Source organism: Pseudonaja textilis, chromosome 7, assembly GCF_049901715.1.
Source record: "Pseudonaja textilis isolate UNSWEBS1 chromosome 7, rPseTex1.2, whole genome shotgun sequence".
NCBI classification, from domain to species: domain Eukaryota; kingdom Metazoa; phylum Chordata; class Lepidosauria; order Squamata; family Elapidae; genus Pseudonaja; species Pseudonaja textilis.
Genome location: NC_141996.1, coordinates 9,527,767 through 9,671,945, shown reverse-complemented (window position 1 = coordinate 9,671,945; position 144,179 = coordinate 9,527,767). Strand labels below are relative to the sequence as shown.

Here is a 144,179-nt window from a genome sequence, read left to right as displayed (position 1 = left end):
CAAGGATGATGTCAGGTGTCTTGTGATTTCCTTGTGCAAACATATCACAGGCCGCCACAGAAAGAACCTCATCATGAAAAAGTCTCAGAATCCTGCAGTGCAGGCAGTCTCCTCGGCTTACGAACAAAATGAAGCCCAATGTTTCTGCTGCAAGGCAGGATATTTGCTAAGCGAGCTTTGTCCCATTTTACGGCCTTCCTTTCCCGCCGTTGTTAAGTGGATGGCTGCTGTGGTTAAGTTAAGAAGTTGATTTTTAAGTGAGCCTGACTTCCCAGGGGTGGGATTCTACAGGTTCGCACCTATTCGCTAGAACCGGTTGTTAACATTCTAAGCAGTTCGGAGAATCGGTTGTTAGAAGAAATGACTGGCCTAATCCTGTAAGGAAGGCAGGAAGGAAACATTCTGGTGTTGCTTACAGAAACTGCCTCTCTTTTAACCCTTATTACATTCTTGGCAGGACTAGACTTCCTGTCTCTGGAACTTCTCTGGAGGATTTTTCCCCTCCTTTGCTGGTACTTTGCTTGTGTGGAGTGACCATTCAAAGTTACAATGGCATGGAAAAAAGTGATTTATGACCATTTTTCACACTTACGACTGTTGCAGCATCCCCACAGTCATGAGAGGCCAGGTGAGGAGATGCGTGCCTCGATGTGAGTGATGTTGAGTTGGCCACGCCCAGCCAATAACATGACCACCAAGCCATGCCCACCACCTAAGCCACACCCACAGAACTGGTTGTTAAAAAATTTGAATCTCACCCCTATGACTTCCCCATGGGGATTTTACTTGTCAGAAGGTCGCAAAACAGGATCTTATGACACCTGGGACGCTGTGACTGTCATAAATATGAAGCAGTTGCTAAGCATCCGAATGTAAATCACATGACCAGGGGATGCTACAACAGTCAGAAGTGTGAAAAATGGTCAGAAGTCACTTTTTTCAGTGCCATTGTAACTTTGAATGGACAATAAGCAAATGATTGTAAATTGAAGACTAACTGTATGTATTATGTCTGTGTGTGTGTGTATGTATGTGTGTGTGTGTATCTCTGAGCATCCATGTTAAGTCATAACACATGGTCATATCTTTTTTCTGTTCCGTTGTAACTTTGAATGGTCACTGAATGAACGAGCTGTAAGTGGAGGACTACCTGTAATATATAAAAAGGTTCTTCTTTAGCAATAATTTAAACATGCAAAAGCATGTTGCGTGGTGGAGAAAAAATGAAATTATGTAGATTGTGTGGACCTACGGTAGCACAATAACTCAGCTGCGCACATCAATATTTATAGACATACCACCTTCCATGCAGTTTGATGGGGGTGAGGTGGGGAAGTGATCTCAATTTGTTTTGGTTTCTGGCTTCCTAAAAGAAGGAAAAGTAGACCTAAGGTTAGGCAGTTTTTGTCTTCAAAGTTTAAAGGAAGGGGGGAATAGACCACTAGTGGGATTCAAACAATTTTACTACTGGTTCTGGGGCCGTGGCTTGGTGGGTGTGGCAGGGGAAGGATTCTGCAAAATCCTCATTCCCTCCCCACCCCACTAACCTGCTTTCCAGCTCCGTTCTCCTGTGCAGGGTAACCAAAGAAGACCCAGCCAATCAGCTGAGACTCGAGAGGCAGAGTAGAGGCAGATGGAGGTGGGACCAGTCAGAGGCGGGATTTGCCAGTTTTCTGAATGACTCGAAATTTCTACTACCGGTTCTCCAGAACTGATCAGAACCTGCTGAATACCGCCTCTGGAACAGACAGAAACGCTTTGTTTTCTATCGTATGAGAGTTTGAGGCATTCCTCCAATTTCCCGCTTCACTCGCTTTCAGAGGGAAGTTGTACCTTTTCTCATCATCAGAAACAAACTCATAAAAGAAAGAGGGAGAGAAATTGAGAAGAAATTCACAAGCAACCTGAGAAAAGGGGGGCGTTGAATATCACCTTGTCCCCACTTCCAAGAAGGATGAAAATCTGCAAAATCGTAGATCAGTCAAATAAAAGTGGTGTGTGTACGTATGTGTATGTGTGATTGTGTGTGTGTGAATATATACATACACACACACCCCGTACACACACACATATATACATATTTATATAATATATCTACATATCTACATCTATCTGTCTGTCTGCCTGCCTGTCTGTCTCTATCTGGACCTATCTGTCTGTCTGTCTGTCCATTATCTATCTATCTATCTATCTATCTATCTATCTATCTATCTATCTATCTATCTATCTATCTATCTATCTATCTATCTATCTATCTATCTATCTATCTATCTATCTATCATATCTCTATCCTTATCACCTGTCTGTCTCTATCTCTATCACCTGTCTGTCTGTCTGTCTGTCTATCCTATCTACAGCATCTCTATCCTTCCTGTCTGCCTGTCTGCCTGCTTTATCTATCTATCTATCTATCTATCTATCTATCTATCTATCTATCTATCTATCTATCTATCTATCTATCTAATCATGGAGAAAAATAACCATACTAAGGAGAAATTCCCTAAAGGTTATAGGAATCTGCCAATTGAACAGCTTGCCTTCACAAGTTGTGGGTGCTCCATCACTGGAGGCTTTCAAAAAAGAGATTAGACAACTATTTGTCTGAAATGGTATAGGTTCTCCTGCTTGAGCAGGGGGTGGACTAGAAGACCTCCAAGTTCCCTTCCAATGCTGTTCCTCTAGGTCTTTCTATAGCCCTGGCCCTGTACATGTGTGCATCATTACATATGCACACATTTATTTTCTAACTGCACACGCTTACGAAAGGAGGTGGCTTTTTATCATGATGCTGGACATTTTTGAAAATGTTTCGTGTGTGTATGTGTTTGTGTGTCTCTCTCACACACACACCTTTAGATGTCCCACACCCACCCTTCCTGCTCACTTGCCCGTATGACAGCAACATACGGGTGTGATAGATTTGTTTACGCAACAAAGAGCCAAACGAGGTGGACTGATCAAGACATTTACCCCTTCCCCCAGCCTTGCTTATAATATGGAAAACACCCACAGAAAATAGTTCTGAATTTATCTCATTCCCCATTTGCGAGCGATGAGATATATAGAGGAACCGCATTTTCCTCTGAGGACAAGTTTTCTTTCCCAGCAGTAAATACAATGTTTGCAAAATGGAAAAGAGCCATTCCAGAGCTGTTACAAGTCTACTGAATAATTGAATTATTACTCACTGGTGACCAATGGAATTTGTTACCTGCATGGTTTCAGGCCTGAATCAAAGTAATTATACTTACAGTGTCAGCAAGGTGAAATAATAGCACCAGGCTGTTTGGAATGCATAGGCAATTCTGAACAGAGGGATTGGGGGAAAAGGAGGGGCCTTAACAGCACAGGTAGAGTCGCCTTCTTGCTTTCTTCCCGATTCCCGCGACTAAAGACATGCGTTCTGTTTTGATTCACTGGGGGTGACAAAAAAGGGAGCTGTAACATTCATCTTGGGAGAAATTAGCACACGGTCTTTAACAGAAGTAACGCGAATGGGCCGTCATTCCTGTTCCATGGATGAGCCCAGCTGATGCTACTACAGGTAGTCGTTCTCAACTTACGACCACAATGGAGCCCAACAGTTCTGCTGCTAAGCAAGACAGCGGTTCAGTAACTTTTCCTCCATTTTACGCCCTTTTTTGTTGCCACAGCTGTTAAGTGAATCACTGCCGTGGTGAAGTTAATAACACGGTTGTGAGGTGAATCTGGCTCCCCCATTGGCTCTGCTTGTCAGAAGGTCACAGCAGGTGATCACACAAGCCTGGGATGCTTTAACCGTCATAAATACGAGTCAGTTGCCAACCGTCTGAATTTTGATCAGGTGACCCAGGGGATGCTGTAGCGATCATAAGTATGTGTTCTGTGGGATTGGTTGTTTGCTTGCAGGCAGGCATTTCCTTACCCAACTAAGTAATAAGAACACTCCCACCAACACTGAGAGAGCAAGCTACTTGCATATAAACAGAGTACAAGCCCCACTCCCCTCTAGCATGATGATGTTACCTAGTTTGGTAATCAAACATCTGCAAGAAAGCAACGAAGCTCAGAGAGCACCAAGGTCCCTAGAAATAGAAAGGCAGAAACCCTTGTGTTCTGACCCAGTTCCCCACACATGACAAGCGGTGGGATCCGACCAGCGTAACTACCGGTTTAGTGATTTTATGTTTTGCTGCGCGCGCGTGTATATCGTCATCAGCTAGCTGCCTGGACAGCTGAGCAGTGCTGTGTGGGGGTGCGCAGCATTTGAAAAAGCACTTTTTTTCCTGCTTTTTCAACCACAGCTGTGTCGCGCAAAGCAGCTGCGGTTGAAAAAATCAGGAAATAAAGGTCAGGTAAGAACCCAGGCGGGCGGGCGGGCCAAAACAGCAGCAGACATAGAACCAGTTCTATGTATGCTCTCCGTCTGCTGCCCTTCAGAACTACCGGCTCTACAGAGGTGGACAGAACCGGTATAATCCCACCCCTGCCTCTGAAGTTAACTGAAATATTCCTTTATTAAGAGTGGTGGCAGCCCGGACAAAAAGTTTCTCACTCAACGCAGGCTAAGAAGTCTGTCCGGCAGGGAGATGTATAATTGTCTGCCATATCTTTTTATCTCTGCCCCCTGCCTTTTATCCCCACAGCTAGGGTGGAGCTTCGCTAGCAGTGGTGGCTCTTCCATCCCAAGGATCGGCCCACAGATTTCCACTGCTCTCCTCTCCTCTACCTTTGGTGCATCTGCGTATGAGGCACTGGACCCAGCTGTTCCTCCTCTTCCTCATCAGCTACTTCCTGACCTGGGGGCTGTTGATTCTCCATCTGAGGGCTGGCAGGCAGTCCAGGCTCCTGTCTTTCTCTCTCTCTCTCTCTCTCTCTCTCTGACAGCCCCAATCCCTCTTCCCCCTTGGAGCTCTCAGGTTGCCTTATGCTAACCCTAATTCCCCCTCCTCCTTCTCCTCCTCCTCCTTTGATTCAGCTGCTGGAGGAGCTGGCAGCCGACAGGCCACACCACCTTGGTAATCAACTGTAAATCCCCAAAATATCCATCAGCTTGTCTACCTTCTGTTTATTATATCTATTAAAGTTTTCAAACCAAGTTAAAGGAAGATAGGTTTGTTTTTGTTTTCATTTAATGCTTCTCCGCTTTATACTAGGGGCCACATATTACAAGAAGAAGATGGGACAAGAACATAAAGCTCAATTTAATGAAATGCAGGGAGAAGTATAAATTAAAGCAGGTAATACAATAATTTGAGAGCATTGGACCCCGCTCCCAAATTTTGTGCTTGTGCTTTGGAGGGCAAATGCATCGAGCAGACTCTTGGAAGAAGACAAGGGATGTTTCTGTCATTAAAGTCATATTACATTCCTGTCACAACACAGTCTCTAGGAATCAATGTGAATTGCCCTGCCACCCCCATTTGTGACTCCACCTCACTATTTATCCTGATTAAACTGATCATCATCAACAGATGCAGAAGGTTCGAGCAACTGTTTAACAAAAACAGAATAAATCCAGGCTATCTGATAAAAAATAATATGCTGGCTGCTTTAAGAAAAAAAATCATGATTTCAATTATTGGAGCACTGCCGTCAAAATCCTTTTGCAAATTAGATCCACTCAGAAGCGAACAGAGTCCCCGGAGTGAATTCATAATTTAGAAGACAGAAAGACTTGGCTCATTCAAGACGAGGTCATGAATTCCTTGGCTAATGAAATGTTACATGAAGTGTTTCTTTCACTTTAACAAACGCACCATTTCATGCTTCTGGAAATGACTAGCAGGAGAATTTATAGGTGTAGGTAGCAATTTGGCCTCTTGACAGGAAGAAAATGGACTCCCTATCTGTGCAGTAGGATGAATCCTTTATGTTTGGACTAGGGATTCAAATGTGTACCAAGCTTTTCTCCTTTCATTCCACATAGCTGAACTTAGCTGGGGGTGGGGGGCGGGGATTGCTTTATGCTTCATCACTAGGGATGGGATCCAATTTTTTTAACAACCAGTTCTGTAGGCGTGGCTTAGTTGGTGGGCGTGGCTTGGTGTTCATGTCACTGGCTGGGCGTGGCCAACTCAATATCACTCACATCGAGGCATGCATCTCCTCGCCTGGCCTCTCTTGACTGTGGGGATGCTGCAACAGTCGTAAGTGTGAAAAATGGTCACAAGTCACTGTTTTCAGTGCTACTGTAACTTTGAATGGTCACTCCACACAAGCAAAGTACCAGCAAAGGAGCGGGGAAAAAAACTCCAGAGACGTTCCTGAGTCCGGAAGTCTAGTCCTGCCAAGAATGTAATAAGGGTTAACGGAGAGGCAGTTTCTGTAAGCGACACCAGAATGTTTCCTTCCTGCCTTCCTTACAGGATTAGGCCAGTAATTTCTTCTAACAACTGGTTTTCCGAACTGCTTAGAATGTTAACAACCGGTTCTAGCGAATAGGTGCGAACCTGTAGAATCCCACCCCTGTTCATCACTGAATATATGGTGACCTTGATAAAGTAAGGAGTTGGTTAACTAGAGACCTGGATGCAGAAATAATAAAATGCACCCAAGACCTATATGGACTTTTGAAAGAATGACAATTTAGGATTTCAAGCTGGCACTTAAATGAATCTAGACTGAGATTATAGAGAACCATGGGGATGGTTTTGGGGAAGAACATGGTGGCTTGTAGCAAAGCATGATTTAAGCCAAGAGAACATGAGAAAATAATTAAACTGGTTCTGCCCTAATTCCTATCATTAAAGAACCCACAGATTTGCTCATCTGAATATAGGTAGTCCTGGACTTGCAACCATATGTTTAATGTCCATTCAAAGTCACAACAGCACTGAAAAAAGTGACCTATGGCCATTTTTCACACTTACCACCATTGGAGCATCTCCATGGTCATGTGATCAAAATTTAGATGCTTGACAACTGGCATATATTTATGACAATTGCACTGTAATGTGGTCATGTGATCATCTTTGGTGACCTTTAGACAAGCAAGGTCTAGGAGGAAGCTGCATTCACTAAATAATCACATTACTAACTTAACTGCAGTGTTTCACTAAACAGCTGTGGCAAGAAATGTGATGAAATGGGCCAAGACTCACTAAATAACAGCTTCTCTCAGCAAGGGAAATGTTGAACTCAATCGTGGTTGTAGTTTGAGGACTACCTGTATAAGCTTAGTAAGCTCTCTTTGTGAGAGCTACATGAAAAGTTGTACTGTACGCATTGCCATGAAATGGAGATCAGGGAAGACCACGGGACTGCTACAAGAAGTGGTTGAGCCAACCTGGCCATGGGAGGAAATAGTCATGGACTTTATAGTAGAGCTCCGAGAGAGTGGGGGAAATATTGTAATCTGGATGGTAGTTGACCTGTTCGCCAAGCAAGCCCACTTTGTAGCTTGTTCAAGCCTCCCATTAGCCCAGAAGCTAGCCAGGATGTTTCTGCAGCAGATCTATAGACTGTACAGAGTGCCAAAACACATCATCTCAGACAGAGGGGTGCAATTTATGGCTAAGTTCTGGAAGGAACTCATAAAGCTAATAGGGTCCTTCCGGGGGCTCAGTTCTGCATTTGATCTGAGCACAAACAGAGCCATGGAACGAGCTAATGCAATGGTGGAGCAGTCCCTACATTGCTATGTCAACTATCAGCAATCAAACTGAGCAGAGGTTCTGCCATTTTCTGAGGTTGCATACAACAATGCAGTGTATAGCAGCACTGGACTCGCCCTGTGTAAAATAGCTACAGGGATGGGATATGTGCCCATGCCATTCTTAGCACATATTCATTCTTAATTCCTAGCACATATTCATCATCCATTATCAGCCACTGTTTTGCAACTGAATCATCTTGATAGATTTCCATGTTGTTTGCTGGACTCAAGTAGCAAAATAGCCTAGATTGGTCCAACATCTTCATCTAACATTTATTTGATGTCTCTATTGAAAGCTTCAAAGGATTATGCATCCAAATTGACAACCAGAACTCAAAATTTCATAAGGAATATTGGCCACAAACTAAGAAATGGATGGGCGGATGGATCATGGTGCTATTATATCACGGTTGAGTCTTGGTAACCACAAAGACACAATTTCTCCATGATGATTTTGTCCCAAATCTGGTCATACAATGGTGCTTATGACTGATTGAGAATTACTAAAACTTTGATAGAAAGAAATATAATTGAACAAAAGTGAAGGGAGAAATAATGAGAAATTTGGAAAAGATATATATGTGTAAATGGAAATGTGATAATGTGGAACTATGTTTTAAAAAATAATGCTTTATTTGCCTTGTTAAAATTTATAAGTAATTCTTAGAAAGAAGGTTTTATACTTTTATGTTTTGTTTGTCTTTAAAAATCAATAAAACTTGTTTTTTAAAAAAAATGGTGGACTCGTCCCCAATTAACTCAGTCCACCCACATTACAGCTAATCATCTTCTTCCTCTTCTCTTTCCTTCCACCTTTCCCAGCATTAAAAACTTCTCCAGAAAATTAGGTCTTTACAGATTGTGACTGAAGTAGGATCATTTAAGCCTGAATAAGGAATAGATACTTCAAAACAAGCTTTCCAAATGAAGGGATGAATGCTCTGGACAAATGCTCCTGCATAAGAATCTGAAGAGAAATGTCACCTAAGGATTGAGGCAAAAAGCAATTTATGGCGTGAGCATCTGCATCCTTTTCTTTCCTGCTTTCCTGTAATAGTCTTGACAGCAGCGAAATACCTACAATATACTAGCACAGTGATTTAGACCGTGGACAGTTTCTTTTGAATGCAGAATCCAATTATATGAGAACACCTGGAGTGGTTGATAATGAAGCTTTGCCTAGACAGAAGAGCCAGCTAAAATATGTTGCTTTGGGTGATGACAATGGTTGTGTGGGGCACTTTGGCATGGGTCTAGAAAGACTCTTACAATGCAAACAAAGGTTAAGGACAAGCTGGCAATTTAACAAATGCTAGAACCAGTGGCAAAAATTATGCACATCTGAAGAAGACAATGTCTATGCTGCAGTGGTAATTACAGGACCAGCTGTGTTGGAAGAGAGTTAGAAAGGTTTTGTGGAGAATCATTACAAAGAAAAGGAGAAGGGAAAAATATATTTTATGCATCAGCAGAGAGATATGGTCTTGTATCTTACTTTCTAGCAAAGTTTTTTTTTTAACGATTTGCTATATTTATTCTTCTGGGCTGCCACCAGGAACCAGCATCCCTCTCACATTAATAGTTAATAATTTCTTTTTTACAAATATGAAAGGTCACATTAGATTTTCTTCTGTCACCTATGTATCGGTCATAATGTACACCGTCTTTTTCCAATATACACTGGTTTCCAAGCCATTGCCTCTGAAACTAAGTATTTTGTGATCGCTTAAACGAATGGCCATGTAGTGTACTTGGGAGTTGAAATACTTCATCACAAAATTGTGAAAAGTTTCAGTTTTAGCATGCAAAGATTTCAAAAATTGAGTATTAGCTTGAAAGGTTAAAATTCAGTAATGGACACTTTGATAGCCTTAGTTATTATTATTATTTACTAGCTCGATACCAATGCTTCACTACGAAACTATGTGGTCGGACTTAGTTTTTGGACAAAAAAATAACGGGGGGGGGGGGTGGGGAATCTGCCTCTGCCTCCCAGCATCCATCGGTATTCAACCAGATAGTGTCCTGTCAGTGTGTGAGAGAGTTGAGGGCTGTTTGAAAACTGAAATAGTATTTGCTGTGTGAGCAAGAAGGAGACAGCAAGGAACCTGGGAGTGGCTTAGCTCAACTGTTCTGTACTAAAGCTGGCTGCTGCTATGAAAGTAAAACTGAAACTCCTCTCCTTTGCTTATGTTTTATATTTGGAACAGGCTTCTTTTCAGGTGCAGAGGGGGAGTAGAACTCCTTAGCATCAGAGAGTGTTAATAATAATATAGAAAATACTAATGCTGTGATGTTCGTTTCAAAAAATCCTTTCTTAGTGAGCACCTAGAAGCCAAGAGGAACATACGTGTCAAATTTCAAGTTTGTAGGCTGTATGGTTCTGGAGATTTTGTAATGATGCGTGACTGGTGTTTTGCTTTTATATATGTAGATTTAGCGTATGACATATGGATTAACAATATATATTTAACTTCAACTAGATTGGTACAACGCAATAAAATATAAAGGTTAAAAAGATCTATGTTCAAATACCAATGGTTAGGCCATCTACCCATTGATGTGCAGCATCATTTATATTTTTTAAAAAATTTCTCCTAACTACAAAGCGCCAATGGTCTTTCCAACAGGCTTCTTCAAAATCCAACTTTCACTTCTATAGAGCACCACAGAAACTGCCATTCCTTCCTTCCATGATTCTATTCGTAGCAGGGGTGAGATTCTACCGGTTTAGACCAGTTCGGGCGAACTGAATGTTCAAATTACAACTGGTTCGCTGAACCGGTATTTCAACCAACTGGCTGGCCCTACCCACCCCACCCTTCCCAAGAGTCTCTACGTGGCCCATTTTTGATGGAGGTAAATGCAGGGTCCACGCGGAGGCTCTGGGAGGGGGGAAATTGGGCCTTCTGGAAGTCTGGAAACATCTGTTTCCAACTTCCGGTGGGCCTTCAGAGGCCAGAAAAGAATGTTTTCAACTTCCTAGAGGCCCAGGGGAAGCCTCTGGACCCTTGGGAAGGCGAAAAATGGTCTTCCTGGAAAAACCGGAAGTGAAAAAATAGGCCTATTTCTGGCTTCTGGTGGGCCTCCAGAGGCCAGGGGAGGCTGTTTTCGCCCTCCCAACAGCCTGGGGGGTGGGCTCTGGACCCTTAGGAGAGCAAAAATGGCCTCCCCTGGGCTCTGGAGGCCCACCAGAAGCCAAAAACAGGACGTTCAACTGGGCAGCGAACTGGTTGTTGGGAATTTTGAATGCCACCCCTGATTTGTAGGCACTGTATAAAGTTTCTTTAATGTCCGAGGTGAATTCCCTACTTTCGTTAGGAAGAAATGTGAAATTTTGAATTTTTTTTTCCTTAAAAAGAAAAAAAAAAAGTTTCCCACTGCAAAGTTGTTTGAGGAAAGAAAAATTAAAAAGCATTTGTGACTTCAGAAAATATGCTTTACTTTCCCTGAACATTAAGATGTGATGTTGAAGGTCATTCTAGCACATGGGTGTCAAACTCAAGACCTGGGGGCCGGATCCAGCTGCAAGGTGCTTAGATCTGGCCCATAGGGCCTCCCTGGAAGGACTGGCTTGTGGTGGACTGGCTTGTGGTGCCCCTGCAGGAGAGCCATGCTGGGCCCTCCCGAGCTCCGTTTTTGCTGGCAGAGGGTTGCAGGAGGCTATTTCAGCCAAAAATGGAGCTCAGAAGCCCATTTTCACTGGCAGAGTGCTCGGGCTACCCCAGCTGGCCCCCCCAACACAAGTGACATTATCCTGGCCATGTCCCCAAAGGTCAAACACAACCTTGATGCGGCCCTCAATGAAATCGAGTTTGACACCCCCTGTCCTAGCATATTAGGCTCCATGTTCCTTGGGTTGCATTCATGCCCATTACTTTATTCAGATGTTCTTCGAGGCCTCCTTGTTTCCTCTTAACACTTTACACCTTGTGATGCACAGCTTGGGGTCTTCTTACCAAGAGGGAAATATTTCACAAAGTTGAGGAACAAAGAAAACGTTTGTGTTGCTGTTCTCTCTCTCTCTCTCTCCTTCTCCGTGGCTAGATTCAAATTTTTCTGTCTGAGGAGGATGCACCTTACGCCTGAGCACAAAAGGCTGCGAGGCACCAAATCACAGGTGAGGTGTCTCTAAGGTGGGACTTTTAACTAGGCTGGCATTCATTCCATCCTCTGTATTTCTTCTTCCATTCATCAGAAGACTTACAAGAATTTGAGGGCAGAAGCCAGGAGAGGCAGCAGCAGTGAGGGAATTAAAAAGAAAAAAGAAATAGAGAACCGATTCTGCCTAAATACAGATAACTGAGCCACAAATATTATTCATTATTTTTAGAAAGCAGGCGAAGATCACACAAGATCACTCGAAGGAAATCAGAAGCAATTTATTTTCTGCGGTACTTACATTCTTTGGTTAGCAACGGCTGTAGATTAAAGCCTATTTACAGGCTCAGGGTGTATTGTGAGTTTGTGGGAAAGGAGGACAGAATAAATTATAGCCCTTGGCAAATAACTGGGAAGCTGACTCTCTCGTGTTTAAGAGCATCATTTCTTTCTGAATCGCTCTGGGGAATGAAGTAGCAAAGGGCTAAGCGTCAGAGGAATTCTGAGAGAGATTTACAAGGGCAGCAGAAAGGATGGCCATTTTTCCTGCAGTTTCCATGGCGGGGCTCCCGTGCCTTTAAACAAATATCTCTAGAAAAGCATTGCAGGCCAATGCAAAATAATAGTTGGAAAGGCTTTCCTTATTGACTCTTTGTAAGGCAGTTTTGTACCAATAGCACGTAGACTTATTATACCACTTCACAGTGTTTTACAGCCCTCTCTAAGCGGTTTACAGAGTCAGCATATTGCCCCTGACAATCTGGGTCCTCATTTTACTGACCTCCGGAAGGATGGAAGGCTGAATCGACCTTGAGTCGGTCAGGATCGAACTCCTGGCAATGAGCTGAATTAGCCTGCAATACTGCATTCTAACCAGGGGTAGGATTCTACCAGTTTGGACCAGTTCAGGCGAACTGGTAGTTCCGACAATCATTTGGCCCTGCCCCCTCGCCCCTGCCCTAATCTGTCCTTTATTTCCTTTTTTTGCAGCTCAGCTGATTCGTGTGGCACAGCGGTTTGTGCGCCTCAGCTGTTTTACTCACCGGGGCTGCAATAGAAAGTAAACATTAGAGCTGAAAATGTGTTCACTGAACCGGTTGTTACACTGGTTGAATCCCACCACTATTTCTAACCACTGGGCCACCACAGCTCTTATATCTAAGACAAGGACGAACAGGCTGAGGGATAGTGTGGTACAATGCCCAAACATCATTTGGTTAGACAAAAGCTCCCCAAAATTGAATTGAACGCAAGTCAGGTCAGGTCAATTCAGCCCAGTCCACCCACATCAGCCATTCAGAATGGAAAATACAGAATAATAGTGTTAGAAATGCCTTGGAGGTCTTTTAATCCAACCTCCTGCTTGAGCAGGAGATCTTATACCATTTCAGACAAGTGGCTGTCCAATCTCTTCTTAAAAACTTCCAGTGGTAGAGCTCCTACAACTTCTGAAGGCAACCCCTTCCACTGGTTAATTGTTCTCTCTGCTAGTAAGCTTCTCCTTAGTTCTAAGCTCTTGGTGACTATATAGATCTATATGCTGTACCCACAATCTTGGGAGTGTTTCATCTAAGTCCCAAGCAAATCCACTCTTGCACAAGGGTTTTGTAGCTGTTCTATTTTGTACTGTTGAGATCTGACATGTTTGGCTAGATGCTTCTACTTTAAAAAAGAAAAGAAAAAGATGACAATCCATTTCTGGTGATTTTGAGACAAAAACTTCTATTAGTGTCCCTGGAAAGGAGTCAGAAAAATGTAAATTGTAAAGAAAACCCTTAAATTAAGCAGGTTTGGACTTGGTAGTACTTCAAAGGAAGACCATTATGGACAGTGGTGGGATTCAACTTTTTTTACTACCGGTTCTGTGGGCATGGCTTGGTGGGTGTGGCAGGGAAAGGATACTGTAAAATCTCCAGTCAGAGGTGGTATTAGCTGGTTCTCTGAACTACTCAAAATTTCTGCTATCGGTTCTCCAGAACTGGTCAGAACCTGCTGAATACCACCTCTGATTGTGGAGTGTGACACATAAAACACAAGGCCCAGCTTTGATAATAATATTGCGGTGAACATCTTCTTGACTTTAGTTTAATTCCTAAATAATTCCTCTGGTAAAATTGTTAGGGTAGCAGACTAAATAGAGAACTTCAGGGGAGGAGATCCCTGGGAATGAAAAGGCAATGAAAAATCAGTACCATATTATTTCGAAGAAAATTCATTCCTGAGATCAGCGGGAACATCTTGCAGGAATATTTCTCTTATTTAACCTAATGATTCTACAGGCAGTCTTCGTCTTATGATCACAATTGAAACCAAAGTTTCTGCTGTTAAGCGAGGCAGTTGTTAAGTGAGCTTTTGCCCCATTTTACAATCTTTTGGCCACCGTTGTTAAACAAATCACTGCTGTTGTTAAATGAATCGTATGGTCTTCAACTGGCTTTTCTGATTGACTTTGCTTGTTGGATGCTAGCTGAGAAGGTCACACATGGTGTTCTGATCCAGGCTTTGTCAAACTTAATGAAACACAAACTTATTTTAAAAGTAAAGCCTATTTTAATGCAACTCTGGGAATTACTTGCATTCCCAGCCAAAACTAATTATACACAGTTCCTCCAGATAAGAGCACACTTTTCAGTGCTGTCGAATGCTGCCAAGAAACAGAAGTCCAATTAAGGCTAATCATAAACCAACCTGAAAACCCAGAAAAAAACAACCAGAGTACAGAGCTTCAAGAAGGACTCAGAAATTACTGAACTGCTTTGCTTCCTGCAAAGTTTTTCCTCACTGAGGTCTGACTTTTATCCCTTATGGGAGGGGCAGTCACCTCCCAGCCTTACTCCTGAGTCTCCCCTTCTGCTTCATCTGCTCTCGCACATGCGCACCGGGAACAGGCTCCTCTGCTTCGCTGCTGTCGGACTCTGAAGGCTCTAAAAGCAGCACCCCACTCCCAGATGGTCTTGGCCCCATCCCTGCACCGGATACAGGACCCTCGTCCGAGTCCCCTCCAGAATCCCTGACTGGTTCCCTTTCATCCTCACTGTCTGATATCTTTGCCGTCTGCACCGGCTGCCAGCGAACCACAACAAATGATGATCACATGACCTCAGGACAGGGCAACTGTCACAAATACAAGCCAGTTGCAGGGTGCCTGAACATTGATCACATGACCACAGGGAATGTTGCCATGGTCATAAGTGTGACCTTACCTCACTTTTTTTCATTGCTGTTGTAACTTCGAACAGCCACTGAATGAAAGGTTGTAAGACGCGGGCTACCTGTGTGCAGAAACTTCTGTCTGCATCATTTTGTCAAGGATCATTTTGGGTCCTGAGAAAATCAATACCGTATTATTCTTTTTTTTTTCCTCCTGGTTTGTGATTCAATTGATGGCCGAGAAATTTTCTGTAGATAATTATTTCGAAAGAGAAGGGAAAAAAAAAATCAGTGAAAACTCACAGGCAGACAGTGGCCCCCTTGCACGAGAGAGGTGGTCAGGGGCTGAGTGTGAATCAGGTGCTGCCCTTTTGGTGAAATTATCTTCACAGAAATGTGGGGCCTTCATGGTTTCTCACGCACGTGTTAAAAGTGAGAACATTAGGTCACAATGCTTCCATGGGACTCTTTAATAGCAGGCATTTTGTCTAGGGGTAGACTTCAAAATTTTTAGCAACGGGTTCTCTGCCTGGTTGATGGGTGGGCGTGGCCACAGTGGGTGTGGCCTAGTCAGCCTCCTACTCCATGTGGGGGGGTGTTTTTGCCCTCCCTGGACTCCAGAGGCTTTTTTCGAGCCTCTGGGAGAGTAAAAACAGCCTCCCCAGGCTCCAGAGGCTCTCTGGAAGCTGGAAACGGGCCCATTTCTGGCCTTTCTAAACTTACGGGAGGCCCGTTTTTCACCCTCCCTGAGCCTCCATGTATGCCCTGCACTTACTTGCATCCAAAATGGGCCACGTAGGGACTCTTGGGAGGGGCGGGACCAGCCAGGAGTGAGATTTGGGGGTTCTTCGAACTGCACAGAATCTTAGGGGCTCTCGAACCTCCTGCGAACCCCCAGTAGCCCACCCCTGATTTTGTCACTCCTAAGCAAGAATCCTGCATTTCATCTTTTTCCTGGATAACGATGGGGAAAGGAAATAGATATTTACTCACCTTGTTTCTCTGCCTGCAAATTTTACTGAGAAGTTTTAAAGACCATCTGGTGACAAATGTCCATCATTTTATCACTTGTCTACTCCCGAACTAGACATCTGAAGAGTTATACAATCTCCCATACCATTAAATACTGAGGCGAGCCATATTTTTGTGGTGATGGTGTTAAGTGTTCTTCCTTATTAGCTTATTAGCTTCAAAAAAGTAAAATTAAAAACACCACGTTTTATAGGAGATCAGATGGGATGTAGTTATATCGCTAGTGGTTACAGGACTGGAAGATTTGGCCCTGTTTGCCAAAGCATTAAATATTAAATTGACTTCTGCTAGAAGAACTAAGAAATTAAGGAATCTGGCTAGAAACCAGGAGTCTGTGAGTTCTAGAGCTGCCTTGGGCACGAAAGCTGGCTGGGAGGCTTTGGGCCAATCACCAGAAGATTGCGAGCTCTAATCCTGCCTTAAGGCATGAAAACTGGCTGGATAACTTTGGGCAAGTCATTCACTCTCCATGCAGGTTATAACAGGTTATCTGGCGGAGAGCGGGGAGCTTTAAATCTGGGAAAATTTGGCCCAATCAAATGTGTAGACTAATTTAAGACCAGAACTCACAGTCTCCTGGTGATTGGCCCAAAATCACCCAGCCAGATTTCATGCCTCAAGCAGGACTAGAACTCACAGGCTCCTGGTTTCTAAAGCCAGCACCTTTGTTCTCACAAATTTTTATCCAATTAACTATTTTCTAGGGAAGTCCTAAACAAACTGAAAAGAGTATAGGTTTTCTGACAGGCTAAGTTACCAAGTGGTTAACATTAACCAAGAGTTAGCATTGCTGTGTTTATGAAGCTGCCGGGTTTGTTTGTCGATCTGGAAAAAAAATTCCACTGATAATTTATCAGGAGGCTCTTCTGAATATGTTTACCCCAGATTGCCACTCTTGAGACTATGTTCAGGTTAGGATTAAATCAAACCTAGGAACTTCTCGTTCCACAATGTGTTTTCATTGATGTATTTATATTCCTGTGAGAGATACTGACCCATTTTGTCTTCCAGCCTGCTTCCCTCCATGCTATTCTCTACTGGGAAACTAGCTAGCAAAAATAGCTAAATCGAGGCATGCTTGATGCGGAGCTTGGAAGTCAAAGAATCACAGATCCTGGTTGCAAAACGAGGATTGCCATCTTGACTTTTTTCGACCTATGGACCTATCTGCTAAATCCCTCATCATTTATGATAAAGCTCTTGTGGAGAAAGTGGAGAGGAATGTGTTAACATGGAACAATATATTTGGCATTCTTTGTTTGTTCTTGCTGGCTTGATACACTTTTATGCCCTGAGCCTTCCTACCATTTTCCTACCAAATGTTCCAACTGCAACATTTGGTGTTGAAATGCAGATACCTAGGAAGGAATATGTCTGGGGTCTGTTACTGATTTGCCTTTCCCCCTTGTGAAGTTATCTTCACAATGAGCAAAAGAAAAAGAAATCTTATACTGCCACCTCTTGGAAAACCTGTGTCTTTTGAGGAGTTAAATTTTACGCTGCTTTTGTAGGCATTTGAATATCTGTATTTTAATAAGAGCACAGTGCAGTGATTTAAAAATGGGAAAGGAAGGAAGGGAGGGGAAGGGAGGAGAGGGAGAGGAAGGGAAGGGAAGGGAAGGGAAGAGAAGAGAAGAGAAGAGAAGAGAAGAGAAGAGAAGAGAAGAGAAGAGAAGAGAAGAGAAGAGAAGAAGAAGAAGAAGAGAAGAGTTGAGTTCTTTATTGATGAAATGTGATTGGAAACTAAAGAAAGGGAGAGGAAGGGAAGGGAAGGAAGGAAGGGAAGGGAAGGGAAGGGAAGGAAGGGAAGGGAAGGGAAGGGAAGATTCTTTATTGACCAAAGTGTCAATTCCTTACATACATAAGGAATTTGTCTTGGAGAGGAGAGGAAAGGGAAAGGAAAGGGGAAGGAAAGGAAAGGAAAGGAAAGGAAAGGAAAGGAAAGGAAAGGAAAGGAAAGGAAAGGAAGGGAAGGGAAGGGAAGGGAAGGGAAAGGGACATGCACACACACACAACTGGCTTGAGAGAATGTATAATATGGTTGCTTATACAATTGACACCCTATAACTAGGACGTAAGAAAGAGAAAGAAAAAGGACCTCTTGACTCTAGTTGGCCCAATCCAACCACATCTCCAAAGAGGCTTGGAATAGAGGATGCTGTACTAAAGCTGATGGCCACAAGAACTTGTTCCAGTGAATAGGAACCCCTGAATGTCTTCCAAGGCAAGAATGCATGTCACTGGCCTCTAGGCAATTGTCCTCAAGGAAAAGGTTTTAAGTCAAAGACTAACTGTATATACTACATGTGTAAATGTTGATTTTTCTGCATTGTCCTTCATTACTATAAAATTTTCAGCTGTTTCAGAAAGATTCAGAAGGGTGATATACATTCTTCACTTCTAAATACCCCCCACTCAAAAAGAAAATGTTACAGTTGTATTTGCAGAGAACTTTTGCTGCATGATGTGGACTGTTCAATGTGGCAATTTTATGGAACTTACAGATAATGGCATTCTACCATGGTAAACAACTTACGTTCTGTCTCCCTCCTGACTTTAGTCCAGATAATTACCTGGAAATTCTCTTTACTAAATTGTCATTTTTCTCCCTTGGACAGACTTTATTGCATCTCTTGTTGTGGGATCCACAAAAATAGCCTTCCAGCAAATCTTTGTGGTGTGAAATTCTCCTGCTTCAGCACTCATACAATGGCACTCCACAAATGAGTTTGTTATTAGTATGTAAGGGAAATGCCCTCCCCCCACAAAACAGGGGGAGAAGGAATATAATATTGATTGAATTTATGAAGCTGGTCTTGTTGCAATATCAGAAATGCTCTGAGCAAACCTTATTACACCGGAGAGGCATTAATTTAAAAAATGAAATTAATTTGGAAAAGGAAAAGGAAAGGGACAAAGTTGCAACAATTATGCTGCATTTATTCCTCGACTTACAATCACCATTTGAAGTTACAATGGCACTAAAAAAAAACAGTGACTTATCACCAGTTTTCACATTTATAACCTGTTTTGACCTAGGCTTCCCCAACAGCACGAAGCTGATTCCTCGTCCCGATAAACCCCTTTTATTTAATTTACAGTGAATTCCTCTCCAGCGAAGTCCTGGCCAACAGTCTTTCAAGATATTTCACAATTACAGACCTTTATCAGGCTTAGAGAGTTGCCAGGCCGATATCTTTCAGATGCCACACTGTAGCAGACAATACTTGGCAAGAATGCAGGAACAGATCTTCACCCAAATGAACTAATTGTCGCCTGCAAAATCCCACTCCCCTTTTGTTCCTCTTTTATTTCCTATGGGAGGGGCCACCTGTGGCTTTACTCCCAATTTGAACTGTTCCCTTCTTCTGGCAGCTCTGCACAGGCACACATAGGGAACAGGCTCCAGCTGTTCTTCTGCCTCACTGATGTCCAACTCTGAAGGCAGCTGATAATTGTCGGACAGCCCTGACCCCATCTCTGCCTCTGATGCAGAGCACTCGTCAGAGCCTTCCTCAGACTACAGGACTGGCCTGTGTTCCTCCCCAACCTCCTCACTGTCCGAATCTGCTGCCAGCTCTGCTGGCTGCTGGTGGGCCACAACCTAACCATTGCAGCATCCCCATGGTCACGTGATCAAAATTCAGACTCTTGGCAACTGGCGTGTATTTATGATGGTTGAAGTCTCCGGGGGGAGGTGTTGTCATATGATTCCCTTTTGTGACCTTCTGACAAGCGAAGTCAATGAAGGGAAGCCTGGTTCACTTAACGACCACATGATTCACTTAACGACTGCAGTGATTTGTTTAATTACTGTGGCAAAACGGTCATAAAATGGGATGTTGCAGCTCCCATTAACCACTGCCTTGATCGGCGATGAAAATTTTGGGCTCCATGATGGTCATAAGTCAAGGACTACCTGGCATCTGTTTCTCTAAATGATGGATTGTTCACCAAATAATTACCCATGAATTATGGATGCTATCAGGCATAGGCCAAGACAACCAAACCTGCTTGGAGAAAGGACAATGGTGTAAACTGATATTTCCCAACCTGACTGGGGAATTCTGGGAGTTGAAGTCCATACCTCTTCAACCTGTCAAGCTTGAGAAACATCGGTATATAAACAGTGGCAGATAATTCTGCCCAAAAGACTGAATTAACCTCAAAAAACCAGCCCTTGTGTGGCTGTGGGAGAAGCTTCCTTCCCGCTCTTGTAAATGTTAACCATTTTATAATGCTTCCCAATCTTTTCCTATCGAGCAATTTCTTCTTTTCTCCTCATCTCAGTTTTTTTTTAAATCCTCCTTTAACCACTCCTTCCTCCTATCTCCTTTTTTCTTCTTCTTTTACCGTTTCTGTTGGGAGAAGGGAGATAAATACATGGATGAGTGATACGTTTGGGTGCCACCATTTTTTGTGCACGACAGAATAGTTAACATATGCAGATTGGCAGCCAATTAATGTTATAAATGGACTACCTTTCCCTTACAGGCTATTAATTTTAATCAGTCATTAAAATCACTGATTTGTCATTTATATTATTGGCGTCCCTCATCCCTGCATCCTTTTGGCTGGGGGGAAGAGTGTCACAGATCCACAAGTAAGTTTAATGCACTCATGTATGAAAGGGGGTGGTGGATAATCAGTGTGTGTGTGTGTGTGTGTGTGTACACACATAATTTTTACCTAGGGAGGAGTTGTCTTACATTTAGAATTGCCTGCATGATTTAAATTTGGTAAATGGAAAAAGAAACAGAGGGAAAAGCAGAAGGTTTTTTGGTTGTTGTCGCTGTCGTTGTGTTGTTATGCTCTTGAAATGTTGCATCTGAGAGGGGAACTGTTGGCCAGTAATTGGGAACACATCACAGGAATGCCCTTGATGCCTCATTAACTTAGGAAACTTACGAATGTCAATGAAAGGAAACATTCATATACTTCCACAGGACATCATCCCCAACAATCTGCAACTGCCTTCAACAGGGAAGCGACACAGGGCAGAAAACATCCTGCAGCCCAAAAAGCTCCACATCCATTTTACACTACTCAGGTGACCCTGAAGACCCTGCAGATAAACCTCCAAGTGGCCTCAACAACTCTCTACAAAAGGATGCAAATGACCAGCTGTCTGCAAGGAATATAAATCCTTCCATTCCCCACCATCCGGTCAGAGTTGAAGAAGCTTCTTGGATGAGAAGCAAAACGTCTTCAAGAAAAAAAACAAGGAAGTCCAATTTCCTCTTGAAATAGCACCTTTGGGACAAAAACAATGTCCTGTAACAAGAGAAAAACATCTTCACACTGTATAAGAAAAAAAAGAATGGGCAAATCTGCATTTCCCGAAAGAGAAATTACTGACCAAAAGGAATTCATGGTATGATTTTTTTTTTAAAAAAAATATAACATCTAAATATTCAGACTTTAGGAGCCGCATGAAAATAAACCAAACTATTCATGCAGAAGTTTGACAGCCAAACACATTAAGATATACAAAAATGGAAACAAATACTGTGAGTGACAATTGAGAGCAAGTATTCTAGCAAAGTTTTAAAAAATGATTGACTGTGGAGAAATTGACACTTACATTGAAGATTAAACAGAAAGAAGATACAAAATTATACCAAACATGGTATTTATTTTATCAATAGCTGGGAAAAACAGGGGCAAAGATTGGAAATATAATTTCTATTGTTAAGCAAGCAAAACAACCCAGACAACACGATGTTTATTAAGCACTAATTAAATGTCATAGCAGAAAATGAATAAAAACTTTATTTAAAAAATGATTGAATCATTCCCCTAAGCCTAGGAGTGATCATTTATTTATTTATTATTTTTACTCTCTCTTATTTATTTTTTACAAATAAGTCAAGGTGGCAACCTTATCCATCACACCTTCCTCCTCCAATTTTCCCCACAACAACAACTCTGCGAGGTGGGTTGGGCTGAGAGAGAGTGACTGGGCCTGAAGTCACCCAGCCGGCTTTCATGCCTAAGGCAGGACTAGAATTCACGATTTCCCGCTTTCTAACCTAGTGCCACTGGACCCAACTGACTCATCACTGGTCGATCTGAGGAACGCAGATCCCAGAATATTCCAGAATCTTCAGCCATGGCTGGAGAATTCCAAGAGGTGAGGTCATCCTTGTTCAAGGTACTTACATCTGTCAGGTTAGGGTTCCCCATGTACCCTTAACTGTACAACCAACCACACACCAGATGTTTTTACTCTATGTCAGCATTTTCATAACAGGTGTGCATGGCTTTTCTTTGGCAGACCAAATGATATGGAAAGAAATCCCTAAAGATTTTTTTTTAAAGAAAAGAAAAGTGGAAACCCAGACAGTAGTCCAACCAATTTAAAACAATTTTTGGGATGGTTATCAGTGTTACTTTTTTTTCTTCCCAGATGTTTGGAGAGAATGAGAAGCAAACATCCACGCAATAAGCCTGGATAACATTTCCTCTGACACATGTAATGGTCTAATTTCACTGCTCCAATTAGTTATTTCATAAAATGTCAGCATCTTAATTCTAGCAAAAGGATTTACATTCCCTGTTAAAGATGAATACTTTATCTACCATGCCAAGTATTTGCCATCCCACCTTCTCTACTTTTATTTACATATCCTAATTCCCTCTTCTTTTGAAATAAAAGTTTGTTTTGACTCTGAAAGTTATCCTTTGGAGAAATAATTGCTAGGGTTTTTTTTTTCCTTCCCCTCCATCCTTAATCTTTCCTTAGTTCTTGGCTTAATTCTTCTTTTTCTGTAGAAAAGAACAACAAAGAATATCTTGGCCTGAAGTTAATCTCTACATAGCGTCCCAGATTTTCATGAAGTGTAAAAAGAACAAAATACACACCAATTTCAGGGTTCTTCTATTACCATATCAAACACAAACACTCCCAATCCAATGATGGGAAAATCCAAGACCAAATTGTCATGCATTTCAGAGGAAATGGAAATGAAGTTTTGACAGTTATCAAAACAAATTTTGCTCAATCTGGAAAACGGCACAGCTGGAGGCCACTAACGTTTCTCCTTCCCTTCTCAAAATTCCTCAAAAGGCTTCTTGTTCAGAGGACTACAGTGTGTGGTGCAGATTTTTAAAAAATGGGGCACACCACCAGCTTTGCAAAGTTAGAAGAGCTGCAAAAGAAAACACACTGACAGACGCATCAAACAATGGCATCTATTTGCATTTTGCAGCATTGTCCTAATTTGCAAAGTTTTTTTCAGGGTTTCTCCTAGTAGAGGTAGTCCAAAACTTATGACAAAAATGTATGTTGCTGAGTGCGAAATTTGTTACGTTTGCCTCCTTTTATGACTTTTCTTGCTATGTTTGTTAAGCGAATTGCTGCAGCTGTTAAATTAGTAACACGGTTGTTAAATGAATCTGGCTTCCCATTGATTTTGCTCATCAGAAGGTGGCTAAAGGCAATCACAGCAACCATCATAAATGTGAGTCAGTTGCTAAGTGTCCGAATGTAAATCACATGACCATGGGGTAATAGAGCAAGGGTCATGAGTGTGAAAAAATGGCCATAAGTCACTTTTTTCAGTGCTGTTGTAATTTCAAACAGTCATTAAGCAAATTATTGTAAATTGAGGACTACTTGTATGTCAGGGTGTCAAACTCAAGGCCCGGGGATCAGATCCGGCCCACGAGATGTTTAGATCTGACCCGTGAGGCCACCCTGGAAACAGCACAGGACTGGCCCGTGGTGCCTCTGCCGGCAAAAACGGAGCTCGGGAGGGCTACACACAGCCCCCCAGTGCTCCGTTTTCACTGGCAGAGGGTTGCAGGAGATCATCCCCGCTGAAAACAGAGCTCACAAGGTCTGTGCGTGGTCCCCCTGAGCTCCACTTTCTTTGGCAGGAGGTTGCAGGAGACCGTTGCAGCCAAAAACAGAGTTTGGGAGTCCATTTTCACTAGCAGAGCACTTGGGCCACCACAGGTGCCCCCTGACATGAGTGACATCATCCTGGCCATGCCCCTCTGGCCACGCCCACCCTGCCCCCTTGAGGTCAAACACAACCCTGATGCGATCCTCAATGAAATCAAGTGTGACATCCCTGCTGTATGTAGTGTGTGTGTGTGTGTGTGTGTGTGTGTATCTCTGAGCATCCATCTTATCTGAGCGATAGATAACAGAGTGATTCACATGGATTGCTACAGTCCGAGCATAAAACTCTGGATATAAAACTGTCTGACAGTATTGCCAACTGATGTTTTTGGCAACATTAAAAAAAAACCCTCTAAAATCTCTGCTTTGTCCTGAGAAGCTGCTTAAATAAAGATTAAGATCCAAACAAGGCACGGGAGGTAAATGAACAATCCTACCTTTTCAAGACAAGAGTGCCTTGTGCAGAATGAGGATTACAGAACTTGCAAACATCCTCCTGTCTTGAGTTCACACACGGCATTAAATCTTGGCTTGTTATCCCATGAATTATTGAATGAATCACAGGTGGCTGAGTTCAGCTCTGGCAAACCATAAACCAGTGGTTTACAAACCCACGGGGACAATGTTTGCCCTGAAGAAACCTGAGGAAACAATTGTGACTTAATTCATGGCAAAGTCAACCACCGTCATAACAAAGTTAATTCAATTTTAAAGGCTTTAAAATGGCTTCTAGCGTGACCCTTGTAATAGGCACCACTATAAACGTCCAGAATTTCCCATTAGATCAGAATGCACACTGAACTACCGTATGGATGGATCCCTTTTAAGGCGAATAAATTATTTTCCATAAGGCCTGCTAGGAGTATTTGGGGGGTGGGGGGGAATTGGAAAGAATCCCAGAATCCCTCCTTTCTGAGCTATATACCTTCCTTACTTTTCATGTCCAATTAAACAGAATGTTATTTATTTGTTCATTTATTTCCCAGCTTTATTATTTTTTTTACAAATAATGCAAGAGGAACATAACAGAATAACAGAGGTGGAAGGGACTTTGGAGGTCTTCTAGTCCAACTCCTGCTCAAGCAGGAAAACCTATACCATTTCAGACAAATGATTGTCCAATCTCTTCTTAAAAACTCCCCGTGTTGCAACATTTACAACTTCTGGAGGAAAGTTGTTTCCACTGATGAACTGTTCTAACTGTCAGGAAATGTCTCCTTAGTTCTAGGTTGCTCCTCTCCTTGCTTAGTTTCCATCCATTGCTTCTTGTCCTACTTTCAAGTGCTTCCAACACACCGTTCAGGGGTGCAATTCAACCAGTGTAACAACCGGTTTGATGAGGCACAGAGCATTTGCTACTGACTTTCTCCAGAAATCTCTGTGTTAAACATCCGACGTGTGACAAACTGCTGTGCTGTGAGAATCAGCTGAGACTGAAACCCAGGATATAAAGACCAGAACCAGGTTGGGTGGGTGGGCACAACAGCTGATCATCAGAGCTACCATTTTGTCCGAACCGGTAGAATCCCACCCCTGCCTTCCTCCTTCTATTCTCCCCAAAACAAGAACCTTGTGAGGTGAGTTGGGTTGAGAGAGAGAGAGAGAGAGAGAGAGAGAACTGACCCAGTTGGTTTTCATGCATAAGGCAGGACTAGAATATACATTCTCCTGATGATTGGGCCAAAGTCACCCAGCTGGCTTTCATGGCTAAGGCAGGACTAGAACTCACAGTCTCCTTGGTTTTTTCCATTGAAAAGAAAAGCAACTAAGTGAGACCTTTTGGGAAGTTAACTAGCTGAACTGATTTACTGGCTGGGTTTGCAGGCGATTAAAACAGGAACAGATAATTTGAGGTTCAGGATGTTTTTTTTTAGTCAGGCAGCTATTGTCTTAAAGCACAGGTGTCAAACTCGCCACGCCACATTGTCGTCACGTGACATTTTGCGATGTTTTCCCCATTCAGGGAGTTGAGGGTGGGCATGGCTTGTGCATGACACATCTGGCCCATGAGCCTCCAGTTTGACACTCCTGCCTTAAAGCATTATGGGAACCAGATGATTGTTTTAAACCATGATATGCTTTATCCTAAGCATGAGAGGTTATGTGAATACAGAAATTATGCTTTGTTAGATTGGATTGCTGGATGAAGTCTTCCACTGATTCTTCATTTGGTCTTGCAGTTGCTTCTCATTAGATCAGTGTTTATTAACTTTGACAAGTTTAAGATGTAAGAACTTCAACTCCCAGAATTCCCTAGTCAGCCTGGCTGGGGAATTCTGGGAAATGAAGTCCACATATCTTAAACTTGCCAAGATTGAGAAAGATAGCCCTATATACACACTTCCACACATTTAACGTTAATTGTAACCAGAGCTAAGATAAAACTGGACTTCTCTGGAATTGAATCAAATGTAGTTTTTGTTTCTGACTGTCACCTGTGGGCTGAGAACAAAAAAAAAAGAGACGTGTAAAGGAATAGCATGATTATCTTGGGTTTTTTCACACAAACACACACATACTCCTAAGATGTTACTATTGAAACTCAACATTCATCGTTCAGTTGCTTAGCTGTTGCATTGCATCTTAAGATATAGATGGCTTGGTTTGTTTCTCAGCAGCCAAATCAAAATCCAGGATTAACAACTTCCACCACAGTAATGTTCTTAGGTAGAGTCAGACTAGCGATACCAAGAACTCAGTCTTGGTAAGGAGGAAGAAAAAATGGGTGAAGATACTCACCTTTATTTCTGAGTACTGGAAATTTTAAGTAATAACTTTATCCAGGAGTATACAATTTCGTTTAGACTTTAAACAGGCTGGTGTTTTCTGAATTAGGCCTGTCAGTGCCATCTACTGCTAACTTTATGAACTTCCTATATATTTCAACCAAAATCAAGTATTAAAACTGTAGCTACAGTGTAAGGAGCTTGTTATTGCTTAACATTTTATATTTTAAATGGAAGAGAAATCATGGTTATAAATAAAATAAATACAACAGTATTCTTAGCTATCTGCAAGGAAACCCAAACGAGGCAAATGAGAAAACATACGTTTTGGATGGAAAACAGACCAGCCTAAAATTCTGTCATTGTGTACTTGCCTAACATGATGGCAGCACAAAGCCAACCTTGGTTGATCTTGAAAGATATTCAACAGGATTGCCAGGCTACCATTGAACGGAGGATTGTCAGAAAATCCCAAGAGTCATGAAAAATAACTGGAGATCAATGGCCAACCACTTAATAATATTGCCAAGATAACTAGTATATTGCAATAGCCCTTAGACTTATATACCACTTCACAGTGCTTTACAGCCCTCTCTAAGCAATTTACAGAGTCAGCCCATTGCCCCCAACAATCCGGGTCCTCATTTTACCCACCCCGGAAGGACCTTGAGTCAACGTTGAGTCTATGCAGGGGTGGGATTCAAATTTTTTAACAACCGGTTCTGTGGGTGTGGCTAGGTGGGCATGGCCATGTGACTGAGTGGGCGTGGTTTATTTTATTTTTTTTGGCAGCACTCCCATTTTTTGCCTCTTGGGCCTCAGGGAAGCCTCCTGGGAGGCGTTTTTCCCCCCCAGGCCAAAAAAACGGAGCACGGGGGTGGAGGGCGCAGGTCCCCCTGTGCTCCATTTTTGGGCCTCTAGGCCTCAGGGAAACCTCCTGGGTGGAGCAGTAAGACAGAGAGGGGGATCCCAGCACAGTTGATCATCAGAACAGCTGATCATCAGGAAGGGGGGAAGAAATACCTTAAAAAGTGACTGGATGGGGGAGAATGCAGTTCAGCGATGTGCGCGATGTCAAACATGCATGATAAGGACTGGGTGGGAGGGGAGGGGTGGGCGGAGAGGGGAGGGACCAGCCAGGGGCATGATTTGCTGGTTCTCCAAACTACATAGAATCATAACAACTGATTCTATCGAACCGGTCTGAACCGGTATAATCCCACCCCTGAGCCTATGAGATTTGAACTGCCGAACTGCAGGCAATTGGCAGTCAGCAAAATTAGCCTGCAATACTGCATACTAACCACTGCACCACCACAACTCATATAGGCACGTCCACATTGGCATCAAGAGTCAAACGTGACTCAAAAGAGACTTTGATAACTCTTTTTATTTTTTTCCCAGATAGGTGGTAACATCAAACAGTCTGCATTAACAGAGGGATAGAATCAAGATCACATGAACTGTCCATAACACTTTATAATGCCTTGGTAAGATCACGCTTGGAATACTACATCCAGTTTTGATTGCCACGATATAAAAAAGATTTGGAGACTCTAGAAAGAGTGCAGAAAAGAGCAACAAAATGATTAGTCTAAAATGCATAAAGAACGGTTGCAGGAATTGGGTATGTCCAGTTTAATGAAAAGAAGGACTAGGGGAGACATGATAGTACTGTTCCAATATTTGAGGGGCTGCCAAAAAGAAGAGAGGGCTAACCTATTCTCCAAAGCACCTGAAGGCAGGACAAGAAGCAATGGATGGAAACTAATCAAGGAGAGATGCAATCTTAGAACTAAGGAGAAATTTCCTGAAAGTTAGAACAATTAATCCAGTGGAACAACTTGCCTCCAGACATTGTGTGTGCTCCAACACTGGAAGTTTTAAAGAAGAGATTGGATAACCATTTGTCTGAAATGGTATATGAAATGCCTGAAGAAGGGGTTGGATTAAAAGATTTCCAAGGTACTTTCCAACTCTGTTATTCTGTCCTGCTAAACTCACTAAGCAATCATAAGTTGAAGACGTCCCGAGTTTTTGCAATCAAGAGGCCACATCCAACCCAAAAGGAGCTGTAAATAACCACCAATGCTGTAGTCTTTGCAATCAAATGTGCCCCCTTTTCAAAGTCACACTGACATCATAGGAAATCATTCCATTATTATACTTGTCACAGTTAATAAGACTGTCAGCAGCAGCATCTAAGAGAGCAGTAAAAGTGGGACTTAATGAGCAATCATTACTTCTAAATAGCTGCCTTTAAAATAGTTTGTGAGGACAGAAACTTTTAATGAGCACTGAATGATAGGTACATTTTTTGATGGAGACCAATCATTCATAATGCAAAGTATGCTTCAGTATAGAAAACTGTCTAATTAATTTCTAGAAAAACAAGAAACAACTGCTTATTTTCAATCTGGGACATATCTCCATCAAAGTTGTGGTCCAATAATCTAGGAACTGCTTACGCTTACCTGCTCTTGATATCCAATTGAATTTGATCTGTAAATTGTGGCTAACAATTCAATCATTTCTGTAATTTTGGTGTCCTTCCCACTAGAACCATATTTGGCATCTGAAAAAAAAATGTTCTGAAGTTTGATAATATTTCCTTTATATTTCATGGGGCAGTAGGACAGTTGGTTTTCGTTCTTTCTTAAGATTTAGCATCCGACAAATGCTACGGGCATATCTCAAGTTACAACCTGCAATTACAGTGGTAAGTCAATGGGGGTAGCTGGATTTGCTTAATGACTACATGACTCATTTAAAAACTGCAACATGGCAAAAAGGTCATAAAATCAGGCACAACTCACTTTGGAACAGAAATTCTGGTCCCAGTTGCAAGACTTAACTGGATACAACAACTAAGAGAGGTGGGGGGGAGGGAAGCAAAAATAGGGGAGGGGGGTTATTCATGGGAATTATTTGCAAGTATTTCATTACTATTTGTGTATAACACTTAAAAGATTGTCAGAGATGGGTTTTTTTTTTTTTTGCAGCAGGCTGTCCTACAGATATTTTGAAATGTATTAGCAACACACATTTGTTATTGTTTCGGTATTTCAAAGCATACACTGTACTCTCTAGGGAAAACTTCGTTTCTTATCATTAATTTGCTTTTCAAGTTCTGAACATTTAGATAGTGAAGAACACAATTTGGGCACGTCTTCAAAAAACAAGCCTTGAAATTGTATAGAGAAGGCACAGCATATCAAAAGGCCAAGCAGTTTGAACCAGGCAGAAAAAAAACATCCAACAATCCTTCTTGTTTTCACTGGAAGTTTTTAGCCTGGTAGCTCCTTTACATGAGAACAGTGGGAATTGCCCTAAAGATCAATAAAAAGCTTTGATTTCTGTAATTGTGATTGTCCAGCAAAGGAGAAGCATCTTCTTTTGAAGTCTATAAGCAATGTGACTGGGGTATTAATATGATGGTTGGTAACATATTCAGCCAAATATGTAGACTGGGTTTGGCATTTTTGTCTAGCTATCAAGTCCTTCCCAATAATGTGGGATAAGAAGATATTGTTGCCATCTTTTATTATTATTCCTGGTATTAAATGGTACCGTCACAAGAAATAAGCTGTTCCAAGTAAAGCTGCCTACTGCAATTGACCAATGGCAATTTGGTCGATGCTAACAGTGTTCAAAAGGCTGTTCAATTAAAAATTTAATTCCCTTCCAGAATCCCCCCATCACTGGGAAATAAAAAATGGCGATTCAAACTGGTATAGATCAAAATGGCTTCTTTACAACCTGAATGCTGGTGCATTCAGAAGTGCAGGTGAAACTCAAAAAATTAGAATATCGTGTAAAAGTTCATTTATTTCAGTAATGCAACTTAAAAGGTGAAACTAATATATGAGATAGACTCATTACATGCAAAGCAAGATAGTTCAAGCCATTATTTGTCATAATTGTGATGATTATGGCTTACAGCTCATGAAAACCCCAAATCCACAATCTCAGAAAATTAGAATATTATATGCAATGAATAAAACAAGGATTGTACATAGAACAATATTGGATCTCTGAAAAGTATAAGCATGCATATGTACTCAGTACTTGGTTTGGGGCCCCTTTGCAGCAATTACTGCCTCAATGCGCCGTGGCATGGAAGCTATCAGCCTGTGGCACTGCTGAGGTGTTCTGGAAGACCAGGATGCTTCAATAGCGTCCTTCAGCTCTTCTGCATTGTTCGGTCTCATGTCTCTCATCTTTCTCTTGGCAATGCCCCATAGATTCTCTATGGGGTTCAGGTCAGGTGAGTTTGCTGGCCAATCAAGCACAGTAATCCCACAGTCATTGAACCAGGTTTTGGTGTTTTTGGCAGTGTGGGCAGGTGCCAAGTCCTGCTGGAAAATGAAATCAGCATCCCCATAAAGCTTGTCTGCGGAAGGAAGCATGAAGTGCTCCAAAATCTCCTTGTAGACGACTGTGTTAACTGGGCTTAATGAAGTACAGTGGACCAACACCAGCAGATGACATGACTCCCCAAATCAACATAGACTGTGGAAACTTCACACTGGACTTCAAGCATCTTGCAGTGTGTGCCTCTCCATTCTTCCTCCAGACTCTGGGTCCTTGGTTTCCAAATGAGATGCAAAAATTGCTCTAATCAGAAAAAGAGGACTTTGGACCACTGAGAAACAGACCATTTCTTTTTCTTTTCGCCCAGGTAAGATGCTTTGGACTTTGTTGTTCAGGAGTGACTGGACAAGAGGAATATGACATTTGAAGCCCATGTCCAGGATCCGTCTGTGTGTGGTGGCTCTTGATGCACTGACTCCAGCCTCAGTCCACTCCTTGTGAAAGTCCCCAACATTTTTGAATGGCCTTTTCCTGACAATCCTCTCCAGGCTACGGTCATCCCTGATGCTTGTGCACCTTTTTCTTCCACTTTTCCCTTCCACATAACTTTCTATAATGTGCAACATTATAGAATACAACATTTTGGGAACATCCAACTTCGTGTGCAATTACCTTTTGAGGCTTTCCCTCCTTATGGAGGGTGTCAATGATGGTTTTCTGTACAATTGTCAGGTCAGCAGTCTTTCCCATGATTGTGATTCCTACTGATCCTGACTGAGAGACCATTTAAAGGCTCAGGAACCCTTTGCAGGTGTTATGGCTCAATTAGCTGATTAGAGTGGGACACTTTGAGCCTAGAATATTGAACCTTTTCACAATATTCTAATTTTCTGAGATTGTGGATTTGGGGTTTTCATGAACTGTAAGCCATAATCATCTCAATTATGACAAATCACCGCTTGAACTATCTTGCTTTGCATGTAATGAGTCTATCTCATATATTAGTTTCACCTTTTAAGTTGCATTACTGAAATAATGGCTTACAGCTTATGAAAACCCCAAATCCACAATCTCAGAAAATTAGAATATTCTAATTTTTTGAGTTTCACCGGAATGATGTTGTTGGAAGGAAAATCCATCTGGTTCAGTTTCAAGTTGGGAGAAAGTTACTGGAAACAAAATGGAGGCTGATTGGAAAGAAGGTCCATTTACTGATGAACAGAACCACCAGGGTTTGTGGTTCTGGGGCAGCTGGCCAAATGGTTGAATGAGTGGGTGGATCTTTATAGGTTTTTGTGACTTTGAACTGTTCTGGGGGTTGTGCAATGAGGGAGCTTTTGTTCTGAAAGGGTGTTGGGCAATTCCTATTGTGGCTAAAAGCTTTTGTCCTGGGTTGGATCTTGGGTAATGGGCTGTTTTCTAATCATACTAACAATCAGCCTTTTTTAGCTGTCAAACTTTGCTGCAAGGAGTTTCAAGATATCCTTGATATTGAATGGATTTCTGCCTACAATATTTGCTTTGCTTATAAATTGAGCCATCTAGATAGTTGTCTTCCTCTTTCAATGAGCTCTTTATCTCCTTAAGTGCTGGCATCTGCTGTGGGCTATTAAGAAAGACCGGGGCTGCTTTCTGCCTCTTAAGAACATGTTTCTCCATTTCTTTTGGGGAAATATAATATTCTGTCTTTCTTAATATTTTCCAAAATATTTCATTCTTCTGGGGGTGGGGGCTTCCCACACACCCATTGCCCTTATCTTGCAAACGATCCATTCACAAGTCTATGGAGATTCTGAGTCATCCAAAGGCGCTTTTTTCAAGTGTCAACTGGACTTTCTGTTTTTTCTGTGAAGACATTTTGCTTCTCATCCATGAAACTTCTTCTGAAGAGTCGAAGAAGCTTATTGGATGAGAAACATCTTCAAAGAAAAAAACAGAAAATCCATTTGCCTCTTGAATAAGCAGCTTTGGGACAACCATGACCTGGATGACTGAGAAACTCCATAGACATCTAGCGATGCAGAGCTGAAAAACTTCTTGGATGAGAAGTAAAACATCTTCAAAGAAAAAGCAAAAAGTCCAGTTTGCCTCTTGAAAAAAGCACCTTTGGGATCCGTTCACAGGTAACACCCTTAACCCAGTTCTTGGACAGACCCAGTTCCCAGGTTCCTACAAAACCCAAAACGGGCCGCCCTAGCTCCGCTGCAAACAAGCATTTCTCGACTCAAAGAACAATCACCAAGATTCGCTTTTGCAAAAAAAAAAAAAAAAGTTGTTTAATTCGTCTCCCCCGAGAACCAGCGGCTCCCCAATTGCGCCTGCGCGCTCCTCCCCCTACCGCCTCCCTCCAGTTCCACGCGCCGCTGAGCGCCGCTTCTGCGCCTGCGCCTGCCGCCTCAGCTCCGGCGAAGTTTCTCGAAGGTTCCCGAAACTGCCGATCGGCCCAAACGGTCCGGGGAAGCCGGAAGAGGCGGTCACTTCTTTCCTTGTCAGTCATTCCGCCTGTCTTCATCAGAAGCGACCGGCGTTTCTCCTTCATCGGACATGGAGCTGCTTTGCTACAACCGAGGATGCGGCCAGCGCTTCGACCCGGCCACCAACACGGAAGGTGAGCGCGGCCTTTTATACCCGCTCCCTATCCCCTCATCGTGTGGCTTTGCCGCCCTCCAGAGAGCGGGGACTACAGTCTCCATGGTGCCCAGCCAAGCACGGCCGGGGGCAAGCCGGCTGCTTGGGGCGATGGGATTTGGAGCCACAGCCTCTCCAGGAGGGAAGGCCGCGTTTGCGGGTACTTATGCGGGAAGGAGTCGTCCCGCTAGCCTGGGGGGGAAGGGGGTGTCGCGAGGACAGATTGTGTGGCGAAAAAAAAAAGAAGAAAACTCTAATAAATAATAAATTTTATTAAGTTTATTGGCAGCCCATCTTATCCCCCAGGGTAACTCTGGGCGGAGTTGTCAAGAGAAAAGTCCGGGGGCCTCCAAGGAAGCTCTATTAAGTCCCATGTTCCTCAGTCTAGGCCGCTTTAAAGACGGCTGGACTCCAACTCCCAGAATTCCCCAGCCAGCCTTTCTAGCGAGAGGATCCTGGGAGTCGAAGTCCAGCCGTCTTTAAAGCGGCCCAGATTGAGGTACATGGAGCTTTGGAAACAAGGTTTCTTCAAACTTGGCAAGCTTTAAGACTTGTGGACTTCAACTCCCAGAATTCCTGAGCTAACATGACTGGAGGAGGAATTCTGGGAGTTGAAGTCTTAAAGCTGTCAAGATTGAAGAACCCTTGACTTAAAAGCCTCCCAAGTTGAACCCCTGACTTTTCTCTTTGACAATTCTGCCCAGGGCTAACCTGGGGTTAAGATGGGTGGCCAATAAATTGAATAAATAAAAGAGGAAGGCAAGGTTGCCTCCTTCCTGGATAGGTTTTTTTTTTTTTTTTAACCTTCCTGCCAAGCGGACAGCTGTGGAATTTGGTCTGACTCCATTTAGACTGTCAAGGTCCCCTAAGGTCACTGGTGGTTAAACGGTATAACACAGTGTTAACAGTGTTCAACAACATGGGTCCATCGCTGCTCTTTTTTTTTAGGATGTTTTTTGGGACAGGGGTCTCCAACCTTGGCAACTTTAAGACTTGTGGACTTCAACTCCCAGAATCCCTCAGCCAGCTTTGCTTTGCTGACTGAGGAGACCTGGGAGTTGAAGTCCACAAGTCTTAAAATTGCCAAGGTTGGAGGACCCCTGTTTTAGCATGCTTCTCCAAGAAGCTGCTTGGAGGAGAAGTGAAACCTCTTCAAAGACAAATCTCTTCACGCCTCAACCCCTGCCTGGCCTGCAACCCCTGGTAGCCCCACTCAGTGGCGTTTTCAGATCTGCAAAGGCTTGCTTGCTAGGGATAGGAAAAAAGGAGAGAGGAGAGGAGAGGAGAGTTCTACACAATCGTTGATCGTAGACCGTATGTCAGAATTTCGCTTGCAAGGAATATACAGTAACTTGAGTTGGCTGGTGCTTTGGAGATGCTCTCTTGTCCTCCGTAGCCAAAAGCTTGGTTATTGTCAAGCTCATGAGTGTTCATTTTCTGATGGGCTTTAATTTTAGTTTTGATGTCAGTTGTATGAGTCTCATGGTCTGTAGAGATTCTCAGTCATCCAGGTCATGCTTGCCCCAAAGGTGCTTTTACAGGAGGTGACTGGACTTTGCTTGGTTTTTCCTTCTGAAGGTGTTTCACTTCTCATCCAAGAAGCTTCTTCAGTTCTGATTAGATGGTGGGGAATGGAAGGATTGTCTTCATTTATCTCCAATCTACAACACAGTCCTTTCAGCAGTTTCAAGAAGGCTCCACATCCATTTGCACGACTCACTTTTTGTGACCCTGATGACACAAATAAACCCTTCCATTCCCCACCACTCAGTCAGAACTGAAGAAGCTTCTTGGACGAGAAGTAAAATGTCTTCAAAAAAAAAAAAACCACTGGTAAAAAAAAGCCACCTTTGGGATATGAATCTTGTGGCTGCTTTACATTCTCTGCCTTTTTTTATTGCCATAAGCTGCATTGAATGTTATAATAAACTGTAATAAGTACACATGTACTTCTCACCTATTGGCAACTCCTTAAAACTAATGTATGTTTTTCACTGTAGCCGTAGCCCAATCCCTGTAAATGATGTATGACAAGTTCCAGCAGGTGAAAGCATGTTGCTTCATTTACAGCAGGGGTGTCCAACCTTGGCAACTTTAAGACTTGTGGACTTCAAAGCTGGCTGAGGAATTCTGGGAGTTGAAGTCCACAAGTCTTAAAGTTGCCAAGGTTGGACACCCCTGATTTCCAGCTTTTCCCTCTTCAGATCTGGATCACTGCATATCACTCGTTACATAATGTAGCATCTGGGATATTATTGTGTGTGTGAGCATTCTTAGCCCCCTTTTGCCTATGTGGAAATGTTTATAACTTCTAATACATAAATTGAAATCATTGTCTTGTTAAATACTTTTCCTTGATGTTCATATACTGTATAAATACAGTATATAGAAGAAAGAAAGCAGGAGTTGCCATTGTGCACACAGCTATCTCTTTCTTCCATGTCTCTCTTAGCAGCAATTTTTCCCACATCTTTTTACCTGATGATACCTTGTCATAATGTTAAAAGAGAATCCTTTGTCAGAAAGATACTGCATGGATTGAATGGTTGAAACACCAGGAAACTCTGATTGCTGTGTTCCCATCTCCTTCCATGTCTTCTACGTTTGGGAAGGCACTCAACTAAGAATTCTGGCTTTATTATTTTTCAGGATGTTTTTCCCAAACTGGAGAGATTCTTTCCTCCATCAGTAACGAGTTGGCAATGACATAGCAGTGAATGTAATGTACAGTCAATTCTCAATACTTGTAATGGTTACTTTCTATAAAGATGCAAACATTGAATTGGTCAATACTGAAACCTCAGTTATGAATGTGTCTGTCAGGCAACTCAGGTTTTTTTTGCTCTTCTACACGTCCGTGAATGACCATGAAATCATTGCAGATATTGATTGCAGTTACAAATTTTAGCAAGTAGGCAAATTCACACAAATACAGAATATGTGAATAATGAGAATCTACTGTATTATTTATTCCCATCCCTTTATCTGATTCTTAGATGTTATATCCATATTGAAAATTCATATTGAAGTTCAGTAATCGTTTTGCTAAGTTCCTCCCTTTTTAAAAAAAAAAACATGATCCAAATATTTGTGAGGTAATATTTCTGTGGAGTTTACATGGTGGTCATTAAGGAAGAACTTTATTTCTCTTGCACAGTTAATAGTTCAACCCTATTTTAGAAGATAAGTTTAAGCAATATGTATGGTGCCCATGTAGAATGTGCACTTATTGTTCCTGGAGGGATATATGTTATACAAATGAAACTTTAATATAACAGAATTATGATTTGCCAAGACAAATTTCAGATATACTTCTTTATATAACAAAATATTATATAATACATTGTGACAATAATAACTAAATGACACTCTTTCCCTGAATAGCCAAAATTCTAAATTTAGACTACCAGAATCCAGCAGAGGCTTTATTTTATATCTTGAAAATATCACTGTTGCATAAGTCTAAATTGATCTGCTAAATACTGCTCATATAAAGTTATTCAATTGAGTTTAGCTGAGCTCTCTATTTTTTTATTTTTAGAATCATGCATATATCACCCAGGCGTACCTGTTTTTCATGATGCTCTTAAAGTAAGTGGGCAAATTTAATTATTTCAATGGCTTTTTGAAAACTGAAACTAAATCATGCTAATTGCAGTTATTTCAACTGTTTTCATGACCTCTTAATCAGTTTATCCGAATGTAATCAAACTTGTATGTTTTTTCCCCTAAAGATCTCAAATAACACTGACCTTCAGTATAAACACATGCTAAATCATGAAGAAGGGTTAGTAGATACAGCCAACTGAATTGTGTTGAATGCTTTTCAGTTTATTCGGGGTTTTTGGCTCAGTCAGGGAAAAGGGTATTTGCTAGGTACGATTTCATATTTTGATTGTAAAGTTAATTAACTTGTTTCATTGCTTAATCAAGCCGCAGTTGGGCAGTATAAACAGAGATGAAAAGAAATGATGCAATTGAAAGTCAAAAAAAATACTAATGGTATCATCAGATTAGCGTTAAATTTTCTTCTTTCTGGTTCACGTGTTCTTTAATAATAATCGCTAGAAGTTGAAGAACAACCGTCCTAGATGGGAGGAGGGTTCAAGCAAGGAATCAGCTTGAACTCCCTATCTAGGTAAATACAACAGGACTAGGTCTAAACTCCTCCCCCTTGAATGACTTCGGCTTATCTGGTCTTTCCCAGATGAAATTTGCCAGTCTGGGTAGATTCCGGTACTATAGGCAGAGAACAATCAGGTAGCTCTACACGTATAGGTCTGGTTGCTTGTACCTGACACTAGATAGTATTTCAGTGTCGCCATATTTTTACAGGGCTGGTCATGCTGTAAAAGAAGAACGACAGACTTTTCTGATTTCTTAAGCATTAAGGTATGTATTAGTAGCTATATAGGTTTTTATTAAACTATACTATGATATTAATGCTTAAGTGCCAAATTCAGTCAATTAAATTTTCCATTGGCAAATACATGCAAAGGCTAGTTGGGTTTATTTAATTTCCAGCAAGTATACTACATGGCATGTTGTGTTTAAATGGAACTCTTTACTATCTAAGTTTTTTTTAAAGCACAGGAACTCTGCTGTCCTAGCATCTTACAATAGCAATAGCACTTAGACTTATATACTGCTTTATAGTGCTTTACAGCCCACTCTAAGCAGTTTACAGAGTCAGCATATTGCCCCCAACAGTTTGGGTCCTCATTTTACCTACCTCAGAAGGATGGAAATATTACAATACTGTGAAGAACAGAAGTTGATATAGGTGTACACATGTGATTAGTCTAATAAAAAAAGGAATATCTGCTTAACGAAGCATACAAATTAGAATGATAAAGAATCTGAAGGCTAATAAGAAAAGGGACATTTTCAAATACATTGATAGAACTGAGTAACAATTTGTATTAAATAGTGTTTGTACAACAGGGTTGCACCAAGGGCTTCCATAATAGTGAGAAACCCCCTGAACCAGTCAAACCTGAAGTGAAAACTACGTCTGAACGAAAAGAATTAGCTGATCTGAAACCTAAATTTCAAGAGCACATAATTCAAGCACCAAAGCCAGTAGAAGCAATTCAAAGACCAAGGTAACAATATTGTGATAATACCAATTAAGACTGGCATTAATGCCAAATCAATTTCATAGGTTATAACTTGATTTATTTTGTATTTATTAACTTGCTGTCTAAATAAGTGTAATGTCTAAGTATATTTTATTTTATTTTTTTCCTGGAGAAACCCAAAATAAACCAATCTTGGATAAAATTATAAATCTATATGATATAATCTTTTTTTAATCATAAGAGTAACTACCAAGAATATTAGTATTAAGAACTCTTTTTAACCTGTTTAAAATATGCAAAATATTTAGTTGTTGAGATTGAATAATCAAAATGATGCATTTTTCTCCTGTGATTCCTTAGTTCTGATGAACCAATGAGCTGCTTGCAGTTAAAAGTATCAGCGTCCTTGAAACAATCGTTAGAAAAGCTAAAAGTATCATCGGAAAATGAAATTAAAAAAGGTATGTAGCTTAGTAATAGTCCAAGATGTTTTTACCAAGAATGTGTTGTGTCCATTATTATTATACTTCAGTTTTGCAGTGTGCATGGTGCTATCATGTTTGAAAAGCAAACATCCTGTGCACAAAATACACTCAGTGTGAGTGCACCTCTGATCTCTTATACTGTACATCCCAATCCTTCCCCTCACCAACCCCCAAATTTCTTTTAAGCATGAAAAGTTGGAAATGTTCTGAAAGAGAGTTCTTATTTTACAGAAGATGATAGCGATGAGATAAAGATTGGGACTCCATGCAAAAATGCAGGCTGTTCAAAGGTAAGTATCTTTAAATCTTATTTAAACAACACAATAGACGGTCTGTTTTATACCAAGTTGTTTTTTTAAGTACAGACCTGCCAACCAATGTTAGATCAACATATCCCATGAATAGTTATCATATGTATACATCAAAGTGCATTTTCTTGCATTCGCAACCATGAGAGTTTTCACCCATTTTCTTATTTTTAAATACACATGAATCATGACAACAATAAGTTATTATTTTAAACAAAGTCTAAAGTTCAAATGTTGATCCAAATCTGCACAGGTAAATATTTTTCCAACGTCCCTTAAAAGATCCACAGGAAAGCCTTCCCTCTTTCATTCTCATCCAGACAGTTGGAAGAAACTTGGCTCATTGTGAAACGCTTTCAACTGCTGACCAGAGGGAATTGCAAAATAATAAAAATGGCTATGGCTTGACTTTTTCCTGCTTGGGAAGCATTGGGATGTAACCTGCTGTAATTCAGTGGCTAATGAACTATTTTTTGTTAACATTTCCCTAGACATTTGAAGGACCAGGCAGCATGGAAGACGCATGTATCTATCATGCTGGTGTGCCTATATTCCATGAAGGGTGGGTATCCTGTGGATAAATTCATTCTTAAAATTCTGTATAGATGAGCAGCATATTTGGATGACTAGCAATAATTCTATGTGATTCTATGTAAGTGTTTTTCCCTGCTGCCCTTTGTAATAGGATGAAGTATTGGAGTTGCTGTAAGAGGAAAACATCAGACTTCAATACTTTTTTGGCTCAAGAGGGCTGCACAACGGGAACACACCTATGGATTAAGAAGGATGCCGTAAGTAGTTGCAGATACACTGTTTGGCTACATTGATTGGGAAAATTAAATGTTTTTGCTTTGCATTTAGTCCAATTGCACCTTAAGATAACTTGAAATCTGTAAAATTTCATACAGAGTACATAAATGGTAGTTTGAACTGTACAGAAAGTTCTGTACTGTTGATCATTTACCCTGAGGGATGATGCCACAGTTGTAAGCGTGAAAAATGGTCATAAGTCACTTTCCAGTGCCATTGTAACTTTGAATGGTCACTAGATAAACTGTTGTAAGCTGGGGACTCTTTATTTGGAGAATATAATCTATAGAATGAAATGTAGCATTTACTGTATATATTGAATCCACTTGAAAACATGTTGATTTGTTCAGTTTGTAGTAAGTTGTACTACTATTACACAGGTTAATCTGTTTTTCTAAAAACGCAGTTGTACCAAAGGTTTACCTCTAATTGTCTGTTTGAGACACATTGCCAGCAAGTTTTAAAAAAATATTTACTTTTACCCCATCTTTAGTATATTTATAAATAACTCAAAAATTAATACACCGAAAATGACATCGATGGGTCTGAGAACGGGAAAGTTTGGTAGAAACTTATGTTATATTTTCCATGCAGCGTTAATTATACAGATTCCTTAGAATTGTCCATAAAATATTCTATGTAGTTTCCCCTTTTCCCACAGCAGAAGAGGGTATCCTGAAATCCCTCACTTGGTCCCATAGATTGACCTATGGCTAGAATGGAAAAGATCACCTTCCCACCGTTTTCATGTCATGAGTCATGAGCCCTGGTGGTCCAATGGTTGTAATGCAGGATTGCAGGCTAACTCTGACCACAGTCTGCAGTTCGATTCTGATGGAGCTCAAGGCTGACTCAGCCTTCCATCATTTTGAGGTCAGTAAAATGAGGACCTAGATTGTTGGGGGAAATAGGCTGACATTGTAAACCTCCCAGGGAGTGCTGTAATAAGTCTATAACTGCTATTGCTATTTTGCTAATGGTTCCTGCCTAGGTCTCCGGTAAGCAAGATGTTATGAGGAGCCATTTCTCTCCCGTTTAGCTCTCCGATAACTGGAGCTGGCAAGTCATGATAAAGTTCCTGGGTGCAAATATTGATAGCTCTGCTGTGTTTCACTAGCTCTATACCCGTGCTTCGCTACGAAACTATGTGATTGGGCTTAGCTTTGGGGGAGGAAAATAAGGGAAAAAAATCTGCCTCTGCCTACTAGCATCCATCGGTATTCATCTAGCTAGCATCCTGTCAGTGTGTGAGAGAGTTGAGTGCTGTTTGGAAAGTGAAACAGCATTTGCTATGTGAGCAAGAAGGAGACAGCCAGGAGCCTGAGCGTGGCTTAGCTCAACTGTTCTGTACTAAAGCTGCTTGGAGCTGTGAAACCAAAACTGAAACTGATACTCCTCTCCTCTGCTTGTGTTTTGCATTTGGAAGAGATTTCTTTTCAGGTGGGGAGGGGGAGAAGGACTCCTTAGCATCAGAGCGTGTTAATAACAATATAGGCAATACTAATGCTCTGATGGTCAGTCCTTGACTTACGACCAGAATTTCTGTTGCTACGCCAGGTGGTTAACTGAGTCCCATCTAATTTAACAATCTTTCTGCCATGGTTGTTAGGTGAATCACTGTAGTTAAGTAAACCACACATGTCTAAATGAATTCCACTTCCCCCCTTGACCTCGTTTGTTGGAGGCCATTTGGGAAGGTTACAAATGATGATCCCCGGGACTCTGGACAATGCAATTATCATAATCCTATGTCAGTTGCCAAGCACTCAAAATTTGATCATGTGCCTGTCTGCTGCAACTGTGTGAAGACCAGTTTTAAAAGGCGTTTTTTTTTTTCAGGGCTGTTATATATAACTTCAAATGATCGCTAAATGAATGGCTATAAGTTGAGGACTGCCTGTATTTCTTTTATGACAGTATTGTTAAAAGAGACTCTCGCAGTGAATTTGCTGGAGTAGGTTGTATAAGGACACAGGAGGTAAAACAGCTGGGACTTCTGAAATTCCAGGCAGTTTGGGCCTGCTTTTCATAACCTTAGGAAAACTTTTTTTTTTGTTTAAAGACTTCCGTGGCTTGTCCTACTTGGCAGGGTGGAAAAATACAGCTTGCGTTTGTTATTTAAAGACCCCCACTGTATATATTCTGCCAAGTGGGGAAAAATCTTCCCTTTGCATACATGTTCCCATACTGTTTCTAGGGAGAGCTCCTGTTCCAAACTTCGGCCAACAATGGCAGTCTTCACTCCAATGAAAAAAATAGGTAGTGTTGGGTTTGTTTGTTTTCATTTTAAATGAAAAAAAAAAATTAATTGTTTCTCTCTGTTCAACTTTAAGGGGAAGAAGGTGGTGCCGTGCAGACACGACTGGCATCAAACTAGCCGTGAAGTAATAATTTCTATCTATGCAAAGAATTCCATTCCTGAACTGAGCCGGGTAGAGGCAAACAGTACATTAGTAAGTTACTCTTTTGCTTAGGTGGGGCTGAGGTTCATGCACAAACGTTTGATTGATTGATTACATGCCATCAACTTAGTGTTGACTCACTGTACATAGCGATTCACTATGATGGCCTGCCCCTAATCTGATACTTCAGGTCTTCCAATGGTGTATTTATTGCCACTGTTAACTGAGTGTATCCATCTTGCTGCATTTGAACTTTTTATAGGGAGTTAGGTCTGTACCACCGAAGGACGTTGTACTGCATTAGCATGCAAAGTATGTGAGACATCTTCCGTAGAGCAACACGACAATAAAAGATGTCTATTAAATTTGTTGCAATAAAGTATATGCATACAGAGATAAACATATAGAGGTGGTCTTAGTTCTTTGTAGGTCCTTTTATGTGAGGCTTGATTAAACGAAAACTAATTATCTGTTGGATGGAGGGCATGATAAATGTAATGAATATATAATTGGTTCAATAATCACATCCAAAGAATAATCACCAGCAGCTCTTCATCAATTTGTAACGGTAAAGGGTTCCCCTCGCACATACATGCTAGTCATTTCCGGCTCTAGGGAGCAGTGTTCATCTCCATTACAAAGCCGAAGAGCCAGCACTGTCCGAAGATGTCTCCATGGTCATGTGGCCGGCATGACTAAAACAGCAAAGGTGCACGGAACACTGTTACCTTCCCACCAAAGTGGTCCCTATTTTTCTACTTGCATTTTTTACACCCTTTTGAACTGCTAGGTTGGCAGAACAAGTAACAAGGAGCCCGTTACTTGGGACAAGTAACGGGAGCTCACTCTACACAGCGTTAGGGATTCGAACCGAACTGCCAACTTTTCTGATCAACAAGCTCAGCGTCTTAGCCACTGAACCACCACATCGCCTCATCAAATTGTAGACAGGTTTTAAGTGAGGTGACACATAGTTGAGAACTGGAACTTGTAATTTTTAATATTTTTATTGGATGAGAGCTTAACAACTCTGTAGAGGCTACAACATTGGGTGGCATAGTTAATACTTCAGAGGACAATTAAAAAAAAAAAAAATCAAAGAGATGGGATGAAAATAGCAATGCAATTTAACAGAAGCAAATACAGAGTTCTTCCCTAAGAAATGTATCACATGGAAACAAGGTGGCAAATACTGGATTAATAACAGCAGTTGTGACAAAGAACTTGAGATGAGGGTTGATTGGCAAATTGGATATGAGCCAGCGGTATGATGCGTTTGCAAAAATGGCAGATGCAATTTTACACTGCATCAGTAGGTACATAATTTCCCAATTGTGGGATTAATCATTCTGCTCCACTATGTTTTGCTTGGGTATCTGGGGTGTATTAATTTTGGGTAGCCATGCTTTAAGAAGGAATCTGAGAAATCAGAACAAGTTCAGAGAATGGCAGTAAGAAAATCTCGAAATGAAGTTTTGTAAAGAGTGGTTGAAGGAATTGGGAAATCTGTTTTTCTTTCATGCAGCGTTTCTCAACCTTGGCCAGTGGAAGATGGGTAGACTTCAACTGGCCAGGGTTGAGTAACACTGCTTTCATACGTTTAAAGGGAAGGGTTACTTTAAAGTAACAATAGACCTGTTTGGATAAATGTGAGTAAACTTGGATTTCTTTTTCACTGCATACACCTTTCTTTCTTTTTGCAGCTAAATATCCATATTGTGTTTGAAGGTGATAAGGTGTTCAGTCAAAATCTGAATTTATGGGGTGTAAGTACATAATTCTGCTACAAATTTTCAAGTTTCTCTGGAAGTCTTTTTTATGGATTCTGTTGTCAGACTTTTCTAATGTAATGTGGCACTTGCATTTAAGAAAAATGCAAGTGCCAAAGTCTAGTTGACAGTTGTGGAAGTGGTTGATGAATGGATTCTGTGCACTCAAGTCATTATTAAAAGGGTGATTTGCAAAATTCCGTATGGAACCTGTGAATCAGTTTTTTATTCATCACAATCACAGCCTGTTAGGAAACGAAGTTAAAAACTTACCGTTGTGTCCTTTGACTGTCTTGATATAAAACTGATAGAAGATATATTGATACCAGACTTGAACTAAGAAGCCTCTTTCTGAAGTTATAACAATCCTTACGGATTTCTCTGTAATCAATAAGGACTGTCATGTGCTACAGGTAGTACTCAACTTATGACCACAGTTAAGCCCAACATGTTGCTAAATGAGAAATTTGTTAAGTGGGTTTTGTCCCCATTTTACGAGTTTTCTCACCACAGTTGTAAAGTGAATCCCTGCAGTTGTTAAGTTAGTAACAGAGCTTTTAAGTGAATCTGGCTTCCCCGTTGACTTTGCTTATCAGAAGGTTGCAAAAGGAGATCACATGACCCTGGGACACGGCAGTGGTCATAAACATGAGCCAGTTGTCAAGCATCCTAATGTAAATCATGTGACTGTGGGGCTGCTGCAACGGTCGTAAGTGTGAAAAATGATCATAAGTCACCTTTTTCAGCACTCTTGTAATTTTTGAACAGTCACTAAATGAACTGTTGTAAGCCGAGGACTACCTGTATAATAGCCGACTGAATGCATTGCACTTAAAGATGCTTATAAGTCCGCCCAGTTCCATTGCTTGAACTGAAACCACTCTTTTCCTCTTCCAGGTGATTGATGTGAAAAGGAGCTACGTAAATATGATGGCTACAAAGATCGAGCTCGCCATGAGGAAAGCGGAGCCCATGTTATGGGCAGGCTTGGAACTCCCAGCGTCCAAATTGCAACCCAAAGAGCCTCAAAACATCGTAGAACAAGCTTGAAATCGGAAAGTTGGCTGGTTCCGTGTGCCTGGTGAAATGGTGACTTGGCATTTTAACACAAAATCAATTTTGTAGGCAGCCACTTTAAAAAAAAAAAATCATTCCAGCTCGAGCGTAGTGCATGGCTTTTAAGCAGTAGGGCAGACCGCTGGTTTTATTGTACCGACTCCTTAATTCGCCCAATTTCGACTGATGCTTGCAAACCTCAGAATTTCCTCTGCCATCGTTTTACAAAGGGAGTGTGTGTTCTCATTGGCCCAAACTAAATAATCATCTCGAACATCCCCCAGGAAGCAGTCTCTTATATGTTGAAAATCCAAGTTAAATTTTCATTGGTAGTTGGATGCGTGCAAGATTGTTTCTCAGTCTATAGCAAGGAGAGCACAAGGGGCTATTGCTGCATTTCTGTATCGTCTTTTTTATGTCATTAAATGCAGAAATAAAACGGTAGAAGTTTTAGACTTGCCTGTGCAAAGAAGTTGGTAATCTTTTTTTTTTTTTAATTATTCCTTGGAATTCAGGAAATATATTGCCAGCGAACTGCTAGGCTACCTCTGTGCACTTATTCAGAAAGCCAAGGCTTTCCAAGACAAAAAACAGGCACTGGGAATTTTAGGTCCGTTTCGTTTGTTTCTCTTAAGCCTTGTCCTCATCCAGAGGGGAAATAGCACAGACAAAATGTCCAATATGTGCACATCGGATTTTGGTGGCTATGCTTTTCCGATCAGTTTCTCCATCTCCTTTGTGGTAAAGCAATGAAGGCAACTCGGTTTATACTTTCAGTTTGCTACCTTTTTGCCAAAAGTGTAGAGAAAGTTGGGAGGGCTGAAATACATGCCACAATGGTCAACTTCAAGCAAAACAAGTGTCTTTGCGCAAATTGTGAATTGTGTTGCAGTATGTTACTGTATTTTTATATACTTGAAGATGGCAAAAACTACTATAGAGGCAGAACGACTCATTGGCATTGCTCAAGTCATAAGTGATTGCACAAAAAAGGGGGGCCTCTTTTTTAAAAGCACGTGTTACTTGTATCTATAATGCTACTTTTTTTTAAAAAAAAGGTTTTAATCCGGAAGTTGTTGGAGGTAAATAAAGCAGCCTTTTGTGATTGTAATTCTTAATAAGTGTTTTAAAACAGTTTAAACTGAATTTTCTAAGAAAAGATAACTCTAGAACAAGGGGCCCCACTCCCCCAGTCTTGGCCCGCAAGCAGCACATGAAGTGCCCACGTGAAGCTGCATTGGTGCAAGTGGCATGCACAACACACGAAACTCTCCCCACCTTGCCACCGCTGGTCCACAAAGCAAGCAATGTTGGGAACGCTGCTCTAGAAGGTAGACATTAATAAACCATACAACTTCAGAATGTGCTTCTTCTGTCCTTTGCGCTCCGATTAGCTTTGGAGCATCTGCTTTTCTGATCTGGATGGTCTGCTTCTTTGAATTTCTGCCTAAAAGCTACCACGCTGTACCCCGATCACCCTTGAATGCAAGTTTCCTGCATTCAGGGGTCTGGAGAAGCCATTCAGTGAGTGACAGACCCTGCCAGCAACTTCTGTTATACCCAGCTGATTCTTTTGGTGATTATAGATATTTCCTGTGGCTTGATCTTTGAGCAAGACTGCAAATTGCATAAAGACAAGTCAAGCAGAATTTTAATTGCAGACAAAGTGGAGCAGGGTGAATACAAACACTTCTGATATTTGAAAGCAAAAAGAAAATCGCTCTTTAAGAGCTAAGCCATGGTTTAAAATAACATGTAAAAATTGGCGGAGAACGTGCAACAAATCCAAGTTGATCCTAATTGTCTACTTAAAAGTTTCTGGAGAGTAATTTTCCAACAAGAGGTCAATTTAGTCTCAAATGGTTGCTCTTCATTAACAATGTATTTTTACTTCCCAGCATTGTCACGTTTCATTAGCATGACACTTGGATCCAGTTCATATTGCTCACCAGTTTGTTCAAATGGCGCTAGCAAGACTTGAATCCAATAGCTGCAGGCGCCTTTGGAGAACAGTTCTCCACGCCCCAGATTGTTGTTGCATCTTCATTTACTTTCCTTGATAAATGTCTTGATTTTTAACCACAGAAGTTACCGTACTGTAACTTTCCTGAGGGTTTTTTTTTTTTTTGCTGCCCTTGAAATAAGCCGTTGGCACTGGAGTGCAGTGAACAGTTTCCCCAGGTTTCTGTGGTTCAAGCCTATTTAGGGATCGGTTGATTTTATGGAATCCTTCCCAGTACTGTGTATTCCTGATGGGACTTGACAGCATTCTTTGTCTGCCATTTTTGCAGTCTCCTGTTTGCAGGGCTCCTCAGTTTTAGCAACTTTTAAGACTTGTGGACTTCACCTCCCAGAATTCTTCAGCCAGTCATGCTGGCTGGGAAATTCTGGAATTTGAAGTCTGCAAGTCTTGAAGTTGCCATGGTTGGGGACCCCCGGTTATTGGCAAGAAAAAAAAAGCTGGTCAATCATTTAGCTTGGGGTGTTACAATTGCAAGCCTTCATGTCTCAATTTGGGCAGTTGCTCCGTGGACTCTTGTGCCATTTCAAGCACAATTTTCATGTTTATAGTTGAATCACTTCTTTCCAAGTAAAATGCATGGGCATTCTTAATGCAAAGCATGTTTAAATTGGGACCCACATTTTATTAAGACATCAGTGCTATACAGCCAAGTCACCATTTCCACAGTCAGTACTGTTGGTTTTTTGTCTTGGAAAAAAAAAAGATATATTCTGTATAGGTAATAAAGATATCTGCTTTAAATTATAGCATGAGAAGTATTTTTAAAAAATCAGTGGCTGATTTTTTTTTCATACCGTACCTAAGAACTTCAGTTGTGTATGAAAAGTGAAGAAGAAAGGTGTCTGGAACACTAGGTTTTTCAAATGCTTTTCTTTTCTTCTCTTCTTTGTTTTCCCATGCATGGATGTTTGTTTTAAATTGTGTTGGAGGATGTTTGTGGTTTCATGCCTTGAAATATTTTTTATAAATTTTGAAATAAACAGTTTAGTGCATAAATTCTACCTTTTTGAACGAATTACGAGAATATTTTATTTATTTGTTTGTTGTATGTAAGACCTGTTTGCTCAGACCCATAAAAGATTAGTTGAATGTTCTGGCTTATATTGTGTAAGTTTGTGCAGAGGATGTATGTTATTGACTATTTCCATCAAACCCATTGGCAATTTAACACCACAGAAGGGCCCCCACAGAGAATGCTTTTATCATACTTATCATAGAAGAGCTGAGAGATTGCTTTAAGCAAAGTTCAGGTATATATTTCTCAAAACAGCATTAGCTTCAATCACAGAGGATCAATCTACCCTAAACTTTCTCAACCTGGTTTGAGGTTAATTATGCACAACAAGCAATGTAGCCTCAACACATCTGAAGAATACCATTTGGAGGAAAGCTATACTCTATGCTATTAGGTAGCTAGGAAAAAGAAACCCACTATATCTTCCACTTAGCCAGCTGTTTTGTTTCCACCACCACCACCACCACACACACTCCTACGTTTCCCATTTGTGCTCAGAAGAAAAGCAGCCATATTTCGTTTCACGCAATGAGCAAAACAGCGTTGTATTTTGCGTACACTCCAAAACACCAAAGCAGCCACAGGCTGTCTGAAATCAGCTACCCCTGTTCCACAGGCCGGTTTGTGAGCGGACCAATGTTGACATCCCTACGCTCAATCATTTGAAGCGAGATGTTTGGGACTGCTTTAAGCAACTGAAAATGCAGATAGTCCTTGACTTAAAACCATTTCATTCAGGAACATTTAAAATCAGAGCAACGCTGGAAAAAAAGTGACTTGCAACCGGCAGTTACAAACTTGGCAGCATCCCCACAATAATCAAAATTTGAGCACTTGGTCAATTGGCGCGCATTTACAACAGTTAACGATGTGCTATGGTTCTCTGATCACCATTTGTGGCCTTCCCAGCCAGTTTGTGACAAACAACGCAGGGGGGGGAGCCATATTTTTTAACTACCATGCCAGCTGATCAACTTAGCAATTGCAATTATTTGCTTAACCACCACGGCCCAAAATATGAAGTTGGACGTGATATATTCAACAACTGCTTTGCTTAGCAACAAAAACTTGTGCCAGTTGCGGTCATCAGTCAAGGACTACCTTGTGGTCCTAAGGACTACCTGTATTGGAGTAAAGGGGGGATTTCAAATACTCATTCCCACCTGAATCAGAGGAATAGGACAATAAAATCCTGATGACGAACGAAACTTTCAGAAACTATATTAAGGCACTGCCAAAAAGCACCTGATCAGTGTTCGAATCACCAGAATTGGAAGCAGTGATGTGCTGGGATTGTAAAATTGCACACAAAATACAAATTTTCCGGCCATGCACATCGTCAAATAGGCTGCTTCTGTTCTTACAAGACCCCTTCCAGGATCCCTGCAGCGGCCTGCACAGTGAAGGCTGCGATAGAGATCTGTCTCTTGACGTCCTTCCATGCTTTGTGCGGATCTCCCCTGCTGCCTATATCAAAAAGAGCATCGTAGATCCCTGGGAATGACATGCCTGCGTATTTGTTGCGGCTGCTTGGAGCAAAAACGATGTGTCTGCAGAGCAAGGAGACAGAGGCAAAAATAATTAGGGAAGTTGTGCAAATGTAGCGGAACCGAACAACCTTCTTGGACTCGAAGCGAAATGTTTTCAAAGAGGGGGGGGAAAAAAAAACCAAGAAAAATCCAATTGCCTTTTGAAAAGCACCTTTGGGACATTGCGCCAGTAAAATCTTAATTCTATGTCAGGCTTTTAAAGTGCCTTCTGCAAAAGCTTGCGGGAACCATGTTTAGCAAGGTGTAAGAAAACAACAAGACAGCCTGAAACATCCTTAGCAAAACTGCCTGAAATCAAAAATATCAAAAGTATTTTTTTTTAAAAAAAAAAAAGCTTTACCTTATATTAGAAAACACCAGACGTTAGCTGTTTTCTCAATCTGTTTCAGCAAGAATTTGTCCCTTATCCCTCACAGGAGAGATTAGTTTTTTACTGAAGCTATGTAGTGGTATAAGGGTTAGAAGGCAGTATTGCAGGCAAACTCTGCCCGCAGCCTGGAGTTCGAACCTGACCAGCTCAAGGTTGACTCAGCCTTCCATCCTTCTGAGGTTGGTAAAATGAGGACCCAGATTGTTGGGGGGCGATAGGCTGACTCTGTAAACCGCTTAGAGAGGGCCAGTTGGTGGGCGGCTGCCAGTTTGGACCAGTTCTAGTGAACCAGTAGTTCCGACCCTCAGCTGGCCCCGCCCACCCACCCCCGCCCTATTCCTGTCCTATATTTCCGTCTCTCAGCTGATTCGTGGAGCACAGCGGATTTCCGCGCCTCAGCTGTTCTACTTAACCAAGGCTGCCCTAGAAGGCAAACTGTTGAGGTTAAAAATTGTGGTTTTTTGAGTGTTGCGCATGCAGAAAGTACGCACTCACAGAACTGGTTTTTTTATTTTTATAACAAAAACAACAAATAAAACCATCTTTCAGTTATACAGTGTGTCATCTGGGTATATATCAGTGGTGGGATTCAGCTTTTTTAACTACCGGTTCTGTGGGCGTGGCTTGGTGGGTGTGGCAAGGGAAGGATACTGTAAAAAAAATCTCCAATCAGAGGTGGGATTTACTGCTTCTCCGAACTACTCAAAATTTCTGCTACCCGTTCTCCAGAACTGGTCAGAACCTGCTGAATACCACCTCTGGTACAGATGTCTTGTGCACATATTAATATTTGTATACATTTCTTGGTAAATTTACATTCCTATTGCAACCTGTCCAGCATTATATATCACAATATAGCACTGTTACAGCGTCATTTAGTTTCTCACTTTATTTTTCAACCATCTATAAAATAAATCCCAAATCTTGTAATACTCCATTTCTTCTTATTCTCTAATTGCCAGTGTTTAACTTACTCATTTCTGCACATTCCATTATTTTATTAATCACAGAATTGGTTGTAAAATTGGTTGCAGCCCACCATTGGAGAGGGCTGTAAAGCACTAGGAAGCAATATTTAAGTGCTTTTGCTAGTGCTTCGCCAACTGAATGTGGAAAACCATCTTTGTTTTACCTTTGATTCTTCTGTCAAGAAAACCCATTTTCTTCCAAATGCAAATGATCTGGGCAGGTTGACTTTTGAATACTGGTTACCTGAACCCTTTAACCCTCATTTGTTCATTCATCTCTACACCTCTACAATCTACCACAGGTAGTCCTCGACTTACAACTATTTTTTTTGAAAATTATAATAACACTGGAAAAAAAGTGACTTATGACCAGTTCCTCATATGATGACCATCGCAGTTTCCCCACAATCATGTGATTGAAATTTGGGCATTTGGTCACTGGCATGATCGCTATTTGAGCTGTGGTGGCTCAGTGTAAGAATGCAGTGTTGCAGGCTAACTCTGCAATCCCACACCCTGGAGTTCGATCCTGACTGGCTCAAGGTTGACTCAGCCTTCCGTCCTTCCAGTAAAATGAGGACCCAGATAAATGGGGGTAATAGGCTGACTCTGCAAACTGCTTAGAGAAGCCTGTAAAGCATTATGAAGCAATATATAAGTCTAAAATGCTGATGTTATTTTTGCAACCTACCCAGCCAGCTTCTGACAAGGCGAGTCAATGGGGATTAAGCCAGATTCTCTTAATGACTTCATAATTCACTAAACAACTGAAGTGATGCATTTAACAACTGTTGAGGAAAATGATTGCAAATGGGGTGCAGCTCAGCAGTGGGATCCTTCCTATTTCATTACCGGTTCAGTGATCACATGCACAACGCACCTAACGTGCATGCGCAGCTTTTTCCACACCATCTGAGACCTGCAGCACCAATCAGCAGAAAGGAAAAAGAAGAGAAAAGCACAGGGATCATCGGAGGCTATTTTTTTTTACTACCGGTTCATGCGAACCGGGGCAAACCGGTAGCAACACCACCACTGGTGCAGCTCATTTCACAATCACCTTGCTTAGCAATAAAAATGATCAAGTTGTTACTTTTCTTTTTTCTTTTGGTATTTGACATTACATTTATAAAATGTTTTTTTTTCTTTTTTTTCTTTTTAGGATAGAATTGGTATGATTATATGATTTGTTATAGAATAAATTACTTAAATTATAGTTATCTCCTAAGGCATGATTGAATAAAAGTATAGTCAAATCTTTTTTTTTTCCAATAATGATATGAGGATATATAAGTTTGGATTGATAATAAGAGTTATTATGTAAGGTAATTGTAATTGTGACTACGAAATGAATGCACAAAACTGATGAACCAACCGACACACTGTTTGTATATAAGTACGGACGAGAGCTGATTTTTTTATGTTTTGTTTGTTTGTTTGTTTGTTTGTTAAAAAAAACAATAAAATTGTTTTCAAAAAAAAAAAACAATGATCAAGTTGTAAATCGAGGATTACTTGTGACGCAGCAAAAAAAAAAGAAGGTCAAGGGTTAACTAAGTCATACTTGGCCAAAAGTCACACTGCACTCAGATGCTTTACCTGTAGAATGGTCTGCCTGGCAAGCCAAGGGGATCAATGAAAGCTCTCTCGAGAAACATCAACTGATCATTCATACTCCGTACAGCAATGGGGCTGTAAAAGAGAGAGGACACAGGAAGGTATCAAACACCCAGGGGTGGGCTTCAAAAATTTTAGCCTTGGATTCTTTGCCCGGTTGCTAGGTGGGCGTGGCCATGGTGGGTGTGACCTAGTTGACCTTCTGCACCATGGCAAGGGTGTGTGTTTTTTGCCCTCCCAGGGATCCGGAGGCTTTCCTTGAGCCTCCAGGAGGGTGAAAACAGCCTCCCTGGGATCCAGAGACTCTGGAAGCCAGAAACGGGCCCATTTCTGGCCTTCTTGAACTTACAGGAAGCCTGTTTTTCGCCCTCTCTGAGCCTCCACACATGCCCTGCACTTACCTGCATTCAAAATAGGCCACGTGGGGACTCCACGTGGGAGAAGAGGGGAGGGGTGGGCGTGGCCAGCCAGGAGTGGGATTTGGGGGTTCTTCAAATTGCACATAATCTTAGCTAGGGCCTCTTCCGAACCACTGCGAACCCCCAGCAGCCCAGCCCAGCAAACACCCCTCTACTAATCAGGATAATGTTTTCCAACCTTGGCAACCTTTAAGACGGGTGGACTTCCACTCCCAGAATTCCCCAGTCATGCATGAATTCTGGGAGTTTAAGTCTATCATACGGTGCTGAAGCACTGCGATATAAGCAAAACTTTCTCCTAAAGATGAACGGATGAATTATTGTCAACAACGCCAATAAAGTAGCATTAACTTTTTCAGAAATATTACACTTACTTATTCATGTCAAGCTGTGAAAGCCTGCGGTGAAAAACTGTTGCTACAGATGAAAAATGATTCACGGCAGAAAACAGGGCATCTGTGAACAGAAAAGTTGCACAGTGAGGTTCCAGCTTTTGTGATTTCTATGCTTTAAAGGGGATAGAGAAAGAGGGCCCCACATGGCTTCTGGAATTCATTTTAATACCATCAAACTAAGCTCTGTTCTGGGTCACGTGATCAAGAAGGAAGAAGGAGGAGGCTTAGGATGGAGGAGTCGGCAATGTTGGTAATTAGAGTAATGTTTGGATTAATCTATTTTTATATATATATATATATATATATATATATATATATATATATATATATACATACACACACACACACACACACACACACACACACACACACACAGATACATATATAAGATTAAGAGTATCTTGGTCACGTTTCGGTGAGGTCCCACTCGCTATCCTCAGGCTGGTGCTTTCGGCTTCAACTGCTTGCACTGGCACGAGCCGAAAGCACCAGCCTGAGGATGGTGAGTGGGACCTCGCCGAAATGTCACCAGATACTCTTAATCTTACATGAAAAAGACCCGAACACACCTAGACCTACACACACACACATATATATGTATATATGTATGTATGTATGTATGTATGTGTGTGTATGTGTGTGTGTGTATATATATACATGCCTGATGATGGCAGATGAGATTCTGCTGAAACATTGCTACAATTTTAAAAGCACAACTATAATGACGTAGGAAAATACCCGAACAAAGCTGAATACCATACATGTAAGTACCCGCGAAAACTTAAGAATATATATGTATGTATGTATGTATGTATGTATGTATGTATGCATGTTTGTTGTGGCCCCGATTCCCGAGCCTATGCTGTCAGAGGAAGAGGACCTGGAAGATGAGAAGGAGGAACTGGCAATGCCTTCCTCCCCAGGACCTTCCTCCCTGATAATGCCTCAGGTTCCATCAGACAACCAAGAGGAACAGCCTGAGATTAATCAGGAGGAAGGCATATCGGAGCAGCCCCTGACAGGGAGTAAAGAGGAAGAATGTTGGCTCGATCCTAAGCAGCATTGTAGGGAGAAACGTGAGCAGCAACGTAGGAGGCGTGGGAGGGTCAGAGAGTGAGCCGAGTCATTGAGCCACACCCCACAGGGGATAAAAGTGGGTGTGTTTTCTTTGTGGACTGCCTTGTGATTTTCTGTGAGTAAAATTTTATTTGCTATCAGTTCGGACTTGGCAGGCAGGACGTGTTCGAATGCCAAAAATGTTATCAGTTCCAAAGAATTAACTCTGTGAAGTCTGAGCCAGCTTGCCTGCCTGTGTTTGTGTGAGTTTGTACTCTTTCATCTTTTGGGAAAGAGGAAAGGCGAGACAGAACATATATATATGCAATTTGCTTAATAGATAGATGTCCACATCTGGAATATTTGTTCATTTTATATAGCATTTCTTAGCATTATGGATGGGTTTATAACTATTTGTAGAGTTCTCATATAAAGGGAAGAGAATCTATTATAGGTTTTCCTGCCTAAACAGGGGGTTGGACTAGAAGACCTCCAAAGTCCCTTACAGATTCTATTCTATTCTATTCTATTCTATTCTATTCTATTCTATTCTATTCTACTCTTAGATTTTTTTTCATCCAGGCTGGGGTGGATTTTTTATGTTTTAATGTTAGATTTACTTGACACTTTGGGGTTATTTTCTTTTTCCTTATTTTGTACACAAGATTTTTTTTTCGCTGTTAGTGTGATGTTCGTTCTTATGTGGGGGGTTGTTCTGTACTTTATTTTTGTTGATAACATAAATGTGTTAAAATAAATCTATGATTCTATCTTTGGTGGACAGAATGATGGCAAATAGAAAGCTCAAGCATAGATTTATGGATTCCGAGTCCCGGTCAAGAGAAACCTTACCGAATGAAACTTTGTACTTCTCAAGTTCTGCCTTGTGTTTCTTGGCCTGGTTATAGATTTCATTGGCGTAGAGTCTCAAGGCTTCTGCATAATCCTGACAACGGAGAGGAAGGAGTGGAGAATCTGAAAGCTCGTAGACCAAGCCTGCACGTATCTGAGCCACAGTGAACTGCTTCTGGAAAGAGGGGTCGTAAAACCTCTTGACCAGTTCAAAAGTCTCGTAGGTCGTGTGGTAAACAGGATAACTACTGTATTTGTCCACTTTCTGTCAAAAAGAAAAAATTAAAATGAGTCAACAGAATGCCTCAGAGCTCTATTGTTTTGGCTGGTCTTACCAAGCTCTGAGGGCCGAGTGACTTATAACACCCTTTCTGGTGATGGTTTTAGAATAGAGTTGAAAGGGACCTTGGAGGTCTTCTAGTCCAACCTTCTGCTCAAGCAGGAAACCCTATCATTCCAGTCAAATGGCTGTCCAATCTCTTCTTGAAAAATTCCAGGGATGGAGCATCTTCTGAAGGCATCCACTGATTAGCTGTTCTCACTGTCAGAAAATTTCTCCTTTTCTAGGTTTTATGGTATCCTTCTTCCCCAATGTGGTTTGACACACTTGCTGCTTTATGTTCCTACATTTCTGTTTTGAATCTCTACTCCCTGAATATCACTGAGAGTGGCTTCGGTGATTCAAGCAGCTAAGAAATAGTTTTCATGGAATAAAATAAATATACAGACTGTTCTTTCCAAACCTGTTGGTGACAGCTTTTTTTAAAAAAATCTATCTATCATCTATCTATCTATCTATCTATCTATCTATCTATCTATCTATCTATCTATCTATCTATCATCTATCTCCATCTATCTATCTATCATCTATCTCTATCTATCTATCTATCATCTATCTCTATCTATCTATCTGTCTATCTATCTATCTATCTATCTCTATCTATCTATCTATCTATCTATCTATCTATCTATCTATCTATCTATCTATCTATCTATCTATCATCTATCTACCAACCATCTATCTGTCATAAATCTTTCTATTCTCTCTCTCATCTTATCTGTCTACCACTTATCTATCTTTCTTTTTCCTTTTTAGAAAATGTTTTATTTAATGTTAAAAAGATATATACAAAATATGAAGTATTTTGTTAAAAACAAAACAAAAACAAAAAATGTATACATTACAAATTAGTTAGACAGTGCTTTCTTATCAAACATATATCTGGTTAGCACTCCTACTATAACCTGTTTATCTTCTTCCTTCCTTATCTATTTACTCGCTGGTTTCTATTTATCCAATTATACCAGTTTTCCCAGACTGTATAATATTTTGGGTCTTCCTTTTCTTTTAATCTTAGGGTAACTTTGTCCATTTTAGTGCAATCGTAATTTTGGGGGATTATTAATTTTTCTACTGGCATCTGATCCCGCTTCCAACATTGTGCAAGGGCTATCCTCGTCGCCGTAATTATATGTAAAATTAAATATTTTATTTTTTTTGCCTATTCACCTTTTATTATTCCCAATTAAAAAAAAACTCTGCCTTAAATTCTAATTGAATGTTCGAAATTTCTTTCATCCATGTTTGTATTTTTGTCCAAATTTTTTTTACTCTTTGGGCAAAGCCACCAAGCGTGGAAGAAGGTTTAAACAAGCATTTTGGCTTACCCGGTTCTTAGTGTAGCGGACTCTGCCAGAAGCGATCCCTAGTCTTTGAAAGAAAGCTTCAAAATCACTGCCAGATCCAAGCTTGTTGATCCTGGCCAGATAGGAGAAAGAAGGGGAGAATTCAAGATTCAATCTTCTTGTAACATTTGGCACTGTTATGTTGTTGGTTTCCACTTCAAAATGTGGATACCTGAGTTCCAAGGGGGTGGCGGGAATTTAAAACAATACCAAGGAACAACAGGAGTCAATAGAAACATCAGAAGCTGCTGGTCTGCAGGGAGAAAGCCTGGGAAATGAAAGTAGCTTAATTTTATCAGAATTGGGTCATTAATAAAGAAAAAATAAGTCCTGAGTATTAATGGGCTCCAGTTTACAAGATACAGCTTCAGGTCAAAACTGCATCAAAATAATTAAAAATTACGAGAGGAATGTGCGATTATGCTCCATAATTTTTCTGCAAAAATTCTCCTCAGTCCTAGGTTTCCCCCAAATGTTTGGCACTTAGCGATAGAAATTTGGAGCTCAATTGTGATCATACGTTGAGGATAGCCTGCATCAGTCTGTACATGCTGTTGCTATCGCTACAACCATTGTAAAATCATGCCAGTTTCCAAGAGCCCAAATTTTGGACATGGAACCATGAGAACGCTGTGACAATTGCAAGTGTGAGGACAGTGGTCAGCAGTAACTTTCTTTTAATGCTGTTGTAACTTCAAATGGTCACTCAGTGAATGATTGTAAGTTGAGGATTATGTACACATATTATCATTATCATCATCAAGTACATCATGCTCTGACCCAATTCCATTTGAGCTTAGCTTAGTGCAGTGATGGCTAACCTTTTCATCATCGTGTGCCAAAAGTGTGCAGCATGTATGCCATAGGTTCGCCATCAAGGGCTTAGTGTGTTGCAGGTCAATGTGCGAATAGGAGCACACTGCTTTTATAGATATGCAGCAGATATAAAAGTTATTGTAGTTTTCCCATGTGTGCAGAGGTCCCCAGGGCAGGTGTGCTAATACAATGTAGATAAGGACATATTTTACCTGGGTCGCTGTTTATTTTCACTGGAAGGATCCTTCTCAAGCCAACTCTCATAGAGAGATTTTCCTTCATAGCCTTCATCAGGACTTGAGACCTGGGTAGGAAATGAAACTTGATCTATCATCCACATTGTTACTTTTTAAGCTTTTGGAATCCAGGCTGTTCTTGATTCGTTAGTGGGTTTGAATGTTTACCCAGCACAACCAAGACATTCTTCTGGGTTGCAAATGTAACAATAAGTTGATAAAACAAGAAACGTTATCAAAAGGAACATCCAAAAATAAAGGAGGTTCCCTCACTATACTGTACATGCTACAATTTTTATTACGTGTCCTTGACCATGGTGGCGCAGTAGTTAGAGTGCAGTACTGCAAGCTACTTCTGCTGCCTGCAATTTGGCAGGTTGAATCTCACCAGGCTCAAGGTTGACTCAGCCTTCCGTCCTTCCGAGGTGGGTAAAATGAAGACCCAGATTGTTGGGGGCAAGAGGCTGACTCTGTCAAATGCTTAGAGAGGGCTGTAAAGCACTGTGAAGCGGTATATAAGTCTGCTATTGCTATTGACAATATGTGCTTTCCACAAACTAATATTGAAACCTCTGTGCATTGAGTCCTGGTGACGTAGTCGATAAAGTGCAGTATTGGAGGCTAACTGCATTCCCACAACCTAGAGTTAAATCCTGACCACCTCAAGGTTGACTTAACTTTCCATCCGAAGTCAGTAAAATGAGGATCCAGATTGTTGGGGACAATATGCTGACATCATAAACCACTCAGAGAGTGCTATAAAGTGTTATGGGGCAATATGTAAGCCTAAATGCTATTGCAATAAGTGAGGTTCATGCTCATAATTTTCCATTAGAATGGGGCCCGTGAATCCATCTCCTAAACCCCTCAAGTCATTTCATCTTGACTTGCCTGGAGAACATCCATGCTTAGAGTACCAACATCGGATAGGAAAGTCAAAATTGAGATGACCAGCCACAACCCGTCCTTCATAGATTAATGCATTTTTTAAAAAAAAAATAAGAGTGCTAGATCACAAAGTGCTGAATTCAAATATTGGTGATAGGAGGAACCACATGCAGGGAGGCACAGGTGCAAGACCCGTCCTTGCTCCTATAGACACAATTCAGTTGGTTTCAGACCGGTTCTGGCATACTGGTAGCAGAAATTTTGAGTAGTTTGAAGAAGTGGCAAATACCACCTCTGGCTGGCCCACCCTCCTGCCCCTGACATTCCCTGTCCTATAGCAGATTGTCCTGCCTCAGCTGAATTAAAAAAACAGCTCACCTCACTAGCGCTCACCTCACACTGAGGGTGGTCTTTGAGTGTTGTGGAGCGTGCTGTCATAGAACCGGTAGGAAAAGATTTGGAATCCCAGGACTGGATGCAACCATAGCATCTGAAGCATACGTGGCTCCAAGTATACTGCCCAACAATCATTTTGTGCCTAATTGGAGCTACCATAAAGTGGACATAGCCAACATTTGTAGTTTTTGCTTTTGAGGCTGAGGGAGGAGGAGGAGGAGGAGGAGGAGGAGGAGGAGGAGGAGGACAGCAGAAATGTGAACTGGCCTTCCTATACTCGCCCTGCCTGAGTTTGATTTCCACTGCATACCAGAATAACCCAAAACTATAGATGTTGGTTCGGCTGAACCATGGTTCTGCTTCCATATTGGAGGGAAGAACAATTGTAATTGCTGGTGCTTTCCTTCCTGGTTCAAAACAAAATGTTTTCCCCATGCTGTGCATTGTCCAACTATACCTCTTTTGTCAGATTATACACCAGCTGGTTCAGGAGAGGAGTACAGTCAACCCTCAAAGTGTAGTTGCCTGCAACACAAATACAGAAACTGTTTTGAATCCATGTTAACAGCTCCCTCTCAAAAAATCCCCTTTTAAAAACAAATTCAAATTAAAACATAGCCTCCTCTACTTCGAACTGAATTTATCTCCCGTCTCTCTTTCTTGCACTCTAGGGAATTTTCCCTCCTCTTGAGAAGGCTCAAGGCATAAGATTTCTGGCAGCTTACATGTAAACAGAAAGATACGTACATATGTATCGTGCACAACCATACAACAACTCCTAGGAGACTGTGTAATTGACATCCCTTGACAAAAAAAAGAAAAGAAAAGGAGAATACCAGCATCTCTTCGGCTCTAAAACAACCCATAACATTATTTCTGCACTTAGATAACTGGAATGTAATTTTATACAGATGCAGTCCTGGAATATGCTCTAAAATTCATCGAGATGTCTAAACAAAGGTGATTCCTTATGGAGTGAGGGGATGTGATGGCTCAGTGGTTAAAGACCCTGAGTTTGTAAGCTGAAGAGCTGACAGCCCTGGTTTGAGACCCAAGTGCCGCTTAACCAGATCAGCTCCTGTTACTTGCCCAGCTCCTGCCCACCTAGCAGTTTGAAAGCATGAAAATCCTTATAATCTTCTTTTAACAACCCCATAATCCCTTGAGGGGTGGAGTCTGGGCAACTGAATGCAGATAGCAGAGCGTTTAATGGCCGGGTGCCCTTCCTGTCACCAATGTGGAGTTTTGTTCAGCAGATATATTCTCATTGTGCCCAATGAAAACATTTTTGAAAGCATGAAAATGTGAGTAGATAAATAGGTACCACTTTGGTAACAGCGTTCTGTGCACCTTTGGCATATAGTCACGCTGGCCACATGACCACAGAAATTGTCTTCAAACAACACTGGCTCCCTCAACCAAGAAATGAAAATGAGCATCATTCCCTACAATTGGACAGGACTGACATGGAAACTCCTCCCCCGCTTTAACCTTATGGATTGAATTGCTATGCATCTTTTCAAAGATTTAAGTGCAGATAATCCTTGAGTAATGACCATAACGGAGCCTGCCCATTAGAGCTGTAAATGGTGAGGATCATAATCTTGCGACTTTTTTGCTGTAGTGGCTAAGTATATGCCTCGGTTGTTCAGCGAATCAGTGGTTCAGTTTCAGTATTGCTTGCATGTAACTATGGGATGTTACAAATGGCCGTGCATACAACTCAGTTGCTGAGCATGTAAAGTGTGGTCATGTGACTGTGTGGAAGTCCGACTCTCAGAACTTTGAATCCATGTTATTAGTACCCACCAAGTAGGTCTGTCGAAATTTCAAAAGGTTGTTAAGTGACGAATTGTAAATCAAGGACTACCTATACCAAGGGTGTCAAACTCACGGCCTGTTGGGGTTCGCTGGCAGCCACTGCAGACGGCAGCAGAACCGGACAGTGGGGAAGAACTGGGACCAGTCCAGGAGTCTGGAGAGGACTCGGATGAGGGTCCTGCGTCCGATGCAGGAATGGGCCCAGGACCATCTAGGAGTCAGTTTTTGCTGACTCCGGAGACTCCAGAATCTGACAGCAGCAAGGAAGAGGAACAAGGGGAGCCTGTTCCCAGTGCACACATGCACAGAGCTGCCAGAAGGCAAGAGCAGCTAAGACAAAAGGGGCAACTCAGGAGTAAGGCTTGGAGGTGATTGACCCAGGAGGGTCAAAAGTAGAAAAGCCTTTGTAGGAAGCAAAGTCGTTTGTTCTGATCAGTTTGCACTCCGAAAGCTCCGTGGTGAATTTATTCTCTGCTTGGTTTTGGAAAGACTAATTGGGACTTTAGTCATTGGCAGCACTTCAAGTAAGGTGAGGTGCTTTCTTATCAGATGTCTTACGAAGAACTTTAGCAGATGTCCCTGGGACTAATTATAACCAGTTAAGACTCATTCTGGGCTGTGAATGATGATAATTCACAGCCATTGAACAAAAATAAAAGAGTTTTGGATTTTATATGTGTTTGTTGGTATCTCAGGAAGCCTTGGTCAGAACAAGGCCCAAGGATCCAGCCCATGGGGTGCTTAGATCTGGCCCGTGGGGCCGATCTAGAAACAGGAAAGGAGTGGCCCTCAGTGCCTCTAACCAGCAAAAATGGAGCTCGGGAAGGAAGGAAGGAAGGAAGGAAGGAAGGAAGGAAGGAAGGAAGGAAGGAAGGAAGGAAGGAAGGAAGGAAGGAAGGAAGGAAGGAAGGAAGGAAGGAAGGAAGGAAGGAAGATAGATTATAATGAGAGAGAGGGAGGGTCTGAAGGAAGTCCTCCTTAGCACCTGGCCAGCACAGGTGCCCTCCCCACACAAAGGAGTGATGTCAAGCTTCCCATGCCCACCCTGGCTCCGCCTCCACTGAGGTCAAACACAATCCTGATGTTGCCCTCAATGAAACCAAGTTTGACATCCCTGGCTTATACAGTAAACATTATCGCATTTAAGTTTGTAATGCTACCGCCATCGTCATTAAACAATAGTAATTATAACACTAATCAAGGTGAGAAGCAACCTGGGACTTAGGAGAGATTTCCTGACAGTTAGAATAATTAACCAGTAGAACAGTTTGCCTCCAGAAATTGTGCGTGCTCCACCACTGGAGTTTTTAAAGAAGAAATTGGACAGCCTTGAGCAGGGGTAGACTAGAAGACCTCCTAGGTCCCTTCCAACTCCGTTATTCTGTTAACATCAGTGTCTTAGAAACTTGCAGCACCTGATAAACCTTCCTGGAGTTCAGAAGTTAAGTCGGACATCACTTGGTTAGTATCTGGATGGAAAACTACAAGGAAATCCAAGAACTGGAGAAGTTTATCCAAGAACTGGAGATGGAAAGTTTTTTAAAAAATCGAGAAAGAAGGCATAGATTCCCCAGTAATGCCAAGAAAACTGCATGGATGTGTGAACAAGTTTACCAAATCACCAAGCATTAGGCTCAACTTGAAGGAGACTGTACTTGAACAGCTAATAATAATCTATTTTTTAAAGGAGCATCTGTTGCTAGGAAGATGTTCACGTTGACAGCGCTAAAAATGAATTTCACATTTTTTAAAATCTGTTTTAAATTTGCTAACCCTCATTCTGCTGGAACAGAAATTATTCCAGTTTTATTTCTTCTTCCCAAAAAAGAAGGGCATTTCAGCAAAAAAACACTCCCAAATCTCACAGATTAGGGCAGGGTTCTTATGCTTACCTTAACTTATAATGGCGGCTGAAGGCTGGATGTTTGCAATCTGTCTTTCATTCTAGCTCCCAACTTAATCGCGGCTTAATTAAATTCAGGGGAGCTTGCTTCTCCCAAGGGCTCTGTGCAGATTAGGATGTGGGCACAGCCCAACGGGGCTACAAAAGATGGAGAGATGCTTATTAGAAAAATAAATTTAGAAAGAGAAACTGCCTAAGAATAAGGTAGCCTCCATCTCTGCCTAGTCTTCATGACTATCAGGCACGAAAAACCAAGGCCACACATTAAGTTTCAATTAAAAGGTAAAGGTTCCTCTCACACACATGTGCTAGTCGTTTCTGGCTCTAGGGGGTGGTGCTTATCCCCGTTACAAAGCCGAAGAGCCAGCACTGTCCGAAGACATCTCCATGGTCATGTGGCCGGCATGACTAAGCACCAAAGGCGCACGGAACGCTGTTATCTTCTCACCAAAGGGGTCCCTATTTTTCTGCTTGCATTTTTACATGCTTTCCAACTGCTAGGTTGGCAGAAGCTGGGACAAGTAATGGAAGCTCACTCCATTACACAGTGCTAGGGATTCGAACTGCTGAATTACCGAGCTTTCTGATCAACAAGCTCAGTGTTCTATCGCCAGAACAAAGTAGACTCGAGACCAGAGTTGAGTTCAGCTCTTTATTTAACTGTCAGTAACTTCAACTGAACTCAAGCCGCGGCAGCCACTTTTATAGCGGCTGCTCGCGGCTCACAACCAATGGCATCATTTTAAACCTCCCGCCGTTTAGGCGGCCAATCATTATCCGTTGTTAACCACCAATCGCTAGGTGTTAGTGATTGTCCAATCGGAACGTTGTATTACGAGTATGCAAATGTCTATATACAACACTCAGTGTCTTAGCCACTGAGCCACCAAGTCCCCTATAAGTTTCAATTAAGACTGGTTTATTGTTACTCCTATGTACAGGAATCTAGTTAACACGGTTAGCACTATTTGGCCACTAGATAAGGGTTAGTGAAATTAAAGAGGGGTTGGTCTAAGTCCATTTGTGGCCATTTAGTGATTCTAAGCTGATTCCTCTTTTGAGCCAGGCTCTGCCATTCCTTCTCCTACAATGTCTCCATTGTATGAAGAGTATCCTTCAAGCCAATTTTGATTTCTGATGACAAATGGATGTTCCACAATCTTTTCTCTCCTACCATCAAAAAAATATATGCATAAATAAAAAATGATTTGCCACCACTTTCCTGCAAGGTATCACTCAACCCTCCACTCCTGGCTTAATCTAGAGACCGTATAACAATAGCACTTAGATTTATATACCACTTCATAGAGCTTTACAGCCCTCTCTAAGCAGTTTACAGAGTCAGCCTATTGCTCCCAAACAATCTGGGTCCTCATTTTACTGACTTTGGAAGGGTGGAAGGCTGAGTCAACCTTGAGCCACATGAGGATCAAACTCTGGACTGGGGAGAGTTAGCCTGCAATACTGCAGTACTGAATCAGTAGTAAAACAAAGATGGCTTTCCACATTTAGTTGGAAAAACAATAGTCATAGCAATAAGGGGGCTTTACAGCCCACTCTAAGTGGTTTACAGAGTCAGCATGTTGTCCCCAACAATCTGGGTCCTCATTTTACTGACCTCAGAAGGAAGGAAGGCTCAGTCAACCTTTAGCCGGTGAGAATTGAACTACTGAATTGCTGGCAGTCAGCAGAATTAGCCTGCAATACTGCATTCTAACCACTGTGCCACTGTGGCTCTATCCAATCCTGCTTACAGTAGCTTCCTTGTCCAAGATAGAATTGTGCGTATGATCTAGGTTTAAAATGCAGTTAATTAAATAATCTGTAGCTTGTTTTAAGGGAAGCTTAAAAGACAAGCTACCTTTTCTTCCTGTAGCTTACAGATTACAGTTATGGCTATCGGAACCCATGATTTGATTGTAGCCTTGGATCCTGTATGAGTTGTGTTGCACACATCTCTTAATACAAGATTGGAAAATTGTGACCCTCAAGATATTGCTATAAAGAATAATCTCCTTTGAGTTGAGCCTGATTCTTATAACTTTGTGAACACATCCATGACACTTTCCTGGATGGTATAGAAATGGTTTTACCTTCTTCCAGAATATTTTTCACCTTTACGGCCTAGTCCACAAGTCCACAATTTCTTGGTCATCTCCCAGCCAAGTCCTAGTCAAGTCCAATCCCACTTAAGCTTTACAAGATCTCTCAAGGTTGACTAAGTGTACTCAGGGATATTCAGGGGTCTTTGGGGCTCTCTGAGTTTGGTTTTCATCAGTGCTAGTTTATCAGATATTCACCTTCAATGGAAGAATCAGTGTTGATGTAAGCCACTGCCCGTGTTTGAAGAAGTTTGCTGTTCTCCTGCAATTACAAAAAAGAAAAAGAAAAGAACTGTATTATGCCCATTATTATTGATCATGAATAGCATGTAAATCAAAAGTGGGAAACTGGAAATGTTCCAAAACTTGCTAAACTATCATTCCCAGAAGCTCCCATTGCCATAGCCAATGAAAGCCAGGACTTGAAGTTCAGCATTTTCTGTGTGGCCAATCAGTCTTTAGCCCTGATGTACCAATCATGCCGTGCCCTGGTGGCTCAGTGGTTGGAATGCAGTGTTGCAGGCTAACTCTGCCCACAGTCCAGAATTGGATCCCGACGTGCTCAAGGTTAACTCAGCCTTCCATCCTTCTGAGGTTGGTAAAATGAGGACCCAGATTGTTGGGGACAGGGGTGGACTTCAAAAATGGCATGGCCGTGGTGGGCATGGCCTAGTCAGTCTCCTGCACCATGGGGAGGGGGGGCACTTTTGCCCTCCCCGGGCTCTGGGGGCTTTCCTTGCACTGCTCTCCTCTCCTCTCATTTTCCCCTCTTCTCTTCTCTTCTCTTCTCTTCTCTTCTCTTCTCTTCTCTTCTCTTCTCTTCTCTTCTCTTCTCTTCTCTTCTCTTCTCTCCTCTCCTCTCCTCTCCTACCCTACCCTACCCTATCCTATCCTATTCTATTCTATTCTATTCTATTCTATTCTATTCTATTCTATTCTATTCTATTCTATTCTATTCTATCCCACCCCATCACATCCCATTTGTGAGCAGCAATCATAACCCACTTTTTTCAGTGGTCATAAGTCGGGGACAACCTGTGCATGAATAATACAATCCTACGGAGTCCTTCACTCACCTCTGCCCACTCTGTGGAGCCTAATAATCCAAATTCTTCTGCATCCCAGCTGGCAAAAATGATGGTTCTTCTTGGCCTCCAACCTACGCAAGATGAAATGAAGATTACAGAGAAAGCTTCATTCTTTGCCCTGCTGATGGCTGAAGATGCAAACCTAGCAAGGTCTACAGACAAATAAGCTTGAGGTTAGTTTTAAAATGAAGCAAATAAATCATTTTTAGCACGACGAAGGAGGTTTAAGCTGCTCAGTAGAAACCTCTGTTCCTTTATCTTTGGAAGAGGATTTTGCTTCATTTGTGAGTTTTATTTACCTGCTACATTTATTGAGCAAAGGATCAATGTGACTTTGAATTGACTTCAAACTCATGTTGACATTTAGATCCCAGCATATTCCATCTCTGCTTTGGGTTCCCAATTTTTCCATCTATTAGCAATAGCAATAGCACTAAGACTTATATACCACTTCACAGTGCTTTTACAGCCATCTCTAAGTGGATTACAGAGTCAGCCTGTTGCCCTCAACAATTTGGGTCCTCATTTTACCCACCTCGGAAGGATGGAAGGCTGATTCAACCTTGAGCCTGGTGAAAATCGAACTGCCGAACTGCTGGCCAGCAGTCAGAAGAAGTAGCCTGCAGTACTGGACTCTAACCATTGTCTCACCGCGGCTCTCCAGCTATTAATCTTACCCTTCTCCATCATCTTGCCAAAGCCACGAGCAACCTCTTGAAGGACAGCAGCTCCTGTGGTGGGATCAATACCCCCAAAGACCCAGGAATCTCTGTGGCCTCCCAAAATTACATATCTATCTAAGAAAAGTAAGCATAAGAACAATACACTTTCATAAAATTCAGTACAAACTTGCTAGAGTTTTTCTTTTCTATTTCAGAAATATTTATTTATTCATTCATTCATTCATTTATTGAATTTATATTGCCGCCTATTTGCCCATGGCAAGTTGAGGCGGATTACAGAATATAAAACCATATTTAAAATAAAAAAACAATAAAAACTAACAAAAAGAATCAAATAAATTAATAAAGTACTATAGAACAAAATCTTGGGGGGGGGGGGATCACCTTCCAACTCCCACCCACTCCGTCCCAACGACAGCAGATCACATGAGCCATTTGATGGATTCCCCGGGCCCGCTGGCAGAACCAGGTCTTCAGTGCCTTCCGGAAGAGGATTAGTGATGGGGCCATTTTAATTTCTGAGAGAATGATATTCCAGAGAGACGGAGCCACCATGGAGAAGGCCCTTCTTCTGGGTCCCACCAGGTATATCTCCCTCAGGGATGGGACCTACAGCATTCCCTGCCTCCCCGTTCTGATGGGTCAGGTAGATGTGACCGGCAAGAGACATTCCCTCAGATAATCTGGTCCCAAGCCATGCTAGATGTAATATAAAATAGATGTAAAGGTGGTAGGATAGCCTGACAGAGGTTTTTGAGGCTGGGTAGCTATGGCCTCAGTTATTCAGCATTGCTGACAGAGGAATCAGTGCAAGGACAAACAATAGTGGTGAAACCCAAAGGGGATTTTTCAAGAGGCAACTGGACTTTCTGGTGTAGAGCCATTTTATTTAGCTCTATATTCAAATATATTCCTTTCTTTTGATTTGTGTAAGGGGTGGGTTCAGACTCACTACACTCTTAAGCTGGGAGGAGTGAGTAGATAGTGATGACTGTTTTGGCTAAGTGACTTCCTTTCCGTGGGAAGAGAGGCTGTCCCTGCTGAGAACTGAAGGTGGAGTTTGAAGACACCAGGCAATGTTGATTTTGTTTTATTGGGGAATGTGACTTTTGTGGGTTGTTTTTAATTTACAATATTAACATGGTGTAATTCCAGTTTGTGTCCAATCTGGAATTACAACAGACTTTCCCAATTTGATGATTACCTAAATTAAAAGAAATTTGTTTTGGAAGACAAACTTTGCATAACTCTTTTTGAATGGGTTTCATCACTTGGAAACCTGGTATCTGTTTTTTCTCTGAAGATGTATCACTTCTCATCTTCAGCTCTGCATTGCTAAATGCCTATGGAGATTCTCAATCTTCCAGGCCATGGTTGGCCCAAAGGTGCTTATTCAAGAGGCCATTAGACTTCTTGGTTTTTCTTTGAAGACTTTCCTCATCCTTTCTTCAGAAGAAGAAGAAGCTTCTTGGATGAGAAGCGAAATGTCTTCAAAGAAAAGCCAGAAAGTCTACTTGCTCCTTGAAAAAGCAACTTTGGGACAACTATGGCCTGGATGTCCGAGAATCTCCATAGACCAGTAATAGTGAAAGTGAGTGTCCTTGGAAGAGCCTTGATATTAATCTCTTCCATTCTATCACCATTGACCAGCAATCGTGACTTGCATTGGTCCATCAGTCTGTATCCAAAGCTTCTGGTGTTTCTACTGACTCCTGTTATTTCTTGATATTGCTTTAAGTTCCTGCTATCTCTTCAGAACTCTGGCATCCACATTTTGAAGCAGAAGCCAACAAAGAAGATTCTATAAGCATTAAAACAGAACTAATATGACTGGGAAAGCATTAATTCCAATACTTCCCCCCAAACAAACAATCATGGATATGCCCTCCTTATGCCATCCACTGTAATCTTTGCCTTCCTTAACCATGTGCTTAACTTGGTTTCCTGCTACCCAAACCCTGCCCATTCTTGTTTTAAATAAAGTAACTGACATTCAAAACTCACCAGGCTCCACTGCTCCTTTGATGCTTCCAATCACATTATATATCCGTGTAATTTGACTGGTGCTATGAACGTGCATCTTAACTTTTCTGCCATAGAAGAGGGACGGGGGAGAAAGGATTTGGTGACATGGTAGTAAGGTCAACCCTGTTAGGAGTTCCTCAAAGCATTCACAAGTTGTATGTTTTGCAAAAGGACTCAGTTCTGCTACAGGCGAAGTCAATCATTTGCTTGTAGCTGGGCAGGAGCAGGTAGAAAAGAGCAGCCAGGATGAAGGATGATTACAGGAACTGGGCATGGCTAGTCTAGTGAGGAAAAGGACCAGAGGAGACATGATAGCAGTCTTCCAATATTTGAGGGGCTGCCACAGAGAGGAAGGGGTCAAGCTGTTTTCCAAAGTACCCGAAAGGCCAGACAAGGAATAATGGATGGAAACGGAACAAGGAGAGATTTAACCTCGAAATAAGGAGAAACTTTCTGACAGTGAGAACAATCAACCAATGGAACAGCTTTCCTTCAGAAGTTGTGGGAGCTTCATCCCTGGAGGCTTTCAAGAAGAGACTGTACTGCCATTTGTTAGAAATGGTGTAGGGTCTCCTGTTTGGGCAGGGGGTTGGACTAAATGACCTACAAGACCCCTTCTAACACTGTTAATCTCTAACTGTACATTCAAACAGATCCCTGGATCAAATCTTCAGTTATTTCTGGCTTCGCTCAATGATCAACTTGTAGAAACAAATATCTAATCTTGGTCATAACCAAATCCTGGCTGGAATCTACATATTTGTCCAGAAAAACGATTAGGGATTCCAGAAGACCTCAATGAGAATGTTGGAAAACTGAAGTACAGTACATTTGGGAGGGCCTGGTGGCTACACCCATCCTGTCGAACACGTGCTTGATACTAAGATGGCCCACTGTGGTTAAATGTAGTCTGGATTCCCATTAAGGAGGGGCTGCATTCCGGAGGGGCAAGAGACAGCAAAATTTAGATAGTTTATGAAAGAGAAAGAGAATTAATACTTCTCAAAGTACATTTTTATTGATACAAGCGTTTTCGTTTGGCAAGATTTCTGTCTATAGATGAAGAACACCTGAAAATGAGGAACAATAAAGGAAATTGCTTTGGAATACCTCAGATATTTCTTGGTTTTAGAGCCTGACACCCTCACTTTATAGCTTTCCCCACAATTGTTAAAGATCGAGTTGTTCCCAAGAGCCTAAGGAAACAGAGAAACTGGTAAAGTATCATGAATGATTTGTATTTTAGTGTCTTTTTTAGAAGGCGGGAACTGCTCTGATCCTTTTCTTAAGGATGTTTATTGTATTACTACATGTTGTTGTGCCCACTTGAGAGTGCTGCTGTTTGCAGCAGGGACAAATTGAGTGAATAGGTAATAAATATGTGAGCATATGTTTCTTCCACCCAGTTATGGCCACATTTGTTTTAATTTACGTCATCGGGTTGATTTCTGCTCTAGGCTACATTGTAAAATAATCAGTATATATACCTGTCGCTTGTGCAAAGGCCATTTCTTTTTATTGTTCCCCTTGTAATTGATGGGTTGTTATTGACTGCGTGCCATCAGGCCACTGGAGTTTCTTAGCAACCACAAAGATTTCCTCCATGGTGATTGTCCTTAACCTGGTCCTTCAGGTCTTCCAACAAGGCCCACATTGCCACACAGGGTGGGATTCAAAAATCCCAACAACTGGTTCTCTGCCCTGGTTGCTGGGTGGGCGTGGCCATGGTGTGCGTGGCCTACCAAAACTTCCAGGAGGGCTATTTTTGCTTTCCCCAATGTCTGGAGGCTTCCCTCAGGCCTCTGGAATGGCGAAAATGGCCTCCTCTGGGCTCCAGAGGTTCTCTGGGATCTGGAAACAGGCCCATTTCCGGACTTCCAGAAGGGCCATTTTTCGCCCTCCCAGAACCTTCGCACGGACCCTGCACTTACCTGTATCCAAAACGGGCCACATGCAGACACCTGGGAGGGGAGGGGTGGGCAAGGCCAGCCAGTCAGTTCAACTACCAGTTCAGCGAACCAGATGTAAATTTAACAACCAGATCACTCAAACCAGCCTGAACCAGCTGAATCCCACCCCTGTTGCCACATTAGGTGAACCTATGTTCCCTCTACTTTTTCTTTCTACTTTTGCCAGCATTACAGCCTTCTCCAGAGAGTTAATTCTTTCCATAATGCATCCAAAGTAGGATAATTTGAACGTGGTCATTTGTGCCTCAAGTCAGAACACTGGGTTCTGATTTCTTCAATGATCCATTGGTTTGTTTCCTGGTGGTCCATGCTATTCTCAAAGAGTTTTCTCCAATGCCAAAGTTCAAAAGCTTCAATACAGGTAGTTCCTCAACTTACTACTTCAATTGAGCCCAAAATTGCTAAGCGAAACATTTGTTAAGGGAGTTCTGCCCCCATTTATGCAACCCTTTCCTGCCACGGTTGTTCAGTGAATCTGGCTTCCCTATTGACTTTGCCTGTCAGAAGGTTGCAAATGTAGTAATGTAGTAAGAAAGGAGGAGGAGGAGGAGAGGAAGAGGAAGAAGAGGAGCAGGAGGAAGTGGAAGGAGGAGAAGGAAGGAAGGAAGGAAGGAAGGAAGGAAGGAAGGAAGGAAGGAAGGAAGGAAGGAAAGGAAGGAAGGAAGGAAGGAGGAGGAGGAGGAGGAGGAAGAAGAAAGAAGAGAGAGGAAGAAGAAGAAGAAGAAGAAGAAGAAGAAGAAGAAGAAGAAGAAGAAGAAGAAGAAGAAGAAGAAGAGGAGGAGAAGAAGAAGAAGAAGCTGAAGCTTAATCAACCTTCTTGCAATAAAAGATGGAGGTTATATATAAGTTCCCACAATCTATTTTATTAACATAGCAACATGACTGGCAGCAGCGGCAATGTACCAACAAACTAAGGATAGCACTTCAGCACTACAATGACATGGTCTTATTCTGAATTCAAGACTGGCATTAGAAGCTAAAATGTAGCTCACGTAACTCCTACGTAGTGTTGTCCAGAATTTAAATCATCAATTCTCAAATCAAAACCAACCATCCAAGCGACAAAACAACTTCAAATCATTTCACCTATGAACCATCAATTGCTGGCACCAATACAGATAATTTGATCGTGCCAGCTCTAATTTCTGCAATTGTTATCTGTTTTGTAAACTAGGTGAATTTCCTCCGACCTGCATGCATAATAACTCTTCTAGACTAGAGCAACCAATTTAGCCATCTAGTTGATAGCTAAATGTAAACCTTGTGTAGTATAGTTCAGTAAGTACAGGTCATTCTTGACTTATAACTATTTGTTCAGTAACCATTTTTTTTTTTTGTAAATTTTATTTGAGTTTTCACAAAGAGAAAAAAAATACAAATAAAACATCTTTTTTGAAAGCAGCATAATCCCGGGTTACATTTCTTTGTACAGACACAAATTCAGGTTCATGCTCATTTTTATATTTAATTCCAGGCAGTCTCCTCCCTCTTCCAGATCCTGCCCTTATTCTTTTTCTCTCCCTTCCTGCTTATGAAAATGAAAGTGTTTAATGTCCAGAAATCTTTATTATTCCTTTGGCATTTTTTTTTTATTTTCAGCTTAATTGCCTATTGATGTCAAAGCGGATTTTTTTGATTTCTTATTTAAGTCTCTTAGTTGTCAGTATAGGGAAGGAGAGAGAAGAAGAAAAAAAGCCAAACTTTTCCCTTTTCACTTTCCTTCACTGCTTCCGACTCTTCTTTGGGAGCAATGTTATTTTTTGTACGTTTAAATTCTAGGGTACCTTGGTTCTTGCTTTTACAATTTAACCCAGTCAGCCAAAAACTTTCACTTCTTATCTTCCTCCTGCACATTCTTTTCTGGTCAAGTTCTTCTTTGTGGTGGCCATTTCTGACCACCACTGCAACTGCCTTCAGGAAAGGGAGTAATGGCCAGCTGAGGAGGAGAGATGTGGCTCTCCTCGACCCTGCTGGCAGTCTCCCCCCTCTTCACCACCTCTACGGGGTGGCTTAGCCCCGAAACCAGCCAGCTCGGGGCGCTCCAGTGGCGAGCCCAGACAGAAACCGCACACGATCACGGATTTCTGTCTGTTGCTGAAGCCCTTCAAACTGGAAGACCTTGTTTAGTAACCATTTGAAGTTACAACAGCCATGAAAAAAGGGATTTGAAACTGGTCCTCACATTTATGACCATTGCAGCATCCTCATGGTCACTGGATCAAAATGTAGGCATGTACTTATTACAATTGCAGTGTCCTCGAGTCAGATGATTGCCATTTCAAATTTTCCCAGATGGCTTCCCACAAACAAACTCAAAGGGAAAAGCCAGATTCACTTAACAACTTGTGATTCACTTAATCATCATCTTTTAATGACCCCATAATCCCTTGTGGGGTGGAGTCTGGGCAACTGAATGAAGCTAACAGAGTGTTTACTGGCCAGATGCCTTTCCTGACGCCAATGCAGAGTTTTGTTCGGCAGATATATTCTCATTGTGCCCAGAGAGAGAAATATCTGCCTCTACCTAGGATCGAGCTCACAGCCTCCTGATTGGGAGGCGAGAGCTCCCCCTTTAGGCCACCGCACCACTCCTAAGTTGTGATTCACTTAATGATCATAGCAAAAACAAGGTTGCCAAATTGGATGCAACACATTTAACAAATGCTTCACTTAGTGACAGACGTTTTGGTCCCAATTTTGATCGTAAGTCGAGGGTTACCTGTATCCTTCTGAGTACAGAAAAATTGGGTGAAAAAATGAACCAAGTTTTAAAGAGAGCTGGGATAAGAATTAGAAGAATCATAACTTGAGCATTTTTGAGAGATAGGATATTATATTTATGTTAGCTTTCATTCAGTCTTGGTTTTATGCTCAGTGACGACTGTAATTGTCTACCCCAATACTAAAGGTAATACCTAATTTTGCTCCTATATCTCCAGTTGTGAAAATATTTAGCGTTGAAAGTATATTCTGTATTTCTCATGCCGCAGTAGTCGTAATAACACTAGGAAAACTCATAAACACGCTAAGAAGAAATAGAGCGTGTGTGTTTTAAATCAAAGTCTAATGCATTTTAACCAGTAGGATCTTTAGTAATAAAAACACTCATCTCTTTTCTGCTTTGAAGCACGTCAGCAGATATGAAACCTGTTTGGGGGCTGATAAAATGACAAATAAAAAAGTATGTTCTTTGCAGAAAAGTGCATATGTTTTTATCCTCGGAAGTGATACGGTCAATTTTATGTCAGATGGGAAGACAACTCTTCCTTTCTTTCCAGCAATTTAAGAATAGGACTTTTGCTACAGTTCTAGAATCAAGATCATGTGAAGTGTTAATGCCACTTTATAAGGCCTTGGTAGGACCACATTTGGAATACTGCATTCAGTTTTGGTCGCCATGATGTAAAAAAGATGTTGAGACTCTAGAAAGAGTGCAGAGAACAGCAACCAAGATGATTAGGGGACTGGAGGCTAAAACATATGAAGAACGGTTGCAGGAACTGGGTGTGTCTAGTCTAAAGAAGATATGATAGCAGTGTTCCAAATCTCAGGGGCTGCCTCAAAGAAGAGGGAGTCAAGCTATTCTCCAGAACACCTGAAGGCAGGACAAGAAGCAATGGGTAGAAACTAGTCAAGGAGAGAAAAGCAACCTAGAACTAAGGAGGAATTTCCTGACTGTTAGAACAATTTACCAGTGGAACAACTTGTCTCCAGAAGTTGTGAATTCTCCAAAATTGGAAGTTTTTAAGAAGAGATTGGACAAACATTTGTCTGAAATGGTATAAGATTTCCTGCATGAGCAGAGGTCTAGGGTTAGGGACTTCCATCAGGCACTGCTGAAAGTTGAGACTACAACATCTCAGATGATGATCCTCCATAGCTAAGCCATTAGGTGTCTGAAATGTGTCTCCTGCTTGAGCAAGGGTTGGACTAGTAGACCTCCAAGGTTCCTCCCAACTCTGCTATTCTATTCTATTCTACTCTACTCTACTCTACTCTACTCTACTCTACTCTACTCTACTCTACTCTACTCTACTCTACTCTATTGTATCCAAAATCTAGTTGATTGATCCAACTTCCCTCCCAAGGATTAAAAATGGTACAGGTAGTCCTCAGATTTACGACCACAATCCGGACAAGAATTTCTTTTGCTGTCATGCCCACATTGGAATCTGATTCGGAGGAGGAAGCCAAACAGCTGACAGGGAGTAGGAGTGTGGCTTCGTTGGCTGTGGAAGAAACTGGGGAAGGGCAAAGTCCGGCTGGGCAGAGCAGGGAAGAGGTAGAACAAGGGAGAGGGAGTTCAGAGGAAGACCCAGGCCCACCCCCTCTTCATCATAGGGCACGCATGGAGGAATGGAGAAGAGAACAACATGAGTTGCGTGGCTTACGGGGGAGGAAAGGGGCCCTGATTCCCTTCATTAGCTGCAGCTGGGAACAAAGTGTATAGAAAAGGCAAGCTGCATGTAGCAGGCTGTTGGGAGCAAACGTGACTTTATCTTGTATCGTCGTGGCTTATCTGTGTTCCTGGCATCTTCCCAACTGTGTGAGTTTTGCCATGCTTTCAAGTTTGAAATTCCTGCTCCTGCCCTGCCAAACTAGTTACTTCAGTTTGGTTTGCTTGGATTTTAAGTTACAGTTTGTGTGCACCTTGTTTTGGACTCAATTTTCTGCAGTCAAAGGCTGTTCCTGGGAGAGTTTTTCTCCAGCAAGAAGGTAACCTGGACATTGGGGGCAAAGTTGGAGATAATGGAGGGACTCTTATTGCTTATCTGCGTTACCTTTGTGCCACACCGCAGGTCATCACAGTTGCTTAAGCCAGATGGTGGTTAAGTGAATCATGCTGAATGTTTTTTCCCCCCATGGTTGTTAAGTAGATCACTGCACTTCTTATGTTATGTTATATTATGTGAAGAGAATCTGGCTTCTCCCTTTGAGTTTACTTGTCAGAAGCCAGCCGGGAAGGTTGCAAATCACAATCCTATGACCTTGGGATGCTGTGACAGTCATAAGTGAGAGGACTGATTATATGTCTTTTTCTTTTTACAGTGGCTGGTGTAACTTTGAACAGTCACTGCATGAATGGCTGTAAAGTCAAGGACTATTTGCATCCTTTTTTACATGAGGGCAAAGAAAAATTAAGTTTGGAAAGAAAATGTTTGCCTGGAATAGCTTGCTACTTTCAAGATAAGTGCTGACTTGAACCCTGAATGTCCTAATACAGATAGTCCTTATCTTACAACAGTTCTTTTAGTGACCATTCAAAATTACAATGGCACTGAAAAAAAGACACATAGGACTGTTTTTCACAGTGATGACCTTTGGAGCAGCCTCATGATCACGTGATCAAAATTCAGATACTTAGCAACTGCTTCATACTTATGACTGTTTGCTGTGTCCCAAGGTCATTGGATCCCCTTTTGCAACCTTCAGACAAGCAAAGACAATGGAGAAGCCACTTAACAACAGGGTGACTAACTGAACAGCTTCAATTTATTCACTTAACAACTGTGGCAAGACAGGTATGTAAAATGGGACAAAACTCGTTCAACAAATCAATGGTGGGATTCAAATTTTTTTACTACCAGTTCTGTGGACGTGGCTTGGTGGGTGTGGCAGGGGAAAGGATACTGTAAAATCCCAATTCCCTCTCCACTCCACTAACCTGCTTTCCAGCTCTGTTCTCCTATGCAGGGCAACAAAAGAAGACTAGCCAATCAGCTGGGACTCAGGAGGCGGAGAATAGATGGGGGAGGGGCCAGTCAGAGGTGGTACTTGCCGGTTCTCCAAACTACTCAAAATTTTCACTACTGGTTCTCCACAACTGGTCAGAACCTGCTGAATACCACCTCTGCAACAAATGCCTCACTTAACAACAGAAAGTTTGGGCTCTGTTGTGGTCATAACTCGAGGACTACCTGTATTCACACAGCCCTAAGACAGACAATGGTCTTTCAGAAAATGTAAACAGCTTTAAGTGGATTTGCCCCGTTTAGATGGGAGTCGAATCAAAATGAGTTTTTTTAAAAAATGTTAGGACTAACCTTGTGGAGTAGTGATCTAAAAATCCAGGTCCGACATTATAGGATATGTTGAGGTTTCCTTTCCAACTCTGGTCTGGAGCTGCAAAACCACCCATGAACCTGGAAAAACAAAGAAGCCTTCTTTGTCTCTTGTCACGTTTTTTGAGAACGTTTTACTTCCCATCCTGATCATGTTCTTTAAAAAAAAACCTAGCTGTTCTTCCAAGCCTTGGAATAGGACATTTGTGGAACTCAGACTGACTGATTGTGTAGCAGTTTGTCCAGACCTTTAGATTCTTTCAATTGCTTTTTATGTTTATATATTTTTAATCTGCCTTTAAGGGAATGAGCTAGTTAAAAACAGGGGTGGGAGTCTACTGGTTCGCACCGGTTCTATAGAACCGGTTGTTATGATTCTGTGCAGTTCGTAGAACTGGCAAATTGTGCCCCTGGCTGGCCCCTCCCCTCCTCCCCACCCGGTCAGTCCTTATCAAGCATGCGCAACATTAAGTGCATGCCCGACATCGCTGACTGAGTTCTTCCGCAGCCAGTCACTCCTTAAGGTATTTTTCTCTTTTCCCCCTCCTGACAATCAGCTGTTCCTGTGATCAGCTGTGCTGGGATTCCCCTCGCTTACCCGTTTTCTAGTCTAGTACCTTAATCACTGGACCAACTGGCTCTGTTTTAAATACTGGCTCTGTTTTAAATATATGCTGCCCAGAGTGTTTCTGGAGTCTGATGGGTTCTAAAGTTAATCAATCAATCAATCAATCAGACAACCAATGGTTTATATCCCAACAACCACTCTGTAAAATGGGTTGAGTTGAGAATGAGCGACTCTTCCAAACCTAGATGAAGCCATCTGGTGCTGACTCATAGTTACCATGAAGCCAGAGAGGGGGGAAGGAGCGGGGAAGCAGATAGCCAGGCTCCAGTCAAAACAAAATGCTTTCTTGTGGGAACCAAGGTCATTGAAACATGAGAAAGGCCTGCCCTTCCATCTTTCTTGGACAATGTGACCAGTGACACCTGGGAATGGGGAAGTATTATTCTTTTAATTAGGTGAAACCCATGGGAACTTTCAGAGTTGGTTTTCACCGGTTGTGCCAATATGATGTATGCAATAAACATATCCTTTGGGGGAACTACCTGCCTCAGAGTTCTGCTTTCAATGGGTGCATTACTTGGAACGATGACAGTCTCTTCCATGCCTTGACTGGACTCACCTTAAGACTAGAACTCGCAGCCTCCTGTTTCTTTTGTCCAGCACTATTTACACCAAACCCATTTCCTGGTTGGGTAAGCTTTCAAGACTGATATCAGCCCTTTAAGGTGAGTCCAGTCAAGAAATAGGCATGGACTGGGGGGCAGGGAAAACTTTGTCAGTTCACATAAGTATTGAATGTAATTTAACCTGCATACCTTAATAAAACTTCAGCATCGTGGTAACTAATGGGGTGTACTGGGATGGTGGGGATCCCCACTCCATCATTAACTTCAAGTCTGAACATGTAGTCTGAAAAATCAAAGGAAGTTTGAGATGAGTAGAATACAAAGACATGGAATCGGGGGTTACCAGTACTTAATCCTCCATTTGCAACTGTTCGTTTAGGGACTATGCAAAGTTTCAAGGGCACTGGGAAAAAAAGGACTTATGACCTGTCCTTGTACGTACAGCTGTTGCAGCAATCCCCATGGTCACGTGATCAAAATTCAGGCACTTGGCCGCTGGTTGCAGCATCCAAGTTCATGACCGATGACCTTCCCAGCTGGATTCTGACAAGCAAAATCACTGGAGGGAAGCTGGATTCTTTTATCCACCATGTGATTCACTTAATTGCAGTGATTCAGTTTAACAACCATGGTAGAAAAAAGGTCACAAAATCAGGCATGACTCACTTAACAACTGCCTGGCTTAGCAACAGAAATTCTGGTCTCAATTGTGGCTCTTAAATCAAGGACTATCTGTAAAGTTTTCATTCACACTTGGCCAGTAAAGAATTCTATTCTATTCTATTCTATTCTATTCTATTCTATTCTACTCTGTTCTGTTCTATTTTCTATTCTGTTCTATTCTATTCTATTCTATTCTATTCTATTCTATTCTATTCTATTCTATTCTATTCTATTCTTTTCTATTCTATTCTATTCTACCCTACTCTACTCTACTCTACTCTACTCTACTCTCTACTCTACTTTACTCTACTCTATTCCATTTCATTCCATTCCATTTCATTCCATTCCATTCCATTCCATTCCAGGCTAACTAACCCCATCCCATCCTATTCGATTCCATGCTATTCTACTCTACTCTGTTTAGTGATCTGCAGATTGTGTTGCTGAACTTCAAACGGTAAAAACATTGATTTGGCTTCACATTAATTTGCCACTGAAAGATGCTAATTAATATTTTCATACTGGCATTTCAGCATTTTTCAACCCTTGGTGGCATCACTCGATTGCTATACTTATCTCTACAAGACCTATTTTAAAGAGGGTATCCATCTTTTTGCAAGGAGCTTACAGTGTTTCCCAGCTTCATCTGAAGTGTCCAAAACTTGTAACTGACAACTATAACAGGTATTCCTCGACTTACAACAATTCATTAAGTTCCAGTTCATTTGAAGTTACAGTTCATTGAAAGTTACAACAGCACTGGAAAAAAGTGACTTACAGCCGTTTTTCGGGACTTACAACCATTGCAGCCTCCCCATGGCCACGTGATCAAAATTCAGATGCTTGGCAACTGGTTCTTATTCATGACGGTCTGCATGATCACAGGGTCATGTGATCCCCTTCACTTAACGACCATGTTATTAGCTTAACAATTGCAACGATTCAACTGTGGCGAGAATTATCATAAAATGGGGAAATAATAATTCAGAATTCAGATAATTCAGATAATCCAATTATGTCATCAATTGAGCACTATCTATATATGGAAAGCGAACATTACATCAACAAGCTATGGTTTCTCCTACCCAAAGAGGGTCAGTCATGGACCTGTGGACACTAACCTTTGGCTGGATAGCCTGGAGTGAGGGGATCTCCTGCCCCATTGAGATTTAACACATTTCCACGCTGAACTCCCAGTCCAGGAAGATTCCAGCCATCTGGGTAGGGTTTGACCCCAGGTGCACAATAATCTGCAGGATCAGAGTAAAGGATAATTCCTTTGGCTCCTGCCAACATGGCATTTTTAACCTGCAGAAAAATCAACTGTTAGGAAGCAAAACAGCCTTGCATCCCCTGGAGTTTCTGGGGTAGCATTAATGGGACGAAGATGGGCAAGACTCCAAGGGTTACTGGATGTCTAGGCCTTCCCATATTTACTCCATTGTGGTCATAGATCTGGACTACTACAATGCACTCGACAACGGGGTTGCCTTTGAAGACCATATGTGGGTGAATATTTGCCAGCACGTCCTCAGTCGGAAGTTGGGATTAAGTATCCTAGATTCACAGCTTCCTCTTGGGAAGGCCTTTGCACAAATCCATTTTGTATCCTAACTGTGCCCATTCCTGTCATTGGGATCACTGCAATGTACTCAACAGGACCACAAATGGCCTACTTGTAGTGTAAGGGGAAATCAAGAAGAAAGATAAAATATAGTTGAGTTCTTAGGCCAGAGCACACACACTCTCTCTCTCCCCCTCCCTTCCTCCCATCTCTTCCTCTCTGTCTCCCTCTCCAGCTCTCCCTCCCTGTTCCTTTCTCCCTCCCTCTTTCCCTGTCTCTCCCTCTGCCTCTGTGTCTCCCTCCCTCCCTTGTCCTCCTCTCCCTCCCTCTCCCTCTCCCTCTGCCCTTCTCCCTTTCCCTCTCCTTTCCACCTTCCCTCTCCCTCTGTGAGTTCATCTACATTGGTAGCAGGAAAACCTGGTAGACAGCTGAAAAGAAGTTTACAAATAAGAAATTAAGGTTAGGTTCAGTGGATTCATAAAGGGAGCCCAATTATCAACTGGTAATCAAAACAGCATTATTCTGGACTACGTGCTAAACTAAGGTCTCTAGAACCAGTTGCCTCTAGTAAGCTTAAGATAATGGCTTGGCTCCCACAATTGGTAAAACCCAACTGGATTTTTACCAAACATTCCACAACAAGTGACTGGACTGTATTTGAGGCTTCTACCACACCAGTTTTCAAACATTCCATGTCCAATTAATTAATTGTTACTTTAAAAACAAACAGGTGTACAGAATTTGAACAAAGCCCTAGCAAAGACATTAAAAATATTTCTTTTGGTGGTATTGATTGTCACTGAGAAAACAGTGACAGCCTGAAAGAATGAAAATAAATAACTTACTTTGTTTCCTCTGAATATTTTTCCATATCGGGCAATAAGAATCTTTCCTGTACAGTTTATTCCCATTTCTCTCTCTAACTTGAAAAAATCTTCCGTGCGTCCATAATTGACATAAACCAGATCTGCCTTTTCAGAAAGGAAACAAAAACAGCATTTTTGGTCAGGTACTGATCGTTTTATTTAATTTACTACTTACTACACATGGAATCTCTTTCACTTATGCAAGAAGTGTTTCCTAAATGTTTATGCTCGGGATCATCAACGTGATGCCCACAACTGCAAATATCCCCAGAACCCCCATTTGATTCCCCCTTCAGGCTTCCTGTCTCGTTCTTTTAAGTTAAACTGGTTTATTAAAAGTTGGCAATATTGCAGAGCGAAAAAGCTTTATTTACAGGAAATTTAAACTGCCCCTGTAGACATACTTAGAAAGTAACAACAGAGCATTGAGTATTGTGGTTCCCCAAGATGACTCATCTTCAGAGAAAGATGATTTATCTTCATTAACCCCAGATGGTTTCAATGACCCTCAGGGTCAGCCTTAAAAGCCATATTTTACTTAGAAGTTTCAAGGCTGCCACATTTAGTGCAATGGTGGGATTCAGCCAGTCTGCACCACTTCAAGAGAACTGGTTGTTAACTTACTGAGCAGTTTGTTGAACTGGTTGTTGGAAGAAACCATTAGGGCAGGGAACCGGTTGTTAAATTATTTGAATCCCACCACTGATTTAGTGCCTGAGAATTTGGGAGGGGGGATTTCTTAGAGAGGTTGAAGATTACACTCAACAGCATTCTTCTTATAAAGTCAAGGACATGTTACCCTGCACCTGGAGAGGAATGTCTCCAGTTGGGACAACATTTGATTGGATTATGTGATGGACTGGTGGGTGCAGGGGATGGATTTTTGAATTTTATTTGGGAAGGGGAAAACCTGGAACTTTCAGATCAGGTTTTCTCAGATGTGCCAACATAGCTTCCTTAATAAATTCTTATTTGGATTAACTTTGTTTCTGAGTGCTGAATGAGACGGGGAGTTTCACTGGACCACTGACCGTTAATAACTGTCTGGCTGCAAATACCATAAACCCTTTCTATTCCCCACCAGTTAGTTAAAACTGAAGAAGCCTCTTAGGTGAGAAGGGAAATATCTTCAAGAAAAGTAAGAAAGTCCAGTTGCCATTTTGAAAGCCAGCATCACATCTCAAGATACAGTGCTACCTTGGTACTCATCATCAATTGGTTCAAAGGGCACAAGGAGTACCAAAAAACCATGAGTACAAAACAATTTTTCCCCATAAAGAATAACGTAGTGAGTCAAAAGGCAGCTGACACTGTTGTAGCTTGTGCGTCAAATACTAAACAAACAATGAACACCAGGAACAAAATGTTCACATTAAACTGCGTTGAGTACCAAATTTCAATGAATTTTAAAGCAGTGGAGAGCCAAGAAACCACTATAAAAGATTTCACACAAGTTAAATTGTTCAGGTTCTTACCTGTGGCTCGCCCTGTGCTGAAAAAGCATTATAAGGCGGTAGTACTCCAGAAATATTTGCATAACCTTCAGGAGAGGGTTCAAACAACGATGAGTTGAAAATCTACATAGAAAAAAAAAAAGACAGAAGAAGTTTCATTTGAAAACTGAAATGACAGTCTGATTAGATTTGGCAGGCTCCTAAAATTACAATTCTTTTGAAGGTTCCCATTTTGATTTCTCAAATTTCACTTAGAATTGTAGACCTTATGACATCTCTCTGAAGTGATGAAGTCAGAAGGCGCATCTGCAATTCAATCAGATTTACTTTCCAAGTGGTTATAACCGCCATTTAAAAAATTAGAATGGGGCCTTTCAGAGGTGGTATTCAGCAAGTCCTGACCAATTCTGGAGAACCGGTAGTGGACATTTTGAGTAGTTCGGAAAACCAGCAAACACCACCTCTGACTGGCCCCACCCTCATCTCTTCTCTGCCTCCCATTGAGTCCCAGCTGATCGGCTGGGTCTTCTTTTGTTGCCCTGCACAGAAAAACGGAGCTGGAAAGCAGGTTAATGGAGTGCGGAGGGAATGGGATTTTGCAGTAACCTTCCGCCAGGAGTGGGGTGGGAATGGAGATTCTACACTGTCCTTCCCCTGCCATGCCCACCAAGCCATACCCACCAAGCCACACCACGCCCACAGAACTGGTAGTAAAACTTTTAATCTCACCACTGGGGCCTTTCCTTTTGGCTGAAGTATCTGAATGATCATCAATTAAAGGGACAATTGCCAGAACTTACCATAGATCAAATCTTTGTGCTTCTTTTTGGTTTTTTTTTCAGATGGCCTTTCCTAGCATTTACCAGTCCAAAGTGAAATCAATAAAATTATCATTATGTTAGAACATCCATTATGTTTAAAGCTTCCTGCATTTAAAAAAAAAATGATTTGGCTAACGTTTACATATGCCATTTTTATTTGCACAAAGACCTATCTCAGCCTTGTATTCTCCAGACATAAGTGAGAACAATTCTCAGAAGTGGAGTCCCAGAATTCCATTGGCCATATCGGCTGCGAACTCCACACTGGCAACAAGATGGGCATCCGGCCAGTAAACACTCAGCTCCATTTAGTTGCCCCGATTCCACCCCGCAAGGGATTACGAGGTCATTAAATGACAACACATGCTGTCTGGGAATTCCGGGAGTTGTAGGCCCACACATCTAGTAGTAGACCCACTCTTTTAGAGGGCAGTCTGTTTGGTGAAACTTCTATCTATGAAGTGCTGTGAAATAAGGCTGCACTTCTTATAACTATATGGGCAAGTCCATGTGCCAGAGGGGTGGGGGTGGGGAAAGCAGGGTCAAGGGTGACAGTGAATTACGTATCTCAGAGTTGGCTATCTGTCAGGGTTCTGGCAGTTACTCCAATTATATCATGAGCCTTGAGCCACACTCCTAAAACTAAAGAGATTTATTTGAAGGTAACATTCTACGTCCGGCACTAATCTGGGCAGAGCCAACTCTGAGATACGTAATTCACTGTCACCCTTGATCCTGCTTTTCTCCCCACCCCTTTCGGTGTATCATCCAACGAAACACATCCATAGCCAAGAGTCATCAATCATGCTCTCCGATTAGATTTTTGCACAGCAGAAGCTTCAGCCATCTAATCGGTGTTTGAAGAAAATATGAATGGAATGTGCTTTCGATTTCACCCTGTTGCCTGCTCTTTGAAATTCCACCCCGCCCCCGCTTCTTTCTGTTGTCAACTTCTAAAATGTGTAAACAAAATGTTTTTTGAGTTGACACCATGTAGTTTTCCAAGGTTGAATATGTTTTTCTCTTTCTTCTTTCTCTTTCTTCTCCCTCTTTTATCTTCCTGTGAATGGAGGGGAAGAGAGTGCTGTCTGAAGACTTTGATAGGCCTACAACTATAAGAAGACATAAAACATCCGAAAGTATTTGTTTTTCTGCCTTGGGTTTCACCCTAAATCTTTTAAAACAAACTTTTCCAATGTGCTTTCACAGCCAATTATCTGATGTGTCTCCCAAAACTACCACAGGAAATCGCAGGTCGTTTTCAACTTAGAATAGAATAGAATAACAGAGTTGGAAGGGACCTTGGAGGTCTTCTAGTCCAACCCCCTGCTTAGGCAGGAAACCCTACGCCATTTCAGGCAAATGGTTATCCAACATCTTTTTAAAAACCATTTAGTGACAGTTCAAAGTTACAACGGCTCTGGAAAAGCAACTTATGGCCACTTTTTCACACTTATGACCCATGCAGCTTCCCCATGGTCATGCGATCAAAATTGGGATGCTTGGTGACTGACTCACATTTATGACGTTTGCAGTGTCCCAGGGTCATGTGATCCCCTTTGGCAACCTTCTGACAAGCCAAGTCAATGGGGAAGCCAGATTCACTTAACAACCATGTTAGCAGCTTAACTATTGCAGCGATTCGCTTAACAATTGTGGCAAAAAAGGTCGTAAAATGGAGTATTTAACAACTATCTTGGTTATCGATGGAAATGTTGGCCTCTATTGTGGCCGTAAGTCTGGGAGTTGTAGGCCCACACATCTAGTAGTAGACCCACTCATTTAGAGGGCAGTCTATTGTGAAGCGTAATCTAAAATTATAAATCTGATACTTTAAAAAAAAAACCTATTATTTTCTTGCTCTATTGTTCACTTCCCAGAGCTTTAATTGACTGTGTGGTTTACAACTATTGCAAAACAAACATGTGAATAAATAAATACATCCTAACCAGACTCAAAAATATTTAGCTCATTTACTGTCAGCCAAGGTTGGTTAAGGACTGCCATCTATCAGATAAATAGAGCTGTAGTACAACAACACTATTTAAGGCATGCTGAAAACAAATGCACCAGACAAAACAAGTTGTTTGATTTCCATGCATTGACACAAACCTCTGTGTAAGAGAATCTAAAAATGGAAGTGTGTGTGTGTGTGTGTGTGTGTGTGTGTGTGTGTTCCAGTATAACTCTGGAACATCTCGAGCAATTTCAACCAAACTTGGTACACAGATGACTTATCCTCTGGAAACAAATACTGTGAGGGGTAAGGCACCTTTAACACCCTTCGGGGTTTGTGTATGTGCTTTAAAATGGCTTCTACTGTACAGCACAGTGGAGTTGCCCTGGAAACGGCTTCACAGTACTCCACTATTCCACAAGGGGGCTCCTTCTCAGCCTTCCAAGGAAACGTCAGGTGATTGGTCAAGTGCAATCAAAAAAATGAAACTCCAGCATAGACAAGAAACTCTTTGGGAGAAGAATAGAAGCAGTGGTGGAATTCATTTTTTTTTACTACCGGTTCTGTGGGTGTGGCTTGGTGGGCATGGCAGGGGAAGGATACTGTAAAATCTCCAGTCAGAGGTGGTATTTGCCGGTTCTCTGAACTACTCAAAATTTCCGCTACTGTTCTCCAGAACTGGTCAGAACCTGCTGAATACCCACCTCTGAATAGAAGACTTGCAAAACTGTGCGACACACAGTACAACAACGTGAGTCCCGATTATAGGATTTTCCTGTCTACTTATAGGATTAGGATAAATAAATACCTGGGCAACATCAAGTTATCAGCTAGTATAGTATAAATTCCTGAGATACATCATCAGAGAGACTATAAAAATATTTCTAACTGTTTCCGGATATGTGAATAGAAGAAAGAGACACTTTATCGTACACGGAGGGCTTGTGAAAAAGCAAAAAAATCTAGACTATTTTATACTTTGCCAGTGTGCTTTTTTTGCCATTGCACAGAATGGCTAGGAAATGTGTGGAATATTAAGTATTTCATACTTCGACATCCCATTTTTGCCATTCTATAGATTTCCTAGGTGTTCTACAAATTTCACACATCGATGGTAACATACCCAATGATGCTTAATATCTGTTTTGTTTCCTGTCCTTATAAAAGGTTAGAAAGGGTTATTTTCGCCCTCTGTACCCAACACAAAAAAAGCCATTCCAATCTACTTATCTTTCTAGAAGAATCTTAGGTTTTGCGGTGGCTTTACCCCACAGAAGAAGGAACATTCCTGTTTTTCTTACCTCTTTTCCGCCATCGTCGGTAATGGAGATATAGTTGGGAGCACTTTGATTTGGGTAAGAAAGGAGGACGTCATAGTGAACCAGTTCTGCTGTGTCCAAGCCAAAGGTCTTCCACTGGTTCTGGATTTGCTTGGCCAAGCGAAGGTTCTGCTCTGTTCCGGCCACATGAGGGAAGGTGGTGAAGGAGCTAGAAAATGCACAGCACCTCAGGATGGGAGCACAGCTGAGCCCAGAAATGGGGCTGATCGGTTTTTTAAAAAAATTATCTATTTAGCATATGGCATCTTTGGGCTCATGCAATCACTGGTATACAGACACTGATAAAAAGACATTATACATACAGACACAAATGCAGGTTTAAATAAGGCATCAGCAAATTGTGTGTGTGTGTGTGTGTGTGTGTGTGTGTGTGTGTGTGTGTGTAAAAAGAGACAGACATCCCGATCTCTGGAACTAAAAATTTATATTGTACACTAAGCTTTCATTAGCCTCTGCTAACATTGTCATAGTGTAAAACTACCGTTAAGGAGATATGTGCCTTTAGCCAATTAACTTTAACGAATTAACATTAACCAATGGTCGTTGTGTGCATGACTTTTACACAATGACGATGTTAGCAGAGGCTAATGAAAGCTTAGTGAACAATATACATTTTTAGTTCCAGAGATCGGGATGCCTGTCTCTTTTTTCACAGTTTTACCTGGAACTCATATTTTTAGAATTATACTGTATATACATATACGTACATACACATACACAAACATGCAGATATATAAGTCAACATTATATATATGGTATTCAGCTTTGTTCAGGTATTTTCCCACATCTTTATAGTTGTGCTTTTAAAGTTGTAGCGACGTTTTGGCAGAATCTTATCTGCCATCATCAGGCTTGTGTATTGGGTTCGTCTTCATCATGTGTGTCAGGCTTTTGCAGCCGTTTCTGTTTTAAATTTGGTGCTAGCCTCGTGCTTTGTTTGAATGGTTTTTTTTCTTCATCCTGATTGGTTGGGAGTCTTGGTCTGTGTTTATTGGTCTTAGAGTTGGCTATATTCTGCTTGATCGGTGTTTCTAATATTTTCGGTCTGTTTTGTAGCGTTTTTTTTTTTTTTTTTGGTCTTGATTAGCTAGCAACATTGTGTTTCGTGTATTGGAAGCTTTCAGTGTGGCTTGGCTTTGGGTGAATGGCTGGCTGTCATTTATTAGGAAGCTAGGTTTCATCTGGGCACCTGGTTGGGGTGTGTTTGAGCTGGAGGTATCAGGGGGTGTCTGTTTGTGCCCAGGTGCTTGCTTGGCTTGTGGTGTGGAGATTTTTTTGTGTGTGTGTGAGTGCAGGCTTCCAGATAATTGACAGTCTGGTATAGTCATCTCTTCTATTCATGCTTTCAGGTCATTTTTCAATCTCTATGGCTTCTCTGATAATTCTGTGGTTGGGGTTTTCTATTGTGGCTAAGGTTTGGGTGCCATTGAAGTCGATGCTACGACCTGTGGCTTCCATGTGTTGGACTAGTGTGGAAGTTTGATGTTGCCTTATTTAAACCTGCAGTTATGTCTCTGTGTGTGTGTGTGTGTATAATTATATAAAGTATAATTATATACTTTAACATATAATTATATACTTTGACATATAATTAATTATATACAAATTATATACAGTATATATACACACACACAAACACACAAACAGTATGCATGTGTATGTGTATGTACACACACACACACACGTACAAGTATTCCTCAACTTATGACCATAACTGAGTCCAAAATTTATGTTGTTAAGTGCAGCAGATAAGTGAGCTTTGCCCCATTTCACAATCTTTCTTGAAGCAGATATTGTGTGTGTGTGTGTCTGTGTCTGTGTCTATGTGTATACACACACACACACACACACGCACACACCTTTCTCAGCCTTGCATTCTCCAGACATAAGTGACAATAACTCTCAGAAGTGGAGTTGGCCATGTCCCAGAATTCCATTGGCCATATCTGCTGCAAACTCCACATTGGCGACAGGAAGGGCATCCGGCCAGTAAACACTCAGCTCCATACAGTTGCTCTGATTCCACCCTGCAAGGGATTACTGGGGTAGGCTGATCACACACACACACACACACAATCACTCTGTGTCTGAGAGAGAGAGATCAGCCCACCCCAGATTGTTTTCCATTACCTACAGAATAAAAACAAAACCGCAGTAAGTGGTCAAAGCAGCAGATTTACCGTAGAAAGTCCTGGATATTTTCTGCCTTCATTTCCGAAAAAAGTTGTCTTCTTACATTTGGAAAAACTTCGCTGGTGCTATGTGGCTTGATTAAGGATTTCACTAACCAACCTGCAAGGTCAAAAAAGAATAAGATGGTAGTCCATTTATTCCTTCCCAATAATTAACAGAATAACAGAGTCAGAAGGGACCTTGGAGGTCTTCTAGTCCAACCCCTCGCTGAAACAGGAGATGGATTTCAGACACCTAATGGCTGACCTATGGAGGCTCATCATCTGAGATGCCGTGGTCTCAACTTTCAGCAGTGCATTATAGAAGTCAAGTATGGATACAATTGTCCAAAATCAAGGGCTTGCCCCTTGACCATTCAGTAACAGGCTAAGACAGTGATGGCTAACCTTTTCAGCTTGGTGTGTTGAAAATCGGGAAAAAATGTAGCCTTCCTAGGGTTGTGTGTCACTTCAAGAAATATCAATAATTTGGTTTATGATGGACTGGGCTGGGGTGATCACACAGGGCTGTGAAACTCGTCTCCCTGGTCTCAGGGCTGCAGGTGCAGGATGTGGGGATCGGAAGGCCACCTTACAGGGCTGTGAACCTCATGGATCTCCTTTCCTCCCATAGCTTTCCGGAGGTAATGAAACTGACAAACCTCAGTTTATGGCGGTTAAAACTGGTTCTCTGCTGCAAAGATCTTGCGGCAGTGGTGACACCACGCCTCCACGCAACAAGCAGGGAGCAGGGATAGGGGGCAGAGCACAGGCAGCCTCTAAATGTGCAGGTTTTCCCCACACCAACAGGCGTGTCAGTCAAAGTGCCTCGGCGTGTCACGAGTGACACGCGTGTCATAGGTTATCCATCACTGGGCTAAGATGTAGAAATCAGCATGAGAAAATTCAACAGAAAAGTAAGCAAAAATACCCCTCTTATAACCCAAAATCAATCATGTCAACTAAAAGAGACATGTGGACAGGATGTGATGCAATCAACCACTCAACCTTTTATTACGGTCACAGACCATAATTAAAAATTAAAACTTTAAATAAATAAAACAGAACAGGACATAGTAGTATATACTGGTGGGGATGATATTATAGATGATCAGCTGAATATAGAGACTGCCAAAGTATATTCATGAACTGGAATACAGCTTGGTAACAAGGTCAGCCAATGAATAGGCATACCAACTAAGTCAGCCAATGAGAACTATTTGGAAACTGAAACTAGAAGTAGCCTAGGCGTGGCTCTATATTAAGCTCTGCAACTCTGCAGCTATGTTAAACTCTGAGTCTGTCTATTGAAAATGAAACCGCTTCACTTCTCTGCTGAACTAAAATGAAATTGATGTCTGTTTCTGAGCTCCTGAGTTGAGTTTCTGCTCTGCTGAAGTTACTTGCAACGTGTTTCTGTTTGAATTTGCTCCATGTTGGAGAAATCTACAACTGGTTTGTAAAATTTACTTATTATGTTTATAAAAACACTAAATGAAGCATCAGCCATCTGTGTTTATTTTTTCTGGCGCTGAATTAATGCTGCAAAACTCTGAATAGAGACAATATAGCGAAATTTACCTACGTTCAAAGAAACTCTATCATATTCACCTCCTAATAACTGCTGTACATAGACGTGATCAGAATTTCCCAGATATTATAGCAGGTAGGGAGTTATAAAATGAGTCCGGGAATGCTTATCGAAAATATAATATAACAGGACATGAGTTGTGCTCCCTTGTCCACAATCTCAAGGCACAATCTCAGCTCATCTGGGCCTTTTTTGTATCAGCCCCACAGGATGGCTGTGGCGAGAGCCTTACAACATGCTAGAGTTAGTGCTCTCCAAAATCTGTGGAGGTGGTGCAGTTCTTGGTAATCCTTCAAAAAGCTGCTACTTCAGGCTAAAATCAGAAACTATTTTTTTGTCTAGGAATGGTTAGAGGGATATGTGATGACTGGAGCATCAGAGCTAGTATTCAGCAGGTTCTGACCAGTTCTGGAGAACTGGTAGCAGAAATTTTGAGTAGTTCAGAGAACCGGCTAATACCACCTCTGACTGGAGATTTTACAGTATCCTACCCCTGCGACGCCCACCAAGCCACGCCCACAGAACCGGTAGTAAAAACAAATTGAATCCCACCACTGTGGAACAACAATGTGGAATGGGATGGGATGGGATGATGGGATGAGATAGGGTAGGGTAGGGTAGGGTAGAACAGGATAGAACGGAATTCTTTATTGGCCAAGTGTGATTGAACACACAAGGAATTTGTCTCCAGTATAGGAACACTCAATATATTTGCAAAACAACGGAGAAAATAGTAGTAATAATAAACACCATCAAACATCTTAATACTATCCCTCTCTTGATGCAGCCTAGGAGTGGGTATGCAGTCTCTTCCTCGGAACAGGATAGAATAGAACAAGGTAGGGTAGGGTATGGTAGATAGAGTAGAGTAGGAGTAGAGTAGAATTCTTTATTGGCCCAGCGTGACCAGTGGTGGAATTAGAATAATTCAACAACCGGTTTTCTGTCAGGATAAGCATGGCCGGTGGGTCATGTGATCGGGTGGGTGACATCACTCATCAAACCCAGCCCTACCTCCCGGCCACTCGCCTCAAAGGCAGAGGTAAGATTCAGCCAGTTGGGGCTAATTCCACCACCGGCTGCCCAGCCCGTTTTTCAGCCTGTTTTTGGGGTGTTTTCAGGATGTTTTTTGGCCCATAAAACAGACCAAAAAACTAGCAGGGGAGGGGTCAGCCAATGGTGGGATTTGCGGTTCTCCAAACTGCACAGAATCTTAACTACTGTTTCGCATGAACCGGTGTGGACCGGCACCAGCCCACCTCTGAGTGTGACTGGACACATAGGGGAATTTATCTCTGGTGCATAACCTCTCAGCCCACATGCAAGCAAGTTGATGTAATGATCATATCCATAAAATACAATCATCATAGATCATAAGCTACAACACTCAGTGATAGTCATGAGATTAGTCTGTTCTTTCAATAGAGAATTTGGGGAGAGGCCCCTTTGTTCTAGTGGTTGAGGCATCAGGCCAGAAACAGGGTGAATTCTAGTCCCACCTTAACCATGAAAGCCAGCTGGGTGACTTTGCATCGGTCGTCGGGAGATGGTGACTTGTAGTCCCACCCTAAGCATGAAAGCTGGATGGGTGACTTTAGATCAGTCCCTCTCTCTCAGCCCAACCTACCTCCCAGGCAGTGGTGGGATTCAATTTTTTTTTTACTACTGGTTCTGTGGGCATGGCTTGGTGGGTGTGGCTTGGCTTAGTGGGCGTAGCAGGAGAAGGTTACTGCAAAATCCAATTCCTTCCCTACCCCACTAACCTGCTTTCCAGCTCTGTTCTCCTGTGTAGGGCAACAAAAGAAGACCCAGCCAATCAGCTGGGACTTGGGAGGCAGAGAATAGATGGGGGTGGGGCCAGTCAGAGGTGGTATTTGCCGGTTCTCTAAACTACTCAAAATTTCCACTACCGGTTCTCCAGAACTGGTCAGAACCTGCTGAATACCATCACAGTTTTCAGGGCTGTTGTGGGAAAAATAGGAGGAGGAAGGAATATTAGATATGTTCCCTGCCTTGGGTTATTTGTCACAACAATAAAAACAGGATACAAACAAACAAATAACATGCAAATGCAAATTTGCAATGAATTTCTGTCAACAGGATGGCAACACGAGTTTTTCAATTTCTGCCACCAGGATTGCAAAAGATGTTATTCCACTCATGTGCCTACCTGGAGAAAACTGCATCAAAGAAATAATTGCAGAGCTGAGCCTTTGTTTTGCTACTGGAGTCTGGCTGGGGCAAAGTGAGTAAACAGCATTGTAGGACAGGTTTCTTAATGAACCGGTAAGGTTTCCCTTGATTAGATTGCAACATCTGGAGAATTTATTCATTGGGGAAGAAGGATAAAGAAGTGGCACCTCTGAGAATTATCGCAGGAGGGAAAGGAAACTGGTTAAGACTTGACCTACCGTTTGTTTTGGCTTATTTTGGTCACAGAGTTCAGTGGGGATTAAAAATGTCAACGAAAGTTTACACTGGCAGGAAAGACACAATTTGCAAGCTCTTTGGAGAACCTGCATACAGCTTACTATTGGCTCTTCTCAGTTCTAACTCCATCCTTTGCCTTCAGGTGCTTGTCCTGCCTTCAGGTGCTTTGGAGAACAGCTTGACCCCCCCCCCATTCTATGTTGCACCCCTCAAATATTAGAACACAGCACTCAGTTGTCAGAGGTGGCATTTAGCAGGTTCTGACCAGTTCTGGAGAACCGGGAAAGGAAATTTTGAGGAGTTTGGAGAACCGGCTAATCCCACCTCTGACTGGTGATTTTACAGTATCCTTCCCCTGCCACGCCCACCAAGCCACGCCCACAGAACCGGTAGTAAAAACATTTGAATCCCGCCACTATCTCAGGTCACCCCCTTCTAGTCCTTCTTTTCATTAGCGTAGACCTACCCAGTTCCTTCAGTTGTGTTATTTCCGGAACTGAGCATGACCAACGGGAGCGGAGCAGATCTCAACCCCTGACCACCTCACTTATCACATGCTCTAGTCCAGGGGTCCCCATCCACTGGGCCGCGGACCGGTACCAGTCCGTGGAACATTTCCTACCGAGCCACCAGTTTGCTGGGCACCGCCATCTTGTTTGACGAGAAAGTGCTTCCGGGTGAGCTTTTCCCGTTGGAAAGCGGCATTTTGGGTCCTGAAGCAATCCTCGCGCCTTAGTTTCATCGAAGGGGAGGGGCTTTGAATGAAACTAAGGCGCGAGGATTCTTTCAGCACCCAAGGCAAGGCGAGCCGAGCGACTGTCCCGAAACCGTCCCGAAGCGAAGCCCATCGACAAAGGTACAAAGGAGGAGTTGAAGTTGGCGGGGAGAAGCGGGGGACGGCTGGCTGGCCGGTTGCTCGGCTCACCTTGCCTTGTCATCTGTGCTGATGCCGGTACCGGGCCGCGGATCATTTTGTGATGCCGGTACCGGGCCGTGGCACAAAAAAGGTTGGGGGCCACTGCTCTAGTCTAAGGCTGCTGTTTCTCAAACGTGGCAACCTTCAGAATCTAGTTAAGGAGCCAGGTACGCAGGAAGTGGGGGAGTGCTTTCCAGAGGAATGAGAGGCAGCTCAATTTGGATATGAGCCAGGGATTCGCTGCTGGGGGTTCGCAGGGGTTCAGGAGAGCCCCTAGCTAAGATTCTGCGCAGTTCGGAGAACCCACCAAATCTCACTCCTGGCTGGCCCCGCCCACCCTGCCCCACCCTTCCCAGGTGGGGACCCACGTGGCCCGTTTTGGATGCAGGTAAGTGCAAGGTGCGTGTGGAGGCTCGGGGAGGGTGAAAAACTGGTCTCCCCAAAATTCAGGAAGGCCGGAAACGGGCCTGTTTCCAGCTTCCAGAGAGCCTCCATAGCCTAGGGAGGCCGTTTTCACCCTTCTGAAGGCTCGAGGAAAGCGTCCAGAGCCCAGGGAAGGAAAAAACACACACATCCCACCGCCATGATGCAGGAAGCCAACAAGGCCACGCTCACCATGGCCATGGCCACCCAGCACCCGGGCAGAGAACCCCTTGCTAAAATTTTTGAACCCACCCCTGGATATGATGTGCCAGAGGAAAAACTTCCCAGCTGGCTACTGACAAAGCAAAGCAAATGGGGGAAGCTAAATTCACTTAACAACTAGTGATTCACTTAACAACCATGTCAAAAAAGGTTGTTAAAAACAACTACTGATTCACTTAACAACCATATCAAAAAGGTTGTTAAAAACAACTACTGATTCACTTATCAACCATTTCAAAAAAAGGTTGTTAAAAACAACTACTGATTCATTTAACAACCATGTCAAAAAGGTTGTTAAAAACAACTGATTCACTTAACAACCATGTCAAAAAGGTTGTTAAAAACAACTACTGATTCATTTAACAACCATGTCAAAAAGGTTGTTAAAAACAACTACTGATTCACTTAACAACTATGTCAAAGAGGTTATTAAAAACAACTACTGATTCACTTATCAACCATTCAAAAAAGATTGTTAAAAACAACTACTGATTCATTTAACAACCATGTCAAAAAGATTGTTAAAAACAACTACTGATTCACTTAACAACCATGTCAAAAAGGTTGTTAAAAACAACTACTGATTCACTTAACAACCATGTCAAAGAGGTTATTAAAAACAACTACTGATTCACTTAACAACCATATCAGAAAAAAGTTGTAAAATTACATGCGACTCACTTAGCAACAGAAATTGCCCTCATAGGTTTGTTGGTCATAAATTTGTCCTGCAATAATGGGATAGGAGGAAACCCCCCTACAGTTACACGGATAGCTCATCAGATGCACATAGTATTAGGATATCCTGCTACTTAGGTCTTTCCACCCCAATTTGTACAGCATTTCCAGTCCCCAAAGTTGACCAAACTCCTTGGGACAGCCATTCTACTGCTATGTGGTGAATAGACATTTACACAAAACCTTGAAACAGAACCAGAGTAATTTAAATTGTTCCTGGTGGGGGGGAGGGGGAAAGGATGATTGACTCAGAGAACTGGCATAACATGATGTCTCTGTCCCACTTGCTAAGGAATAAAGGTTGCCATCCTTTTTTGCCACACTTACACACTATGCAAGCTTTCTTTGTGCTTTGAAAGTCATTGTTATTTTGGGTGCACTAGGAGGATTACATAACATTCAGCCTAAGCAAAGTTTGTAAGTCCCTGCTACATTTTTCCACATTTCCCCTTCACCCTCTCCATGGGGGAAAAAAAAGGATGTGGAAAAGAACAGTTGGGTTCATCGAGGTTATCATGCCCACAACAGGAGCAAGTTCAGGAAATTTTAAATTTGATAAAGTTTGCTTTTCGGGAGACTAACAAGTTTTGCCCATGGGAAAGAAAAATGGGAAATCGGAATAAAAATGAACATTCTGCTTGGATTGAAATGTTAGTTTTTATCTTTCTAGGAAGAAATTCAGATTAAAAAAAAATTACACTGAAACATTTTGGTCATCAGTGAAAGCCATACATTTTTTTTAAAAAAAGCCCAACAACAACAGCCCTTTCTCTGAGTTTTCTTCACAATAACCAACTCTTAAAAAGAACATTCAGGTGGAAAACCTCACAACCAAGCCACGGGTGTGGATAACAAGAACCAATCCAGATTTGAGTTAAGTTATCATCAGATAAAAACCATTAGCATTACATTACAGGAAACTGGGAGAGCTAAAACAATGAAGATATCTGGTTACACATTGCTCAACAAGTTTGCTCAGAATTTATCATATGGAACTCATTGATGTCATAATTTCATGACAGGGAAGGGGAAGAGGTTCTGGGCTGGGGGGGAGAGAACGGCTGTAAAAATCCTGAGTGTATGGATTTGCATTTGAAGACTATATAACATCTCCCAGAAGTTGAAGCAAGACCCACAGCCAAGTTGCCTGGCTAAGCCTTAGGGAAAGAGCACAAGCAAACATATGCAAAGGGCCTCTGAGCCTATGGACTTCCTTCTTAAAAAAGCACTGCACACCAGAACAACTAGATAAAAGAACAGTTTTTCCCCTGAACACTATCACTCTGCTAAACAAATAATTCCCTCAACATTGTCCAACTATTTTCAAAGTCTGCACTACTATTACTGTTAATCTTCTCATCACTCCTTATCACGCATCCCCTCCCACTTGTGACTGTATGACTGTAACTTTGTGGCTTGTATCCTTATGATCTATATTGACTGTGTTCTAATATGATTTGATTGCTTATTGTACCCTCTGACTATTATTGTGTTGTACCTTATGATTCTTGACTCTTGACGAATGTATCTTTTCTTTTATGTACACTGAGAGCTTGTGCACCAAAGACAAATTCCTTGCGTGTCCAATCACACTTGGCCAATAAAGAAGTCTATTCTAAAACTTGGAGGCTCAAATTGTGCTGTCATCCTGCCAATAAGGACACTTAATGGCTGTGGGAGATAACAGAGCAGAGGTCTTCAAACTTGACAGCTTTAAGACTTGTGGACTTCAACTCCCAGAATTCCTCCTCCAGTCGTGTTAGCTCAAGAATTCTGGGAGTCGAAGTCCACACGTCTTAAACTTGCCAACTTTGAAGACCTCTGGTTTAGAGTCTCGTGCTTGGGCAGGGGGTTGGGCTAGATGATCTGCAAGGGTCCCTTCCACTCCTGTTAATCTGGACACTCGGTAAAAACCCGGGTCTCGGCAAGAGACACCCACGCACACTTAAGGGACCCATCCCTCCCGATCCTATTCTTCCACCAACCAGGACAGCCCGTTGGGGCCAGCCAACGTTGGGGCAAGGGGGGCGGTGGAAATCCCCCCCCCGCGTACCCTCAGGCAGGGTGAGGTCTCCACGCCCGAAGTCCGCGCTCCTAGATGGTGCGCGAAGCGTCCGGGATCGCCGCGGAACTGCGCTCCGATCCAGGACCCTGCGCTCGCCGTCCTCGCCTCCCGCTTCCCCCAAAGCGCCGGTGGAAGAAAAAGCCCGCCGCGCTTACCCGCTAAGAAACCCAGCAGGAAAAGCGCCAGGAGCGCCGCGACGCCCAGCCAGCTGCAAAGCACCACTTTCCACCTGCCCATGTTCGCTTGCCGGACTCAGGACTGCTGGCGCGGGACGAGGGACACGGGAAGGTTCCCGTCCCGGCTGGGGGAAGCCCGCCCCCCCCCCAACATCTCTCCGCCCACTGGCCAATCTCTCCCCAGCGCACACTCGGGAAGCCGGCTGGGACGGTGAACTGGGAATTGCGGGAGGGGCAGCGGGGGAGGGTCCCACTAGGGGCATAGGACACCCACTTCCAGCTTGTCTCCAATGCTCTGGTGGCCCCTTTCGAAACTCCCTTTCTTAGGGAGCTCTTAGGGAGCCCAGCGGAACAAACTTGGCAAATTTCAAGTTTGCAGGCTTTACGGTTCTAGAGATTTTGTGGTGATGCGTGAGGGGTATTTCGCTTAGATAGACAGACAGACAGACAGACATGGATGGATGATAGGTAGGTGGGTAGGTAGGTAGGTAGAGAGAGAGAGAGAGAGAAATAGATAGATAGATAGATAGATAGATAGATGGATGGATGGATGGATGGATGGATGGATGGATGGATGGATGGATGGATGGATGGATGGATGGATGGATGGATGGATGGATGGATGGATGTTGTGATTCCGGCATCAGCTACAGGTTTTTTGAATGAAAGCTCCAGCTAGGAGGACTTGTATGAATCAGCAAGTTTTAGTGATTTCAATGAAGAGGAGGAGACGAATGTTACAAGGGAGGACACATTTGATTTGCAGGACCGGCCTGAACCTTCAACCTCCTCTGCTTCTCAATCAGGTTATCAGCCGGGAATGGCTGACAATGAGGAACTTATGGAGACTTCAGGTGAAGATAATAATTTAGATGATTGCTGGGTGGATGTCAGAAGCAGGCGTCTCCTTACGAGAAGAAACCAACGGGAGCACAGGAGGAGGGCAGATCAGTAATTAGACTAATTAGCTGCTGCTCTATAAAGGGAGAGAGATGACTTTGCACTTTGTCCGGAACAAAGTGTTTGTTTGCAAGGAGAACCGAAGATTTTGGCTTGGAGGATTTAAACCTGAAATATCTTGTTGGGACTTGGATTTATTTCGTTGGAACTATTAACTTGGACTATCTTGTGGAGGCTATCTACAGCTGTTATCTGTGAAGATTCCTGTTTGCTGCCTTTATTTGCGAGGACTGCTGCTTTCAGCCTTATCTGTTTATTTTGGAAGGTGGGACATAACAGATAGATATGGATGGATGATAGATAGATAGATAGATAGATAGATAGATAGATAGATAGATAGATAGATAGATAGATAGATATGGATGATAGGTATATGTATGTATGTATGTGTGTGTATATATATAGAGAGAGAGATAGAGAGATAGAGATAGAGACAGAGATAGAGGGAGAGGGAGAGGGAGAGAGAGGGAGAGAGTGTGAGTGTGAGTGTGAGTGAGTGTCTCCTTGGCAAGTGACACTAGCCAGATGAATACCTATGGATGCTGTTAGGCAGAGGCAGAATATTTTCCTCCTTATTTTCCTCCCGAAAAACTAAGCCTGATCACCTAATTTTGTAGTGAAGCACAGATATTGTGCTAGTTTTAAATAAAACAAATTATGTATAAGAATGAAACAATGGTAGCAGTGTTCCAGTATCTCAGGGGCTGTCCCAAAGAAGAGGGAGTCAAGCTATTCTCCAAAGCAGCTGAGGCCAGGACAAGAAGCAATGGATTGAAACTAATCAAGGAGAGAAGCAACCTGGAATTGAGGAGAAACTTCATGATAGTTAGAACAATTAATCAATGGTTGCCTCCAGAAGTTGAACTTCCAACACTGGAAGTTTTAAAGAAGAGACTGGACAAACCATTTGCATAAAATGGTGTAGGGTTTGGACTAGAAGACCTCCAAGGTCCCTTCCAACTCAGTTATTCCAATGAAAGAGAAGTCAGAACTGTTTTAATCCTCTAGATAGATTACAGATAATCAAAGTTGGAAGGGACCTTGGAGGTCATCTAGTCCAACTCCCCCCCCGCATCCAAGCAGGAGACCCTACACCATTCTTGACAAATGGCAGTCCAATCTCTTCTTGAAAGCCTCCATTCTGGATCCCAAGAATTTAAAACAACAACAACTGCTCGCTCCATCTCACGCGTTCACTTTTCCACAGAGAAGGAACAATGAACCTTGATCTGTGGACCTTGTAAATATTCTCTCTGCCATTCCAATCCATCCAGAAGCATTATCCTTAACTGGAAGTTCATTGGTTTGTTTTACAAGGCTGTTTACCATTACAGTTAGCGCTCTATCTCCTGGATTAGATTATTGGTTAGCAATCTAATGAGGACCAGTTAATATTTCATTAAGAAAAAAAAAACCTAATTCTTGATTCCTGGTGACCTGTGCATTTGAATGAGATTGAAATACCCTTATCTGAGTAGTCACCTACCTAGCCTTGGACACCTTATCTTTTAGATCTATTTACACATCTGGAAAAAGGACACATCTGTATATATGCTTTTATTCATTCATTCATTCATTCATTCATTTATTTATTCTCGCTACCCAGGAGACTCTTAAATTCTTTAATAAGAATGCTTCAATGTTAATAGATAATTGATAATTGAAACACGACAGACAAAAAATATAAATACAATGATTTGAATTGAGATGAGATAATTAAAATAACATTGAGAAAATTAAAAGAGGGGAGAAGCTATGCAGAAAATGTAAAATAGTAATAAGATATGGAATAGAATATAAAAATGAGCATGAACCTGAATTTGTGTCTGTACGAAGAAATGTAACCCGGGATTATGCTGCTTTCAAAAAAGATGTTTTATTTGTAATTTTTTTTCTCTTTGTGAAATCTCAAATAAAATTTACAAAAAAAAAAAGAATGCTTCAATGTTTGTAATTTTAAAATTGTTTTACTATTTAAGGTAGAATTGTTCTTATATTTTTATTGTCTTTGTAATGTTTTTATTTTATTTTATAACATACGAAAGTTCCAATTTCAATTGAACAGTGTGTTGTCTGGGCACAAATCATTTTAGAAAATAATAATTACAGTATTTACAACAATATTCATTGCCTTAATATCAATTATATTAATGTTCATAATAATCATGCTATTTGTTTAACCAAGTTAACATATCTTCCTTATATCACAAATCCTTTCGTATATTTCCCTGTTTCTGGGTCCTGTTTTTGTGAGCTAACTATTGATAAAATAAGTCCCAAGTCAAAAAATATTCAGTTTCTTCCTTTTCCTTAATTGTGTTAGCTTATCCATTTCTACATATTCTAATATTTTCTAATCACAGCTTCACCTGCTGGGATCTCTTCACTGTTCCATTGTTGTGCAAATAAAATTCTCGCCTTATATTTTTATTGCATTGTAAGCTGCCCAAAGTCTCTTTGGATAGTGGGGTGGGTGGTATATATATAGAGAGAGATAGATAATCCTTGACTTACAACAAATCATTTAGTGACCGTTCAGAGTTACAACGGCTCTGAAAAAAGTGACTTGTGAACTGTTTTTCACACTTATGACCATTGCCTCATTCCCATGGTGAAGATTCAACTTGGCACCTGGCTCATACTTGTGACGGTTGCAGTGTCATGGAATCATGTGATCCCCTTTTACAACCTTCTGACAAGCATAGTCAATGGGGAAGCCGGATTCATTTACTAACTGTGCTACTAACTTAACAACTGCAGTGATTCACTTAACAATTGTGGCAAGAAAGGTCATAAATGGGGCAAAACTCCCTTAACAAATGTCTCACTTAGCAACAGAAATTTTGGGCTCAATTGTGATCATAAGTCAACACCACCTGTAAATTATATATGATAGATAGATAGATAGATAGATAGATAGATAGATAGATAGATAGATAGATAGATGTAGATATTGAAAGAGATAGATAGATAGATAGATAGATAGATAGATAGATAGATGTAGATATTGAAAGAGATAGATAGATAGATAGATAGATAGATAGATGTAGATATTGAAAGAGATAGATAGATAGATAGATAGATAGATAGATAGATAGATAGATAGATAATAGATGATAGATAGATGGATAGATGGACAAATGGATGGTTAGATGTATATATGTATAGAAAGAAAGAGATATTGAAAGATAGATACTGATACTTATTGAAAGATATAGATGGATGGATGGATGGACAGACAGATAGATAAGTAGATAGAGATGTGTGAAAGAGAAGCAGAGATTTCTGAAACTGGAATCTATAGCATAAGCTACGAGATTCCTTTCTCTGAATCTTTGGGCAAAATGGGGAATGTTATTTATATTCTTTATTAAGTTCTGCCTGGTCCCCTCCCCCCTCCCCAAAGAAAAGTTATGATCCAAACCGTCCCCCGCCACCCACAGTCTCTATGGCTCTCTCCCTTTGTAAGCAAGAGGCAGTTAATCTTATCTTCATTCAGGAACTGGGCAATTTTGCTAAAAATGAAACTTCACTCTCAGCAGCATCCATTGTTTCAGCCAACTTCCTGTTCTTTGGAAGCTGAGATTGGGGTGAGAAAGTATGACCCATTTTTGACCTGCGGAGTTCAACTCCCACAATTCCTGAGCCTGGCATGAGTTGTCCATGAACTGAAGAACCTTCCTGGATGAGAAGCAAAAAAAATGTTTTCAACGGAAAAAAACCCAAGGAAATCCAGTTGCCTTTTGGTGGTGGTGGCAGCAGGAAGCACCTTTGGGACAACTGTCTAGAATAGTTCCTTCAGTTGTGAGTAGGTAGAAAACATCTAACATGTGTGAATCATTTCTTTCTTTCTTTCTTTCTTTCTTTCTTTCTTTCTTTCTTTCTTTCTTTCTTTCTTTCTTTCTTTCTTTCTTCCCAGCTGTTATTACAGCTGGAAGAACCAGCTCTCTTCACAGCCTGAAGCACTAAGGTGTTCCAAGGCCAGGCAGGGTTGAAGGGTGGGGCAATTTGTTTGTACAGCTGGATAAAGGTAGCTCAACTGTCAATTTCTGGGCCTTGTTTGTCTTTTTGCCAATGGCTGGAAGTCTGTCTTCTCCAGGGGTGGGATTCAAACATTTTAGCAACGGATTCTCTGCCCAGTTGCTGGGTGGGTGTGACCATGGTGGGCGTGGCCTAGTTAGCCTCCTGTACCATGGCGGGGCGGGGGGGACCCCTCTGGAGGATTTCCTTGAGCCTCTGGGAGGGTGACAATGGCCTCCCCGGGCTCTGGAGGCTCTCTGGAAGCCGGAAACAGGCCCGTTTCTGGCCTTCCTGAACTTCCAGGAGTCTCGTTTTTCACCCTCCCCCAGCCTCTGTGCGTGCCCTCCACTTACCTGCATCCAAAACGGGCCAAGTGGGGACTCCTGGGAAGGGTGAGGTGGGGTAGGTGGGGCCAGCCAGGGGTGGGATTTTGGGGTTTTCCAAACTGTGCAGAATCTTAGCTAGGGACTCTCCCGAACCCCTGCGAACCCCCCAGCAGCCCATCCCTGGTCTTCTCCCTGATTCTTCTGTTCTCCATTCTCAGCCAGCTGTTTGGGATTTAGTCAAATACAGTTAGGTACACGTTCTAATATTTAAAAAGGGAAATTACTCTGGTAAAATTGTGAGCTGCTCTATTCCTGGAGATATTCAAGGAAAGATTGGATGCTCCTTCGTTTGGGGCCCAGTAACATCTTCTGCCTTGGACAGGGGTGGGATTCTACCAGTTTGCACTGGTTCAGGTGATGCGGTAGTTTCGGCGATCATTTGGCCCCGCCCCGCTGCTCTGGCCCTAGTCTGTCCTTTATTTCCGTGTTTTGCAGGTCAGCTGATTCGCGCGGCACAACAGATTCCCGTGCCTCAGCTGTTTTATTCACCGGGGCTGCAGTAGAAGGTAAGTCTTAGAGCTGAAAATGGGTGGTTTTCAAATGTTGCGTGCGCGAAGCGCACACTCATTGAACTGGTCGTTATACCGGTTGTATCTCACCATTGGGCACGGTGTTGGATGAGAAGATGTCCAAGGTTTCTTCCAGCCCTATGATTCTATTATTATTCTCCCCTCTCCACCCACTCTTCTTCATCAGAACACCTTTGAAGTTCAGCAGGTGGCAAATCTGCAAACAATCTTTCCACTGATTGGTTATAAGGAGGCTGGTCCTTTCTCTCCAACCCACTTTTGAATTTCCAATGAAGCTGTGATCATAGAACACTTTTTTTTTATTGTCTAATTCATTTGTTCACGGGTGGGCTTCAAAAATTTTAGCAACCGGTTCTCTGCCTGGTTGCTGAGTGGGCATGGCCATGGTGGGTGTGACCTAATCAGCCTCCTGCACCATGGTAGAGGGGTATTTTTGATCTCCCCGGGCTGCAGAGCCTTTCCTCATGCCTCCAGGAGGTCAAAAACAGTCTCCCCAGGCTCCAGAAGCCCTCTGGAGGCCAGAAACGAACCCATTTCTGGTCTTCCGGAGCCTCCGGGAGGCCCATTTTTTGCCATCCTTGAGCCTCCACATGGGCCCTGTACTTACCTGGGATCCCAAATGGGTTGTGTGGGGACTCCTGGGAGGGGAGGGGTCACCCAGGGATGGGATTTGCCGGTTCACTGAACCAGCCATAAAATTAGCTACCGGTTTGGTTCTGGTTCACTTGAACCGGGATGAACCGGTAGCAGCCCATCCCTGCGTTTGTGTCATCAAATTGGTGTTGTCTTAGGAACTACATACATTTCCTAGATTTGTTACTGGCCTAGTATTTCAATTCTTCATAGAACACATTGACTCTTAAATCCACGCTTACCAAAGCACTGTTAAGGAAGTCCACAAAACGCTGTATTTAATGTACACTAGGGCGTTGTATCCCCTGATGGCAAAGTGGTTGAACTGCAGTATTGCAAGCAAAGTCTGCCCACAGCCTGGAGTTCGATCCTGATGGAGTTCCAGGTTGACTCAGCCTTCCATCCTTCCAAGGTCGGTAAAATGAGGACCCCAGATTGTTGGGGGCCATATGCAAATAATGCTTTTACATTGTAAACCACACAGAGAGTTCTGAAAAGTGTTATGGGGGAGTATATAAGCCTCAATGCTCTTGCTAATTTGAAGAGAACACCGTTTGCTTGCTCTGGTCCCAATTGAGATAGTAAGTCAAAGACTATCTCTATAGACATTGCTAGAATTCATGCTAGGGTCATCCTGTGTTCATCTGACATATTATAGAATAGGTCCCCTTTGAGGTTGGGTTGGGATAAAACGTCAAGATGGCAGCTATGATCATCCAATTGAAGTCCCACCCTATTTTTCCATGCATTGTGCAAACAACTTAGGCAACCATGAGATGTTGCATGTTATGAAATAAAGTGATGAAAAATAAAACAATATATGGTTTTAATTGGGTGTTAAAGGGGAGTTATTATGTTTGTTATTGAACTCTGTTTTTTGTTTCCTGGTTGTATTTTAATTATATGAGCTGTTCAGAGTCACAAATGTGGGATGGACATCTATACACATTGAATGAATGAAAGAATGAATGAATCAATCAATCAATCAATCAACTAATGAATGACTGAATGAATGAGAGCATTTTTTTTCATAATACCTGAAGGTTATTTCAAATCACAAGAAATGAAGCTTAACTTGAATGAATGCCATAAGAAAGGCATCCTTGGAGGCAGGGGGTCAAATCAAGATGGCTTCTCCTTCATCAGATCTTTTAATTTTTGAGTCATATGTGACTCTGTTGGACCTCTCTGGCAATCCCTCACTTGTATCATCCCTGCCACTGAATCCATCCACCTTGTTGCTGGTTGTCTTCTTCTTCTTTTTACTCCCAGCTTTCTCAGCATGAAAGCCTTCTGCAGAGAGGTAAGTCCTTGCATCATGGAGATTAGATATGGAGATGAGAAAGTATGGCTACCTACTGTAGCTCCATAAAATTAACCTTGCATATTGACAGTTTTGGATTGAAATATTAATTAAAACTTGATGGTTTTGTACACAAAGGGACTTGAGGGGCGAAAATACCTTTGACCTTCCTGCCATTAAAGCTCCAAAATCAGATGGTTAAAAATAGTCTATGGCATGCAAGAATTGTGATACCTAAAATGAAGAGCAAAGAGAAAAGAGTTGAAAAGAAGCAAAGAAGGAAAAACAGCCCACAGAGATAATCCTTAAAGAAGAGGAAAAGAAACAACCAACAAAGAATATTGAGGTAGAAAACTTAATTATAGGAAGATGAAATACTATTAAATGATATCTCATAAGAGCAAAGAAGGACAGAATTTCAGTCTTGAGTTTAATATCTTAACATTGGATCCTGTTGTAATAAAAAAGGACCCTTGTTATAGCAACTATATCATCTCATCCTCAACTCTGTCACCATGCCCAAATAAACCTACAACAGGTGTGTGTTTGTGTCACTTAAGGTCAACAGGTATTAAAGTCCTAGATAAAATCTTCATAGAAGTTATGGTCCAGATAAAACCCATGTTTTAAGCAGGGGTGGGGTTTTTTTTTTCATTACATTAGCTTTGGTGATCAGAAAAACAATCATCAAAGATTGTTTCAATCTCTTCCCACCTCTTCTTCCCACCTGCCCAGGTCTAAAAAACATGGAGATTTTTCTCAATGTCAGCAGATCATCTAACAACAATTTAACTCATCGGAGCTATTTTCTGGATAGACAGTGAGAGCAAAGAATTTCACGGGAGCATCCATATGGATGAATAATATTGGCTTCAGCTTGGGCTGAATGGCTCTTTTAGCCAGCGTGTACTTAATGATCTTTAATCTACTAGGAGCACAACAAGTTAATCATGATGTCAGCAAGATCCAACTGAAGTAGCGTTGACCCGAGAACTATGAAAACATGGTGTCTAGCAAATCATGGTGTTTCTTTGAGAGTCCCAGCTGCAGCTGTTATTGTGAAAGCAGCAATGAAGATCTGCTTCTTCACTTCTTCCCACGCTTTCTCTTGGTCTGCTTTGTGATCAATGTCAAACAGGGCATCATAGATCCCAGGGAAGGACACTCCAGCGTATTTGTTGTGACTGTTTGGAGCAAAGATGATGTGTCTAGAAAAAAAAGCAGTCAGGTCAATTGACCATTGGAATCACATGATTTAGAACAGAAGTTCTCAAGGCTTGAAACAAATCGGCATTCTCTAACCCGCTGCCTTCAAAACATTAAGAAGGACTTCATTGAATCAGGCCAGAGGCTCACCTAGTCTACATTCAATGTCACCTAATCAATAACCAGATGCATTCTGAAAGCCCAAAGGATTAGACTGGTAGATGAAAGATCTCTTTTGAAGAAGATCTCAAGATTTGTTTTTAAGAAGCAGTTCAAAGATTAGGAGACACCAAGTCTTCTCCTCCATTGTTTAGTTTCCATATCTCAACTGACCATCTTTACACCTGATAGAATGACCTCTATGGCTTATTTGGACTTCATTACCTTTCAGGTAAATATCTGGATGGGTTGTTTTTTTCAAACAAATCCATCATGATATGATGGACAAGGCAATTTCTTGTTAAAAACTTTGAAGGCCATCAGCTGGGAGACCCAATGGGCTTCTTTAAGCCATTGGTTGGTCACTGTGAGAACACATTATGAACTAGATGGGCCAGAAGTCTAGTCCAAAAGGTCACTGTTTATGTTCTTATGATATATAAGGACCTTTAAGACTGGGAGAATGGAAAGAAGGTTGACAAGCCATCCTGAATCGCTGAGTTGAGTTAGGTGGCTATAGAAATTGAAGAAATAAATATATATTTTTCTCCTTACCTATAAAATGGTCTGCCAGGCAATCCAAGAGGATCAATAAATGCCCTTTCCAAGAACATCAGTTGATCATTCCAAGATCTTACTTCAAGTGGGCTGGAAATTAGATAATTGAAAAGACAATGTTAGAGGGAATATGGCTTTTGATCAGGATGCACAGACTTCGGAAAACCAAGCAAAGATGAGAGAGGATATTTTAACTGAACTTTCTCAAGATGGAAATTACAAGGATCCCTTCAACTTCAATTATTATCAGGAGAATGGAGGATATCTTATCTGAATGGCCAGAAAATTAGGAGACTTACTTATGGATGTCCACTAATTCAAGTCTGCGATGAAAGTCATTAGCCACTTCTGAAAATGCCTTTACGGAATCCCGAAGCAAATCTGGAATAATGAAGACGAGAAAATGCTAAATTATGAGACTCTTACTTTTATTGTTTCCATAATATTAGCTCAAGTGCAGAGAACTTGTGGCTCTCACATCCCTCATTCCAGATGTAGAATTCAGCAGGTTCTGACCAGTTCTGGGGAACTGGTAGCGGAAATTTTCAGTAGTTCGGAGAACCGGCAAATCCCACCTCTGACTGGCCCCGCCCCCATCTATTCTCTACCTCCTGAGTCCCAGCTGATTGACTGGGTCTTCTTTTGTTGCCCTGCACAGGAGAACAGAGCTGAAAAGCAGGTTAGTAGGTGGGGAGGGAGTGGGATTTTGCAGTAACCTTCCCCTGGCATGGGGTGAGAATGGAGATTTTATAGTATTCTTCCCCTGCCACGCCCACCAAGCCACACCAAGCCCACCAAGCCACACCCACAGAATTGGTAGCAATTTGAATCCCACCATTGCTTTACTCCCCATGCTTTTTAGAGATATAAGAATTATAATTCAGAATTTTCCATAATGGCCTAGCATACTGGAGTTCTGAGACAGTGCCCAAACTGAGAAAGTAATTGTATTATGGCAGGAAGCCCATGTAAACAAACAGTAGGAAGAGGTCAACAATTATTCACTCTAAGGTAGTTTTTGTTTCACAGCAGTTAACTGAAAAAACAAAGGATTGTCTACTTTGGCAAGCCAAGGTGACTAGGTCAGCAGATGCTGATGACATAGGAAAAGACGAAAACTGCATGACACAGTCTTTTCAGGACCTGTTAGTTAATCTCCTGAATGCCATACAAGGAATAATGGATGGAAACTGACCAAGGAGAGATTCAACCTAGAAATAAGGAGAAATTTTCTGACAATTGAGAACAATCAACCCATGGAACAGAAGCTGTCTTCAGAAGTTGTGGGAGCTTCATCACTGGAGGCTTTCAAGAAGAGTCTGGATTGCCATCTGTCAGGAATGGTGTAGGGTCTCCTGCTTGGGCGGAGGGTTAGACTAGATGACCTACAAGGTCCCTTCCAACTCTGTTAATCTGTTAAATCTCTTGCCTTTGGGTGCAGTGGCTACACTTGAACTAGGAGTTATCTGCAGCTTGGTTCATATTTTATGTACACCGAATTGGAAAGGGGAATGGAGGTCCCATTTTGATAAAAGCAGCACATACGGCTGTCTATGTTTGTAAGGATACCACAAATTTCTGTTAAGTGAGACATTTGTTAAATGAGTTTTACCCTATTTTACGACCTTTCTTGTCACAGTCTCTAAATGAATCACAGCAGCCGATAAGTTAGTCACATGGTGGTTAAGTGAATCTGGCTTTGCTTGTCAGAAGGTCGCAGAATGTGGCAATGGTCATAAGTGTGAAAAACAGTCACGTCACTTTTTTCAATGCTGTTGTAACTTTGAACGGTCACTAAATGAACTGCTCTAAGTTGAGGACTACCTGTAATTCTGTTTTACAGGATTGCCTCCGCTCCTGGTGATGTTTTATCCTCTCTATTAGCCAGTTGCATTAGATAGTTGCATTCTTGTTGCCTCCATATCTTGTGGAACTAAGTTTCATGAAATAATTATGTGTGTTTCTGAGTTTATCATTTGCTTCATGGAGTGACTCTAGATCTACAGCAGCTTTAGGACTTTCCCTAAATCACAAGTAGGGAGAACATTTAGGTCTCGATTCCCTGATACTAATCTTCATTTTTTTGAGGTAACTGCTTTGGACAAAGTTCACAATATATCTGGAACATGTACAGTTGTGGTAAGCATTTCCCTTCCCCAATATATTTGGCTGAAACAGTGAGGAGGTTACACCAAAAAAGGATCCAATTGACCCAGTCAATTAACTCACAAGGGCTAAATCTAACCCCCAAAGACCCTTGGTGATACCCAGGCTGCACCCAGTCAAGGGAGTCATTTTGTATATCTAATATTTTTTTAAAAAAAGTACTGGAGAGAAAGAATTGTTAAGTAGGTATTCTTCACATAGCTGCTATCGGGATTCACCCAACAGGGAGTACTGGAGGTGACCCCACAAGAATCCAAGGGGCCCTTAATTAATATTTTTTGAAGAAAGATGAGGAAGCTCTAATTAAAAGGTTCTATCAACTTCTGGGTTTCAAGAGCAAACTCTAATCATGGATGGGCAACTATGGCAACTTTATGACTTGTGGACTTCAATTCCCAGAATTCCTGAGCCAGCATGAATTGAAGCCCACAGATCATAAAGTCGCCATAATGTCCAACCCTGGTTTAGAGATGCAGACAAGATAAACTCTTGGGCCTATGTAACAGATTACTGAGGCCTCTCTTTTTTATAGAAGTTTTCTCATTTGGAACATTTAGAACAGAGGTCTCATTCTCGCGGCCTGTGGGCCAATTGCGGCCTTCAGGACGATACCCTGTGGCCCCCACCGTGATATGAAAGTATAACATTTGAGGATATTTTTTTAACAACGTTTTTTATGGAATCCCAGCCTCACCCAGACTCTGCCTCCAGTGGCCCCCAGGTAAATTGAGTTTGAGACCCCTGATTTAGAACCATACAAGGAATGGTTGGAGGTAACTAAGAGAAGAATTAAGGGTTCTTCCAATATCTGAGGGATTGCCACAAAGAAGAAGGGGTCAACCGATTTTCCAAAGCACCTGAAGAAGGCAGGACAAGAAGCAATGGATAGAAACTTATCAGCAACAGAGTGGCCAATGCTTGGAACTCACTACCTGACTGTTGTTACATCCTCAAACCCCCAAAACTTTAACTTTAAACCAGGGGTGGGATTCAAATTTTTTAACAAGCAGTTTTGTGGGCGTGGCTTAGTTGGTGGGCATGGCTTGGTGGTCATGTGACTGGGTGGATGTGGCTTGGTGGTCATGTTATGGAGGGCTGGGCGTGGTCATGATTGGCTCGCTCAACATCATATCACTCACATCGAGGCACGCATCTCCTCGCCTGGCCTCTCATGACTGTGGAGATGCTGCAACAGTCATAAGTGTGAAAAATGGTCATAAGTCACTTTTTTTAGTACCATTGTAACTTTGAATGGTCACTCCACACAAGCAAAGTACCTTCAAAGGAGGGGAAAAAACTCCAGAGAAGTTCCAGAGATAGGAAGTCTAGTCCTGCCAAGAATGTAATAAGGGTTAATGGAGAGGCAGTTGGCATTCTGGCAACACCAGAATATTTCCTTCCTGCCTTCCTTACAGGATTAGGCCAGGAATTTCTTTTAACAACCAGTTCTCCGAACTGCTTAGAATGTTAACAACCGGTTCTAGCGAATAGGTGCGAACCCGTAGAATCCCACCCTTGCCTTAAGCTGTCTACCATGGACCTCACTCCATTCCTAAGAGGTCTGTAAGGGGGTGTGCATAAGCGCACCAGCATGCCTACCATCCCTGCCCTACTGTTCCCGTTTATTCATACTCATTTACAATGTATATACTTATACCAGTTTATACTTATATGTTTATACGTTATGTTCATACTTATACTTGTTTTCTCATACATGCTTGACAAACAAATAAAATAAAAAGTAAATAAAAATCAAGGAGAGAACCAACCTAGAATTAAGGTGAAATGGCAGTGAGAACTATCAATCAGTGGGACACCTTGCCTCCAAAAGTTGTGGATGCTCCCATCACTGGAGGCTTTTAAGAAGAAATTGGACAGCCATTTGTCTGAAATGGTATAAGGTTTCCTGCTTGAGCTGGGGCTGGACTAGAAGACCTCCAAGGTCCCTTCCGACTGTTACTCTGTTGCTTTGCAATGGTCAGATGTTATTTTTCACTGACTGCCTGAGAACTCACTTTCACAACAAGTAGATCAAAGGAATCAGTGAGGAATGCTGTGTGTTATTGAAGATCCTACCTTGATGTTGGAGATTTGTCTGCTTACCTAATGATACTTGGTGTACTTCATCGCTGCCCGATGTTTTGTGGTTATGTTGTAAATGATATCCACATAGCTATTAAGTGCCCTGGCGTAATCTCTGCAGTCGAAAGGGAGGATGACAGCCTCAGCCAGCTCAAACACCAGCCCGCCTCGCACTTGGGCTACAGCCAAGTGATTCTTGAAAGTTGGGTCATAAAACTTTTCCACGATCTCGTACGTCTCATAGACACTGTGATAAACTGGGTAGCTGCTGAATGTGTCCACTTTCTGGAAAGAAAGATGTCAGCCTACGTGGGCTCCGTTTTGGTTATTGAACAACGTTCATACACCAAGAAGGAGGGGTTTGCACAACGTATCCAACGCTTCAATTAGCAAAATAAAATGGGTATGTTCACAGATCTGTCCTAAGAGCTAATAATACATTGTGGCTGAACTGGATGGCTTGGATTGCAAATGCGCTAAAAAGGATTATCAGATGCACTCTAATTTCAATTGATATTTCACTTGCATTGCATTAATTATTTCCCAAGGTTTTACCAAAGGTGTTTTTTTTTTTCAGGAGGCAACTGGACTTTCTTGTTTTTTTCTTTTGAAGACGTTTCGCTTCTCATCCAAGAAGCTTCTTCAGCTCTGACAGGATGGTGGGGAATGGAAGGATTTATATTCCTTGCAGACAGCTGGTCATTTGCATCCTTTTAGAGGGTCGTTGAAGCACTTGTTTCCTCAAGATCTCCTGAGTAGTGCTTCTGGTTCCTGTGGCCTTCAATTTTTTTTCCCTCTGGAAGTCCACTCCTACTCCCACACCATCCAAAGGGTGTTCACCCCAAACTGTATAGCTAAAAGTCTTACAGAGCGGAAGAAGCTTCTTGGATGATAAACGAAACATCTTCGAAAGAAAAAAAAATCCAATTGTCTCCTGAAAAAAGTACCTGGTGACTGAGAATCTCTACAGACTTCCCAGGGTTTGATCATTTGCTCATTGCAAATGATAAATTGTTGCTGATTTGAATATGAGTTCTTTTTAAAAAAAAATTGTTACCCCGCCTTTATTATTTTTATAAATAGTTCAAGGTGATGAACAAACCTAATGTTCCTTCTTCTTCTATTTTTCTCACAACAAGATCCTTCTGAGATAAGTTGGACTGATAGGGAGTGACTGGCCCAAAGTCACCCAAATGGCTTTCATAGCCAAGGCAGGACTCAAACTTATAGCCTTGCCACCTAGTGTATTCTGGGAGTTGAAGTCCACACAACTTAAAGTTGCCAAATTTGAGAAACACTAGGGTTATATAAGCTAGGTCTTTGTCTTCAATCTTCCTTTTATTATGTTGCTTCTTTTACTCTGTATTATATTGTCATGTTCAAATATTTATTTTGCTTGTTATTTCTTCCCTTATTGTTGGGCCTTTAACTATAAATCAATAGACTAAATAAGAAAAGTGATTTAATAAGCAGCTTTGAAGATCTTTAACCTCTCCTTTTATAGCTAGATGACCTAAGGTGAGGCCCAAATTATATTTTACTTAATACGGTATTGCCTTGGGCTCTTTCAATAAGATTTCTGCAAACAGGGTTGTGGATTGTACACTCTTGACATGGGAAAGGCCATCTGTTTCCACTGGAATTAAATTCTTAGATAATTTACATCTTCCAAACAGTTGGGAAATACTTGAGATAAGAAAAATGGACTTTCACAGGTAATTCTTATCTTTGAAGTGGAAAGATTTCAGATTCTCCACATGGAATGCTCACAGCTTTCTCGTTTTGGGCGTGTTTCACATGGCCGGAATTGCAGTTTCCATAATCCAACATCTGGAGAGTTTTAGGTTTCAGAAGGCAGTTTCAGTTAGATTTCTTCAGGCTATTCTTTGAACAGAGAGCGGGTTTGGTGGTTAAGGAACCAGACTAGAAATCTGGAGACTTGTTAGTTCTAGTCCTGCTTTGCGTACAGCTAGGAGACCTTGAGCCAGTCAGTCTCTGTCATCCCTAAGAAGGAGGCAATAGCAAACCACTTCCAAACTCTTCCCAAGAAATCTGCAGGGATTGGTCCAGGCAGACACCAGGTGTCAACACTCACTCGAAAGCACCACCCTTCCCAAAAATTATTTGAACAAGCTTACAAAGTTTTTAGTGTAACGGGCTCTACCAGAAGCAATTCCCAACCTTTGGAAAAAGACTTCAAAATCATTGCCGGAACCCAGTTTGTTTATCCTGTTGGAAAGAAAACAGGGGAAGGGGAACAAGTGATGTAAGGAATTATAAAAGTATTATTTTAAGGTGAGACACCAGAGATCTCAAAAAGGTTCTGACCATCTGTCCATCTCCTTCTTTCTTTCTTTTCTTTATAAAGCTGATTTTATCATTTACAGAAGAAAGAGGGGAAGAGTAGTCTAGTGTGTAGATCAGAAAGAGAGGGGGAAGTTGGATGCATATCTGAATATGTTCTGAAAGATGTGGAAGGAGAGGTTTTCCCCAGCCAAATTGAATACCTTTGCCTGAGCGATTACTATCGTGAGCATTATGGAGACAAATACCCACTTTACTTATTTGATGTGTTTATTAGATTTTTAGCCTGCCTTTATTACTTTATAAGTATAAATCCAGGCAGTAAACATATATAATAGTTCTTCCTCCTGCTGCTGTTTCTCCCACAGCAACCCTGTGAGGTGGGATGGGCTAATAAGAGGGTGATTGGCCCGAAGTCGCCCAGGTAGGTTTTATGTCTAAGGTGGAACTAGAACTCACAGCCTTCTAGTGATTGGCTGGTTTTAATGCCTAAGGCCCGGGTGTCAAACTTGATCGCATCACATGAGGTATCGTGATGTATCACAATGTTTTTTGCCTTTGTGGGGCCGGGGTGGGCGTGGCCTGCGCGTGATGCATTTGGCCCACAGGCTGCCAGTTTGACAGGCCTGGCCTAAGGTGAAACTAGTTGTTAGCATTCCAAGTAATACACCCATAGCAAACAGAACTCCGAGGCAGGTAGATTCCTCAAAGGACAGTTTTATTTGGAGATATCATATTGGCACAGACTGGTGAAAACCGACTCTGAGAGTTCCCATGGTTTTCATCTAATTAAAAAGTAAACATTTCCCTTCCTCCCAAACAATAAGTCACATGGTCCAATCTAGGTGCTAGTCGGTTGCCTGGTTACTTCTCTCCTCCTCCTCCTCTCTCCAGCCAGCTATTGGAATGCCCTTGGTTCACAGGAAAAATAATTTTATTTTGGCTACAAAAGCCCAGCTATCTCTATTCCCCCCCCTCCCTATCCAGGGGTGGGCTGCTGGGGGTTCGGGAGAGCCCCTAGGTAAGATTCTGTGCAGTTCAGAGAAGCCCCAAATCCCACCCACCCTGTCCCATCCCTCCCAGGAGTCTCCAAGTGGCCTGTTTTCGATGCAGGTAAGTGCAGGATGCTTGCGGAGGCTTGGGGACAGCAAAAAACAGGCCTCCCAGAAGTTTGAGAAGGCCGGAAGTGGGCCTGTTTCTGGATTCCAGGGAGCCTCTGGAGCCAGGGAGGCCCTTTTCACCCTCCTGGAGGCTCAAGGAAAGCCTCCGGAGCCTGGGAAGGGCAAAAATGCCTACCCTGCTGTGGTGCAAGAGGCCAACTAGACCATACCCACCATGGCCACACCCACCCAGCAACCAGGCAGAGAACCCTTTGCTAATATTTTTGAAGCCCACCCCTGTCCCTATCCCTCAGCTCCAGTGAAGCTTGAAAAATGCTCTCAGTGAGACCAGCTTCAGAGTTGACACTATAACTCATGGTGTCCTGGTTTGTAGGCCAGCACCTTAACCATTACACCAAACTGGCTTTTCTGCTTTTTATCTTCCAGAACAGGTCCCAATATATTTGGACTGTCACTTTTGTATTTGCATCTCAGCTGCCACCAAAAAATCCACTCCCTTCTCTGCAGGACAACTCAGCCTCTGATAGGTACCTTTCCTGTTTTGGCATTTACCTTGGGAAGCCTTTATGTTCCCTTGATGGGTTTTTCTCATACCAGCTTTCAAAAAGAGATCTGTCTTCAAATCCTTCATCTGGACTTGGTATCTACGAAGACATGTGTTGTGTTAATGAAACTATAGAAGAAAGGGAAGACATACCATTATTATCAAGAGCTGTGGTGGCGCAGTGGTTAGAATGCAGTATTGCAGGCTAACTCTGCTGACTGACAGCAGTTCGATCCTGTCTGGCTCAAGGTTGATTCAGCCTTTGGACTGCTGCCAGGATGGCACCGACAACAGCTGCCTCACTGAAATGCTCTCTAATGGTTTCTTTATTGCTTATTATTATCTGTAATCCACTACGGATTTCATACTCATGAGATCATCTGCTAAGAAATAGGCAACGTTTCCTTAAGGAGCTGCTTTCTGATTCCTCACCCCCACCTGCCTTTGCAAATGTGGAGGAGATTCTAACTAATTCTCCGGTGCTATGGATTACAACAAAGAAAGCAAAGAACTGGCCTTGCCCATAAAGGAGACGAGGTAAACGAGTGGGAATTTTAAACAGACTAGGGGGGAAATAGGGGGAAAAAAAACTCCTCTCCCTTCAATCTTTCTGACTAATTTACGCTCACTTGCTAACAAGATGGATGAAATTCATCTCTTAAATAGATGGAATTCTGATTTTTACAATTCAGCTGTTCTTTGTTTTACTGAAACCTGGATTAATCCACAAATTCATGGGGACAACACCATATACATCCCAGGATTTCAGACATTTAGATCAGTCAGAATTGAAGAGACATCAGGTAAAACAAAGGGTGGAGGATTATGTTTATATATCAACAACAGTTGGTCTCAGGATATAACTATAATATATAAGTTCTGTGATGAAAACACTGGCTTCAGCAAACCTCCTTCCCAGGCAGAAGGAAATCAACAACTAGCAGATGACCTGAATGTGTTTTACTACAGGTTTGAAAGGAAATTACAGCCACCTATCTCCACAACCCACATCTCAAACACACCAACAACAGCCAAGCCTCCTACAACTGGCCCCAATCCATTGGATTCACAACCTTTGGTGATCACAGAAAAAGAAGTGCAAGATCTATTACACAGACAAAAGCCAGGAAAAGCACCAGGGCCAGACAAGATAACTTCTTCTTGCTAAAAAGTCTGTGCTGACCAATTGGCCCCCATCTTCATTCAAATCTTCAATAGATCACTAGAGATGTGCTATGTTCCTTCCTGCTTCACATGTTCTACTATCATCCCAGTGCCAAATAAGCCCTCCATCAAGGAACTGAATGACTACAGACCAGTTGCTCTAACATCTGTAGTTATGAAAATCTTTTAAAGGCTTGTGCTGTCCCACCTGAAAACCATCACGGATCCGCTGTTAGATCCCATGCAGTTTGCATACCGAGCAAATAGATCAACAGATGATGCTGTAAACATGGCTCTGCATTACATCCTACAACACCTTGAATCTCCAAATACCTATGCAAGAGTCCTCTTTGTAGAGCATTCAATACCATCATTCCAGACACACTTCTAAGTAAATTAAACCAACTAGCAGTACCTGAACACACGTGTAAATGGATCATAAGCTTCCTAACAGACAGGAAGCAGCAGGTGAACCTAGGCAAAATCATGTAAGATATCTGAACAATCAGCACAGCGCCCCCACCCCGCAAGGCTGTGTGCTTTCTCCACTTCTCTTCTCCCTATATACCAATGACTGCATCTCAAACGATCCATCTGTTAAAATACTGAAGTTTGCTGATGACACAACAGTGATTGGTCTCATTCGGGACAATGATGAATCTGCATACAGACAGGAGGTTATACAACTTGCCTCGTGGTGTAACCAGAACAATCTGGAACTAAACACACTCAAAACCGTAGAAATGATGATAGACTTTAGAAGAAACCCTCCCATACTACCACCTCTTACAATACTAAGCAACACAGTATCAACAGTAGAGACCTTCAAATTTCTAGGTTCTACTATATCACATGACCTAAAATGGACACCTAACATCAAAAAGTCATCAAAAAAGCACAACAAAGAATGTTCTTTCTGTGCCAACTCAGGAAGCTCAAACTGCCCAAGGAGTTACTGATCCAGTTCTACAGAGGAATGATTGAGTCTGTCATCTGCACCTCTATAACTGCCTGGTTTGGTTCTGCAACCCAACAGGACAGACACAGACTTCAGAGAGTAATTAGGACTGCAGAAAAAACAATTACTACCAACAATCAAGGACCTGTATACTGCATGAGTTAAAAGAGGGCTGTGAAAATATTTACAGACCCCTCACATCCCAGACAGTTTCAACTTCTTCCCTCAAAACGACGCTATAGAGCACTGCACACCAGAACAACTAGACACAAGGACAGCTTTATCCCAAATGCCATCACTCTGCTAAATAAATAATTCCCTCAACACTGTCCAACTATTTACAAAGTCTGCACTACTATTTCTGTTAATCTTGTCATCACTCCTTATCACCCATCCCCTCCCACTTGACTGTATGACTGTAACTTTGTCGCTTGTATACTTACGATTTAGATTGACTGTTTCCTAGTATGATTGATTGCTTATTGTACTCTATGACGATCATTAAGTGTTGTTTGTACCTTATGATTCTCAACTCCTGATGAATGTATCTTTTTTTATGTATACTGAGAGCATTTGCACCAAGACAAATTCCTTGTGTGTCCAAGCACACTTGGCCAATAAAGAATTCTATTCTATTCTATTCTATTCTATTCTATTCTATTCTATTCTATTCTATTCTATCCTATCCTATCCTTCCAAGATCGGTCAAATGAGGGCCCAGATAATTGGGGGCAATATGCAGACTCTGTAAATCACTTAGAGAGGACTGTAAAGCACTGTGAAGAGGTATATAAGTCTAAGTGCTATTGCTAACATTTTTCAAGAGGAAAATTGGGACCGTGAATTACAATATAGCATCTGTCTGGAGCTATGTGATCCCAGGAAAAGGTGCTGTTGCTTTAAGATATTACAAACAGGTGCTCTATTCACATTTCTGTGTGCTCCAAGCAACCTTTGGAGATTGAATCTGAATTGCTGTGTGCATTCAGTGTTGCAATGATCTAAATGGGAAATGTGTAATATAGCCTTTCTCAACTGGTTTGCTCCAGTTATATTATACAATGCCCAGGGGTGTTATTTTGGAATCCAACACATCTGGACTAAAGGAGGCTGGTGTCTGATGCAACAGGCTTTTTGCAAAGTCATAGATTGTGGGTTACAAGCTATCTTATCTACTTAATCATAAGGGCAACTCTATATGAAACTAGACTTGCTTATACTGGCATTCCTAAGCTAAGCTTCAGTGCACTGTCATTATTCAAACCGCATGATCTTTATTTTTCAAGGTACCGTACTATTTACATGCCTAAAAGAAAAGTAGCTGGTTTTAATTATTGTTATTCAGGAAGGCCTTCGTTTCTCAGACAAAGTATGAGCTCAACGGAAAAATACACTCAATTACACCGTATTGACCAGTCTAAAAGAACATTCTGTCCAGTCTAGTGTTTTTTCAACTTCAGCAATTATTAGAAGTGCGGACTTCCTTGCCAGAATTTCCCAGTCAGTATGTTGAAGTCCATACGTCTTACATTGGCTGAGGTTGAAAAACTCTGTTCTAGACCAACCAAACTGCAGTTATTAATTCTGCCCTTTGAGTCTTTAATCTTCTCATGTTGATCCAAAGGTGCTTTTTTTTTTTCAAGAGGCAACTGGGCTTTCTTTATTTTTCCTGGAAGACAGTTCACTTCTCCTTCTAGAATTTAAGAAGCTTCTTGGATTCATCTTCAAGGAAAAACAAAGAAAGCCCAGTTGCCTCTTGAAAAAAAAAAAGTACCTTTGGGACCTGGAGGACTGAGAATCTCTATAAGACTTTTCCCACACTGAGATTTCAAGATTAAAATTGTACCGAGAATTCAAATAGATCCTCAGAATTCAGATGTTGCCTTCAACGTGGCAAGTTCCAGGACTGAAAGGGCAGGACACATGCTGGGAGCTGAAGTCCACAAATCTTAAAGTTGCCAAATATGGAGACCCCCTGGTCTATGTCATCTTTTTCAAAAAGAAGACTCCTGTTTTTTTCTGAAAGGGAGCCATTTTCCAGAATGTTGAAAAGGGTTTTCACAACTGTAGAATTCGTGTTTTTCATTCTTTTATGCCACATTAAACATTCTGATTTTATTTAGTGAATTTATTCTACTTTTTTTAATTCTACAGCAAACTACAGTCTTATTAAGGATCCACCAAGAACATTCCCGCTAACATCGACAGGAAAAACGACTAGCATATAAACAGAGAGCATACCCTACTCCCTTCCAGCGCTGATGATGTTACCTAGCTGGATAATGAAACATCTGCAGAAAAACAACCAAATTCAGGGACCTCCTAGGACTCCATATGCAGGGGTGGGCTTCAGCAATTTTAGCAAGGGGTTCTCTGCCCGGTTGCTGGGTGGGCGTGGCCATGGTGGGTGTGGCCTAGATGGCCTCCTGCACTATGCCAGGGGGGTATTTTTGCCCTCCCCAGACTCCGGAGGCTTTTCTTGAGCATCCGGGAGAGTGAAAATAGCCTCCCCAGACTCCGGAGGCTCTCTGGAAGCTGGGAACAGGCCTGTTTCTGGCCTCCCTGGACATCTGGGAGGCCCGTTTTTCACGCTCCCTGAGCCTCTGCACGTGCCCTGCATTTAACTGCATCTAAAACAGGCCATGTGGGGACTCCTGGGAGGGGTGGGGTGGGGTGGGTGGGGCCAGCCAGGGGTGGGATTTGGGGGTTCTCCAAACCGCACAGAATCTTAGCTAGGAGTTTTCCTGAACCCCTGCGAACCCCCAGCAGCCCATTCCTGATTCCAAAGCATGGGAAGAGTTTCAGAAAAGACCCTCCCTAGTTTTCCAGAGACTGAAAAGAGAGGAGAGGATGAATACTCTCAGTCTTGCAAGCTTGTTCCGAAAAGATGCATACCTTGGTGAACTAATCCTATTTTATTGAAAACCTTCCTCCTCCATCTCCCAAGGTTATTCTCACATACTATTACACTTGACCACTTGTATTTTTGAAAACTAGAGAAATGGAATTTGTCAGTAAAGAAATGCTGGCTGCAATGTCATTCATTTATTTTCCAAGAGTTTTATGAATCCTCTTTTTTTTAAACAAAAAAACAAGAGATTGTCATTTTCAGCAGTGTACCATAAAAGAATGTGCAATTGGGATCCCAAATATCTGAATTAGTAAAAATACACATCTTTGAGGGTAGACAAAGAAACCAGGATGAAGCAAGTTAGGTGAAAGATCTGAAGCTCCCAAGAACCTTATGGAGAATTGTTCTGAATTCTTCTCCAAAACTATAAGATATTGATCTGTGACTTCACCACACATCTGTCCATATTTTACCTCTTTAGTTAGATTGTATACCAGGCTATGCATCGATGGGGTACAGTCAACTCGAAGAGTGTAGTTACCTAAAAGAAAAGGACATTATCTTTATTGTATTTTTGGAGGAATCCTTTTAAATAAATTAATTTTATTTGAGGGAAACCCAAACAACATAGTTTGAATGTGGATTTCTATTGTTCTTATGTTTCTGACTTTTTTAAAATGCTTTAATGCTTTTTGATTTTTTTGGAAAATAAAGTTGGAAGAGATCTTGGAGGTCTTCTAGTCCAACCCCCTGCCCAAGCTGGAGACCCTATAGCAGTAGTGGCTAACCTTTTTGGGCTCCTGTGCCAAAAATTGCACATGCGCTGGCGCTCGCATGCCAGCACCCAGAAGGCAATGTGTCCCTCCTCCGCATATGCACGCACAATCCCCCATGCCCCCCACACCACTCCCACCCTTACCTGCACTGCACCTCACAGCTGATTTTCGGCTGGTTTGAGGCCTTTTTCGGCCTCCCAGTGGCTTGGAAAAAAACCTCTGCAGGCCGAATAGGCCCATTTTATCACTTCCTGTAATACCAGAAGTGATGGTATTACAGGAAGTGACAAAACGGGCCTATTTGGCCTGCAGAGGCTTTTTTCAAGCCTCTGAGAAGCCGAAAAAGGCCTCGAACCAGCTGAAAATCAGCTGTGAGGCACATGCATGATCAGTGAAGTAAGTTTGCCTCGGCTCGCATGCCGGCATAAATGGCTTATGCCATAGGTTTGCCTTCACGGCCCTATAGCATTTCAGAGAAATGACTGTCTAACTTCTTCTTAAAAAATTCAAGTGTTGGAGCACACACAACTTCTGGAGGCAAGCTGTTTTATTTATTATTTGTTCTCATTGGCAGGAATTTCTCCTTAGTTCTACATTGGTTTGCTCTTTGTTCAGTTTTGATCCATCACTTCTTGTCCTGCCCTCAGGTGCTTTGGAAAATATAGTAGTTTGTTCCCCTCTTCTTTGTGGCAGCCCCTCAAATGTTGGAAGGCTGCTATCGTGTCACCCTTAATCCTTCTCTTCATTAGACTAAGCATACCCAGTTCCCACAACCATTCATATGGTTCTAACTCAGTGGTCGCCAACCAGTGGGCCAGGGACCACTGATGGTCCACGAGAAAATGTTGGTGGTCCACAGAGAAATGTCACCCCCAAAGCAATTAATCCAGGCTGCACGGGAACACAAGGCTGTGCTGCCCACGTGGCCTGCGGGAACACAAGGCTTGCATTGCTTGCATTGTGAACAACACAAGGTAGTGAGGGGAATGGGGAAAAGGGGTGGGGGGGAACTTGCCCCACTCGCCCCATGCTCCTCTCCTGTTCACCTGTCTGCTTCTTTCTGCTTCTTTCTTCTTCTACTTTTGGCTGCATGCAAGGAAAACAGCAAAAGTCTTTCTTTCTCTCCCCCAAACTCTGCCAGAAATGAGTCTTTGGGACCCTGCAAGGCCTCTTGCTCCAAGAGGCTGCACCGACGTGACAAGTCTCACAAAGACTCATTTCTGGTGGAGTTTCAGCAGACTTCTGCTGCTTCTGCTGCTTTCCTTGCATGAAGCCAAAAGTCAGTCAGTCTCTCTCTCTCTCTCTCTCTCTCCCTGAGAACAGAGCTGGAGACGGTATCCTGAGATCCCAAATAAAGAATGATCGATCGGTAGGAAAACAGGGTGGGGAATTTTCCTGCAGACTTTTTTTGAGATTTTTCCAAGGTCTCTGGTCTGTGGGATTTAAAATTATGTGGTGGTCCCTGAGGTCCAAAAGGTTGGTGACCCTGTTTTTACTGTTCTGGAAATTTTTTCTTGGACAACCTTTTATCTGAAATAGTACAGCATTTTCTGCTTGAGCAGGGGATTGGACTGAGAACCTCTAAAGCTCCTTCTATATTTGTTCTTCAGTTATTCTGAGTTAGTTTACAGAGCTGAGAGAAATCTCGGGCTTGAGCAAACTTCACTAATCTCATATTTCTCATCTAAATTTTATAACACAATATCAACTGAAATGTAATCTTAAATCCCCAGGAAGGAAGGTTTGGCAAGTTCAGAAGTTTCAAAGCACTTTATCCAATGCATTTCAGAAACGACCAATCACAAGTGTGTTTTACCTTCTATAGAAGAATCAGCATTGATGTAGGCCACAGCCCGCTCTTGTAGTATTTTGACATTTTCCTACAATGGAAAACTAATTCAGATTAGGGGCACAAATATTTATTTATGGACTACTTTTCACATACAGGTTGTCCTCAACTTACAACAGTTCATTTAGTGACCAAATTACGATGGCAATGAAAAAATGATTTATAACCATTTTTCACTCTTATGACCATTGAATCATCCCCAGGGTCACGTGATCAAAATAAAGATGCTTAGCAACTGACTCGTATTTATGACAATTGCAGTGTCCCAGGGTCACGTGTCCACCTATTGCAACCTTCTGAAAAGCAAAAGCAATAAGGAAGCCAGATTCACTTAACAACCATGTTACTAAATGAACAACTGCAGATTCACTTAACAACTTAACAGATTCACTGCAGATTCACTTAGCAAGAAAAGTCATAAAGTGGGGAAAAACTCACCTAACAACTGTCTCACTTAGTAACATGAATTTTGGGCTCAGTTGTGGTTGTAAGTTGAAGGACTATCTGTATAGCAGAGGTCTTCAAACTTTGCAACTTTAAGACTTGTGGACTTCTACTCCCAGAATTCTCCAGCCAGCATAGCTTTGCTCTTTTAAATGATCCATCACAAAACTAACTCACTCAGGTGACACTCAATTTATACTAACCTCCATAATTATCCTGAATTTTAAAGTTTGATTTTTTTCTCTTATTTGTATTAGTTATAAATCATTTTTATCATTTGTATTAGTTATAACCCTCTCGGGGTCCTCAAAATCAAAACCATTTGCATGATATTGAAGATATTTGCAAAAAATTAAAACAATGACACTAGTTTAAAAAAAAGTACAGGATTATTTTCATGAAAAATAATTTACGTTAATACACATAATCAACCTTGTTGACTTACCTCTGCCCATTCTGTTGATCCCATTAAGCCAAACTCCTCAGCATCCCAACTAGCAAAAATTACTGTCCTCCTGGGTCGCCAACCTACATTTATAATATTTAAAGCACCATTAGTTTAATAGTCAAAAATTATTCATCAGAGAGTGAAGCCAGCCCAAATGACAATATTCTGTACCCCGCTTCCTCTGGTTTAAATTCTCATTTGTTTTCAGCAGTTTATGAATAACAAGCAGGCCCTTAAAAGTGGGATATAGAGGGGTAGTCCCAGTTGACATCATGCTAAAACAAAATAAAACAAAAATCAAATATGTAAACTGTACCCAAATAACCACATGACCCCAGCAACACCAGCAGGGCAAACTACTGTATATAGACAGTGAGCAAACCCCATATTTACCAGCACTGATGATGTTATCTAGCTGGGTAATGAAATGGCTGTCAGAAAACAAGCAACTCAATCAGCACCAAGGACTCCATATAGTTCAATCCTGAGCTACACAAAATCTCTTCCAGAGGTGGTATTCAGCAGGTTCTAACCAGTTCTGGAGAACCGGTAGCAGAAATTTGGGGTAGTTCAGAGAACCAGCAAATACCACCTCTGACTGGCCCTGTCCCAATCTCTTCTCTGCCTCCCGAGTCCCAGCTGATCGGCTGGGTCTTTTTTTGTTGCCCTGCACAGGAGAACGGAGCTGGAAAGCAGGTTAGTGGGGTGGGGAGGGAATGGGGATTTTGCAGTAACCTTCCCCCAGGAGTGGGGAGGGAATGGAGATTTTGTAGTATCCTTCCCCTGCCATGCCCACCAAGCCACTCCCACCAAGCCACACCCACAGAACCAATAATAAATTTTTTTTTGAATCCTACCACTTATCTCTTCCATTGGAACCAGAAAAGTGTCTATGGACTAACCTTTAGATTGATGTTCATTGGATTGATTTCATTTTTATGTTTCCTTTTTTGTCTTTGCTTTCTTAGGTTACTATTCCTGCAGCACAATGCATTCTGGAACAGTTATTCCGCATGGGTCGCTTGGTATAGAATGTTTGCTTTCAGAAGCTGTGAAGTTATATTATGCCAAATACGTATGGCAACGAAGGCAATTGAGAAAGCTTTGCATCAGAATGATAATAGTAATGTTGATGATACAAACCTTTCCAACATCTTATTTTTTTTCTGTATCGGAGCTGCACCCCTCAAAAACTGCTCTTCTACCTTTGTTTAGATTCCTGTTTTAAATTGCTGCGTAGTTGCATTATTTAGCAGTAGCGCTTGGACTTACATAAGCAGCGGTGCGGTGGCCTAGAGTTGGAGCTCTCGCCTCACAATCAGGAGGCTGTTTGTTTGATCCTAGGTAGAGGCAGATATTTCTCTCTCTGGGCACAATGAGAATATATATATGCTGAACAAGACTCCACATTGGTGACAGGAAGGGCATCTGGCCAGTAAACACTCTGCTAGCTGAATTCAGTTGCCCAGTCTCCACCCCGCAAGGGATTATGGGATTGTTAAATGAAGATGATGATGACTTAGACATATACCCTTTGTGGTGCTTTTACAGCAGTTTACAGCGTCAGCCTATTGCCCCCGACAATCTGCGTCCTCATTTTATTGACCTCGGGAGGATGGAAGGCTGATGAGAATCGAACTGCTGAACTGCTGGCAGCCTGCAATCAACAGAGGTAGCCTGCAGTATTACATCTCAACCACCGCACCACCATGGCTCTTTAGATGCATTGTTTGAGATAACTTAAAACGTTTGACAGAAGGCAAGGCGTGTGTTTACAGACAACCCACGCAAAACCTTCCCATTTTTCTCTTGGTTAGTTCTCAACTTCAGCAGCTTCAAGATGTTTGGCCTTACCTTCCTGTTTCAGCTTCCCAAAACTTCGGATGACCTCATGAACAACCGCAGCTCCACTTTGGGGATCAATCCCACCAAACACCCATGAATCACGGTGGCCACCCAAAATGACGTATCTATCTGGATCAAAAGGGATGGAAAAGCTTCACTTTATGATAATGAAGTTGGTAAACTCCAAAGGTGTTTTTTTCAGGAGGCAACTGGACTTTCTTGTTGTTGTTTTAAATTTGAAGATGTTTCACTTCTCATCCAAGAAGCTTCTTCAGCTCTGACAGGATGATTGGGACTGGAAGGATTTATATTCCTTGCAGACAGCTGGTCATTTGCATTCTTTTAGAGGGTCGTTGAAGCACTTGGAGGTTGCTTCCAAAGACTTGGAACTTCCAAGTGCTTCAATGACCCTCTAAATGGATGCAAATGACCAGCTTTCTGCAAGGAATATAAATCCTTCCATTTACCACTCTCCTGTCAGAGCTGAAGAAGCTTCTTGGATGAGAAGCGAAACGTCTTCAACATAAAAACAAGAGAGTCTGGTTACCTTTTGAAAAAGCACCTTTGAGACAACCATGACCTGGATGTTCGGCACGTTGTGCAACAAGGTCACATAGTGTAATAAGATTGGGTTAGGGACTTCTGTCCTCACTGTGAGTTGTGTTGGGGGGGGGGAGGTGCATGAAGGAAGGCTCAGGCAATCTCATTGTACACATGTTGTACTCTGACAATAAAGGTCATAGCAATGACTGAGAATCTCTACAGAAGTTGGTAAATGTTCACCAAAAGTGGCCTGTAAAAAGGTAGGCGCAGGGTCACCATGAATCCTATCTTTTATTATTTTAGAGCTTTAAAAATGACACTTAAATGAGAAATTGATACCCTTGAGTAGGATTGTCTTAATTTACAGGAACACTTCTGGAGTCCAGTTCTATTCCCATGCATGTCCTGAAGGCATCCGTCAGCAAGGACTAGGCTTTGAATGCTGTCCATGCTAAGGACAAATTTGGGGTGCCCTAGAGTTGATCTTAGAACACAGAATAATAGGGTTGGAAAGGACCTTAGGGTCTTCTAGTCCAACTTTCAGTTCAAGCAGGAAACCCTGTATCATTTCAGACAAATAGCTTGTTGACTCTCTTCTTGAAACCCTCCAGTGATGGAGCAACCACAACTTCTGGAGGTAAGCTGTCCCACTGACTAATTGTGTTCCCTTTGTTAGGAACTTTCTCCTTAGTTCTAGGTTGGTTTTTTCCTTAATTAGTTTCCATCCATTGCTTCTTGTCCTGCCCTCAGGTGCTGTGGAGAATAGGTTGACTCCCTCTTCTCTGTAACAGCTCTTCAAATACTATCAAGTATAGTATTAGAATCATTAGGACTGCAGAAAAAAACAATGGCTACCAACCTGCCTTTCAATGAGGACCTGTATACTGCATGAGCCAAAAAGAGGGCTGTGAAAATATTTACAGATCCCTCACATCCTGGACATAAACTGTTTCAACTCCTCCCCTCAAAACGACGCTATAGAGCCCTGCACACCAGAACAACTAGACACAAGGACAGTTTTTACCCAAATGCCATCACTCTGCTAAACAAATAATTCCCTCAACATTGTCAAACTATTTACTAAATCTGCATTACTATCAATCCTCTCATTGTTCCTATCACCTCCCACTTGTGACTGTATTACTGTAACTTTGCTGCTTGTATCCTTACTATTTATATTGACTGTTTCCTAGTATGATTTGATTGCTTATTTGTACCCTATGACTATTTTAAGTGCTGTACCTTATGATTCTTGACAAATGTATCTTTTCTTTTTATGTATACTGAGAGCATTTGCACCAAGACAAATTCCTTGTCTTCACACTTGGCTAATCATTCATTCATTCATTCATTCATTCATTCATTCATTCATTATTCATCCATCCATCCATCCATCCATCCATCCATCCATCCATCCATCCATGTATTCATGTATGTCAGCCCTAGTCTTTCTTTTCATTTGATTAGTTCCTGGAACCGTTCTTTGAAAATGTATTATAAAGCAAAGCCAAATCTTACAAACCTATGTGGAAGATAGACTTTACCTGGCTCTGTTGCTCCTCGGAGAATTCCAATCACATTGTAAATCCGTCTCACTTGTTTGAAGCTGTAGATGTGCATTCTTATTTTTCTAGTGCAATTAAAGGGGGAAAAAAGAATTAGTGTTACCCTCAGGCTAAAGATCCTTAAAAGTGAAACAGCTGGATTCTGAAAAAGAGCAGGGCTTACATACTGCACTACACTTCATTGTACCACACATAGGCATACAACCCAGTACGATGCCCTAACGCTGCTGTTATAGGGACGCAGCGGCTCAGTGGCTAAGATGCTGAGCTTGTCGAGCAAAAAGGTTGGTAGTTCGGCTGTTTGAAACCCTGACGCCGCGTAATGGAGTGAGCTCCCGTTACTTATCCCAACTTCTGCCAACCTAGCAGTTCGAAAGCATGCAAAAATGCAAGTAGAAAAATAGGGACCACTTTGGTGGGAAGGTGCCTTCAGCATTGAGTCATGCCGGCCACATGACCACGGAGACGTCTTCGGACAGCGCTGGCTCTTCGGCTTTGTAATGGAGATGAGCACTGCCCTCTAGAGCTGGAAATGACTAGCACGTATGTATGAGGGGAACCCTTTACCTTTTAATGCTGCTGATTTTCCCCCCCTGAAGGCAGCACCTGATGAAAGTCCTTCAGGAAGATTGCCAGTGAAAACCAGGCCATACATTTTCATTTCATTCAAGTTTTGAGGCTGGGGGAAGTCATAATTCAAATGGACACTAAGCGAGGGTCACCTGTAGGACCCCAAGCAGCTGCTTCATTTCATTTTGAAGGGACATCATCATAGACTCAGTAAAATTAGTTTAACTTGCTATTTCGCTTCTGTAAGAATTGCTTTGCTACTGTAAGGATTAGAATGTGCCTCTGCTGTTTGCTTCTACTAACTCATACTATCTTGGGGTTTGTTTGTTTTTTGTACAACTTGGTGCCTGGTGCCATGTATATCATGGTCTGGCAGGGTTACATTGGGCAAATATCTGTATTGCAGTGGTGGGATCCAACATTTTTTTTTACTACTGGTTCTGTGGGTGTGGCTTGGTGGGTGTGGCTTGGTGGGCAGGGCAGGAGAAGGATACTGCAAAATCCCCAGCTCTGTTCTCCTGTGCAGGCAATAAAAGAAAACCCAGCCAATCAGCTGGGACTCAGGAGGCAGAGAATAGATGAGGGTGGGGCCAGTCAGAGGTGGTATTTGCCGGTTCTCCAAACTATGCAAAATTTCCACTCCTGGTTCTCCAGAACTGGTCAGAACCTGCTGAATACCCTCTCTGCTGTGTTGCTAAGCCCCCAGCCCCCGCTGTTCCTTACTGCTCAGCCAATGCAGGGCTACAAGGAAAGCACGGGCCAATTGGGTACTAAGCTGATGTGTCTTAAGGTATAAAAGGTTGCCACACTTTCCCCAAGGTGCGGTTTTTCCATTGCATGCTTGCTGTCCGTATGCTGTGGGAAATTGTCTACCCAGCAATTTTGTTTTGCAAAATAAAAGCCGTTACTTTTTCCAAGCTTCTTCTTGGGTCTGTTTCTTCAGCATTCTGGGGACTCAAGTACATTTTGGGACCTTACATTTTCATGAGAGACAGAGTCTGTCGACTAGCAGTCCTCAGTTACCACTTGACCAATCCCATTCTAAAAGAGAACATGTTTTTTTTTTCTTCCCTGTCCTTTTATTTTATTTATTATTTACTTCTTAACAAGTTTTACCAAAGTTTCTGGGAAACTTGTCCTCACCTTTTTGAAGAAGTTCCCGTAAACCCAGGTCCCACGTTATATGGCACGGAAAGCTGCCCCTTCCAACTGTCATCAGGTGCAGGAGCGCCTCCCATTTCCCTGTTGGAAGTGAGAAAAATGACAACCCTCTTATTTCAGAAAATAGGTTGACTTGGAAGAAAAAGAAAAAGTATTGTTTCACTCTCCAAGAAAAGAAAATATATATTTTTTGACAAGGATGCTTAATTTGAAATGGGGAGGAGATTTTTAACTCTCATCCCCTTAATGCTTCAGATAGATAGATAGATAGATAGATAGATAGATAGATAGATAGATAGATAGATAGATAGATAGATAGATAGATAGATAGATATAGAGAAGTCTAACATTGCTATCATGCCCCTGTTGGAATCTGATTCGGAGGGGGAGGCTGAGCAGCTGACCGGGAGTCGGAGTGTGGCTCTGTTGGTTGTGGAAGAAACTGGGGAAGGGAAAAGACTGGCTGGGCAGAGCAGGGGAGAGGTAGAGCAAGGCAGAGGGAATTCAGAGGAAGACCCAGGCCCACCCCCTCTTCATCTTAGGGCACACAGGGAGGAATGGAGAAGGGAGCAACATGAGTTGTGTGGCTTATGGAGGAGGAAAGGGCCCTGATTCCCTTCATTAGCTGCAGCTGGCAGCACAGTGTTTAAAAAGGGAAGCTGTGCACAGCAAGTTGTTGGGAACAAATTGTGAATTATGCAGTATCGTCAAGACTTATCTGTGTTCCTGGTATCTTCCTAACTGTGTGTGTTTTGCTGTGCTTTCAAGTCTGCAATTCCTTCTCCTGCCCTGTCAAGTTAATTACTGCAGCGTGCTTTGTTTGGATTTTTTTAGTTACAGTCTGTATGTATTTTGTTTTCGGGCTGAATTTCCTCCAGTTAAAGACTGTTCCTGGGAGAGTTTTTCTCCAGCCAAAGGTTATCTGGACATTGAGGGCAAAGTTGGAGATAATAAAGGGACTCTTCTTGCTTATTTGACTGTGTTGCCTTTGTGCCACACCCCAGGTCATCACAATTGCTTAGAAGAATTGCAATAATAAGGTAGGAGAATGAATGAATGAATGAATGAATGAATGAATGAATGAATGGTGTCAACTTGTAAAGCATTCCTGGTCTGCTCTCGAGTTGCCATAGGCCAGAGTGGGAAAATCTGATGGAGCAGCAGCACGTTCCACGCATACTTTCTTCAAGGCTGTATCCCAGGCTACCGGGACCAACAAGAAAGGCATAATTTCTACAGCCCCATGAAAGTGCTGCATTGGAGAATGTGATTTATGACACACCCTGGTGGGAGTGGGGAAATAGGCTCATAGATGGGCTGTAAATTAGGTCGGGCAGAGCTGACTTCATTTGGGTATGTGCTGACACGTTGCTCGTAATAAATAACTAGATTTCTTTTGAAATTTGGCTCAAGGCTCATGGTTTAATTAGGGCATCTGTGGGAACCCTGATAGAATGAATGAATCAATCAGTCAATCAATCAATCAATCAATCAATATATTTATATGTATACTGTATACACACATATAAATAAGGATAAGGCTGAAGAAAGCCAGGTCCTTATACAGCGTGTTCTTCTGATTTCTCTCTTTCATAAGCAGGTGTTGCAAAATTAAGGTTCACTGTGATGCAGAGAGTTTTCGTCGCATAGGATCTATTGCTGCCTGCCTTCCTTTTCTCTCTACATCCTACATAATAGTAGTACAAGTCCTACCTTGACTTATGGCTGGTCGCATAGTGACAGTTTGAATTTACAACCAAGTCCCCCAGCCTACTGACCGAGAGTGATATAAGGATCGCATCATTAGGACTTACTTTAAGAGCTTCTCAGCATCATGATAACCAATGGGGTGGACAGGAATATTTAAGTTTGCTGCACTTTGAGCTTCCTTCAAGCGATAGGCATATTCTAGAGTAAGAAAGGCACCAATTACTGTACTATATCCCGAGGACAATTCAGGAGGCTGATTGTCACCTTTGAAACCATACTTAGTCGAAGGCCTGGATAACCATAAGGTCATCTTTTCTTTGCCTCCCAATTAGCAGTGATATGTTGCTGGTTTGCACCGGTTCTAGCGATCCGGTAGCCCTGGTGAGCAGTTGGTCCAGTCCCCCTGCCCTTTTCTGTCCTTTATTTCCTTTGTTTGTAGCTTAGCTGATAGGCGAGGCAAAGCACACGCCCACAGAACCAGTAGTAAAATGTTTAATTCCACTGTGTTCCCAATAAGCACACGCTCACTGAATCGGTTGTTACGCCAATAGGATCCCACCCCGATTCATCCCCTCAGAGGCCTCTACTCTGGTCACCTTTAGCTGGATATCCTGGAGTGAGAGGATCTCCAGCACCATCCAGAAGGAGGACATTGCCACGTTGGGCTCCACTTCCTGGCAGATTCCAGCCATCTGGGTAAGGCTGAACTCCAGGAGCACAAGAATCAGCAGGGTCCGAGTATAAAATGAGGCCTTTGGCTCCAGCCAGGTAAGCATTCTTCACCTAGGAATAAACAGGATTGGTGAACTATAAAACTATATATCCACATAGCTTTAAAAAAATTCCACAGTTTGACTAGTAGAATAGCAATAGCACTTAGATCTATACACTGTTTCACAGTGCTTTACGGCCCTCTCTAAGCAGTTTACAGAGTCAGCCTATTGCCCTATAACAATCTGGCTCCTCATTTTAACCCGTCTCTGAAGGATGGAAGGTTGAGTCAACCTTGAGCCTGGTGAGATTCGGACTGCCAAATTGGAGGCAGCCGGCAGTCAGCAGAAGTAGCCTGCAGTACTGAGCTCTAACCACTGTGCCACCACGGCTCTTATGTTATACAATAGAACCGAATAACAGAACAGAATAACAGAGTTGGAAGGGACCTCAGAGGTCTTCTAGCCTGACTCCCTGCTCATGCAGGAAAGCCTCCACCATTGTGGACAAATGATTGTCCAGTCTCTTCTATAAAACTTCCAGCGTTGGAAGTTCAACTTCTGGAGGCAACCATTGATTAATTGTTCCAACTATCATGAAGTTTCTCCTCAATTCCAGGTTGCTTCTCTCCTTGATTAGTTTCCATCCGTCGCTTCTCAGGGGCTTTGGAGAATAGTTTGACTCCCGCTTCTTTGGGGCAGCCCCTGAGATATGGGAATACTGCTATCCTGTCACCCCTAGTCCTTAGATTTAACTAATTCTTGTAACCGTTTTTCATATGTTTTAGCCTCCAGTCCCCTAGTCATTTTTCGGTTTCTTACAAGCATTCCCCTGAAAAGCAAAGCTCACAATCTCTTACCTTATTTCCTCTGAAGATCTTCCCATATCTGACAATGACAATTTTCCCGGAACAATTAATTCCCATGTCTCGCTCTAATCTGTGGAAATCCTCTATCCTGCCATAATTCACATACACCAAATCTCCCTGGAATACAAACGGTGTATCAACGACACAAACACATGACGTTGGGAAGTTGCAAAGTGCTTCCACTCAGCCGAGCTTTCCTTCATTTTGTTCGTCTGTTTTAAATTTCAGTAAAAGTTTATACCTTTGAGCAATTGTACATTCATCATTGGAACGCAATTCTGTTTCCAAACTCAGCCTTCTGTTTAAAAGGGATTCTTGCCCAAACCTTCACAGCTTTAGGATGTCTCTTGGGGGCATCCATGCCTGGTCCAGTTATTTCACAGACGACTTCTCGGTTAGCACTTGCCCAATAGAGCTGCTGCATCTTCTTAAGGCAGAGGGAGTGTGGTGGCCTATACAGGGGCGGGCAAGGGATTCTCTGTCCGGTTGCTGGGTGGGTGTGGCCATGGATGTGGATGTGGCCTAGTCAGCCTCCTGCACCATGGCAGGGGAGGCATTTTTGCCCTCCCTGGGCTCCAGAGGCTCTCTGGAAGCCGGAAACGGGCCCATTTCCGGCCTTCCCAAACTTCTGGGTGGCCTGTTTGTTGCCCTCTCTAAGCCCTGCATTTATTTGCATCCAAAACAGGCCACGTGGGGAGGGATGGGGCAGGGTGGGGCAGGGTGGGTGGGGCCAAGCGGGAGTGGGATTAGAGGGTTCTCCAAACTGTGTAGAATTTTAGTTAGGGGTTTTCCCAAATCCCTGTGAACCCCGAGCAGCCCACCCCTGAGCTTATGTGGTTAGGATGCTGGGCTAACAATCGGCGGACTAGTGTTCAAGTCCCAGTTGCTGCTGCGCGACAGGGTAAACTCCCGTCACTTGCTCCAGCTCCTGCCAATCCAGCAGGGCAACTGTGAGTAAACAGACGGGTACTTCTTTGTTGGGCAATTGAATAGGGTCATGAAAGGATTCCTCATCTGGGAGTCCCCCAAGCAGTGGTGATGTCACAGATTAATCCTTTCAACCAGGAAGCAATTCAGTGCTCCTGACACAACTGTAGCTGTATCTTCCTATGTCTTAGATCAGAGGTCTCCAAACTTGGCAAGTTTAAGACTTTTGGACTTCAACTCCCAGAATTCTTGAGCTAACATGACTGGAGGAGGAATTCTGGGAGTTGAAGTCCACAAGCCTTAAATCTGCCAAGTTTGAAGACCCCTGTCTTAGAGCCTTGCCAGGTCTGAATGCAGACCCAATGCCTTCCAACTTCAATCCTTACCTCTGGCTCACCTCTGGCTGAGAAAGCACTATAGGGTGGAACAATGTCTTCAATGGTCTCATATCCTGCAGGAACAGGCTCAGAGAGTGATGTGTTGAAAATCTAGATAGTAAAGAAGTCACAAAGGTGGGGAGGGAATGGCATATAAAAGCAACATTTGATGTATCCAACTTGGGTGTGGGTTGAGGGAGGGGATGGAAATTCATTTAAGAAACAGATGAGGGCATTTGCAAAGGGCCCATCAAAATGAAGCCAATTTAGCTAAACTCTGGAAACAATGGCTGTGTTTGTCTACCATACAAGGAGTCTGTGTGATAGTTTAGTGCACTGGTGGCTAACCTTTTTGGGCTCCTGTGCCAAAAACTGTGTGCACATTTGCATGCTTGCACTCGTGTACCAGCACCCAGAAGGCAATGCATGCCCTCTCACACCCCTACACATGTGCGCACAATCCCCACCCACCCCCACTGCCCCTTTACCTGCACTGAGCCTCACAGCTGATTTTGGCCAATTTGAGGCCTTTTTTGGCCTCCCAGAGGCTTGAGGAAGTCTTCTGCAGGCTTCTGCAGGATTTTCAGGTCAAAAACTAGGCCCGTTTCATCACTTTTGGTAAAACAGGAAGTGACAAAACAGGCCTACTTTTTGTCCTGAAAAGCCTGCAGAAGCCTTCCTCCGGGAGGCCGAAAAAGGCCTCAAGCCAGCCAAAAATCAGCTGTGAGGTATGCGCATGCTCAGTGAGGTAAGTTTGCCTACAGCTTGCATGCCGGCACAAATGGCTCTGCGTGCCACCTGTGTCACGTGTGCCATAGGTTCGCCATCACGGACTTAGCGCAATCGATGAAATTCAATTTGACACTCCTGGCCTAGTGTATCAGGTTGTGAAACCTACTCTGTACACATAATACAGCCCCTCTCCTTTACCTCTTGGCCATGCTCATCAATGAGTGCGATATAATTAGGACTCGTCTCATTGGGGTAAGAAAGCAGAACGTCATAAGGAGCCAGATGGACCGAATCTAGGCCAAATGCCTTCCAGTTTGCTTGTATCTGTTCAGCTAGATGCAAATTCTCCTGTGTGCCGGCCAAGTGAGGTTGCTGGGTGAAATTGCTAGAAGAAAGAACACGGTGTAATTGGCTTAATAGTAGAAAACATACATTTCTTTATCTTTGGGCAGATGGTTATACTTTTATTCATTTATTTATTTATCTTTACTTAGCTGAAAACTTTTACAGATCTTCCCACCTTGAATGCGTAACTCTGGGCAGTCAACAATACAGGTAGTCCTAGACTTACAACCACAGCCGAGCCCAAAATTTCTGTTGTTAAGTGAGACATTACTTAAATGCCATTTTGCCCCATATCACGACCTTTCTTGCCATAGTTGTGAAGGGAATCACCACAGTTGATAAGTTAGAACCTGGTTAAGTGTTAAGTGAATCTGGCTTCCCCATGGCCTTTGCTTGTCTGAAGGTTGCAAAAATTGATCACATGACCTTGATCAATGGTCATAAATATGAACCAGTTGGCAAGCATCTGAACTCTGATCACATGATCATGGGGATGCTGCAAAGGTCATAACTGTGAAAAGAGGGCATAAGTGGCTTTTTTCAGTTCCATAAAGCCTACAGCTATATTGGACTCCTCTAATAGCCCAAAAATTAAAACTAAGGGACAAAGTCAAAAGGATTAGGACCATCCAAAACTTATTGGTGGAAGGAAGCTGTTCCATAGAGCAGTTACTATGACAGAGAAAGCACATCTCGTACTCTTACAAGAGGGTAATGTTTAATAAAGGAAATCTGGAGATAATTTGGTGAGATGGGCAGAAACCCTTAGAGGTAGCTCCACAAATAACCTTCGATTGTACCCAGAATCATTAGTGGAAGCCAAAAGCAATAGCACTTAGACTTATATAGCACTTCGCGGTGCTTTTATAGCCCTTTCTAAGCGATTCACAGAGTCAGCACATTGCCCACAACAATCTGGGTCCTCATTTTACTGACCTTGGAAAGATGGAAGGCTGAGTCAACCTTGAGCTAGTTAGGATCGAACTGCCAAATTGGAGGCAGCAGAAGTAGCCTGCAATACAGCGTTCTAACCACTGCACCACCCCGGCTCGTTGCAATTCATGTACTGTCTTTCCCTGAAAATACAACCTACCTCGAAAGTAAGTCCTAGCTTGAGTTTTACCTGTGGTCCCACTATAAGCCCTACCCCCCCTCAAAATAAGCCCTAATTAAGACCCCTCCCCCTCTAGGATGCAAGGGTAAAAATTAAGCTTGGAGCTACCCTAGTACTTACCTTCGGACAGTTGCAGCCAGGCCTCATGCACACCTGCCTTGCCATCCTATTTCTTCTGTAGCCAGCAAGGCTTTCCCGAAGGCTTCTGCAGATGATAACAGAGCTCCGGATCAATCCGGAATTTTATTATCGGCTGCCGAGGCCTTCAGAAAAGCTTTGCCAGCCACAGAAGAAATTCCTGAAGGACTCTGACAGCGAGAAGGATGCCAGAGGTGATGCGCCCAAGTGAGGTGAATCAGTGAATGACACCCCCCCAAAATAAGACCTTGTGCTTTCTTTGGCAGCAAAAAAAAAATACTAGACAGGGTCTTATTTTCAGGAAAACATGGGTAGTAGTGATGTTTGCACAGGCCCAAGACTGCTGCACCACCATATTCTGCCCCAGTTGAAGCTCAGTTTTGGCCACCACACTATAAAAAAGATGTTGAGACTCTAGAAAAAGTACAGAGAAGAACCACCAGGGTGATTAAGGGGACTGGAGACTAAAACATATGAAGAATGGCTACAGGAATTGGGCATGGCTAGTTAGTGAAGAGAAGAACCAGGGGAGACATGATAGCAGTCTTCCAATATTTGAAGGGCTTCCACAGAGAGGAAGAGGTCAAGCTGTTTTCTAAAGCAACCGAAGGCCAGACAAGGAATAATGGATGGAAACTGAACAAGGAGAGATTTAACCTGGAAATAAGGAGAAACTTTCTGACAGTGAGAACAATCAAACAATGGAACAGAAATTGCCTTCGGAAGTTGTGGGAGCACCATCACTTGAGACTTTCAAGAAGAGATTGGACTCCCATCTGTCAGAAATGGTGTAGGGTCTCCCGCTTGGGCAGGGGGTTGGACTAGAGGACCTTCAAGGTCCCTTCCAACTCTGATTATCTGTTACCTGTTATCAAAAGCTTCTCTGTGTTCTTCAAGGGCAGCCCTATAAAGCGTTTTATTGCAGTAATCCAAATAGTATGCTTTTAGATGGGCCGGGGGCGGGGGGGTGGGGCAGTATGCAGAACAGATTTTTACTCTTTGGCATGTGGGAGAATAAATGAAATTCTCAGTGAGCAGTTTGACAATCATCAGGCAGTAACACACACGGGGCTGTGATGCTTCTTTGGTGGTTTAATCTATTTATGGATGGCTGTATAAAGGATGTTTCTGGGGATAATAGATGTACGTGGGTTGGAGGTGTCAAGTTATGCAGAAGATGTGTTGTTGGCTCAGAATCGAGTGACTGAGTTGTGTCACTCAGATTTGTCTTTTGTGTTCAGCGCTGGATGTGCTGGGATAGGCCTCAAAAATGCCTTCGGGTGTGTTTTCTTGACATTATCCTGTGTGGATGGAAACAGGACAGAAGATGGTGTACACCAGTAGTAGTATGCTACCAGTTCGGCCTAGTTCGGGTGAACCAATAGTAAAAATCAATACCGGTTCAGTGGAACCGGTAGTAAAAAAAGACCCCGATCAGGTGAGAGGAGGGGGAAAAAAGCCGCCCACAATCAGCTGAGAGGATAAAAGGCCGAAAAGTGCATGGATGAGATGGGGTGGAGTCACTCCTAGCTTTTCGTTTCTTCATCCTCTCAGCTGATTGGCTTGTTAGGGGCGCGCGCAGTAGGGGCGCGTGCACACATGTGATCATCCATCGAACCAGTAGCGACTAAAGTAGGATCCCACTAATGGTGTACAGCCCTTGCTATGTGTATAATTTAACTTTCAACTGTGAAAAATCTATTACCTCTTCAGTCTGGGGACAAGTTCAGACATTCATTTAAAACCCATGCACATACACACGTACATTGGCATGTGCCGAAAAATAAAATGGAGCAAAGAAGCAGAACAAAGATGCCACAGATGCTTTTGAAAGCTCCATAACTCATTTTAAAAGGCTCTATACCAGGAGTTAGCAACACATGGCTCTAGAGCCGCATGTGGCTCTTTCAACCCTCTGCTGTGGCTCCCCTGTTGCTCAAAATATGTCTCAACTGCCCATGTGTGACACCTGTCAGCGCACAATTTATTGAGCTTTTCAACCTCTGATAGGCCAACCATGGGTAAATCCAAGAAAAGAAAAATTTCAGAAGAAAACAGAATGTTTAATTCAACTACACATGCTAGTTTTGTGGCCGCTCAGGAAATAGTCAGGCATGGGAAGGGCTTTGGGGCTCCTGGTGTGTTTTTTTTTTCTGTGGGAAACGAGTTCAAATGACTCTTTGCGTGTTTAAGGTGGCCAACCCCTGCTCTATACTTTCTGCAAAGGAAAAGAAAGATGAAAAGAGCAGAAGGAGAGAGGAAGAATGAATGAATGAAGGAGGGAGAGAGGAAAGGAGGAAGGAAGGAAGGAAGGAAGGAAGGAAGGAAGGAAGGAAGGAAGGAAGGAAGGAAGGCAGCCTTGAGATGGAGCAATTTGCACAACCAAATTTTGAAGTTGGGAAGCTGACTCTCATACATTGGTTTCCAACTTGCTCCCTTCCAGATCTGTCTTCTAGAGATTCCTATCATCCGAGCACAAGGCTGAGAAAGATGTATGCTATTCTGTGCCTGTCTGTGTGTTTGTTTGTTTCTGTACATTAAAATCACTATTTCTCTATCTCATTGCGATATAATTCCAAAACCTTTGCAAAGGCTGGCATATAGTCCTGTTTAGCTTACTAAAGAAATTGCTTGATGCTTTCTGCTTTCATTTCCTTCATGAAGGCCTCCATCCTCTTCTTGTGGGCATCTGTCCTCGGCAACTGATGGGCATGTTTATTGGCCAGCCAACCTGAAAGTCAGATCAAACCGATTTCTATGACATGAAAAGCCTAGAGGTAAAATGTCACGTGTCCCAAATTGTACCATTCAAGAGTCACCTTCTCACTAGCAAAGCAGAGGTGGCGCTCAGCAGGTTCTGACCAGTTCTGGAGAACCGGTAGCGGAAATTTTGAGTAGTTCAGAGAACCGGCAAATACCACCTCTGACTGGCCCTGCCCACATCTATTCTCTGCATCCCAAGTCCCAGCTGATTGGCTGGGGCTTCTTTTGTTGCCCTGCACAGGAGAACAGAGCTGGAAAGCAGGTTAGTGGGGTGGGGAAGGAATGGGATTTTGCAGTAACCTTTCCCCTGCCATGCCCACCAAGCCACGCCACACCCACCAAGCCACAACTTGCTCACCAAGCCACACAACACCCACCAAGCCATGCCCACAGAACCAGTAGGAAAAAAAAAATTGAATTCCACAACTGTAGCAGAGGTACACCAGTTGTGTCAACGCAATTAATTTGGCTGTGGCATAAGCTCATACTCATCATTTTCTTCATGATCCATAAACTGCAGCACAGCTAGTCCTCAACTTAGCACCACCACTGAGCCTCAAAATTTCGGTTGCTAAGTGGCACAGTTGAGTTTTGCCTCATTTTACGTCCTTTCTTGCCACCATTGTTCAGGGAATTCACGGCAGTTCTTAATCCGGTTTCCCCGTTGACTGTGCTGGTCAGAAGGGATCGCAAAAAGGGATTGCATGACCCCACCCACAAGACACTGCCGCCATCGTAAATATGAGTCAATTGCCAAGCATCTGAATTTGGATCACGTGACCGTTGTTGCTGCAATGGTCACAAGTGTGCAAAAATGTTCATAAGGGACTTTTTCAGTGCCATTGTAACTTTGAGGGCTAAACAAAATGTTGTAAATCAAGTACTACATATAATCAATTGGTACGATTGTACACAACAGTCTAAGCTCGGGGTGTCAAACTTGATTTCGTTGCATGGCCAGGGTGGACGTGGTCAGCTCAACATCATTCCTGTCAGGGGGGCACCTGTGGTGGCCAAGTGCTAAGGCAGGATTTCTCTCAGACCCTCCTTCCCTCTCATTATAATCTCCTTCCTTTCTTTCCTTCCTTCCTTCCTTCCTTCCTTCCTTCCTTCCTTCCTTCCTTCCTTCCTTCCTTCCTTCCTTCTTGCCTTCCTTCCTTTATTTTTCCTTCTCCCTTCCTTCTCCTTTCTTCTTCCTTCCCTTCTTTCCTTCTTTTTCCTTCCTTGCTCTTTCCCTTCGTTCCTTCTTTTTCCTTCCTTGTTCTCTTCCCATCTTCCCTTCTTTTTCTTTGTCTTTCCTCTTTCCCTTTCTCCTTTCCTATCCCTTCTTGGATGCTGAAATACAAAAGGGGAAACATTTCTCCATTTTGTTTTGTTTTTGTTTTGACAGCTCTCTGCCAGTGAAAATGGAGCCGGGGGGGGGGCACACACAGCCCCCCAAGCTCCATTTTTGCTGGCAGAGGCACCGCAGGGTGGTCCTTCACTGTTTCCAAGGCCTGTTTTTGCAGGCCAGATTTAAGCACCCCATGGGCTGGATACGGCCTGCGGGCCTTAAGTTTGACATCCCTAGACTAGGCCATTGGGATGACCCAGGGCATGGCACAAAGACAACACAGTCACATAAGTAAGAAAAGTCCCTTTAGTACCTCCCGCTTAGCCTCCAATGTCCAGGTTACCTTCGGCTGGAGAAAAAAAAACTCTCCCAAGAACAGTCTTTAAGTGGGAGGAAATTCAGTCCAAAAGCAAAGTACATATAAACTGTAAATAAAAATCCACATAAACCACACTGCAGCAATTAACTGGACAGGGCAGGATAAGGAATTGCAGACTTCAAACACCAACAAAACACACACAGTTGGGAAGATGCCAGGAACGCAGATAAGCCTCGACAAAACAAGATAATTCACGATTTGTTTCCAACAAGTTGTTATGCTCAAGCTCCCTTTTTAAACACTGTGTTCCCAGCTGCAGCTGATGAAGGGAATCAGGGCCCTTTCCTCCCCTGTAAACCATGCAACTCAGTTGCTCTCTTCTCTGTTCTTTCCTGTATGCCAGAGGATGAAGAGGGGATGGGCCTGGGTCTTCCTCTGAATTCCCTCTCCCTTGCTCTACCTCTCCCCTGCTCTGCCCAGCCGGATTGTGCCCTTCCCCAGTTTCTTCCACAGCCAATGGAGCCACACTCCCACTCCCTATCAGCTGCTCGGCCTTCCCCTCGGAATGACAGGGGCATGACAGCCATACAGTGAGCAACTTAGAAATATTACATTTGCATTTTTGCCGTGTACAAATGTAGCTACTCAATTATAGCTGACTTGTTTTAAGTGTGTTGCTCCAAGCCAGTAAACCTTCTCAGATCTATCCTGATGTTATAACATCCATCATTATTGTAGGACAACAATACTCAAAATGGTTAAATGTTTATACACATTGTATATCAGAATGCAGTAAAGGGGAAGTTAGAAATGAAATATTGATGTATAATTTTATTTATTTATTTGATTTCCATAACCGACCATTTCAATTCACTCTGGGAAACTAACGATTTTTTACAAATAAGAAACCAAAACATTTTAAAATAGTAAAAACAACAAGAACAATAGAAACAGCCAAAATAAATATAGATAGCAGCCTAGACACTTGGCCAGCTAGCAATGCAGCCAGGAAAGAGGATCCTTAACAGGTTCAGCTCCCCATTTTGGAAACAGTTTTTTAGAGTCTTTTGAAGAGCTAACAGCGTTGGCTTGTACTAATTTTTGCAGAGAGGATGTTCCAAAGGGTAGGGGCCACTGCAGAAAAAGCTGATCTTTTAGTCTCCTTCCTTCCTTCCTTCCTTCCTTCCTTCCTTCCTTCCTTCCTTCCTTCCTTCCTTCCTTCCTTCCTTCCTTCCTTTTTTTATAACAAATAGTGGACATTTTGGAAATCAAGTCAGAGACTAAAATCTTTCTCATATTGTTAAAATAATGGAATATACTTTTTTTTTATAATTTCTCATTAATGTTTCTCATTAATATTTTAACAATATGAGAAAAGATTTGAGTCTCTGAGCACTAATTGTACAATTTTTGGTAATTCTTTGTCTAGTTCCTATATATTTCTGCATTAATTGTTCTTTCTCTCTCTCTCTCTTTCCTTCCTCCCTCCTCCCTTCCCTCCTTCCTTCCCCTTCCTTCCTTCCTTCCTTCCTTCCTTCCTTCCTTCCTTCCTTCCTTCTTCTTCCTTCTTCTTTCTTTCTTTCTTTCTTTCTTCCTTTCTTTCTTTCTTTCCTTCTTATAATTTGGTTTAAAAGAAAACAAGAAAAAGGTTATCCAACAGGATTATTAAATGGAGTTCATTCCCAAATAATTGCACAAAGGATTCCTAAACTTTCCCAATACTTTCTTTCCCAAACATGAATGCTTCTTTTTTTTTCCAGAGAAACTGAAACTCATTTGGATCCTTTCCACCCTGCTTCTAACAAGCTGAGGAAACATTTTCCAAGCACATGAATGCAATTTCCCTTTCCGTAATGAGTGACAGATCACACATTCACACACACATTCAGAGAGAGAGAGAGATAGAGAGGGAGGTAGTTTTCTACAAGTCCTTTTCTCATTGGGAGGGAGAGAATGACAATATTGTGCAGCCTCAGTCCTACCGATTAAAAATCCCAGAAGAAACAAGATGACAGCTATTCCTACTGCCAGCACCCAGAATCGGGCTCGAGGCCCACAGCTTCTATCCCTTGGGTAGGCGGGTTCGGTGCTCGTTCTCAAGCTGGTCCACATTCTTTCCAGAACTGTCGATTTCTCTAATGTTTTCCAGGCTTCTTCCAAACAGCCATACAGGCTCACAGGCTATGGATGGGGACAAAGTCCTTTCTGCTTTCTTTTCTCCAGATCTTGGCTCCTCCTGCAGGCTCCTAAAAAGAGAAACCAGTCTCCGAAGAAAACGTTCCAGACTGGGCACCATTCTTGGTCCGTAGCCAAAGTGGTTGGCCTGACTCGTTGCTGTTTTGCTTCAGAAGAGTTTCTTTTAGAGCAATGCAAAAGCAAACTCTCTGGGTTTTACGACTGCAACTCCCCAAAATGGCTTTTTTCCTAAAGCACATAATTTTCAAGTAACCCGATACTTTCTCGAGTAGTAAAATATTTACTCAAGGAGGAGTTATGGGAGGCCATGGGAAGGAAGGAAGGAAGGAAGGAAGGAAGGAAGGAAGGAAGGAAGGAAAGAAAGAAAGAAAGAAAGAAAGAAAGAAAGAAAGAAAGAAAGAAAGAAAGAAAGAAAGAAAGAAAGAAAGAAAGAAAGGATGGAAAGAAGGAAGGAAAGAAGGAAGGAGAGAAAGAAAAGGAAAAGGAGGAAGGAAGAAGGAGGAAGAAAGAAAAAGAAAAAAGAAAGAAAGAAAGAGGGATGGAAGGAAGGCACAGAAAGGA

At 42.2% G+C, this 144,179-nt stretch overlaps 3 protein-coding genes across 5 annotated transcripts; 1 reads left to right on the top strand and 2 right to left on the bottom strand.

Moving 5' to 3' along the window:
- Positions 1–33,223: 33,223 nt before the first annotated feature.
- CHORDC1 (cysteine and histidine rich domain containing 1) lies at positions 33,224–48,431 on the top strand. Its single transcript, XM_026706821.2, has 11 exons — positions 33,224–33,476; positions 37,038–37,087; positions 37,832–37,888; positions 38,441–38,601; positions 38,938–39,038; positions 39,294–39,352; positions 39,862–39,932; positions 40,056–40,161; positions 42,514–42,633; positions 44,286–44,348; positions 45,249–48,431. Exons 1-11 carry the CDS (start codon positions 33,413–33,415, stop codon positions 45,399–45,401), a joined length of 1,005 nt encoding a protein of 334 aa, XP_026562606.2. The 5' UTR covers positions 33,224–33,412; the 3' UTR covers positions 45,402–48,431.
- Positions 48,432–48,445: 14 nt separating this feature from the next.
- On the bottom strand, positions 48,446–98,052 carry LOC113440431 (N-acetylated-alpha-linked acidic dipeptidase 2-like). Of its 3 annotated transcripts, XM_087937014.1 has the most exons (19): positions 97,919–98,052; positions 89,388–89,499; positions 87,169–87,355; positions 83,111–83,212; positions 81,615–81,740; positions 80,327–80,513; positions 78,732–78,825; positions 77,331–77,429; positions 69,296–69,381; positions 67,286–67,405; positions 66,597–66,679; positions 65,719–65,782; positions 60,152–60,219; positions 58,387–58,478; positions 57,341–57,431; positions 55,673–55,937; positions 53,744–53,825; positions 52,933–53,025; positions 48,446–49,995 (listed from the first exon to the last, which is right to left on the bottom strand). In XM_087937014.1, exons 1-19 carry the CDS (start codon positions 97,998–98,000, stop codon positions 49,806–49,808), a joined length of 2,223 nt encoding a protein of 740 aa, XP_087793140.1. In that variant the 5' UTR covers positions 98,001–98,052; the 3' UTR covers positions 48,446–49,805. The 3 variants fall into 3 exon arrangements, with proteins under 3 accessions (XP_087793140.1, XP_087793143.1, XP_087793141.1); XM_087937017.1 differs by lacking the exons at positions 87,169–87,355; positions 89,388–89,499; positions 97,919–98,052 and having other exon boundaries at positions 81,615–81,736; XM_087937015.1 differs by lacking the exons at positions 87,169–87,355; positions 89,388–89,499; positions 97,919–98,052 and having other exon boundaries at positions 80,327–80,455; positions 81,615–81,736.
- Positions 98,053–105,482: 7,430 nt separating this feature from the next.
- LOC113440430 (Putative N-acetylated-alpha-linked acidic dipeptidase) lies at positions 105,483–143,865 on the bottom strand. Its single transcript, XM_087937018.1, is given in 21 exon segments — positions 105,483–106,005; positions 106,758–106,979; positions 107,692–107,784; positions 107,994–108,075; positions 111,964–111,981; positions 111,984–112,227; positions 114,081–114,171; positions 115,920–116,011; positions 121,358–121,425; positions 123,477–123,540; positions 124,399–124,481; positions 126,256–126,375; positions 128,334–128,419; positions 130,068–130,166; positions 131,900–131,993; positions 132,392–132,578; positions 133,366–133,491; positions 134,688–134,789; positions 135,609–135,795; positions 139,627–139,738; positions 143,405–143,865. Coding segments are annotated over 20 exon segments (2,268 nt in total). The 5' UTR covers positions 143,535–143,865; the 3' UTR covers positions 105,483–106,005; positions 106,758–106,789.
- Positions 143,866–144,179: the final 314 nt, after the last annotated feature.

Bases quoted from the DNA above. Each gene is read 5' to 3' on its own strand.
- LOC113440431 (XM_087937014.1), bottom strand. From the start codon at position 98,000: ATGGGCAGGTGGAAAGTGGTGCTTTGCAGCTGGCTGGGCGTCGCGGCG. The intron at 81,741-83,110 runs GTAAGAACCTGA...CTTTCTGAAAAG, and splicing joins CAGCACAGGGCGAGCCACAG to GCAGATCTGGTTTATGTCAA. The intron at 57,432-58,386 runs GTAAAATATGTC...CTATCTGGCCAG, and splicing joins GAAAATAAACAGCGACCCAG to GATCAACAAGCTTGGATCTG.
- CHORDC1 (XM_026706821.2), top strand. From the start codon at position 33,413: ATGGAGCTGCTTTGCTACAACCGAGGATGCGGCCAGCGCTTCGACCCG. The intron at 38,602-38,937 runs GTAACAATATTG...GTGATTCCTTAG, and splicing joins GAAGCAATTCAAAGACCAAG to TTCTGATGAACCAATGAGCT. The intron at 40,162-42,513 runs GTAAGTAGTTGC...TTCAACTTTAAG, and splicing joins TATGGATTAAGAAGGATGCC to GGGAAGAAGGTGGTGCCGTG.